The 118,711-nt window shown below is 33.7% G+C and overlaps 4 protein-coding genes across 4 annotated transcripts; 2 read left to right on the top strand and 2 right to left on the bottom strand.

Moving 5' to 3' along the window:
* The first annotated feature begins 6,506 nt into the window (after nucleotides 1–6,506).
* LOC140432691 (uncharacterized) lies at nucleotides 6,507–38,358 on the top strand. Its single transcript, XM_072520748.1, has 4 exons — nucleotides 6,507–6,894; nucleotides 19,497–19,665; nucleotides 26,959–27,246; nucleotides 32,892–38,358. Exons 1-4 carry the CDS (start codon nucleotides 6,784–6,786, stop codon nucleotides 33,197–33,199), a joined length of 876 nt encoding a protein of 291 aa, XP_072376849.1. The 5' UTR covers nucleotides 6,507–6,783; the 3' UTR covers nucleotides 33,200–38,358.
* A 1,443-nt stretch (nucleotides 38,359–39,801) lies between these two features.
* Nucleotides 39,802–95,502, bottom strand: LOC140432690 (rRNA biogenesis protein RRP5-like). Its single transcript, XM_072520747.1, has 20 exons — nucleotides 95,307–95,502; nucleotides 94,749–94,868; nucleotides 94,017–94,172; nucleotides 93,017–93,290; nucleotides 92,747–92,916; nucleotides 91,660–91,881; nucleotides 91,116–91,540; nucleotides 89,475–89,730; nucleotides 87,130–87,346; nucleotides 85,812–86,056; nucleotides 85,422–85,565; nucleotides 85,032–85,233; nucleotides 81,843–81,956; nucleotides 80,241–80,442; nucleotides 74,144–74,822; nucleotides 67,716–67,919; nucleotides 64,153–64,281; nucleotides 63,651–63,909; nucleotides 63,360–63,525; nucleotides 39,802–40,134 (listed from the first exon to the last, which is right to left on the bottom strand). The coding sequence occupies exons 1-20, from the start codon at nucleotides 95,379–95,381 to the stop codon at nucleotides 39,972–39,974; spliced, it is 4,422 nt and encodes a 1,473-aa protein (XP_072376848.1). The 5' UTR covers nucleotides 95,382–95,502; the 3' UTR covers nucleotides 39,802–39,971.
* Nucleotides 47,455–50,325, top strand: LOC140441574 (uncharacterized). Its single transcript, XM_072532398.1, has 3 exons — nucleotides 47,455–48,200; nucleotides 48,307–48,364; nucleotides 48,694–50,325. The coding sequence occupies exons 1-3, from the start codon at nucleotides 47,669–47,671 to the stop codon at nucleotides 48,719–48,721; spliced, it is 618 nt and encodes a 205-aa protein (XP_072388499.1). The 5' UTR covers nucleotides 47,455–47,668; the 3' UTR covers nucleotides 48,722–50,325.
* Nucleotides 95,503–97,969: 2,467 nt separating the features above from the next.
* ApepP (Aminopeptidase P) lies at nucleotides 97,970–118,405 on the bottom strand. Its single transcript, XM_072520746.1, has 4 exons — nucleotides 117,886–118,405; nucleotides 105,980–106,508; nucleotides 105,246–105,781; nucleotides 97,970–98,508 (listed from the first exon to the last, which is right to left on the bottom strand). The coding sequence occupies exons 1-4, from the start codon at nucleotides 118,196–118,198 to the stop codon at nucleotides 98,033–98,035; spliced, it is 1,854 nt and encodes a 617-aa protein (XP_072376847.1). The 5' UTR covers nucleotides 118,199–118,405; the 3' UTR covers nucleotides 97,970–98,032.
* Nucleotides 118,406–118,711: the final 306 nt, after the last annotated feature.

The following is a 118,711-nucleotide window of genomic DNA, read 5'->3' as shown; positions in this document are numbered from 1 at the left end:
ACGAACAAGCTGAATTTTACCGAGAATGTCAATTTTAGGACGCCAAAAAAGATGCACAAAAGTTTACTACTTTTACTCTCGGGCTTTCTCCTAAAACCCCCTCGTAGTGGGGGAAAACGGAAAAAAATCGATTTATCAAAAATATGTACGCCATAGAAAAAAATATTTCATATATAAAATGTAGCTGAGATAATTTTGATCAAAAATGTTTATTAGCATTTATTTATGCTGATAATATCAATATTGTTGGGAGAACGGAAAACGCTGTACGAGAGGCGTATGTAGCAATAGAAGAATCAGATAACATATTAAGATAGGACGTCTGAGGTGGATAGGGCATGTAATTTTTATAGCCCTTTTTCTATCCGAATTGTCGAATAAAGATCTCTCCCATTTCTCGCCATTCATCCCTGTTGTGTGCTAGGCGTTTCCACATTGGTCCTGCGACTCTTTTGATATCGTCGCTCCAGCGCATTTGAGGTCTTCCTCTTGGTCTCTTCGCATCGTACGGTCGCCAGTTTCCGAATTCTTTTTTCCATCTACCATCTTCGAGACGTTCGGGCATGTAATGCAGATGGAATAAAATGACTCAGCTAGAAAAACAATCCATAGACCCATTGGCCAAAGAAGAAGAGGAAGACCTACAACAAGGTTCCTTGATAACATCGATGAAGACATGAGAAATATGGGAATACGTGCTTGGCGGACGAAGGCCATGAATAGGGACGACTAGAGAGAAATTCTTGAAGAGGCTAGGGCCTACGCAGGTTTGTAAAGCCAGAATGATGATGATGAATCGTTCTCAGAAATAACGCTTGAAGCGATCGGCAATTTTTAATGTCAGTTATACGCGCGAAATCAATCTTCAATAAAATTTTTGTCAGCACGACGGTAAAAATTCGATATCTTTTGATCCAAATGTCCTATCGACAAAAATCAAGATGCGTTTTAAAGGTAAAGAGTGCAGCTTTTGAACGCAATTTTTGTATTTTGTTGCAAATAAACTTTTTTTTAGTATTTAGAAAGGCGTTAAATAAGTAAACGTGGTGCGATTTTTGCCAACTTTTATGATTCTCATGAGATCAATATTATTTACGCCTTTTATTAACCGGCCACTCTGGAGTTTGGATAACTAGAGCCTAATCTTTAAAACCTGTAACATGAAATTTTAGTTTTGAGTTTTGGCAACAAATGTGAGGCATTTGAAATATGCCTAAAAAACCCTGGATTTAAACTGTCACATTACAAACAATCTGAAACGTTAAAAACTGCTCTTTTTCAATTACATTGGTATATTTTTCAAAACTAAGTATCTTCTGCTACAAATTACACTCAAAGTCATCTTCTTGGAGGCCTTTCCCGTGACATGCGATTGTTTTTAAAGTAAAAGTTTATATTCTGCGTTTTTTTAGTCATATTTCAAATGCCTCATATTTGTTGCCACATCTTAAAATTCATATTTCATGTTATCAGTTTTGAAGATTAGTTTTTAAAAATCGAAATTTTACTATGACCTGTCAATTAAAGTGATAAATTTTATTTAATCTCACGAGAATTGTAAAAAATGCCAAAAATCGGGCAGCGTTTATTTATTGAACAGATTTATAGAAATTGACTTCATTTGCGGCAAAATACAAAAATTGCACCAAAAAGCTGCGCTCTTCACCTTTAAAACTCATTTTGATTTTTGTCGATACTCTGATCAAAAGATATCGAAATTTTACTGTCGACAGAATACACATTTTATTTAACACGTTCATTGCCAAGCATGGGCGCCCATATATCAAAATCCAGGGGGGGGGGGGCAAGTCAACTCAAATTTTTATTTTGATCCATACAACTTAATAAAAACTAAAATAGCCGATTGCAAAAATGCAAAAATATAAACATGATTTACAAACAGTAAAGAAATACCAGAAAAGTAAAAGTAATCTTAAACAAAAAATTATTACCAACATATTTTATGGTATGACAAATTTTATTATACAAATTTTTTTATGTAGGAATAAAAAAATCAATTTTAAGCAAGGATGTTAAAAAATAGTAATAAAAAAAGCAGGTACTCTGAGATACGAAATGCAACACAAGCAATAGTGTAGTTTAAATAATATGTAACATAATATCTGAATTGAAAAATTTCTTTTACTAGGAAATTAAAACAAATATTCAAAACTGTACTACGTTGAAAGGGTTAGGGTAGAGTGTACAGTACACCCTTCTACTACCATGCTTAGCCGAAATTGCATAAATAGTCAAATGTGTGCAATCTTCAAATACTTCGCTGGGTGCCAACTTATTTATATTTGACATTAAAAATTTGTACTATGTTGTAAACAATTGAAGAAATTTAATTAAAAATTTATTTGTTATAAGTTATTATAAAAAAATTAACATTTTTTTTCAGTTAGTATTGTATGTATTATAATTTATTGAAACGAATAATTTCCCAATAGAATCTAAAATGGTAAAATGTTAAACCCAACAAAACGTAAAAAGTAAACTTGATATTGAAGGCTAGTGCTCTGTATCTTGTGAAAATAAAAACTGAAGGTTTCTGGGCTTTTGTCCAAACTCATCTATTACTTTTTTAATAAAATTATTTCGATTGTTTTCTATTTTATTTCTATGAACGCTCATCATACATAGTCCATCTAATTTTTGTTCACTTATAGTGGACCTAATCCAGGTTTTAACCCTTCGAAGAGTTGAAAATGATCTTTCAATCGTGCATGTAGTGGGAGGAAGGCACAGAGAAATTTCTATAGCTTGGGCTATAGCTGGGTAAAATAAGCAATGGTCTAGTAGCTCTATCATTGAAATATCTTCTACATCTAAATTGGTTTGATTTTTCCAATAATAGAGCCACAATGATGCCTGTTCTTTTAGATTAGTAATTTTGTATAAATTATTTATGATTTCTATTATTTTGTCGAGGTCTTCTTCAGTTAATTTTATTATGTTTTTGGGATGCAAGTTATACAATAACATACCAGGATCATTGTCTTCCGAAAATCTGACACCAAAAGAACTAATTAAAGAATCTAGGTACGGAATAAATAATGACACTCTAAAAAAGTCTTCAGCGGAATTAACCGCATGGTTTGACCGTTGTGTTTGCTTTCTAGGAGCGATTCGTGGTTTTTCAAGGGTAATACTTAGAGATTCGGCATCATTTGTACTCTTTTCAAAAATTGTTTTAAAAGTTGTTTCCGCTTCTTGTCTGTGCTTTGTTATCATATCAAGAAATAACTGTATATGATTTTTAACTGCCAGCATATCTATTGATTTAGTTTGTAAAATGTTTACTATGGGTTCTAAGAAAGAAGAATATTTGGAAATCAAATTTAGGGAAATTATAAAAGTGGAATCAGATGTGGCACATGAAAGCTGCTGTGCTCTTGATCTTGTTGAGCAATTAAATTTGTTATCTGCTATTATTGTTTCTAAAACATTTTTGATTTCAATAAAATTTACTAGGCCACTATACCAAATATTTAAGTCAAACAAGTAAAAACGTGTAGCATTTATTAAGCGGATATTTTTTTGTGAGAGTAAATTTTGCATTTGACGTGGGACGAAATAAAGTTTAAAATTGTTGGTACAGGTACACTTTCTACCAATTAAGGCTTGATACCTACGACATCTCAAAATCCCTCTTTGCATTGTACAATATTATTATGGTAGGTAGCTACATTCGAGGCATTGTTAAGGAAGTACCTACCGCATTTCTCGGTATTTCGCTAGATTAGTTTCCGGTTGTTTGCTGTTTTGAGGTATTGTTGCAAGTTTCTCGCCACAATATGCGTAAATAATGTATTTTTTTTAAATATACTTACATACATACTGATTTTTTAAATAATATTACTAATGATAGGGGGGGCAACTGCCCCCTCTTGCCCCCCTATGGGCGCCCATGTTGCCAAGCATATGTTTTAGAAGTACTTGAGTCGTATAGTGAAAACCACTTCACAACGGTTTTTTTTCCTTTTTCATGACAGTATTACATTAAAAAATAGTTTGTTGTAAAAAAACGTACTTAGGTGCCGGATTACGCTTTCAAGCGTGCTATGGAAAAACACAGGAATATATATGTATTACAGATACATTACAAAATAAACACATAATACAAAGTAAAAGTATATTATAAAATAAACGTTCTCGAATAGAAACATTCTAAAATTTTATTATAAGTTATATGTGCACAATCCAAACAATAACCGGATTCTCCAGAGCATTTTTTGCATATGCACGTAGTATTCTTACGCCGACCTTTCTCATAGCAGGACTTATACTGTTCGCGAGGAATTCTTGCACCAAATACTGTTTTTTCACGTAATGTCAATTTATGTTCTCCACTTCCTTGAGACAACCCCGATGAGGAACTGAAAGGTGATTCTTTTAGTAAATTTTTTATTACAGAAAATTTATAAGCATTAGCTGGAATATGTGAATAAAAATGTTCACTGGCCATCTGATAGTTTTTCGCTCACACGCATAATAAGACAACATTTGGTCCTGTTTATCTATCCCCGATATAAAATTGTTATATTGTATTATTGACTGAAGTTGCATTTTAGTTCGGCCCCTTCGATATGTCACTTCAACCATTTCAAAATCATATTATGATGAAATATAGCACACATCTCTCTTATCTCTCCATTTCCCTAGGATTATTCCATTTGCACATTCTGCGATAGTATCTTCCACCTTCAGATTGCAGTCCGTTACGTCTTTGGGAGAATTCTTTCTGCCAACACGCAGAGTACAATAAGTTCCATTATCGAGTAATGTTTTAGCAAGTCCATAACTGTTGTAGAAGTTGTCCATGTATACAGAATATCCCACATTTAGTTTTCCACTGAATAACTTCACTACAACCTTATCGGTGTGTCCCTTTTCACCAGTTTCGTCCTTCATGCCGGTATATACAAGAAATCGTAAATGTCCATTGGAAGTTGTTCACATATATAAATAACCTTATGCCAAACTTGTGCCTTCTATTTTTGATATATTCGCGATTCCTTGCCATAGAATCATTGATTCATCCAGACTTAGTTCACGACCAGGATAAAGAATTTCATCCATTCTTTCATGGAAAAACGTAATTAGGGGACGAACTTTGTAAAGCCTATCAAAAGACTTGACTTCATTTACCTTTGGGTTTATTGCGATGTGAATCAGTAAAAATCTATTTCTACTAATATTTTTTTAAAATGCCGCCAAATTGAACAAATCTTCTTGTTTCCAGTAATCTACCACACGGTTGAGTCTAATTGTTCCCATATATAAAACAAGTCCAATGAAAACTAAAAATTCTTTATTTATTAGCTCTTTCCACTCCGTTATTCTCGATTTTTGTTTTATTTTAGGGCCCAGAAAAATTTCTATGGCATATTCATTTATTCCATACAAATTGTGGTCAACGAATTTGTCCGTCAACAAATGTCTGAAGTAATCAATTGGCTGGTTACCAGGAACAGAAATAAGAATTTTTTTCTCGTTCGATAAAGGGAAAGAGTTTCATCGAATCAAAAGTATTCTGTCAATTAACTATGGCCTGTCCAAAAGTACTGTCTAGTAGACTAGCTGATTCTGTGTTTGTAAAGCTTGACAATGTCACTTGCTTATCAATCTCGAATTCATCACTTTCACTACCTCCAACAAAATCACTATCATCATTGGAATCGTCTATGTTATCATCAGAAAAACACTTGTTTTCTAAGTAATAAAGTAATTCTGTTTTAGCCAGAGGCTTCATTGACAATTTCTTCCTTTTAGGCTTAGACGGACCAGCAACACAGTCATCCATATTCACTTTACACGTTACAGCATTGTAGCAAAAAAATCATGGAACCAACAAAATTGTAGGCAAAAGCCAAGCCTTAAGCACGCCTAGTGGGGTGATCGGCACGTGGTACATGGTTGTCAATCACGCCTAGGGGCGTGATCAGCAATGAAAGTGTTAACATTGATTTCGCGCGTGTGTCACAAAATTGATATTCTCGGCAAAACTCAGCTTGTTTGTATGATTTTTAGGGGTCGATTCTCTGATGACTGTATTATTTGTATTAGTTGTGTTGTTGACAACATAAGTGAATTTATAGTGCAGAGAAATAATTTAGTGAAGATATAAACACATTAGAAAAAATACAACAGGTATAATTACTAAAGTAGGAAATAAAATGATCTGATAACTTAACGAAATAAAACAAACATTACAAGAGAAAACATTATAGAAGAGAAGGGAAGATTCGCAGAAAATATGTTGCAATTAACTGTGTTAGTCAATTTAATCCCTCAATGAATTTTCCTATTAATACTAGTAGACATGATTAAAAACACTCCTGTTCGTATCAATACAATTCATTTAATATCCTTTCATCTGTGTGCCCCAAGAGACGCTACACAATTAATTTTATTAACACAGTCATGCAATCCTGATAACCTGTTAACCTTGTTCATTACTTTATATTTATGTACATAATTTAACTTTTATTTTTTCCTCAAAGATTACGCAATTTGCTAAAAAACAACCAACATTAACTTGGAAATATTTCCTAGTAGCTAATTATCATCTTTGTTTAGTGCTCTTAATTCGAGTGTGCATCGTTCCAACGCTGGTGAACCTCAGCTGGAGTAGAGCAGACTCTTTAAGTGGCTAAAATTAAATTAACGGGACACGTAATACTCGGCCTCCTACGCCTCATTAAACATTTTTGAATAATTTTTAGCGTTTACCTTAATCTAGTTGTCTTTGCATTAACTAGTAAGAAGGAAGTTACGATGTTGTTTTTTGTGGTTTTTGGTGTTTGGTTTTCGGCAGGCGTTACAGCAGACACGTCGAATTATTTCTGCGCCGATATGAACCCTCAGCATCATGTTATAGTTGATCAGGTAGTGTATTGGACAATGACATTTATTTGTTTATACTTATCAAAGGATAGAAATTATGGAATGTACATAATATTTCATTACAAAGTCATTTCAAAATTTAAATTCTTAGAACACTTAGATAAACAAACTTTTATTCCTTCGCCTATAAAATTTACAGAAAGATCACATGGAATAACTTTATTGGAAACGTAATAAAGTAGGTACATTAAAAATCTACGTAAGAACTTTCGTGTAGGCTTTCAATATTGGATGCGTCTTATTGCTCGAGGAAATCCAGATATATGAAATTTTTTTTCATATATCTGGATTTGACTTGTACCTGTAAGTTTTTTATAGATATGTCATCATCTTTTTTTAATTATTAACAATTTAAAGCGTAAAAAATGCCATTTTTCGATTTTATTTCTTACAAATTACAAAAATTTTCATGTTATTAGAACATAAATGGCGATTGCTAAAAGTCATCATCGTCATTCTGACTTTACCACCTTGCGTGGGTCCTAGCCTCCTCAAAAATTTCTCTCCAGTCGTCCCTATCCATCGCCTTCCTCCGCCAAGCACGTATTCTCGTTTTTCTCATGTCTTCATCGATGTTATCAAGGAACCTTGTTCTGGGTCTTCCTCTTTTTCTCTGACGAATGAGTCTAGCAAGGAGCGTTTTTCTAGCTGGGTCATTTTGTTCCATATCCATTACGTGCCCTATCCACCTCAGACGTCCTATCTTAATATGTCTTACGATATCTGGTTCTTTGTATATTCTATAAAGTTCGAAGTTGTATCTTCTTCTCCACACTCCATTGTCATTTACTGCTCCATAGTACTTTTCTTTCGAAACATCCTAACATGTTTTCTTTACTTTTTGTTAGAGTCCAGGTCTCTGACCCATATGTTAGGACTGGGCAAGGTTTTGTAGAGTTTCATTTTTGTATTGTAGAGGAGTTGTTCTTGATATAACTGTAGAATAGATTGAGCCCAAAATAGTATCAGTTGGCTGTGCAAATTCTGCGGTTTATCTCTGCAGTATTATTATTTTCAATGATAAGGAGCGCTCCCAGGTATACAAATTAGTTTACTGCTTCGATGACATTGTTTTCTATAACAAGTGGTCGTAGGATGTGGTTGCATGCTTATTTTCATATACTTCGTTTTGTTGGTGTTCATTATTATATATTAGGCAAGGATTTGTACTGATTTATTATATATTGAACCAATGGTTTTTTCAAGAGTTAGTTTTGTTAAATTTACCAACTGATTTGGTATTCTTAGCTCTTTTATTGCTCTGAACATTTCCCTTCTATTTACAGAGTTGTAGGCTGTTTTGTGGTCTATAAATATGTGATGAGTATATATGCCATATTCCAGAGTTTTTTCTAAAATGTTTCTCAGGGTTGCAGTCTGATGAATTGTCGATTTACCACCTCTGAAACCAGCCTGGTATTGTCCTACTATCCGTTCTGCATATGGTGCCATACGGTGACATAGCGCTGTGGAAAATATTTTATACGCTGCATTTAGATGTTATTTTGTTCATTAAGCTTTTTAGCCCTTCTATGGTATTGGAAAACACTATTGTATCATCTGCATACCGTAGGTTATTGAGCTTGACTCCATTTATTGAGATGCCTTCATCAATATCTTTTAGAGCCTCTTCAAAAATGTGCTCTGAATACAGATTGAATATCAATGGTAAAAGTATGCACCCCTGTCTCACTCCCCTTAAGATTTTGACCTCAGAACACCGCTGATTGATTTCAATACTACAGGTTAGCTATTATTTTTAAGTCTTTTCCGTCAATCCTCAAACCCTGTCCTCTTCAGCACTTCTATCATTTGTTCATTCCTGACTCTATCGAAAGCCTTCTTGTAGTCAATCAGGCATGCAAAAACATTAGAGCTGACATCTCTATATTTCTGAAACAATACCTGAACGCTAAATAAAGCTTCCCTCGTACCAACGGCGTTCACAAATCCAAACTGATTGGGCCCAATATGTTCCTCGCATTTCCGATAAATTCTTTTGTGGATGACTTTTAAAAACAGCTTCAGCAGATGGCTCATTAGGCTTATAGTCCTATAATCTTCACAAACTTTTGCTCCTGGTTTTTTGGGCAATGGTACGAACTCCGATTTGAACCACTCTACTGGTATTTTTCCTGCCTTGTATATTTCATTAAATATTTCAGTTATTATTTTTATTTGTTCTGCATCTAATAGCTTCAACAGTTTCGCAGGAATTTCATCAAGTCCTTTCCATCCTTCATTTGTTTGACGGCTGCCGTTATTTCTTCTGGTAGGATTTCGGGACCTGAATTTTCTTCAATGGTGGCCTCTTGTATTGTTCTAAGGTCATGGAAAAGTTTCTCCAAGTATTCTTCCCATACTTTTTTTATCTTCTTTGATTATGGCAAGATTGCCTTCATCATCTGTTATTTTTCCGCTGTTGCGTTTTCGGAACTTTCCAGCTATTTCCTTTACCTTTCGATGAACATTGAAGTTATCATATCGACTCTGATACTCCTCTATTTCTTGACATTGTTCTGTTTTATGTTTCTCTTTGGCTTCTCTTATCTTTCTTCTGACGATGGTATGTATTCTCTTATATTCTTGGAGATTTTCTTTGTTTTTTTTTTTTTCTCTGATCCATAAGTTCAAGTATTTCATCGGTTATCCACGATTTCCGTTTCTCTGTATCTTTCGTCGAGTGTTGTTCTTTTATTTCTCTCACTGTTTCTTGTATGATGGTCAGACTTTTCTCTATAGCTTCTGCATTGTAGCATTTTAGCACCTTTGTATTGAGGTTTTCACTCACCTTCAGTCGAACATTGCGATCTTTCAGTTTTCTAACAGCATACTTCTTCATCGACTTACTTGTAACCTTCTTCATTCTGACTTTGAAATTACCTACAACTGGTACATAATCAGAATTTATGTCTGCCCCCAGGTATGCTTTGACAGATGTACAGCTGTTCCTATACCTCTTATTTACTAGCATGTAATCAAACTGATTTCTTACACACCTACCCACAGAATCCTGTGGAGATTTCCAGGTGTGCAGTTTCCTTGGGTGTAGACCAGGTGTTCATTATTACTGATTGATTTGCTTCCGCAAAAGTCTCCAACGTATCTCTCCGATCGTTCCGGTTTCCTAGACCAAATGGTCCAACTGTAAATGATGTTTTGCTGGCCCCAACTTTGGCGTTGAAGTCATCCATGACAATTATGAGATCTTGCTTTTTTAACCTTTTCACGACATGATTAATGCTATGATATAGTTCTTCTATCTCTTCTTCTGTTGCTTCTGTTGTAGGTGCATACACTTGAATTATATTGATGTCGATTGGTCTTGCTTTTAGTTGTATTCTACACAACGTAAATTGGCAGCCTACCATAGCATGTTGCATAGATTAATAGAAATTCAGAACTCTAAAAACAACTTCAAGATAGAAGTGAATATCATTAAACAAATAGCCGTGAGCAGTGGGTACAACGAACAAACAAAAACGATTACATATAAAGGCAAGATATCAAAAAAAAAATAGCCAAACACATAAAAAAGAAAGGAGTAACGCTAGCTTTCACAGCAAACTTAAACAACTATATTAAGAACAACAAGAGTCAAAAGAAAAAGCAATTACACAGCGGTGTATACAAACTTAACTGTGGCGACTCCCCAAAAAGTTACGTCAGTCAAACTGGTAGAACCTTTAACAAAAGTGTAGCAGAATTTTGTTTTGTATATATTCGTATTATTTTCAAAAGGGATGTTTAGTTTAATAACTTTTGATATTCCATATTTGTTCGACTTTATGTCCTAAAAGTTCGATGCTATTTTTAATTTGATCTGGATCTGTCGAATGATGTATGTTCTTTGGTACAATTCTGAAGTTTTTCCTTATTTTGGTTTATACGTATGGAACTGTTTTCTTTTCTATAAGGACAAGTGATTTTAGAATAAGCTTCTCAGGATTTTGGTTATACTTTGACTTGTTCCGCTCCTAAGACTTTTATTATGTACTGATCTGGACATAACTTTGTTAATCGAGTCGTTAGAGCAAAGATGATATATTTTACTTTATCTATGAATATAGGAGTAGGTTTGGGCTCATTTGTTTTCTCAGTAGTTGCATCAGTTGGATTATATTCATCTTTAGAGATAATATTATTAAATATGTTTTTTTGGTACACAGGCAGTAATCCTTCATTGTAGTTTTTCTTTATTTTTTCGTAATCTTTTGTTTCGTAATATTGTTTATCGCTAGTAGATGGAGTATCTGCTGGATATATAATTGTTTGATGTGTTTGTTCATCTGATATTGGTTGGAAGTTTGACCTAAATGTTTGTTGTTGTTGGTAAGGCATCGTGAAAGGGATTGGATGGATGTTTGCTGCTATTTTATGTTAATAAGATTTCAGCGTTTGATTTATCATCAATTGTACGGTTTGGTCGAAGTATATAGCGGGAATGATTTGCATCCCATTATAATTGATCATATTTTCCATTTACTCGAATTACCCTGTATAAATTAAAATTGTTATATTTTCATACTTTCAGTAAGTAAATCGGTTGAAGAACTGGTATTCATTTGGACACTTTTTAACACTTCTTAATTACCTGGTAATTAATAGCAATAGGTAATTATGATAATCACTTATGTTTTTATTCTACTGGTTTATTGACAACGCATCGACCTCATTGTTCAGGCTCTGGAAGCCGAATGCAAACAATTAGATTAAATAAACAATTCACAAATTAACTAATTGCATTTTTAAAATCTATGTAACGAGGTACCCCAAATTAAAAAAACATCAATTTTCGTTTATTAAAACCAGAGATATCGTAACTTATATAAATTTGAAGTTATGAATTTAGTTGTTAAGATAAACAATTTCAATTGCGCAATAACTACTAAATGAAACATTCTTAAATTTTTTTAGCTAACTAGTCGTGATATTGTTCCCATTTTGCTGCGAAATTAAAGTTGTTTGTTCATTTTTAGAAAAGTTGTTAATAATTTTCAAAAAATCAACTTTTGATGCTTTTTTGGCAATAATCAAGCAACAAATTAACAAAAACTACTTTACAAACTCCCATTTTAAAAGTTTTTTTAGTAACATTGTGCCACTTTTCCACATAATTTACTGGTCTTTACCTTTAGTATTTAAAATCAAATAGCGATCCATACATTATTCATAGATTGTTTATAAGTATAAAATGACGTTTTCCGTCGACCGTTCATTTATGATCAATTGATTAATGACCCCTATTAATGAATGATTTTCTATTAATGAACGATTTCATTATAGGCAACACAACATACATTGCTTGCATAAATTAATTAAACGCTCTGTGATTGGCAGTGACCTGTGGTGTAGACAACCAAACATATACCTATTTATATTCCCACTAAAAAATTTAAAATGAAGTAGCCGCTGTTAGTACTATCTGTCATTGTATGTCATTATTTACTTTATTGTTTAAAATTCTGTGTATTTGAAAAATCAAAAGATGGATATTGACGAAGAGTTTAATTTAACTACACCAGAAGTGGCAGAAACTGCAAATGAAATGTCTTTAAATTTACTGCCTGAAAAAAGCAGAGTTGTATACGAAAAAGCAGACGCTGAATTTATTGCATAATATGACGAGAAAAAAATAATACGATATTCTGAATCTGTATTGTTGACATATTTTTCAAACATTGCCGAAAAAGGACTAATAGCAAGTTTCGATGCTAAAATCAATTTTAAGTTTAAAATCAAACATTGATATATCTAAATATAATTAGTTAATTATGTTTATCAAGAAAAAAAGAACATTTTATGTACTAAAGAAATCAAAAACACTCGAAAAAGAACAAGTCCAGAAATTCATCTCTGATGGTCGACGGTAAATTTTTGTAACGAACTCATGAATTAAAATGGCGATTAACAATCTCGAACATTAACGCGCTCGCTCCGCTCACGCGTTAAAATATCTCAATTGTTATTCGCCCTTATTAATATACTTGGTTAAATAACTATTAATCTATTTCATATTTTTTTTATTACATATTTTTATCACCAAATTTATAAATAGCAGTTGTTAAAGACCTACATGTATTAAAGAATGTCTTACGAAAATCGTTACTTCTCTGGTCTATTTAATTTACTAAGCAAAGTGAGATTAGCTGTTACTGCTCCACTGATAACCCTGTTAGGTTAAAGCGGGTTTTGTAAATAAAACAAAAATGTTTGATAATTTTTTTAATATAAGTAATTCGATAAAAATTATTTCCAATAAAGCTGTAATCATTATTAATTGTTTAGAAACTTATTATTGTATTCATAGTATGAGATGTTATGACTCAGGTTTATTTGACACCGAATAAGTAGTTACTATTATTAAAGTTAATTAATTTTTGGGTCTGCGATGAGTAACTTCTTAATACTTCTATTAAAGAAGTCAAGGAAGATTTAATTTGGAAAGGAAGTTGAAGATGATTGAATCAGCGTTGGCTGATGACCTTAAATATTCAGTTTCGGTTTTGGCTTTACTGCATTTGATTCATTAAACCAGAAAAAAAATTAAATGCATAACTTTATTGAAGATTTAAATAAATTAAAAGTAAGACTGGTAAGCTTTTAACGAGCAATTTTAGAAATTATTTTGTTTCTTGAAAGACGTGAGTGCAATATTATTCTCAAAAAAATAATATTAGATATAGCAATAAAACACTGAAAACTTTGTTTTCAAAACTTCCACAAAATTTATTATATTTTATCACTACAGCTTTTTCGGCAGAGTGCCTTTCTCAAGTGATTTATTTTTCAGTCAGTCAATGTTCATTTTGTGGGATAGGGTTAGGATATCTTTATTTCGAAAAGGAATGAACGATTTGTACCCGTTTAGGATCATTTAATCCTCTTCAGGCTTGAGTTGAATGTGTTGAGAAAAGCAATATCATTCCAAAAACCCACTGGGGCTTTAGCGATCTTCTTCTTCTTTTGTGGTACATTTTGGAGGCTGTTGAGATGGAGTCACTATTCGAATCAGGGTGAAAGGCTTGTCTGGATTGTGATGTTCTTTCCAGAGAGAGTGGGTGTGTTTTTTGAGCTAGATGCGGCAGAGTCGGGATTAGTTACTCTAGTTACTATTGTTCCGCGTCATTTTCGAGCTTATACTCGGTCTTAAAACCAGTGTATTGCACTGTAATTTTGGGGCCGAGCGTGCTCGCAAATGGAGGCCCTCAGCTTTCGAGAGTCGACTTGTCGCATTTTGCCCAGTGTGATTGTGTGTGTGTGTGTGTGTGTGTGTGTGTGTGTGTGTGTGTGTGTTTAACCCAAAGGTGATGGACGATACCATTTCGATGTTACTTGGCTCCATCGAATCACCTTTATTTTCCCCGTCCGACCACAGACCCCGTGTTAAGTAACGGGGACTGCAGTCGGCCGGGGGTCCCGGTGATGAGGATACTTCGGTAGCAGAAAGAGCTTTCACCATTGGGTTAGTGTGAGTGTGATTTGTGTGAATGTGTTTGAGTGTTGAATGTGTGCGAGTCTGAGTCGGCAAGGGCTAAAACCATGTTCTCTAGTGACCATTGTTCCTGCAAGTCGTTTTTGCGATTGTGACCAACTTCTGAGCTAGTGTATTGCACTATAATCCTGTTATTGGTCGCTTTCGCTAATGGTCAGGCCTTGTCGGAGTTCGATAGACGGTTCCAGCGATTGCCGGTTCAGGTGAGAAAATAGTTGCGGCTATTTTCTCAGGGACGGACAGGTATCGTTGAGTAGTGAGATTGGGAAACCGCAAAAAACCAATCTCCCCCTGTCCGGGGTAAAGAAAAGGATTGGAGGTTAGAGGTGGGCTCTGTAAGCTATTGGAGTAGCTTCAAGGATGTCAGCGTATTCTCCCGGAAGTGCGTCAATGCATGCCTGAATTAAAATGGACGGGACATGAAGTTTTTTGTTTTTGGGCTTCCGAGTTCTTACGTGCCCACGAAAAGAGCATAGACTTTTTAAGGTGTCTTGAGTGTTAGATGGGGAGCCGTTTATGGTTCTGAGCGTGAAGTTTTTGTTGTGAGATTTTATTCTCTCGAAAATTGGAGTAACATTTGCTGTTTCATGGATTTCACGGGATGGGAAATACGAAAGTTTTCTGCAGGCACTACTCAGAATTCTGCGCTCCGCAGCAATCAGCCTTTTCTTTTGATAGTCTTTAAGAAGGCAATATATGTTAGACTTATACTCTATAACGGGTCGAATGAAGGTTTTATAAGTGTGAATAAGAGTTTTTGTGTATGTTTTTCTAAAAGTCCCTGTAAGTTGCCCTATCTAAAGTTGCCTTTAGATCAGGTTCCCAGCTGAGTGTCCTACTAAATATGACGCCCAGATAGGAAGCTGTCGGGCTGGTAGTAAGCCTTGATCTATTTTTGGATGTGTTTACAATTTATAGTATTTAACGAAATAGGTTGAGGAGGGGAGAACTGTTTATCTCAAGTTGGTGATTCGGAATTATGTCTGTGTTTTTAATTTGTTAATTTTCATAGATTCTAACAAAGATAGCTTAAGGCCTTTATTTTGGATTTGAAAAATTTGAAAGTCGTCATTAAAAGAATGATTATGAAGAAGAAGGTGAGGTTCGTATGTAGAATCTGTTTTTCTATTATTAAAAGCCCTTTTATAAAGGTTCTACCAGTTTGACCGATGTAAGTTTTCGGACAGTCGCTACATTCAAGTTTGTAAACACCACTTTGTTAGTGCTTTTTATTGTGGCTCTTATTGTTTTTAATATATTTGCCCAAGTTGTTGTTTGTTCTAAAAGCTGGTGTTATTCCTTTCTTTTTATGTACTTGGCTATTTTTGTTGTTATTTTGTCTGTATATGTAATCTAGCAGAAGGTACCGGGTTGTTTCTTTGGTGGTTAAAATACTAATTTCAGGGCTTTCTTGTGTAGTTTTTAATTTAAAATATTATTAATTGTTTGTTCGTTGTACCTATTTTTTACTGCTATTTGCTTAATGCTATTTAATTCTGTCTCAAAGTTAATCTATGTAACATCTATGTAATCTAAAGTTAATCTATGTAACGTCAGGTTCCCCAAAACTTCTGTATAACTCAAAGTTGTAGCGCCTACGCCACAAACCCTGTTCTTGGACTCCTCCATATATTTTCCTTAGAATTTTTCTCTCGAAAGGTTTAAGTAATTCTTGGTCGTTCTGTGTGAGTGACCACGTTTCTGACCCGTATGTTAACACTGGCCTTATTAGTGTTTTATATATGGTAACTTTAATTTTTCTGGGTAGTTTTGGGGCCATCTGTTTCCTCAAGCCATAATAGCACTTATTGACATGCACTATTCTTCTTTTAATTTTTTCGCTGATATTGTTGTCTTTGTTAAGCAGCGAGCCCAGGTAGACGAAGGTGTCCACACCTTCCAGTTCCACATCATCAAGTTAATAGTCTAGGTATCTGGTTGCCTGATCTAGTACATTATATATACTTGGTTTTCTGTGCGTTTATTTTTAATCCCATTAAGTGCAGACGCCCTTAGTGATCGAAATACTTCGATCAGGGATTCTGTGGACCTAGTAATAATGTCTATGTCATCTGCATATCCGACCACTTGTACAGATTTATTAAAGATTGTGCCATTCGTATTAATATGGCACTCTCGAATTACTTTTTCTAGTGCAAGGTTAAATAAGAGACATGACAGTCCATCTCCCTGTCTCAGTCCATTTTTAGAATGGAAGGGTCTTGAAAAGTCGTTTTGGATTCTGACTTCATTCTCTACGCCTGTGAGTGTAAGTTCCATTAGTTGTACAAGATGAAGCGGCATTTGAAATTCCACCATAGCCTTTGGAAGTTTTTGTCTGTTGACTGAGTCGTATGCGGCTTTGAAATCCACATAATATAATCCACTTAATATGTGGAAAATTACACAGATAGTACTATATTTTCTTCACTTTGTGGACCTTAGAATGGGTCTTCGTAGTTAAGTACGCTTGGTAGATCCATGTTCTGTAAAAGTACGAGATTAGCTTTCCTTAATCTTGGTTAAGCTTTGAAGCACTCCAGTTGACACTTTGAAATTTATATCACCCTTCACCAAAATGTCTGCAAGTTTTTTGATAGATCGCTTCATTGTAATATTCTGCAGGAATTGCTAAGTTTTTTATTTCTCTTTAAGTCTCACAGTAGTTACCTTTTACATATATGTTTGGCATAAATGGTGCTATATTGCAGAGGCTACATTGGAAGATTGATTGGAAAATTTCCCGTATTGGTCCTCGGTCCAGCAATAGCTGAATAAGTTCTGATGCCCAAGTGCAGCCTTTGAGTATCCCTGAACGACAGTGAGATTATGTAAACAAAGCTGCCTGCTGGTCTGACACTTTTGATCGTCGAAGGATAAAGTGATTATGTTCGTATTTTCTTTGCTTCAGTAAATTATAGAATGCCCTGGCTCGTAGTTTTGGATTCTTTTTTGACATATTAAATTAGCTTTGTTACCTCCTTCAGATTGTTTAATTGTTTCCTCTAGTGATAAACATGTGAAACACCTCTTGGAAAAAGCCTCTCTTGACAGGTTCATTTGACAGATCACTTGAGTAAAAACGGCAGAGCTTAGTAATCTTTAAGATTTCAGACATATATCTCCGTTCGGATTTGCCACGACAATAATGTGACTCAATACATTTTAGCTTTATTATAAAAGCCATAACACTTTGCTTCCTATTTAAAAATTTTGTTGTCTTTTTGTGTTCACCCCTTCTTTCAATAGGTACATTATTGTCCTTTTTATAATTTTTAATGATTGTTCTAAATTTTTGTCGTGTAATACGAAATATATTCATAAATGCCTTTAGGCAGACATTTACAACCGTACTATCACTTCAATTAATTAGATATTTGTACGTCGTTGTTTTCGCTGATCTCCTGGACCTCACTTCTTGCAAGTCTGGCTGCTTACATCGTCTTTTTACATCCTGTATTTCAATGCTATTTAATATAAATTCATCTTGTGCAATCTTTGTTAAATTGGAGTAGAATCGTATAATAGGAACTTCTTCAAATCTCCCAAAAAATAGACAAACTTTGTGGTGTTTTTTTAGGCAAAATTTTGGCTGTCTTAGTACTGAACGTTACTACCAGTAGATAGGTAGTAATGAGACGAATCCAGGGAAGTACATATCTCAAAACTTGAAAAATGGCTTTTTGGCTATTTTGATGCTAGGCGAATCAATTGTTCTTGGATATGAAGGGATATGCCTTTCCTCATGTTGGTAATATAAAATGGATGTGCAATTTTGGGTTTCTTATCGACATGACTAAGCATCTCAATGATTTTAATGTGAAACTTCGAGGCAAAGCACAATTTATTCACAATTTGTATGATAAAATTCAGGGCTTTGAGCGCAAATTAAAATTGTGGAAATACCGAAACAGCATCTTTCACAGAATAATATATCTTACTTTTTACATTTAAAAGAAGAAAACGATACTTACTTCTTCTTCTTCAAGTGCCCTGTCCGTTGCGAACGTTGGCTATTAACATGGCAATTCTGATCTTATTTGCGGCGCTTCTGAATAGTTCGACCGATGTGAGCCCGAACCACTTCCTCAGATTTTGGAGCCACGAGTGTCTTCTCCTGCCTGGCCCTCGCTTACTGTCTATTTTTCCCTGGACAATCAATTGCAGTAGACGGTACTTATCGTGTCTCAATATGTGGCCTAGATATTCAAGCTTTCTTTGTTTAATTGTATTCACGATTTCTTTCTCCTTTCCGATTCTTTGGATTACCTCTGTGTTGGTGACATGTTCAGTCCAGGATATACGAAGAATGCGTCGGTACACCCACATTTCGAATGCTTCTAGTTTTCTCGTGAGCGTCTCCGTCAGCGTCCAGGCCTCCACACCATACAGTAAGATCGGAAAAATGTAGCATTTAACTAGACGTAGTTTTAGGGGAAGAGACAAATCCCTGCTTATACTACTTATACTAAATACTTACTTACTATTCCAAATGTTCAAAGCTGAGAAGACACCAAAGACTTTCAAATGGAATTGATTGACATGCATAGTAATACCGATTTAAAAAATATATTTTTCTCAGTAAACATCGAAAATGTTTGTAAATTTTTTGTGAGCCCTGAGAAAGTTCGTATGTTTGCGAACAATTTTATTTTCAACCGTAATTAATCGAAAATGACCACCGATTAAGACTGAGTGATGCACGATTATAAAGCTATAAAGCACAATTGTAGTACTTAAAGCTACGTCATAAATGCCGGCTGATATTGATCAGCTTTTATCGAAAAAACAATGCCAAATTTCTCATTAAAAATTTCAAGTAAATTTGTTTTTTTTTTGATTTTTTCTTGTTTGTTTTTACTTTGAATTATTTCTATATGAAATCTTTTTTTCATTTTTTTCTCTACTTTTTAAAATTTTATATTTTTTTTCTAATGTTTATTATTATTATAAATAAAGTTTTGTAAATTATTAAGTGTTACTTAATGTGTGGCCCGCCAAAAAATTTTAAAATTTAAATTTTTTCGATGATAAAAAAGGTTGCCCACCCCTAAAATGGAATATTAAAAATGTAATGTTTCCTTTTCAGCTGATGGGTATGTGGTTTGGCGTGGAAATAATAAACCACCAAGACGAAATGTTTCAAACCAGAACAGAATTTTCCTGTCCTGTCATTCACATATCTGAAGACAGGGAAGCAACTTCGACCTTTAACCCTTTGTACGGGGATTACAACTATGGATATAACTATGGAAAAGGTACAAATCTTTATTTTCACTCTATTTTTCACGTATACTACAAGATCCCACTAATAGTACAAGATGCCACTGCAGGATCACTACGGTCATAACGTAGTTAATCACATCATATCATATAATCGTAATTTGTACACACATTTAAAATTAAGAGACATCGATAATAGGTTGCCATTCAAAAAGTGGCCACTAATATTTTTAATTCGTTCTTGTTAAACCACCCGGCCCTCCACCTACCTCGCCCCCTCCTACCCTGGACGGGGAACTAACATCGGTCCCTACCTCTCAGGCACTATCCCCTCAGGGTAGTGTCAACATTGACCCTTTATATTAAGAAACCCCCCTCACCATGTGACCAAATCGCTAGTGGTATAGACTTACAATGGCTTCGAACGCTTTAAAAAGTCTTAAGATACTGCAGGTAAACATCGGAAAGGCCAAGGTGGCACACGACCTGATACATTCGAAAGCCTTGGAAGTAAAAGCAGATCTAATTATAGTTAAAAAACCAAACAAAAACATCGCCAGAAAGTTTGGTTGGATCACCGACACACGGTCAGATGTTGCAATCTTCCTGTTGAACAAGAGTGTGCAAATAAAAAAGATTACCAAGAAAGAAGGATTCATCAAAATCAATATGAACGAAGTGGCAATAGTAGCTTGTTACATATCACCGAATATAAACATTACACAATACCAAGACAAGGTAGATAATATCTTCGAGGCGTCACTTAGAGAAAAACACGTTATAATTGTTGGTGATGTAAATGTTAAATCTATTCTATGGGTGCCACCAAAAAATGACAACAAGGGGGAAATATGGAATGAATGGATTTCATCAACCGACCTGGCTGTTAAATAATGGTAAACATACCTTTGAAAGAGGTGAATCGCGAAGTGACATAGATATTACCCTAGCATCGAACAACTTTGCCAAGAAAATTACAACTAAGAACGGCAGAAAGACACTCGAATTCAACAAAGCAAGATTTGCTGAACAAATAAGCAACTTACAAGAAGAAACTACCGACTTTCTCACCTTTAGGAACGCAATCATAAAAGCACACAACCTGAGTAGTAAGAGTAAACATGTCGCATATACCGTACCATAGTGGTGGAATGATGAAATCCAACAAAAACGGACAGAATGCCTTAGAATCAGGCGAACCGCATAGAGGAATAGGACACAGCAGACAAAGGACGAAGACAAACGCGCCAAACAAGAGCTAAATAAGATAATCAAGAGAGCTAAACGCACATATTGGCAGAACTTGTCTATGTCTATGTAGCTATGATCAACAAGGAGAACTTCGAAATCATAATAGACCACATAACGAAGATCATGAAAAGAAAGACCATACTTGAAAAAGCTGAACAAGCCAGGTGAGAGAGGTTTTTTTTCTCAGACTACACGAGGGGATACCTATAAATAAATTTATCTTTACCTCACTTTTTTCTGCTTTGAATATACCTATAGCAGGTACACCTATTACCTACAAACAACCTTTTCTCCTAATTCTCTTTGACTTAATATACACAGAGCAGATACACCGCATATATACGTCATACATATTAGAATAATAATTAAATAGACAATAGTAAAAAATTACTTACGCATATCTGCTCCATACAACTTTTAATGTACTTTCCCCCCATTCTTGGTACTCAGCGACAAGGACTCCTTTAGTGCGAAAACTACAGTGGAAAACTAATATGTCCTAATCTTGTTCCAGTATGAACCAGCTTCCATATCGACAGGTAACCAGAGATACTAAAGGTGCAGACTTTTCTCTTTGTTTCATCTTCCTCTTCTTCTTAATTCTATAATAACATCAGTTTTTCGAACCCCTTTCCCCCTTTTCCTTTCGAAAAGGAATCAGACCCTCCCCTAGGTGTGTGCCGTTATTAGGTATACATCGTAGGACAAGCCTTAAGACCTTCTGCAAGAACACCCTTCCAGACTGCGCGGGATGTCCCCATGTTTCGTTCTCTAATGAACTCGTCCGGGGATATTTAGCGTCGAAGAGGGGGTGGTTTTAGTTGGTAGGCGACCTGACAGGGGCGCACGATGGGGGCCCGGTTTTCGTGTGAACTCTGTGCCGTTCTCGTGTGGTCCTGCCTTTCTGGTTGAATCCAACAGTACTAGGCACACCTTCCCTAGACGGTTTCGAACCTTTACACCTCATTCCAAAAAAAATATTTTTAATTCAATTAATAATAATTAATTTTTGAACAATAATTTCATTGCGGCCACTTTTTGACTGGCAACCTATTATCAATGTATTTAATGTTTTAAGTAGCTATTCGATTATTAGTCATTTGAATGTTGAGACGTTTTACTTGACTAGCTGACGGAGAGATTCTTTGCACTGCCTCCCCACTTAAAGAGTGCCTTGGACTAAAGACCGTACGTTTAGGATTCCTGTCCAAACTATCCTAGTCATGTCTGTGTAATTCCAATAACAAGCCGGTTTGGATTATTTCTTTTGCGACTTGTTTCGGTACTGGTGACCGTTGCTGCCCTTCACGAGGAATTTAGGACTGGGACAGAAAATATGGAGAGGTAGGACATATAGGATTAAGGGACATGAGTTTTACTATATGGTATGGTGAAATTTCATAAGCCGAAGTATGTATATTTTAACTGGGATCGTGGAAAGTATCTACCTGTTACCCTAGTATATTATAAGGCAAGCGCTTAGAATTAAATTCCCTTTAGTGTTTTAATCATCATCATCATCATGTAACCTCTTCTGTCCACTGTTGGACATAGGTCTCTCCCATTTTTCGCTACTCTTCACGGTTCTTTGCTTCTTGTTGCCATTTTTTGAATATTCGTCTAATGTTGTCCATCCAGCGTGTTGGTGGTCGTCATCTACTGCGTTTGTCTTTTCGTGGGCGCCAGTCAATTAGTTTTCTGGTCCATCTTGTGTCTTTCAGTCTCGCTATGTGACCTGCCCAATTCCATTACAGCTTGGCTATACATTCGACGACATCACTGATTCCTGTTCTTTTCCTTAAGTCTTGATTCCTTATTTTGTCTTTTTTTGTCACGCCGAGAATTGATCTTTCCATGTGCCTTTGTGCCACTCGCAATTTTAGTGCTGTTGTTTTTGTGAGCGTGAGAGTTTCTGCTCCGTGTGTCATAATAGGAAGAAGGCATTGGTCAAATGTCTTCTGTTTCATAGCTATCAGGATGTTGCTCTTAAAGATGTCTCTTAGTGAACCATACGCCGCCCAAGCAAGTGTTATTCGTCGTTGAAATTTGCAGGTCTGGTTGTTCTTGCCTATTCTGATTTTATGACCAAGATATATGTACTTTTCTGTTAATTCTACCACTTGATTTTGGATGATTAGGTGTTCGCTGGGAACTAAATTTGTCATAAATTTGGTCTTACTGATGTTCATTTTTAGACCTATTGTTGAAGATACGTTTTCTAATTCTTGTACCATTTGTTGTGATTCACCCAGATCTTCGGTAATAAGTACTATGTCGTCGACACAACGCAGATGATTGAGCATTTCTCCATCTATTTTTATTCCTCTATTTTCCCACTCTAGCATTTTAAAGGCGTATTCGAGAACCGTTATTAATAATTTAGGTGAGAGAGTGTCGCCCTGTCTCACACCTCGATTGATATGAATTTCTCTGGTGGTATCATGTACTTTTACACGCATATTGGCGTTTTGATATAATGTTTGTACTAGCTTTGTGAGCCGGTAATCTAGTGATCCGGATTAGTGTTTTAAGATAAAAGATAAATTGACAATTCTGTGGCTGGAAGGCAAAAGGGGATAAGTCGATTTTTTGCAAAATAGTGTTATGTATACCATTCGACAGCATTTTTGATTGTGCACAATCTTGGTAAAGAGAGTTAAGTGAAAGTTTACTAATTAAAATATTATTATTGATCAAAAAGGGGTAACTTGGCTACAATTTAATCGTTACGACTGTTTTAAGGATAGAACTCAAGATATCTTCTGGAGAGCAGTATAGTAATTACTAGTAAAATGGTATATGTGCACATATTTTCTAACATTATGAAATTAACTGAGAAGCAAAACGATTTAAGTCATGTTAACTTGAGAATTATTTGAAATGTGTGCTAGTAAAAGGCATTAAATCAAGATATTCCCTTTTGCCGGAATGTGATAGAAGAAATATATATGAAAGTATTGCTAGGATATACAAAGTTATCCCTTTTTGCAAGAATGCGGTGTCCACGCAAATCATATTCGTATCAGTTTCTTGTTAGTAATTGTCTAGATTGTGAAGAGAGCACACGCAAATTTTATCAAGGAACGTTCACTACGATGGCAACTCGAAATAACAATTATTATTCCTCCACGTGTGGTATAATTGTTGATTATTGATCACTACATTCCATATTTTTTTTTAGTAAAAGAAAATGTACAGCAAGATTTTGACTCAGACGACAGCGTAAAAGACCCGGCCTATGATCACATTCAAGAAGACCACCATAGTGATTCTGACACAGAACAGGAGAAAAATGGTTCAGATGAACCAAATTTTAAAAACAATGCAGAACATGGCCAACCAATGCACAAAATATTGAAACGAAAAGTAGGAAAAAGAAAAAATAGACAGGCTTTACGAAATACGGGTAAAGTATATGAAACAAACAAAGGAAACGCAATAAAGCTAGACAGTCATGGTCATTGCGAGATTGTAGAAGAAAGTGTAAAGAAAAAATATTTGATGAACATAGATTATCTCTGTTTCAAAATTACTGGGAAATGGGCAACTACGATAGAAGGGTAAGTTGTATTGCCTCATTAATTCAAATTTCTGACAAGAAGATTACTACTAATAGAAGTGATACTGATAAACCTTCAAAAAATAAGGAAAAGTGTTTTACATATTTTATAGAAATTCAAGGAGGAAGAATCCAATGCTGCAAGGTATGTTTTTGTGCTACTTTTGACGAAAGTAATAAATTTATAGAAACTGTTACAAAAAAGAAAATGTCATCCAACTGTGGTATTCCTATGGCTGATGGCAGAGGCAGGCATGAACCAAAAAACAAAATTTCCGAATCTAGAATGGAACTCGTCTATAGCCACATATCAAAATTTTCTGCCTATGAGTCTCACTACTCACGAAAACGTACTAGTAAAAAGTATCTAGTAGCAGAATTAACAAAAGCTAAGATGTATCAATTGTATACTTAGGACATAACATCTGAACCGGTTTCTTATAAAGTTTACTCTCAATCAATAAACAATCGATAAATTAGGCTTAAAGTTTAAAAAACCAAGCAATGATACCTGTAACAATTGTGATATTTTTCACAATCATATTAATATCAGTAAGACAGCTGATGCAAGGAAAAAGTATGAGAATTTATTAGCAGATCATCATATAAAAGCTGAAACTGCTTACGAGTCAAAGAGATTAGACAGATTAAAATGTATAAACAGCAAAAGTCAAAAAATATTTGTATTTGACTTACAACAGGTTTTTCCTACTCCTTACTTACAAACTTATACCGTGTTTTACAAACGACAATTAAATACGTATAACTTAACAATTAATGATTGTTCTGCAAAGGTCTCCACTCATTATATGGCATGAAGGTATCGCGGGACGAGGTGCCAACGAAATTGCTTCTTGTTTATTTAAGAGTTTTGCTAATTTACCTTATGAAATAGAGCAAGTCATTTTATACAGTGATACTTGTAACGGACAAAATAAAAACTCAATTGTGGCAGCAATGTTTACGCTTTTATTAAATCAAAATAATAACTTAAAGGTAATTGATTATAAATTTTTAGTGCCTGGCCATACTCACATGGAGTGTGACGTAGATCACGCAACAATAGAAAGATTTAAGAAGGGCATTTTTTTTAATCCTTTAATCATTTCCTATCCATGTACCTAGATATTGGTATAACTTGGTAAGATCTGCAGGAACAAAACGTACTACTACCGCTAAATAAAAACAAAAAACAGAGGAAACAAACCAAACAGAAAACAATAAGTTTACGGTAGTTGAAATGACCCCAATTCTTTTTTTTTTATTTTAAAAATTTATTTAAAGGAATGTTAATAAAGAGAAAGAAGAGAGACAATAAGACTGAAATTTGCTGGAGAAATACGAAATGGCTAAGATACACCAAGGAATTTGGTATTATAAATTTTAAAACATCGCTTCAGGAATGAGAGCCATTTCAAGAAATAAATTTTAGAAGACAAAAAAAAAGATACACCCATCGATATCAAGAACATTACTTTGGATAATTTGTATGATAAGCCAAGAGAAATAAGTGAAAAAAAAGTAAGCGATCTTTCAGACCTTATTGAGTTAGTTGATGAGAGTGCAAAAGAATTTTATCGTGGACTTGCCCAAATCCCACGAAATTCACAAGATCTGGATAATACTGCTGATACAGATCCAGATATAGATAATTATTTTAGTGATGGCGATTTTTAATAAAATATTCTAAAACAAATATTTGTGGAATTTATTATTTTAAAGAAGCAGCTTCCGAAAAGTATTTGTGTTCATCAAAATTTTTTTTTCTTCCTGCGAAAGCTATTCTGTTCGTATTATATAGAATATGTGTTTTTATTTTGTGTTTAGAATGCGTCTCTAATTCTCTTTCTAAGTATCATCTTGATCAATTGTTAATTTGTAAACGTATCATCAGATTGTTGTAGAAACCTCCATGTTTAATAATCTTTTTGAAAAAATTTACGTTTTATTTATTGTTCTGTCAATGGTATATCCAGAACAAAATATTTTCTTTGCTTTATTGTGGTTGCCCGTTGTAAGTAGAAATAACTGCAGTTAACACTACAGTGCACATATAATGTTAGCCAAGTTACTACCGAGCATAAGGGTATAAATCTACATAACCCCCTTTACCAAGATGATTTTATGTGCATTTCAACTATAACTTGACTTATCTCCTTATGCTTTCTTGAAATAATTAAAAATAATAAATATCCTAAAATATTTTTTTTTAATTTATCAAAATATTGGACACATAGATATTAATTTAAGAAAAAACACTTAAATATATCTAACAGAATGTAAGTCGGATCTAGAAATATACAAACGTTACTAATATTACGTCTATAAGGTAACAAAAAGACCATATGAACTAAAAATGTCTGTACTGAAAAACTTCCAAATGAGAGTTATCCCCTTTTGCCTTCTAGCCACAGAATTGGTCAGATCTCAGTAGTGTTTACGACCGTAAAATGTTAACAAACATTCCTGTTAATAGAATTACCAAACCTGGAAATTCTTAATTATTATCATCTTTCAGATCATCCTTATGGCGTAACCTATAGACCTACTACAGCATATACAGACCGAACAACCCAAAACGAAGTACGTCGAAGAATCTACGAACAAACCGAATATGATCGACAAACCACTTACGGAAACTACCCGAACATTCGCAAACAGCACATGTTCGATATGAGACAAACTGGTCTAGATGTGAAATATTTGAGACTGATCTGGGATGAGAATGGAGAAAATACGGAGTTCCATATCAGATACAACGTCAGCAGATCAGGATTTTGGATAACCTCAGGCCCTGAAAGTGGAGGTAAGTTAATTTGAATTTAGCTTTTTATATTTGTTTCAATAAACAAGTAAGGATAAAGTCGTTAAATACATTAGGAAGTATGGGTCCACTACGAGGTGAAGCTGCAATAAAATTTTTAAAAATAGGTTTAAACTTAGTACAATTTAAATTAATTTGAGTATTGACAGTGAAAGTTTCCATTTGTTTCCTTTGTGATCTCCAAATCTTCCAATAAATCCAACTCCAATAAGTTTTTCTTTCTACTAATGTCATGTAAAATAGACGAACCGGTATTGATGTTAAAATTGTGTTTACTAGATAATAAGTGTTAACCAAAACTTGAAGAATTCTAGTAGATAACTTTCTAATTGTTCTACCTACATAAGGGGCATCACAATCATCACACTTTAATTTATAAATACCACTTTTGTCAAGTGTGTTCATCCCATCTTTGGTGTTGATTAAAAAGGAACCTCAAAATTTCCTTCAAGTCACACAACACTTTAGGTTTGTAGTGGACCCAGCTCGGCTGTTTAGACTTTCTGCACTGAGTATATCCATTAAGAATTTATTAATTTCATACTTTGATCAACATTACTATTTTATTCTTCAACAATTTATAAAACTAGATTGCTCAGGTTCAATTGATCTATAGTTGGCGTTAATTACACTCTCCATACCTCTGCGTAATTTAGGTATACCATCTCCACTGTTGTATATTTCAACATCTCCCACTGTTGGTCAATTGGTCTTGAGTAACGCTTTTACATATTAATTTTATAGTTCTTCCATTGACTGGGGGTTTAACTGAACTACTTGAATTATACCCCATTTATACACTGCTTTCAATTTTGCTTTTTCAATGTAGACCCTTTTATTGTAGTCAACCACCCAATGTCTAATAGATTGTTTAGTCTATTTCTTGCATTCATACTTTACGTCCACGTCAGTTACTCTCAAACTAACACCCTAATTATTATAGACAGGTTTAAGTGTGAGATGTGGATTATGCAATCTAGTTAAAATATTCTATATGTCATATTTCATCAGTTGATTTCCTATAGTAGTGTCAGTTGGACCTTTGGTCAATGCTTAGTTACATAGAATTTTGAAATGTGCAGATCACATCTACATGATTGTGACTGCTCATACAAGCTGTCATATGTCACATGTCACCTTAACATTTCCGTTAATACCGGGAACCATTCTCTCTCCTGTTGCCGACCAGAATATAGCTTAGACTATTTTTTTAAATAATTTTAAACTTCTTGTCCTTGTTTAGTGTAGTTTTATGTACAATTTTATGTTTAATTGTATGTTTATGACATTCTTAACAAGAGCATCAATTTCTTAGCAGAAATTAATTAAATTAAAGAGTGTAATGTATCCGTGAATATGATGTTTTGGTGACTTGTTGCGACGTCCGGCCGAATACGCTTCGTTTTTTTGTTCATGCTTCTGACTTTGGCCCTACGGCAGGCAGCCGCTATGCTCTAAACGTAAAAGGAGCTTTTATATTGTAGGTAAATAAATCATAGCGGCTGCCTGCCGTAGGGCCAAAGTCAGAAGCATGAACAAAAAAACGAAGCGAATTCGGCCGGACGTCGCAATACGTCACCAAAACATCATATTCACGGATAAATTACACTTGTAAGTAATTTATCTGTATGGGAGTGTGCTGTGATCATATTTCTTACAGAATCTATCCTTCTAGTTAACTGTTCTTGGGTTGCGGCAACACAAATGAACATAAAATTACAGACACAAAAATGGCTGGCGAAGTAGTTGTTTTCTCGTCCACTAGATGCCAGCACCTAACTGATATTACCAGCATTTGGCACTTTTTTAAATTATTTATGTGAAAACACGAGGGTGGTCCTTACTAGCCATCGAGCCTTATTTGGTACATGTACCAGAAAATAATGTTTTTCTGTTAAAATTAATGTTAAAATAACATTATTTTCTGATTGAACCCATGCATTACATAATGCTTGTTCATTTTGCGAACGTTGTTCATTATCTGAAAATATCGCGTTATTTTCCTGGACTAATGTCGCCTCAGTTAGCGTCTTAATAGGAAACATTTTAAGAATCAATTTGTTTCTTTGTTATTGATAACAATAAAAACCTACTTATTAATTTACTTTTGGTAACTGGTTTTGTCATAACATAACGATCGTGAAACTTGATCGTCGGACATCACTAGCGATAAATTATACCTTTAACCCTGGAACCTCATACTTGGGTGTGAGATACCCATCGAGACACTTAACTGAATGTAGCATGCGCGAATCGCATTTCAATGTTAATACCGCTTCATGTAAATTCAGTCTGTACATAGATAAAGAATATATATTACTGAATAGATAGGAAACTGTGTAAGTTATTTCTGGACAATGCGCCATCTGGCGGCCTTAGGAAAGCAACATCTTTTTAAAAAATCTTCTCGTAATTCTTCAAATATAAAGATTAATATTGAGGGTTTGATTACAAAAATAAAACAAACGTTGGTTCTTTTTCTACTTTATTTTCTTTTTTACGTTTTTATATAAACATTAATTACATGTATTTAAATGTAGTTGGTTAAACAGTGGCTATTCTGTAGTTTCTATAAATTACAACACAGAAACAGAGAAGGAATAGCATCACATTTCAAGGTGGACTTATATCTCAATCCAACATAGCGGGCTTCTGGTCCAAAATGAATTGTGCAAGTCTTCTCTGCCAATTTTGTTAATCCAAATATCATAAAGCTAAAAAATAAATAGTTTGTTTTTAATATTTTCTGTGAAATAATGTTACATAGTATATTTCTAGAGGTGCTTTACAAAAGGACAAATAAACAAAAGTTTTGTAGAAAAAGTTCTTAAAACATTGAAGAATTGCCACATTTTTAATGGCGATAATTTTAATTCCTAAAAAACTTTTACCTAATTCTATATCGGCAACAATTCTAATACACATCATAACGTGAAAGAAAGAAGTTTGGGACAACATCGGACATTTTAAGACAATTATTAAAAAATAAATAAAATCTTATATCAGCATTTTCTACTTACCGCCCTATCTTTTGGAAAAATATGCATTTGAGCATCCTTATTGTAATTATTACAACCATTAACGCAACAGTTAAAAACCGTAATTATTTAAATATGATGGCAAGAAAGCAAACAATTATTTAATCGCAAATCGAAACCACAATAAAAATGGCGTACTTGTTTTGTTGGTTGCGGTATTGCGGTCACTGTCTTATGCTACGCCCTCTGGTGTCCTTAGGAAATACAAATTTCAGAGGACTGTCACTCCGATAAGAGATACCCGGGCATGAGTCTGTAGTCTGCCAAGGACAAGTTTGTACCTAGTTGCTGTCTCATTTGAGCGACATTTCCGATCACGAGAATTTATTGAATAAGCGCTAGGGTATGTAGCACCCATGTGTGAGGTTTCCGATAATTTATTAATTTTTCTTATAATTATTTTTTAGTGAAATGGCTTCATGTGGCTGGAAAGAAAACTGGGAAAAACGTCGTCCGTTGACCCAAGCTGAACTGGAAAGGGAAGCTGAACATTTATTTGCTAATGAAAACAACGAGGATGATGGTGAAAATATCTTTGGTACCGATTCTGAATCTGAGGAGGATTATGTCGAAGAACAAAACTCCAATACCGACACTGATGAAAGTGAACAAAGTGATAGTGAAACAGATCATGAACCAGTGAGGAATGTTGCAAGTTTACTTGGAAAAAACGGGCAAAGTTACACCAAATTGATAAATAAAATAGAAGTTAAAGCCTTCATTGGGTTATTGTTCATATCTGGTGCATTACGTATTTCTAACTCTAGTGTTGATGAACTTTGGTCCCTACAATTTGGAAATGGAATATTTCGTGCTACGATGTCGCAGCAGAGGTTTGCATTTCTAGCTGTATGTCTAAGGTTTGATGATAAAAATACAAGAGCAACAAGAAAAGCAGCGGATAAATTTGCACCCATACGCGAATTATGGGAAATCTTTATAAGCAACTGTACATCATACTACACCCCTTTTCAGCATTGTACTATCGATGAACAGCTCGTAGGATTCAGGGGGAAATGCCCATTTAAAATCTATATGAGTAGTAAGCCCGACAAATATGGAATAAAGATAATGATGATGAATGACTCTAAAACATTTTATATGGTTAACGCTATTCCATATATTGGAAAAGTCCAAACACAGGATAAGGAGTCAGTACCAGCTTTTTACGTTCGGAAATTGTCGTAACCAATACATGGAACCAACAGAAATGTAACAGTAGATAATTGGTTTACTTCAATACCTCTTGTTGATCAAATGATGAGACAATTCAAACTAACTATCTTGGGTACACTAAGAAAAAATAAACGAGAAATTCCACCGTCTTTTCTCAGTAAAAAAGCAGTAGGTACATCATTATTTGCATTCGACGAAAATAAAACTATCATCTCATACACTCCAAAGCCCAAAAAAGTTGTTCTCTTGCTGATTAAATGCTGATACAGGAAAACCAAACCTTATACACACCTATAATGAATTAAAAGGAGGTACAGATACGTTCGACCAATTATGCCATTCTTATACTACATCACGAAAATGCAGACGATGGCCACTAAGAATTTTTTTTAACATGCTTGATGCAAGTGGCATAAATGCAATGGTGCTATTTTCTCTCGCAAATACCCATTGGAAAGAAACTGCATCTAATAATAGAAAATCTTTTCTGAAGTCTTTGGGAATGGCTTTAATTGAACCACTAATGCGAGAGAGACTTCAAATACCTTCTTTACCGAAATCACTCAGGCAATCAATTTGTGGCATTCTCCAAGTTGAAGACATTCCAACACAACATCCCACAAGTTTAGTGAAGCAAACTAGGTGTTATCTCTGCAAAGGAAAAGATAGAAAAACGAAGCATGCATGCTCGGCTTGCCATAAAGCATACTGCATGGAGCATAGAGCGAAACTTTGTTGTGAATGCAGTCACCAAAATGAGTGAAATTGAAATACCTGGCTAAGAATGACTATGATTTCTTTAATCAAAAGGTGTTAGATTTTAGTTAGAAAGACCATTTTGTTGTTATATTAAGGTAAAATATTTTGAATTAGGTTTCTGGTTTTTTAGAAAATGTTTGTTAAATATTTATAAACAGTTTTAATATTTTTTTCTTTTGTATTACTACAATTAAGAGAGAGAAAATAAAATGATTGATTTAATGATTCATGTGTATTCAATAGTGACTAGATAGTCCCTGGAAATCATAAAATATTTACTTTTTTATTTATTTCTTCACAAAAAATCAATGGGTATCTGATACCCATATGTGAGGTGTATGTCAAAAAAAATAGGTGTGATATTCCAGGGTTAATTTAACTACTTGTTCGTAAGGAACGTCTCTTGCAACGCCGTACCGTTCAGAAGATTATGTGTAACTGGAAACATATTTAAGGATATTTTTGTAAGATATGTGTCTAAAATCATTCAGCGGTTGATGTTTATTTGAATTTTAGATGACTGTTGTCAAACAAAATTAGTTATTCGTACCATACGCCTCAATATGTATAATAAAAATGATTAAATTAAATAAATTTGTGTATTCGTCAAGAATGTTGAAATATACTATATCTGACATAAACCATGTGTTTTAGGAGCTTCGCTTGAACCCCAATACAAACACTTCGCCGGTACTATTCAAGTATTAAAAGCTGTAGGTAACCACATGGTCCTCACCTTCTGTCACCAACTACCTGAAAGGAAATTGTACTCCATTCTACTTTCCAGGAATTTAAAACTAGACCAAGTTGAAATACTTGGAGTCCACAATATGTTGAACAGAAAGGGACTCAGGACGAATTCTGTCAAACACACTTGTAGTAGCAGTATTAAGAACGAGTTTAATGTACTAATTAGTTTCGTAGGTTTGACTGTTTGTTGGTTACTTAAATTCTATTGGTAATTTGTTAAAAAATTAGTTTTTTGTGTAATTACAATTTTAAATTTTGTTAAGTAATTTTACGTTTATGTAAGGCATGAAATTAGGTCAGATGGTTTAAAAAAAAGTGATCTAAATATCTATAAAATTTATTTACTATTGTCTTTTACATTATCAAATGTCTTTCTCCAGTCAATGAATTAAATTTATTTTATTTTGATACTACCTCATCTGCATTCTTTTTCATCGTATATACTAAATCTTTCTTACTATTATTCGATTTAACTTTATTTCTATTCACGTGTCTTGTGAATCGAATTTCGACTTATTCCGATAATTTAGAATAAAGATTTGTATCCGCTTACTCTAAAGAATTTGAGAAGGCATTCCACAAAATTGAATATCAAAATATGTATGTACAAAACATTTATTTCACACTGTCCGCCATAATCATCGAGTTAGAATCTATGGAGAAGCTATGAGCATATTAACGTGTGTATTAAAAACGGCGTAGGTAGGCGTGGCTAACGGTGATACCAATATGGCGGTGAGATCATGGCCGGACTCAATAATATTAAAACTACTATAAAAATATGACTAGTTATTCAGAAGATTTAATCATAATCTACAAAGTGCAATTCATTTTTAATAAACTATGATTTATTTATCCCGCGGTAAACACTAAAAACACGATATATTATAAATAAAGATAAATTCATACAGTCAAATACTATTAATTTATTCTCTGAAGTACGGGCCATTACTTTGTTTACATATTTGTATACTAACCTGTAGAACGTTATTCCTGAAGATTTTTTATTAACATTGCTTCTGCCACTGCAACTACGTTGAGAACAAGAAACCATTATTATGCACTATCGCAATATATTATTACAGTTTCTATAAAAGTATTATAAAACTAAAAATATTCGAAAATCAACAAACGTAAACAAACATATACGATCTGTCAAAAGTGTCAAAACAATATGGCCGAAGTGAGGTCGTTTTTAGTCACGTGATGTCCTCTCCATAGATTCTAACTCGATGGCCATAATACAGTTTGAGTCCAGTAAAGTCATGTTATCGCCAATCCTCATTAAAGTCATCCAATATTGTACTTATTTGCCACAGTAACAACTTATTGTACTGAAAGAAGAAGAATTTCTTCTGCCGCAAATATTAATAATCTCTTCAACTTCGGGAATTAATTTTAATAAGATGTCAAGATGTTCAATAGTATTTAATGTAACACAACACATGATACTATGACTAACAAGATAGGATCTTCCCGTAGCACAAAATCGGTCGTGTTCGCGCATGCCGTCATTGGAGAGTAGAATTTGAATTCTTGTTAAAGTTAAATGGGGTTTTTATGCATTCTGTGATAAAATTATTCAATTAGCAAAATAATAATAATAAATAAAGGTTTAATAATTACAATAATCGTACACAAAAGGATATCTCCAAACTATTTCTTAGATTATTTATTGATATATACAAAAAACTGACATTACGGACGTGCAACTCTCCAATTACGTCACGACTTCTTAATCATAGTAGTAGTCTTCTTAATCATAGTATCATGACACAACATAAATAATAACTTGTATTTATGACAACCTATACCTATATTTTTTGTATATTGGTGCAATAAGAAGATTAAACAAAGTGTAACTATTTGTTACAAAGATTATACAAAATATGACTATTTGTTAATGTTTTTTAGGTTGGCGATAAAATTTTGTATGCACCACGTCAGTAAACAGAAACACTCTTTATATTTATATATAAAAAAAAACTATTTTCGTTGAAAAGGACAAAAGATATTTCTCAATAAAGTTATAATCTTAGGTTAGGTTGTTTCTTAATAAAATTATAATGTTAGGTGCGAACAAACAAAAGTAAAGAAAAAAGTGTTTAATAGTCTAGTTTTTTAGACATAAAATTATTTGCGTATGAGTTAATGAAAAGATAGTGTGGAATAAAATATTGAACACATGAACACTGCACACCCGTTAACGATTGTAACTTGGACGTAGTTATGCAAGAAGGAACCAACTATCAAAATACAAAATTTGATATTATTGCTTATATGGCATAAGGAAGGTTCAAACTTTGCTTAGCAAAAAAGAACCAAAGGCTTCAGCATCAATATTTTGTGTTATAACAGTTTGAATCAACTACCATTTACGTAACTGTCATTTTGAGATTTGCATTCAGGGCCCTGATTCTATTTCATTTCGATGTCTAAATTTAAAAGCGACTACGCCATGACAGTCGCAATCGCTAGCGATTGCGATTCTCATTCATTTCGATTGTAGTTAAAACTGGGGATATTTACTTTATCATTTTGACACTGCTGAAAATTTGGGTTGGCCCTGTTGTTTATTGGCTGCACTACCAGCACTACGCTTGTTGAATGTTTGTTTTGTTTACGTTACGTGAACGTCTTTTTTTCTTGTTTGAGTTGTTAAATCATAAATATTGGCCATTCTCAATTATATTTTGAATTGAAAGAAAAGATGGCAAGAAAAAAAAAGGCGATGTGGGAGATCCTTAAGTTATAACCACTAAGATTTGACTTAGTGGTTATATTCTAATATATTTTTAAATTTACTGCAGCTTAGTAATACTAACCCTAAACATTTTGGGTATCCTAGAGGCATAAACACCTTATTCCAAATATGGTTCTAATACCCTTATTACATAATTTGCAGCTTGTTTATTAAGCCGGAATTGCTGCCTAAATTGAGCATCACTTAGTGAAAAAGAATTTTGAGTATCCCGTAACATTCTTCTTATCCTCCGTTATGAACGTCGGATATCTAACCTCTCTAATTCCTCCAAAACTAGCAAATGTCCGTAAAACACAGCCATATTGATACTTTTTGCCTCAGTTTTCCTTGCAAGGATCAAAACACCGCCTACTTAAACTGAACCTAAGTTCACTTCTCCCAGCCCAGTCAGTCATGTCAGATTAATTTCGACTCGAAATGAAATTTCAACCACTTTCTTGTGGTTGAAATTAATTTCGATAAGTCGAAAACTAGTGACGTCGTTTGGTTAGTTCAGCTGAAATCCACAAGGTTCGCAAAGTCGCATTTCGACGTCGCCATATTAATTTCGACATGTTTTGAGTCGAAATCTCAATTAGAATCAGGACCCAGGATCCAACCTCATAAAGTCAGTCATATGTTTTGCAAGAGGGAACCAACTCCATCTGTGTTTACTAAAATGAATCAAAGGAGCCATATTGTATTTCTCATTTTTATTATCGATGAAACAATACAGATTCTTTGTACTTTTCAACTGATATTACGCTAATGAAAATGTATGATTTATATAAAAATGAGTACAGCAACCCAGTGTCAGCAAGTATAAACATACAGGACTTTAATTTACGACGTAAACCACTCAAAAAAATACTTGCAATCAATGTGACATACTTATTCTACAGATTAATGGTGCAGAAAATAGTACCGAAAAACACAAACTTCAGGAAAATATGAGGAACATGTGGCACTAGCAAACTTAGCTCAAGTTCTAATAAAAAATGATTTGAAGTTTGGAAAAGAAAATAACAGCTCAGAAGCATTAACTGTTGACTTAGAGAAAACTCTACTTATGCCGCATATTCCAACTATTATCATGTTCTACAAACGCCAACTGATGTTATACAATTGCGGAATCCACAGTGGCAAGAGTGGAAAGGGCTTTTGCTATGTTTGGGTATCGGGACAAGCTGGTCGGGTCAGAAAGTTTCATTTTGTTTACGCACAAACATTTTATGACTAATGTTGACAAGTCACCAATTTGACATTGTGGAGCGATTCATGTGGTGGCCAGAATAGAAATATCAAGATAGTTCTTATGCTGAAAAGTGTGTTGGAAGTCCACTTTAGCCTTCAAAATATTACTATGAAGTTTTTAGTCTCTGGGCTCAGTTTCCTACCAAACGACAGATATTGAGTCTGCCCTAAAATTCCAGCAAAGACTTTACACACCTGAAGACTATATCAGTGTTATGAAGAATGCTAGAAAACGAAATATTTTAAACGTAGTAAAAATGGAATTTGTTGACTTTAAGTCTACAAGTGATATTAAGAAAAGTATTGTCAACAGAAAAAAGACACAATAAACATTAAGATAAACTGGTTAATATTTAAACAAATCCGCATTATTAAAAAATAAACCAATGTCTATTTACGTCAGTAACAATTACAACAACGAATTTGTTAAAATAAATCTGCAACAACGAGAAGTTGGCAGGCCCCCTTCCATGTCATCTTTGTTAAAAAATCTCTGACCAGAATGAAAACCAATACTGCCTAAAAAGCTTAGGATTCTAAAAACTTCGTTTTTCATCTAATGAAAAAATTGAAGATGCCATTGATAGGTATAACAGAACGCTGGACTTTCAAATTGAAATTGATTAAAATACTCTTCCATTATATTAAAATTGAACAACAAAAACATCTTAATTTTTCATTGCACTAGTATTGTAATAATAAATATTTTCATTACATATTTTAGTTTAGTTTATTTTTGATTTTTAAACTATAAAATATTATTAGATTTGCCTTTATTTTTTACTTAGTTTTCCCTATTGTGAAATGTAATTAATTAATATGTATAATACGCAATAAGGAACCAATCACCATTTTTGGGAATACCAAAGCTGTTATTTTATATTCTGTTAGTTTAAGTATCAACAATAAGAATACTATCTCTTTCCAACAGGATACAACTTTCAATAAGGTTGTAACTTGTACCTGTAATTTACAATAGATAGCTTTGCGAAAATGTCTTTCCTGAAAAACATACTTTTTGGAGTCGAGTCCTTCTTGCATAACTACGTCCATTTATACTCTGTACGTTTGTCTCCTCGTTTTAAGAATCTGCCTCTATCGATTTAATTCAATGGGAGTAGTGACGTTAATTACTATATACATTCAATTTAAATGACTCAAATAAGTCACCATTTTGAATTTTCGATAAATGTATAAAATATAATTTAAATTGTAAGAATAATCTAGTACATTTTATTATATTTAAGGTTCGTAGGGAGTAAGCCTCGCTAAATTGAGTTTGTAAATAAATAATACAAAACAAATTTTGTCTTAAATTAATATATTATTGTCAAAAAACTTCCCTTTTCAATATAGCATTTCTTTCTACAAGTTGCTAATATTTTTTTTTATTTATATTTTAACATGACTTTATTCTTGTTACCTTTTATAATTAAATAACACGTATTATTCATGATCACGGATATTGTTAGAAATTTAATAATAAAACCCAAACGTAACTCGAAAAAAAAAGAAAAATTTTTGTGGGAGATTGGATTAGTAGATGGGATAGTTATGGATCAAGTGCTTGTTTGCTTAGAGAGATATGAGTTGAAGATATAGATATTGAAGTCTGTCAGACTAAAGAAGCCATCTCCAGTTTACCTTCCGAAGATGCGAAGAGGTCTTGGAAACTCAAAGCCTCCTACTGAAAACATTAGCCAATCCGAGAAAAAGCCCTGAAAAAACTTCGGTCAAATCCAAATCTAGTCATTCTTGCCGTCGATAAAGGAAATGCCACCTTCATTCTAAACATTTTTTTTACATTAATAAACTCTCAAATCTCATTAATACTCCAGAATAATTCCTAATAATCCAACAACCTATCTGGAGAAAACAACAAAAGCCATTATCAATAAAACCTTTCTTCCAGTTGACATAAAACAATCTCTAATTCCTCGTGAAAACTCTTCCAGAACACCTCGAATATAAGGCGTAGTGTAGGAATAATCGTGATCCCTTTGACTCGGGTCATTTTTACCTACAACTCATGGAAGACCAACGAGTAGCAACGAGTGACAAATAATTGTACGAGTAACCCACTCACACGACATCGCAAGTATACGCAAGTGACACTTTTTTTCTATATCTTTAACAATTTATGCAAATTATTTTTCCGTTAGATTTTTAGAAACAAATCTTTCCCCGTCCTCTGTGAACTCCTTCCTACATCATACCGCTTTTTGCATCCACAGCTTTAATGATACGAAATGTTATTTTTATTACAAATGTGATCTTGGAATCATATAAAAATTAAGTGATGCCAATTTAAGAGCATAGGCGCAAAATTTCGGACCAATGCTTTTTAAATGCATTCATTTTTTTGAATCCTGAGAAAACTAATAAGTATTTTTGAAAAATTTAAACGTATAACGAAAGATTTCATTATTACCGAGGGCTGAAAGTCCCTAAAAACTTCTATGTTTATTTTAGTAAGTTACAAGGGTGAAAAAGAACAGAAAATTAAGTGTGATTTTTAATTTCAAATATCTCATCCAAAAGATTTTTTTTATTCTAAGGGACTTTCGGCCCTCGGTAATAATGTAATCTTTCATTCTACATTTTAATTTTTCAAAAATATTTATCAGTTTTGTCAGGATTCGAAAAAAATGAATGCATTTAAAAAGCATTGGCCCAAAATTTTGCGCCTACGTTCTTAACACACTAGGTGTCTAATGAAGCACTGTTGTTTTAGTGAAAATATTTTCAAACAACTGTTTTTTGCTATATTATGAAAATATTAATCATGTGTGCCATGGGGATTCGAGAAAACAACACATTTTATTTTGAATTTTTAATAATAAAAATAATACAAAAATTATTTTTAACTTCTGCAATTTCAATGTTACTATTAAAACAACAATAAATACATTTTCATCATCACATTTAAATACCTATAACCTATAAACTTAAAGGTAAATATTTACAAAACTATTTTTGTAATGGCATCATTTAGTTGATATTTTCGACATGAGCTCCTTCACTTTTTCTTTCACTTCCTGTACGGTCTCTGGATTTCCGTGTATTTCCTCGAACGCTTTGTATTTCAAAAATAAAGTTTTCAAACTCTTCACGGGCAAATGTTGAGAAACTGAACGATCCAAAACTTGCCTAAAAAAAAATTAAAAAGTGAATCAATGAATCAAAAAATACGAAATCTAAAGTTTGGGTCGATAAGTCCATCGTTTTCTCAAGGCAAGCCTTTCTGGATGGGTTGTCGACTGGATTAAAAAAATCATCAGGTACGTTTAAATGTCAGTTGAACTATGTAGATCATTTTATATTTTCAGTAACTTGATAAATTTTCACATATAGTAACTACAAAACAATTATTGTTGCACATCTTGAAGAGATGATTGGCAAGTCATTTGAAAAGTGATTCTTTTCGGTATTAGACTAGACAACTAGACAGATATTCAGTGATTATTTTAGATAATCACCGTACCACTCAACAAGAGTGGAAAAAATACCGAAAACCGCGTCGAAGAAAGCAGATATTCAAAATTGGCTAAGATCAAAAAATATTAGTTTAGATTAGGTTTAGATAAAAGTTTTGACAATCATCATCATTTATTCTGGCTTTACAACTCTGCGTAGGTTCTAGCCTCCTCAAGAATTTCTCTCCAGTCATCCCCATCCATTGATTTTCTCCGCCAAGGACGTATTCCCATATTTCTCATGTCTTCATCGATGTTATCAAGGATCCTTGTTCTAGGTCTTCCTCTTCTCTGACCAATGGGTCTATCAAGGAGCGTTTTTCTAGCTGGGTCATTTTGTTCCATCCGCATTACATGCCCTATCCACCTCAGACGTCCTATCTTAATATGTTTTACGATATCAGGTTCTGGTATATTCTATAAAGTTCGAAGTTGTATCGTATTCTCCACACTCCATTGTTATTCACTGCTCCATAGATTCGCCTTAGTACTTTTCTTTCGAAACATCCTCATGTTTTCCTTATTTTTTGTTAGAGTCCAAGTCTTTGAACCATATGTTAGGACTGGACGTATTATTGTTTTGTAGAGTTTTATTTTTGTATTTCTCGATATAATTGTGGATTTAAGGAGGATATTGAGCATATGTTAGCCGTGTAAATTCGTTTATCTCTATTTTCAGTGTTAAGGAGCGCTCCCAGGTATACAAATTCGTTCACTGCTTCGATGACGTCGTTTTCTATAACAAGTGGTCGTAGTATTTGTGGTTGCGTGCTTATTTTCATATACTTCGTTTTGTTGGTGTTTATTATTAAACCCATTTTTGTAGATGATTCTTTTAATGCTACATACGCCTCTCATACAGCGTTTTCCGTTCTCCCAACAATATTGATATTATCAGCATAGGCCAGAGTAGAGGGCAAATGAGAGTTCTAGCCGCACCGTTCGTATACCCCCCACCACCGACCCCCCCACCATTATTATACCCCCCTCCAATGGTAAGGTAAGGGGTGAGAGTTCTAGCCGCACCGTCCGTATACCCCCCACCATTGACCCCCACCATTTTGTATACCCCCCACCATACCTCATACCCCCCACCACTGACGAGGTCAACGACCGGTCAAGGTCAAAGGGTCAACGACCGGTCAAGGGGTCAATAGCCGGTCAAGGGGTCAATAACCGGTCAAGAGGTCAACGACCGGTCAAGGGGTCAATGAACGGTCAAGGGGTCAATAAACGGTCAGGGGGTCAACGACCGGTCAAGGGGTCAAAGACCGGTCAAGAGGTCAAAGACCGGTCAAGGGATCAACGATCGGTCAAGGGGTGAATGAACGTTACACACGAAGGATAAAAATAACTTTATTTATTTATTAAAGGATAGACAACTTTATTTTTATAAGGTAAAATATGGAAAAAACAAGAAGTAGGTAAATAGTGAAACAGAATAGTGAAGTACAATAGTGTTCCAAACACGGTAGCTTTATTTGGATAAATTCATTATATAAAATATGTGGTGGAAACAAGATACATTTTACACTCACACCATATTAATTAATGCTAAAAACGCAAATAAAACAATTATTATTAGTACAGAAATGCTTTTATTAAATACATTATACCGTTAATACAATAAAGTCTAAATATAAGATTATTAAGTTTGTGATTTACTTGAACCATCTTCAACCACACCATCAATGTCTTTATCAATAACTTCATTACTGGAAGTATCATCTTCGTTATTTTCTTTTTTTTCGTATAAAACAGATGGAAGATAGTCTTTTATTCGAATTAAATAACCATCCAACTTTACATCTTTTAGTAACGATACAAATCCATATAAACATATTTGGTTTTTAAGATACAAGTCACAGATTTCAGCACCTTTTTCATATTTTTTAGCTAATTCTGTATAAAATTCTGGAGAATAAGATGATGGACGCACTGCACCATAAATGGCTTCATGAGAAGCATCAAACTCCAGATTTGAAAAAAGTTGGTGTAAGTTTTGAACACCACTTTTTAAATCCGTAACTTCAATTTCGGTAACGTAACACATCCACATTGTAAATACTAGTAGTAAAGCTGAAGAAGAACTGTAGGAATTAGCTCTACAACGTGTTATTAAACAACCGCCCCACCAACAAACTCTCCCACTACGATAAAAAATCCATTTCAAAACTATCTACATAAAATTCATCCCTACCATCATTTTCTGCTTCTGGTAGAAGTAGTTTAGCTTGCTGGATTAAATAATCGAGATTTTTTTGTTGTTGGTTAGGTATAAACGTATCTATTTTGTAATGACCCCACGCTAATGTATTAATAGTTCCGGGTATAACATATCTCTTATCATCGTGGGAAGTTAAAGCAACCTTATTTTTTAATTCAGTATACATTTCATGTAAATGTGACTTAAATGTATACATTTTACGATAAATTTTCGCATTAGTATTATCAACTACTTGTTTATAATCCGTAAATGTTAAAGATTTATTTATAACGTTTTTGGAAATCCCCTTAGCTTTTTTAAGGTTATCATTGTTACTTAATGTCACACAATAAGCTTTGGCACCAGTACCACAAAAATTTGTAATTGGTTTACCTTTAAACTCATCCTTTAATTTACCAACCACTGATGGTGTTTTTGGTATATTAAAGATATTATCGGCGGGGTAATTGGATGTATCAAATAAATGAAGGTTTTCTTTGATATCGCGGTAAACGTTTTCTGTTTGAATGTGTAAAATTAATGAATCAGTGTCGGTATACAAAAGTGAGGCATTATCTACATATTTAGCTTTAATGTAATTGTAAAAAAAATCATACATACGAATTTTGGATATTTCTAAAATTGAAAAACCGACATATACCGGTTTGTCGTAAATTATTTTTAGGATATTCATTTGAATTGCAACCAAATTATCAGAAAATATTGAAACAGAGTGAAAATTCGGCATACTAATAAACCCTTCAGCACCGACGCTTCCAGGCAAGTTTTCCCAGTGGGATAAAAGTTTAATATCAACCCTCTTATCAACGTTTTCCATAGTTTTCCCGTAAATGGAGTTTGTGTAATTTTTATATGTACTTTTATCAAATTCATTATTTGAAGAATTACGTAAATTTGTGTTTAATTCGATATAAGGTTTTAACCACGGTGATTGAGAAAATTCTAGAATTCGATGAATTTTAGTTATCTTTAAACCTTGTTCAGTACACTGTTTCAAATTTCTATAATGGATAATATATTTATTTTTCGGTAACAACGTTAATACAAGCTTGGGATCTTTACTATTAGGGGGAATCAGATTTTCAGGACAAAACGGTAAGTCGTTATGGAAATCATGTAATGTTTCAGGATAAGCTAAATCAACTTCTAAGACATACCCCTTTGGAGATTCATCATCGACTGATAAACAATCAAAATGAGTGATTTCTACATCATCTAACCATCGAAAATCACCATGCGGAAGGAATTGACTCATAGCGTAACCATAAAGGTTTGTAGCATCTAAATAAAGAATATATGAAGTAGGTTTAGAACAATCATAATTCTCACAATACTGATTATTTGCAGCAGCAAATCTAGTGCTACACTGACTTATACCTCCACGTATACCCTTTTTAAAAAAATGGAGCATGTCTATATCCGTCAATAATTCAAGCTGAACATTAGTTTTACGCAACATAGCATCCCAGCTAAGTGATGGAGCTGTTAAATATTGAGCAGGATCTAGTTTATAGTTAAATAAACAATTATGTCGAAAGTTTTCGAACACATCAGCTAATAATAAAATATCTGATTTTAAATAAACATCTGAGTACTCTCCTAAGGTGTTACAATTAAAAACTTCCCAAACTCGCTTAGCTCGTAAGTACTTTTCATCGGAAATGCCTTCACCTTTTAAAATATCGAAAAATTCTTCTTGTGTGGGTAAAGATACCTCACCAAGTTTTGAAAAGTTATCCAGGTATGAATAAGGGAAAACACCCTTTTGTCGTAACAACCCGAACTCTTCATTTGATTGACAATATTTTTGTAACTCTAGACATTGATTATTATTTAGGGTTTTACTTAAATTATCCAGTGAATGAGGTAGAAATCTGAAAGAATCCACAAACCTTAATTTTAAATATATATTTTGCTCTAAATCACCACGATCAACTAAAAGTAGTTTGGTGAATGATATATATTTTTCTTTAGTCTGTGCAATAACATCAATTTTTTCGTTATTTTGAGCTAATTTTGTTATAAACAGATGTGAATCGTAATTGGTTAAATTATGCATGAAAACAGGTATGAACTTAGGTAATTTGTAATTTAAATTACAAGCGTTATGCGCTGCGCCAGAAAACAACCCTGTTAGATGTGAATGATCTCTAACTTTAATTTCGTTAATATCGAACGGTTTATCACAAATGTGGCAACATTTACTAGTAAAAAATTGTAATTCCTCTTCTGGCGTGAGTTTTTTCATAGGTTTAATATATTTAAGATATTTATGATAAATAGTGTAAACTTTTTCTTCTAGTTTTTGAATAAACTTCTCAACCACGTTGTCACCGCGATAAATGATAAGTTCTGATAAACTGTCATCAAAATAACATTTAACATAAAAACCGAATGAATATGGTGTATGCTGATAGGTTTTGACAGTAAACGAGGAATTATCAGAAGGTGTTGCATATTGTATCGGTTGCAGTATACTTTCAAAATCAGCATATATAACAAACGGAACTTGCATTTGTTTCTGAAAGTTGGAAAATTGTAAGATATTTTCTTTTTGTAAATGTCCATATTTATTGAGAATCATGTTGGTAGTTGGAAGCTTAGTATATACAAAGTTGCAATCGTTGTCTTCATGTTTGCGAAGACGTTCTAAGGATGAGAAAAATTGTAAGCAACCATTGCATAGAAAAGTCTGACCATTATGGCGTGATTTTTGTTTTGATATTAACCGCGATAAATTTTTAATGTAACAATAATGACTATTCCCGTACTCATCAAAAATAAGTAATAGGTTAACATGTGTAGCTTTTTTAGATTTTGTATGGTATAACGGCCCAACGATTTCCAATTGTGTGATATTATTTTTAAAACATTCACTAATCCCAAAAACGTTAATCGAAATATTATTAAGTAATTCAAATTTTGGTATATCTGAGAGTTTCATAGGGAATTCTATATTATGGAACTTTAAGAGACTAGTATAATGCGGATAAGAAGTAGTAAGATTGGATTTACCTGTTGGATCAAAAATTGATGCGTTTACCGCCCAACCAAAACATGCTTCATCTTTATTCATTATATTAATAATTGCTTTCTTCATCTCGATTTGTCGTGGTAACCTGATATATGAAGAAGATCGTAGAGGGTTGTACTTATTAATGTTAACTTCTAATGATTGGATTTGTAAAAGACTCCATCCAGATTCCTTTTCTTGTATTTCCGAAACCTTGGGTAATATCTCCCTAATAAAATCTTGATATGCTTGTTTCAAATTAGTAGAAATAGTAATAATCTGATTTTTTGTATTAAATGATTTTAAATCATAAGTATCTTTTTCAGGTATTGTGTACATAGAGTAAAGTTCGAAATTAACTTTTAACACTTTAAATTTATGTAAATAGTTATGTAGGAGCTTCAAAACGTTACCTTCAATTTCACTAAAAAATTCTAAGTAATCAGTATGATGTTTGTTGCTAGAAAGGCGGTAACTACCGATACGATTTTTAAACGCACTTGATAGTTTCTCAACCCCACTATCATTACTAATAACACTTTTGTGCGAATTACTACGTAAATGTCCTGTTAGCCCTCTCCCAGAAATTTTTTTATAACAATCTTGACATTCGATAACATTGGATGTAGTGGTAACTGGATGAACAATAGATCTAAAGGGAGTTGCTTCTACAATGGTTGAATTGTAATTATTAGCTGATGTAACAACATCTGGGTCATCATTAAGTTTCACCTTTTTCCCTTTATTGAATCGTTCCGGACAACTTTCCCGTTTATGCCTACTTACACTGCTTTTGTTGGATAAAACTTTTAAACAAGAGTTACACTGCATGGTTGTTGACTGAAGCTAGGTGACTGTACGACACAAGAATGAACAATAACGAAAGAAGTGTGGGGTATAAATATAAACTTGTTTTGATTACCGGTTTTAAACTGGAAATACCGGTTTTAAACTAGAAATACCGGTTTTAAACTGGAAATACCGGTTTTATGGTATTATTAGAGTAAATAATTACAAAAATTAACAATATATTCCAAATATAGATAATTACCGCATTTATAAGCAGGGTTAAAAGTAAAATTTAACAAAAAATAGTTTTTTTACCGCTTTACCACTATATGCATAATTTTTTTTAAAGAATAATAACATATTCGTATTCCTGGCATCAATACCTTTCATTAGAGTGGTTGAAACGTGATGTAGGACTAAAAATACGCTTTTTAGCGTTTTACCGCTTTACGCGTTAAGTTTTTCTCAAAGTAATAACATATTCGTATCCCTGGCGTCAAGACCTTTCATTAGAGTGGTTGGAAGGTGGGTGTAGGACTAAAAATAAAGAAAAAAAAAAAAACCTCAAAAATAAAAAAATATAAAAAATGAAAAAAAAAAAAAAAAAAAAAAAAAAAAAAAAAAAAAAAAAAAAAAACTGATGTGCAAACCAACAATAAGTGCAAAGCTGTGCAGACATAAACTCAACTATAGCCGGTCAATACCCTTTCTTTGTTGTCTATGTAGAGGTCATGGAAGAGTATTCTTCATTTGCGAGAGCTTACATCGCCTTCGAGTATTCACCTTTCTTTGTTACAGCAAGTGTAGATCCTGTTTTACCCACCATTTCGCGTTGCTTGGCTTGGGTTCGGTTTGTTGTATATAACCCCGTTTAAGTTATGCAATTTCAAATAGTCTCTTCTGTTCACAATGAAAACCGAACAACGTTCTGCGCGTCGCGAGCAGGGGTTGTTGGCGAAGAAAAGAATTTTGTTTGAAAGTGTACCGGAGTTTGCAAAACCGCAGTCATCTTCAGTCTCGCCGTCGTCGGTGTGTAAAAGTCGATTTTCAATCGCGTCGCCGTGCCGTCGCCGTGCACCTTCAGAAGAAAGTGTGGTTTTCGTCGGCGCGAAAAAAATAAGCGAAGCGCAACGCTTAATTTATAAAATAAATTTGAATAAAAAGAACAATTCGAAGAAAATGGTGCACTCCGCGGCGATTGTCGAGACAGATCAAATTTTACATGCCGCCGAAAAGGCTGCGAACTATAGCGATATTTCCGACTTTGAAGAGGAAACACTTCCAGATGAAAACTTACCCTCTATCGAAGATATAATAGAAGTATCCGATAGGGAATCACCACCAAGAGAGAAACCGTTGACGGAAACCCAAGTATGGGAAAAAAAATTATTATCGACTTCAGAGCCGTCATTGATTAATGTAGCCGCAAGCGCCCTACAAATCCCAAACAAAGTAGAAACTCACCATCAGGCGTTTTGCGAAAATTACAAGGGGGGAGTTGTGTCGGCTCTGGAGCAGCATGCGGAACGTCTCCAGGAAAGTTTGAATGAAAGTCTAAAAAATAGTGATCTGCTTAAGAAAGCCACCGAAAATATTTTAGCATATGCTGAAAAAATTATGGTGGCTTTCCATGAAGAACAAATTCGATTGTCTCAAGACATAAAAAACACCAAAACTTTCCTGGCCAATACTGTAAGAACGGATTCTCAAGGTAAGAATTTTTATTACAATATGTTGCAACTATTTTACTAACAAAATTTACGTAATGTTATTAATAATAATTACACAATACTGATAATGTTTTTTGTTTGTTACAGACTTTTTCAACGAAAATGCTGGTGGTGATTTCCTGCGCTGCTGGGGGATGAGTAAACCGTGAGTAATCCAATTTTTTACCTTAACTTTTACTTTTTACGATCATAATTAAAACAGTTTTTCACAAATTTTTACAAGCGAAAATTTAATTTATTATTTATTACAGAATTTTAATTTATTCTTCATTAAGTACCACCTTTAATTTTGTACACCAACCTCTCCTTCTTTAGGATTATAATAAAACAGTTTTCCATGAATTTTTACAACGAAAATTTAGTTTATTCTCTATTGTGAAATTTTAATTTTTTCTTCATTAAGTGTCGCCTTTAATTTTATACATCATTATGATATTTTATGTAGTTTTACATTCTGCTATTTCTTTGTTACAGATCCCATCCCGACGACCCTGTCAATTAAATTTAGTTTTAGTCTATTTTGTATATAATATTTAGTTTTAGTTGTGTATATAGGTATATATAGTCTATATAGTTTATTTTTAATTGTGTTTAGATATTTATATAAATATATTGTTTCATTTTGAATAAAAAATATGTAAAAATTGTTGTTTTTATATTTTCTTCTTCTTTATTTTGTGTATATAAGTATATATAGTTTACTTTTAATTATGTTTATATTTGTATATATTGTTTATTTTTTAATAAAAAATATCTAAAAATTGTTGTTTTTATATTTTCTTCTTCTTCATTTTGTGTATACATATTTTTCATTGTGATTTTCTATATCGTTAAAAAACATCTAAAAATTGTTGTTTCTATATTTTCTTCTTTATTTCGTGTAGATATGACTCTATTCGTTTTTAAATGGTCCTCCAGTAAGTTGTCGCTCCATCGTTTTCATGGTCTTTCCGTTAATCACCCCACCCATTAGGTGACAGTCTCTTACCATCTTTACTACTCTATTTGTTGTTATTAGACTCATATAATTATTTCATTCTACTCTTTTATTTCTCCCCTATTTCTTAATGTTCTCCACCGTACATCTACGTAGTATATCTGTACTTCCAGCTCTCTCTCATAGTGTCTTACCATCGATTTTTCTGAGGGTTTTTATCTATGCTGTTTCTAGCATTCTTTTCAAGATTTAGACTTCTAGCTCTATCCCATAGTACCCTACCATCGATTTTTCTGAGGGTTTTCATTTCTGCTGTTTCTAACATTCTTTTTGTTCTCGCTGTGTCAGGTTGTGTTTCTATTGCGTATGTCATTATTGACCTGATGACTGTTTTGTAAATCCTACCTTTCATTTCTTTCCTGATATTTTTTTTCTCCATATTGCTTCATTCAGGTGACCTACCGCTCTGCTCTATTAACTTGATCTTCCACTTCTGTTTTAAGCTTTCCATAGCTAGATAGTGCGACGCCTAGATAGTAAATCCTCATCACTTGTTCTATTATCTAACCCTCCAGCTCTAATTTATAACTTAGTAGATTTGTTGTTATAAGCATGTATTTTGTTTTTGTATGTAATAAAGGAAAAAACAGAAAAGCATTAAGACATTTATTTTAAATTTTTAAATACAGTTATTAAAAAGAGATTTCAATAAAACTTCATGGTAAGTATATGGTTATAAGTATAGAATTTGAGTACAAAAATAACTAATAAGGATTTGCAACATAATTGAATTACAAATATATTACCATAATAAAGTACTAATATTTAAATGATTAATAGATAATTATCGGTTCATTAATTAGTTTGAATGGTGTTATCTCTGGTCCGCAAAACATATTATTTTCCGATACATCCTCAATCAGTTCGGGTGGTGCTATCACAGGTTCCAAAAACACATCATTTTCCGATACATCCTCAAATTCCACGTCACTATACAATAAACTGTCATTCTCTACATCAGACATGTCCCTCTCCGACAAAGAAGATAAGTCCTCTGACAGCTCGAGTGTTGACGAACTCCATACAGATAGATTACAATTCGTAGTAGAATCGCATGGGCCATCTTCACTAATAGTACAGCAATTATCCCAATCTGTACTAGAGTCACATACACCACTATCTACAATGATACTTGGAGAACCAACTTCCATGTTTGAATGTGTAAGGCTTACTGTCTAACAAACATTTTTGGATAGAACTCAACCGAAAGTAGCATCTTTAAGACTGAGCTAAACAGGTTTAACAACAATGGGGGTAATTGCCCCGTCAAGGTCTTGTTGGATTTTTTCTTTTTATTCTATAGTCCGACCATAGACAAGAAAAGGTGAATATGCGGTCACCAAACCGGTTCAAACAAAGATAGGTGAATAACCGGTCAAGGTTTTATTCTTTTTATCCTATGAACGTGGGTAACAAATGTGAACAAACGGTCAAGGTCTTATTGGTTTTGTATCTTTTTGTCAGTTTTTTTGTTAATATAAATTTTTTATAGCACAATTAGTGTTATTAATGTGATAATTGTTTAAAAATTTCAAGCTTATACCTCCCTCCAATATAAGTTTACATATATAGATTATTTTCCGAACTAACTTATTAGTCAAATATGTGTCTTGACGACGGTAACGATGATAGTATATCTCGTACTGGGCGGCAATTTGAAGACCGTTTACTTTCTTTTAAATATTGGAAGGGTGCAGTTGAACCCCTGTTGTTAAGCAAAGCTGGGTTTTACTATACAGGAGTTAGTGATGTAGTTCGATGTTTCTACTGCAATACTGAAATATATAAATGGGAACCTTCCGATATACCAATTGAAGAACATTTAAAGTACAGCGACTGTTTTTTTGCAAAAATGTTGGCGACAAAATATCGAAGTTCAAAAAAAAAATGTGTTCAACGAAGTTTTAACAATGTAATACCATATATTTTAATAATATGTATAATTAATTTTTTTATTTTGTTAATAAATAATTAAAATATTTTTATATATATTTTAATTAAAAATGTGTTTTGACGATGGTAACTTTGGTAGTATACATCTGTTTTAAGATCGTTTACCGTCCTTTAAATATTGAAAAGGTGCAGTTAACTCGTGTTGTTAAGCAAAGCAGGGTTCTAGCATATAGGGAATGTCGAAGTCGTTTCTACTGTAAGGTCGAAATACACAAATGGGAGCCATACGATATACCTATTGATGAGTGCATAAAGCATTCTACATGTCGGTTTGCAAGACTGATGAAATGTAATTCTATCTTTTTATATATAATTTGTAATAAATTATAAAATATTTTTGTACTACTTATTATAGAGTTGAATATATTATTGGTAACAAATAAAGGTGGGGATATTAGCGACACAAGCTTTAAAACCGGTTTCGATATGGTTTAGTGGGGGTCGATGGTATATAACTTCGTTGATGTAATTCCAAAATCAGTTTAGACTATAATCATGTTTCAAGAAAGTATTAAAATTACTATGGATAAAGTGAAATTACTTAGTGAAAAATCAACACCTAATTTAACATCTATTGAATATTATACTAACAAAAAAAAAATGAATAAAATTTGTGTATACTGTTGGGTGGAGACACTTTGTGAACTGGGTCAAAACAACATGTTTGATAATGTGTGCCTACCCATAAAATTACGTGTGTTCGTTAACGAATACCTGACGAAGCGTTATCTATTAGACATAGCTTTGGAAAGAATTTTCAAATTTTCCGACGTTTGGTTGTGGGTGGACCAATTCTTAAAAAAGACGTCAACTTTCGACACCGTTCTTCAAAAACTTGTCCAATACCAACAATTGGAATCTCTTAAACCAATAGAAGACCTGCTACCACCAAGGATTTTGAAAAGGTTGCAGTTTAAGGGGTATCAACACCCCTTCAAATGTGAAGGTTGTTTAGGTTCTGTAAGTAGGTTATAGACAAAACTTATTATTGTAGTTTGAATCAAAAAATAAAAAAGTAAAAAATATAATGTTTTTATTCAAATTTACTCCATTACAAAATTTTCATAAATAAAAAATACATTTGAAAGGGCGCATATACATTTCTGTTTAGAGTGGTAAAAACATTTTGCTTCCGATACTGGTAGTGGTGGAAATTCACCTACTTCAATTACAGGTGTGGAAGAATATTTTCTTATGTAATTCGCTTTTTCCATTCCTTTTACATAAACAATTTCAGCTTTGTCTGTTAATTCCTTTATAATTTTTTTTAATTCGTATAAGGGGGTATAACCTTCACTCCAAGAGATGCAGTGGTGGTGTTTGCTTAACCATGTCGCTTGCTGAATTAAATTAGGAGGTAACATTCGTAATGGGAAAGGTGGTTTAAATATATATACTACACATTTATCTCCTGAATAACACGCCAATTCTTTACAAATAAACCTATTATTCTCAATTTTAAAACCTTGGATGTCAATAACAAGTTTCATATTTGCAATTGTTTAAATTTTTGTATAACCTCTTTAAAAGCCTCGTACTGCTGAATTTGTTTTTTAAGTTTTTTTAAATTATCTATAAAGTTGTCTATTGTGTTTTCGTGTAAACGTTTCATCATGAACTAACGTTTTTAATTATTACTATTAATTAATATACAGTTATAACGCATGCGTATTAATACTGCTTTACTATTTTTGTTAATGGATTATATGTAAATTCCTTCTCATGTAAAATTAAACAATATGCTGATACATCAGGTGTTGAAGGTGTATTTGTTTCAAATTCGATACGTAGAACAATGGACCCATTTTGGATCACTTCTTTCTGCCTAGAGCAATCTATATGTATGAGTGGTGTTTTAGTTTTAAAATCTTGAGGACTAAATATCGGTTGGTTTAAACTTAAATTATAATAACTTGTCTGAAAACTTCCAAACATCTCATAAATTTGAGCGAACTTGTTGGTGTCAAAATCAATGTGTAAGTCATTATAAGGGTATCTTTCAGAATTTAAAAATACCTTTATATTTTTGAGGTCGTTATGGTCAAATTTGCTCATATCTTTAGTAATTTTGGATTTTCTTCCTTTTTGGAATGCGATAATGATATGTCTCGGTGTCTCAATGTTAGTACTAGTTTTTACCGCCCACGTATGTCGTGTTGTATTATTTAATGATGGATATTCAATCATTTGCCACGAACGGAATTTAATTGGTAGCTCAATATTTTTATGAGCTATGCCATTCAATCGTAGTTGTTCACGCATGCTTGGGCTAACATGGGCAACATTCCATTGTAATTTTGTAATTTCAACTTTAGGTCGTTCGCTGTCGTCTATACTCACAACAGAGTCCACATCATCATTCGATCGTATTAAAATAAGCTCCTGCTTTACATTCATAATAATTTTTCTAAAATCTTCAAAAAATCCTGATAATAATCGTAATGGGATACACACGTTAAAGTTTCCATGGGCGTCCACTATTATTTTTTCATCTCCTGCTTTTGGAAACCATCCAGCATTTTGGAACAGAATACTTTCGTTTTCGTTAAGACTTAAATAATTTTTAATCGTTGATACCAGTCCAACCTCTCGAACAGAGTCTATAATAACTCCATTTAACTCATATCGTAGCTCTCGAAATAAAAAAGAAATAGCGTTATTTATAAATTTAAGTTTTGTTGGTTCCTTATCGTCGTGGGTGAGTAGCTTTCCTTCTATATCTAAGTATGATGTTGAAGGGAGCGTATATGTGTCAAGGTCATATATGGGAATTTTTATCTCGTCGTTATAGTTCAACTTTCCGGGAATGTATGGTGAATAGCTGTGAAATTGATATTCCTGTATAGTTGTATCGTTATAAGGTTGACCCGTTACTTGTAACACTTCCATCACACTAAAAGTTTAAAACCAAGATTTTTTAATAATAAGCGATTAGATGGTGTTAATATTCCAATCGTTTTTTTTAAACTGTTTAATTTTTGTTTCTTGGCGGTTCTTTTATAGTTTTTTATGTAATCGGGTTGTTGACGGGAAAAGTTTAGAACCATTATAATCGCTGTCGTAAATGTAAATTAATAGTTATCTCTTCTTGTCGAAAATTAAGTAGTTTACCGTTTTGATCAACAATTTTTACACTAATGTTGTTGATTGTCTTAACGCTGATGGGGTAATATAAAATATTTTGAGGTGACTCGACTATTTTATACCCACTAGGTACGGTTGGAAAAAATTGGTAGATTATATGAACCGGGTCTCCATTTAAATACGAGCCTGAAGCGATATTGCAATCAACACAGATTGCATTTGTCACTGAAATATTTACTGGCTCATCAGAAACATGAATTTTATTTGCTTCCAGTTCTCTTTTCTTAAACCCAAAAATTTTACCTATAGAGTTTTTAATACCGAAATGTAGTGAACAATTACTTTTAATAGATACTTTAGATGTGTTTTTATCTGGAATAATATCTATATAAGCATCTTTATCTCTTTTTTTCATCAACCCCGTTAAAAGCTGAATTATATCTTCCAATTCATACGAGCCCAGTGGGATAACAGTTGTATAAAAAATGTTACCGCGACCAAAGAGAAATACATTATTAGATTCATCAATGTTGGGTATGGAATTAAAAGAATAAAAGTTCGTTAAACCAACTTCATATTCAAGACTTTCATCCAGGTAAATGGGAGGATTAAAATTATAACTTAAAATACACGACTTCCCGGTCAGGGTGAAATTATACGACATATTTGCTGAACGGTTCTATTGTTTAGACTGATTCACACATCCTTATTATAATGGTTATATAGAAACTGTAATGCCAATTGACCGCAATTGTAAGAATGATGTTGGAACCTTTTATAATTATAATTTATATTTACAGGACCACCAGTTTTAAAGTATTTGATTACATTATGTGGTGGTGATAAATCACCATAAGAATCAAAATATATTATATTGTTGTTCTCTTTCGTATAAGCTGTCCAGTGCGTGCCTTTACCTTTATTTAAATCCATATTTATAATACCGCTTTCATATTTTTGAATTTTACTTGGTAAGGTATCTCTCATGAATACATCTCTAAAATGCGGGATTTTTAATAATTTTACATATTTTTTTAAATCAACATCTGTTAACGGATGATGGGGGAATATTAGTTTTTTGAATATGGTTTTAAATACATCCCATACCCTTTAGCAGGTTTTAAGTATAACCCTTTACCTCCTTTCTCCATAGCAAGATTATGACGTTTTTGTTCAGCTATTTGTTCACGGTTGGTGTTTGCATCGTTAATAGCCTTCATAATGGATGCAGTTCCACCCCCAACCGCACTTAAAGCTCCGATTAACGGTAATAATAAAGGTAGAAAACCTCCTTTTTTGGGGGTTTTAATAATACGTTTTTTCAAATTTATTCTTTTTCTTTTAAGGGATCCACCTTTTTTATTTAACCGACGTCTAATCTTACGTAACCCCATCCCCAATTTACGTTTACCCTTCATCGTCGTTGTAACTAACCAAGCTGCTGCTTTTTCACCAAATGTAGCGTCCTTGGATTTTACTCGATCCCAAGCTTTGTTCTCTAATATTTTATCAGCTTCGTGCCTTTTACTAAGTTCTTTATGTAGGGAATATGCGATGTCGTGTTCTTTACAGGCTTTATCTAATAAATTTATTCCTGAATTACCAAGTGCAAGTCTTTTTTCTAGCTTAGTCCCCGGCCCACAATACGAATAACCTGGAATGTGTACCTCGACTGGTAGTGTATTGATGACGGAATTTAATAATCCGCAACCTCTTCTTTCAACTGTTCGATGTCTACTAATCCTTTTTCGCCTCATTATACTTTCTTTTATATATAATCTGATACCCTATATATACTCACATCATTCCCAGATACAATGAAGATTGAAAAACAACAACTGTCGCTACCTATTACAAACCATGATATAGTTGCACAAGATAATAAAATAAAAAAACACGGTAATTTATTTGGTGGTGATTCAAAACGGTGTCTTATTATTGGACCAAGTGGATGTGGTAAGACTAATACATTATTATCGTTGATTGAGCATCCTAATGGTTTAAGATTTCAAAACATATATGTTTATTCTAAATCACTTCACCAACCAAAATATATATACCTACGTAACTTAATTAAACCGATGTCTGAGATTGGGTATGAAGAATATGGTGATTCTGCAAACATACCTACTCCAGAAGATATTAAAAATCATTCAATAATAATCTTTGATGATGTTGCTTCGTGTGATCAAAAACTTATTCAAAGTTATTTTTGTTTTGGTAGACATAAATTTACCGACTGTTTTTACTTGTGTCAAACTTATAGCGCTATACCAAAACAGTTAGTGCGGGATAATGCCAATCTTTTAGTCATTTTTCAACAAGATATGACGAATTTAAAACACATATATGACGACCATGTCAATATTGATATGAGTTTTCAACAATTTAAAGATTTTTGTTCTTTTTGTTGGAAAGATAAATATGGATTTGTAGTGATTGATAAGGATTGTTTGTTATCTTCAGGAAAATATCGCAAAGGGTTTGATACATTTGTACATATATAAAAGAAGAAGTACACCTTTTTAGTGTTAGTAAAAATGGATACTCGAATCGCTAAACAACTGTTAAAAACCCGCCAAGCATTAAAACGAAAATATCGTAGTTTAAAAAGTGATATTATCAAGTCTCAGAGTCAGTTAGAAAAAAATTATCAACCCATAACAAAACCTCTCAAGGAGTTGTTGTTAAAATTAGAACCTACAAGTAATGTAAAACAAGAACCTACAAGTAATATAAAACAAGAATCTGTCCCACTTAAACTACCTAAATCACCTAAATTAGGATCTCCCAAGTCTAATCCTCGTCGATTAAGCACACCAAATCTTAGTTTATATCAACTTGCGACTTCATCACCAAATAAACGTTCTTCTTCATCTAAAACATCTACCAACTTTGGAGAACTTTCTTTTATCCCACCTAGCGGGATCGAAGAAACATTTGAATCACGACTTGGAGAAGATAGTGCAGAAGATACATTTACATCACAACGTGTAAGAGGTAATAGTAGTGAAGATATAAATCGATTTTTTGAAGAAACTGTATTAGAGTTTAACAATATGGTTAATAATCCTGACGTAATGGGTGAGTACTATGAGCAATTCACTGAACCTTTACCTCGGGAGTACGTAAAAGCTAATATAGAGGATACAAAAGGTAAATTTGATCATATATTAGGAGTGTATCACGATTTAGCTAACGAAAAATTTTCAATCGGTGATTCAAATATTGATTTTGACGGTTCGGATATGATTATAAAAGGAGTTAAGTACATAGGGACACAAGGTCTCTATGAATTAATGTTTAAGGCAAACCCTGTTAGTTTTAAACAGGGGGATGTTAACGAATACGTGGATATTTTACGACGAACCAATGCTCTTCATAGAAACAATAATCCTGAATTACCAATTAGAAAAATGGAATCTAAAATAAAAGATAAATATTATTTTATTATTAAGCCAGTATTGGAAACTAGACCCCAACCTCACAGACAAAGATTAACTTCTTTACCTTCAAGTCTTGGTGCGACAACTAGAAATCGAGCCAAACAATTTACTGGTAAAAAAGGTGGTGCTTTACTAACAAAACAATACACTACGAAACCAACTGAGTATAAATACTTTGACAATTTTAATGAGATAATAGATAGACTTCGACTACTTCTAGCATCACAATCTGCGGGAAATAACGGTCACGGTAACGAAATCATTTCCATTATCGAGGAACTTCGAGAAGGTGGTATAATTCAATAATAATGCCCATTAATAAATTTGGCAATCATTTTCTAACTGATTTAAAATCTCACGGTAATTCTACAAATCCACTATATTTTATTTGTGATCCATCTTCTTACCACACCAAATGTATAATAGCTTTAAAAGGAGAAGAAAAAACAAGTTTAAACAAGGACTTTTATGTGTTGGATCATGGAGGGACGTCGTATGTATTTTCTGTAAACGCTAAAATTGAAACAGTACAACATTACAGTTTTAATGGATTAGTTTTAATAAATTCGATAGAGTATAAATATCATGAATTACCTGGTTTACATGTAAAGAAAGGTGATAAACTTTCGTTTAAACTTGATACGAATCCTAACGTTTTTGTCCATATTACTCTTCAGTGTCCACTAGAAAAAAATGTCTAACCCCAAAGAACAAGTCGTTAATGAACTTCATAAACCCGCAAAAAAAAACTTTAAACGGAGGCATGTTATTATTAAAGGTTTGCATGATTTGTGTCAAGCAGATTTAGCTGTTATGACTCCTTTTGTTAAATACAACAGCGGATATAACTATATTCTTATTGTCATAAATGCATTTAGTAAATATGTTTGGGCGTCACCGATTAAAAGAAAAACGGGGTCTGAAGTTACCAATTGTATGAAGAAAATTTTATCTCAAATGCCTAAAATTCCTAAACATTTACAAACAGATAATGGGACTGAATTTTATAATTCCCACTTTAAAAACCTAATGTCATCTTATGGTATAAATCATTACAGCACATATTCTAATTTAAAAGCAAGTATTGCTGAACGTGTGATACGAACTCTTAAGTCAAAGTTGTGGAAACAATTTAGTTTGCAAGGTTCTTATAAATGGGTTAACATACTACCATCGATCGTTGAACAGTACAATAACACCAAACATTCAACTACGGGTGTCATCCCAAGTAAAGTAACTAATCGAAATGCAAAGCAGATAATTGCTTACAACTGGTTAAAAACCGTTGATAAACGTAAACCAAAATTTCAAAGAGGGGATTATGTTCGTATAAGTAAATATCGCCACGCATTTGCTAAAGGATATACACCATCTTGGAGTACTGAAATATTTAAGATTAAAAAAGTTCAGTTAACCAATCCAACTACCTACTTACTCGAGGATTCTAAACAAGAGGAAATTAATGGGGCATTTTACACCGAAGAACTTCAAAAAGTTAAATTTTCAGACGTCTATCTTGTGGAACGGATATTAAAACGCAAAGCTAACCAAGTTTATGTTAAATGGTTGGGATTAGATAAAAGTCACAACTCGTGGATTAGTAAAAATAATGTTGTATAAATATAGAAAATTTATCTAACAGAATTTAGTTCGCGATAAAATAATGCCTGGAGCAGGTCTACTTATTTTACATGCTGTTTTGCAGGGAGTACTTTATATTTACCAACCTTATGCTGTAAACGATATTCATATATGTTTTGATAGAAATGGAATAAAAAATGATAGTTGGCCATCGCAGTGGACTAACATGAGTCTTTATAAGCTAAATGGAGTAGATCTTAGATTCGCTTATATACCATATAACAGTACAGTATACAAACTACGATTACCTTTTCCCAATTACCTTAATGATGAAACAGAATGGCGTCAGCTCTACATCTCTTCTGGTGCTACTCAAGTTGGTGGGGAATATCTATCAAATATTTGTTTATCCTGGTATTTAGTTATTTGTGTTACTTTTTTACTTTTAAATGTAATTATAAAATATGTTAAACATTTTTTATTTAATAAATTTTTAAAATAAAAAACTTTTGTGATTTAATATTTATTTAAACCTACTATTGTATACAAACATTCTATGATTTATATTTAAAATCGGAGATAATATTTTCGAAGTTTCTTCGATTCGTTTTTTAAACCTTATTGAATCTATTACAAATATTTCCCAGTACCTTTGTCGTGCTTGACGATATGCGTGGTTCCAAACTCGTAGAACATGTGTTTTGTTAAGATGATCATTAAAAGTTACTCTTTTTCCCGTTTGTGCAGACATCTTTTAATGCTTCTGGATACACGTACACCAATTCCAAAATATTACTTATATCTTCAAAGCAAACTTGAGTGTTTGCGTTGACACTTCTTAACACGTTTTCATAAAAATCACCTTTGTTGTTTTGTAATCGTGGATATATACTCTTTAAATATTCCGAGAAATTTCCTTGTTTCAAATGGTTAATATGATGTTGTATAAGCGGTAACACCTCCCATAATTTACAGATGGTTTCATACCCTAAATAAATGTAGGAGTTACTTTGTGATATCTTTATTACTTTCGCTTCCAGTACCTTTTCAAATTCTATACTATAGCTTTTTCTTCTTATAGACTCACTGCTTTCTACCGTGTACAGATAATTAGTAATTACTCCTTGGTAGTATAAAAATTCTTTCCAATCTTCTTCCGTGAATACTACTCGTTGTCCTTGATTTCCGTATAGTGATATCACTGGTGTACACTCCGCACCGTACTTTAACCCAATAGACACAAATTTGCTTTTCGATCTGTTTAACTGAAAACTTTTTTCTCCTATTATTACATCTTTTTTATTCTCTACCCGATATTTTTGAACGGGTGTGTTATCACTAAAGTCGTATTGAGACATGTTTACTAACTCGATACACAGGTCACCCTACCTTATATCATTTATGTCTAGTAAGTGGGGGGTCTCAGTGGGTTATCAGTAAGAGGGAGGTATCTGTGAGTGGAAAGTATAACCAGTTATTCTTGCGGTAATATTTTACATGCAATCAAACAGTATTCAACATGACTTCTTACAGTAAACACTTTCCTGCTGTTCCGTTGAGTGTATTTTCTTTCGAAGAATTACGGGATTTTCCATTACAATATCTCCGGTATATGAAAGCATCAGAGTTACGAGATATTAAACATAAACTGCCAGATGAAATGAAAAATGATTCACATATTCTAACGAAAATTACTCGCTGTTATAATCATTGGCCTTCCACCTTTGATGGAGTGATGTACCCACCTTCCGTCAGCGACTGCTATATTTGTATTCTAAATCTTATTCAACACGATCCTTTATTAGAACAAGTGATAACGGATCATTATCTTCGCCGTAAAGATTTTTGTTTATTTAACAAACAAGAGTTAGAACGATTTCCGGCGTGGTACCTTCTGGATCATGTTGATGGGTTTGATCTATTGGATAAATGGAATGAACTTCCACCACATATTCGACGTAATGAAGTCATCCAAATGAAGCTACCTTGTTTGGAGCACTATCCAATCTCGCTATTTAACACTTACCTACCATACAAATACCAATGTCATAAATGTATTACATAAAATAAATATGAATAATTTACTTCTTGTTTTTACCTTATGAAAACAAAGTTATCTATTACTAATGTTTTCAAAACAATGTTTTTAAATACCTTTCACTGGTAATGTATATTTTACTCGTTCGTGTGTAACGGCCATTGAATGTTTATTGACCGTTTATTAACCCCTTGACCGTTAACATTGACCGTTCATTGACCCCATGACCGGTCGTTGACCCCCTGACCGTTTATTGACCCCTTGACCGTTCATTGACCCCTTGACCGGTCGTTGACCTCTTGACCGGTTATTGACCCCTTGACCGGCTATTGACCCCTTGACCGGTCGTTGACCCTTTGACCTTGACCGGTCGTTGACCTCGTCAGTGGTGGGGGGTGTGAGGTATGGTGGGGGGTATACAAAATGGTGGGGGTCAATGGTGGGGGGTATACGGACGGTGCGGCTAGAACTCTCACCCCTTACCTTACCATTGGAGGGGGGTATAATAATGGTGGGGGGGTCGGTGGTGGGGGGTATACGAACGGTGCGGCTAGAACTCTCATTTGCCCTCTACTGGCCAGGATTTGCACTGATTTATTATATACTGAACCAGTGGTTGTGATTTGTGACATACGTATTACTTTTTCCAGAGCCAGATTAAACAGTATATAGGAGAGAGGGCCTCCCTGGCGTAGCCCGTTATGTGTTTTAAAAGGTTCAGACAGTTTCCCCTGAATTCGTAACCTACATTCAACTTTTTTAAGAGTTAATCTTGTTAAATTTACCAACTGATTTGGTATTCCTAGCTCATTGGATATTCATTGGATTGAACATTTCTCTTCTATTCACAGAGTCGTAGACTGTTTTGTAGTCTATAAATATGTGATATCTCCTTTTTTGTGTATGGTGCAAAGTATTCCAATATTCCAACCTTTTTGGAATGAACCAAGTTTTGAAAATTCTCTTCTAAAAGTCGAGCTTTTGACTATTGTGAATAAACATAAAAAATAATACACTAAGAATATTGTAGATGAAATGGATAAAGAAAAAAATAAAATAGTATTGGGGCTTCCACCATACCACTGTAAGCTCAATCTAATTGAGTTAATTTGGGCAGACTTAAAAAATTACAAAATGACAAAAATGTATACAGCATGTTCAGCAGAAAATCGAACAAAGATGTGGGATCTTGACAATATCATTTAGACTCAAGTTTAACCACTGATAATTAACGTAGTTAATGAGAGCAGCACATCAGACTCTGATTCTGAGTAAAATATTAATTTCCACTTTGAGTTTTTTTTTGATTTATTACTCAGATAGTTATGTACTTAGAATGTTTTTATTTTTAACCAATAATTTTTTCTGAAACTTGCATAGGTTTATGCTTTGAAACTACGTTTTCCTTAACATTTAATTTTAAAATATTTTTACATTGGTCAATTTTATACATTACAATAACGAATTCATATTATTATGCTGTTGTAAAACCTCATTCTAACATTTATTAATTTGATTTCATTTTTGTTATTCTTCTGATCATAAAATATAAATGAATAAATTCAAGTGCGTACAATTCCCTGGCGCACGCCCTTGCTATAACAGTAACACCGAGAAAACAGTGCTCCAACTAAGTTATAGTAAATTCTTCCGCGTATAATGACTACTAAATGATACGGTATGCTATTAATTACTAGTGTCGCCGATAACATAGCCGATAGTTCATTTTTATTGTGTATTTAGTGTAGAGCTTTAAAATGTATTAAAATATTACTTAGAATAAATATATTGTCTAGTACGAGTTGGTTTTGTATTTAACTTAAATAACACAAATTCTTTATTAAAATTTATTATTTCTATGGCTAGAATTTTTCATCAGGTACCTCTGAAATGATCAATTTATAATAATAATCTTACATTTTCATCATTTCATAATTCCCCAGATTTCCTACTATCCCGACAATATGGCAACTCTGCGAAAATTTCAACATCAAAATTTGATAACGTTCAATGGTTTTATAAGGAAATGTACAATAATTACCTAGCTTCATCGATCTTCCCTTTTTTAACTAACTGGTCAACGTACATCGTCCAAATTGTTACTTTCTTTGGATCCGAACTTAGCATTGTTTCAAATATAGCTGAACCATAATCTGGTTCTCCATAATTAAATTCCATTAGAGCAAACTGAACGATTATATCCAATTCTGCAACAGATATAACTAAGATATATCAAAGTAATAATAATAAATTAATAACTGTACTCCATTATAACAAACGATGCATATGATGAAAATAACAGTTGCAGGAAAATTAAAAATTTACTACTTACGTATTTTCTTGATCGTTATAGATTTTAAGGCAGCATCCTTTAAATTCCTAGCTTCTTTGAATTTGTCCAATAGATAGTATGTTTTTGCAACCTCAGTCCACATCTGAGGGTTCTGCTTGTGTTTATTCCTAACTTTCTTAATTTTTTCTTCCATATCAGCTATTTTACCTGACTCTGCTAATATTCGGATGGTTTCTAAGTAAATTTTTAAATCATCGTTACATTTAACAGCTTCTTCAAATATTTTGTCAAATGATTCCTAAAAGAAATTGTATTTATGAATAAGATATTATTCAAATTTGCGGATTTATAACAGTAGAGGTATTTACTATCTCTAAATATTCATTACAAACTGCATATTCCGGATTGGAAAGTATCGACTAATAAACTATATGACTTAGTTTTGTCGTTGATAACGTTCAGCGGATGTTATAGTAAAAAATATAGAAACAAATAAGAATAGTGGATGAAATTGATAAATAATAAATAAAAACAAACTTACGCTAGTTCCATATGTATTTTCAAAGTTCAATAATGTAATCCAGATGTTCAAACGTTCCTCAACATAAGTATAGTTAATGTTTTCTAATGCTCGCTTTGCCACTGCCCTTGCCTTCTCAAATTCGGTAGCCTAAAATCATAAAAGGGGCGTAATCGTATGACACTTGACAGAAGCGAAGCTTTTGTAAAAAAATATTTTTAATTGGATCATACATTAAGTACCTAATACCTCAGTTCAAAGTTCGTATATCACCGTGTCCCTGGAATGTTGTTACCAAGATTCAAAATGGCGACCGTTCATTGTATTATTCGTATGTATTATTCACCACTTTTCCTTTCCAGGAAGAGCTTGAGGTTACGAATTAATACCAAAGATACGACTCTCAAAAGTGCATCATCTTGCTTGTGCGTATCGTTATATTTCAGCCCTATTTCTTTTTCATTATTTTGATAAGTCATACACCGTTATCTGCTCATGAATACCGAAGAACTATTCTATTACCTTTTCCACATGAGGCAATTTTTTTTCTCTCCATCCTTTCCCCTTTCATTTACTCTGCCACACCCCTTTTTCTGATTATAATGGACAAGAACCTTACTTTTCTTTTCTACGTCGTTTGTTTATTTATTCCGGCCTGATACTGCGGGTCTGATCTATCCAGTATTCCGCACAGGACAAACTGAGTGGTGAAGTTCTCATCCTCACCATCGCGCGTTCCAATTAGTAATAAACCTCCTATGTGTATATAGAATAATAGAACAGGTGTGATGAATAAGGCATAACAAAATAAAAGCTCGTGGATCAACTAAGAATATGACAACAGCTATGTCATTAAGTGTAAATTTGTTTATCGAACATGACACACATTCACACAGGCATACATACATACAGGCATTAACACAAAATACACATGGACACCTACACCACACCTACCCTCAATGGGGAAACCACTAAACAGCTGCACTGCAATTGGCTCATCATACAGATAGATAGATCTTTATTTAAATAGAAAAAACCTAAATGCGCTTCTTAATCCCGAGACTTGACACTATCATGCCCAGAGGATCCATTGTACCGAGGGAAAGTATTACATAAGCGATAGCCCAGAGAGCTAGAGAACTCTAGAGGAATAAATGCCTTCGCACGATGTTTCTTGACAACATTTCTTCCCAACTCTTAAGACTAAAATGGAATAAGAAGGAAACAAGAGATATCACAGAAGAATACTCAGAAATATCAATATAGAAGGAACGAGCTGAGAGGCGACCACAGTAGCGGACTCTGTCGCTGTCCCCAATAGATCTCAATGATCCCCAATCAGGATCGTACAGGCGAACTTTCCGTACAATAAGGCAGCTTCATCGGATAAAATGACAAATCTCCATGTCGGCTTGATGTAAGAGGCCGGAGTATACAAAATCCAATTAAAAGATATGCTGAAAAAGTCCCGAAGGTTTCCTAATAGTTAATGTAAGTTGTACAATCAGCCAATGTAATGTAAAAAAATGCTGTTTGTTTTTACTTCTTCTTCTTCTTCTTCAGCCTTAAGTAATCCAACTTTGGACATAGGCCTCCCCCAAATCAATGCAGTGTTCCCTATTTTGCGCCACTTGCTTCCAGTTGTGTCCTCCGATCTTCTTAATGTCATCAGCCCATCTCATATGTGGTCTTCCTCTGCTTCTCTTTCCTAACCATGGCCTCCACTGTTGTATTTCGTGGTTCCATCTTTTATCCAGCAGTCGGGCATTGTATCCTGCGAAGCTCCATTTTAATTTGGCAGCATGTTCTCATGCGTCTTTTACTTTGGCTTTGCTTCTAATCCATTTGTTTGTTTTTTTGTCTATAAGTCTCACCCCGAGCATTGATCTTTCCATCGCTCTTTGTGCCTTTACTATTATTATCCATATTTTACTTGGTGGGTGTCCACGTCTGTAAACCATACGTGAGTATAGGGAGGATACACTGATCGTAAATTCTGGTTTTCAAATATGTTGCCAGTTAATGTCTTTGAACACGTCTTCCAGTCCAAGTGTGAATAGCTTTGGTAAGATAACATCTCTCTCTAACATCTTAGCTTTCTTGTTAATATTATGTATGAGCACTCTGTATCGGGAGTCTATCCTGCAGTTGTTCATAGCTCTCTCTATTGCCCAAAGTTCTATGGAGTCGAATGCCTTTTCATAATCAACGAAACCAATGTATAAGTTCAAGTGATATTCATTGGCTTTCTCTATTAGCGTTCTGACTGTAACCCTTTCGGAATCCTGCCTGCTCTACCGGTTGATAGCTATCGAGCTTCGACATAACCTGTTAGTTATTACTCTCATAAACAGTTTGTACATTTGGGACAGCAGAGAGATTGGCCTATAGTTCTTCAAATCTCCCCTGTCTCCTTTTTTGAAGAGAAGTATTGTCAAACTTTCATTCCAATCACCTGGGACTTCTCCTCTGTGAAGACATTCGTTGAAAAAATTTTTTAATTCTTCGAGAATAATTTAACTCCCCTCCTTCAACATTGCTACAAGTATTCCATCTGGGCCCGAGCCTTATTGTTCTTTATTTGTGCCATAGCTTGTTTTATTTCGAAGGATTCTATGTTAGGGAGTATTTCTGAGTTGACATTAGTTATCTTTCTCTTAAGATCTTCCTTTGCAGTGTTATCTGGGTTCTTGTTTGAGGAATATAAATCATGGTAAAATGTTTGAGTAACTTTTAAGATTTCGTTCTTTTCTCTTATTTCTTTTCCATCTTTATCCTTCAATGAGATTATTATAGGCTTTCCTAAGTTTGATCTTAAGCATTTCAGGCCTCGGTTCTTTTCTATTATTTTTTCTACCTTGTTTTCATTGTAGATCCTTAAATCTTCCTTTACTCCCTTCTTTATTTGTTTATTCAATTCTTTGAAACCATCGGTGTTTCGCTTTCCTTCGCTTAGAAATGTGCGTCTCTTTTCCATCAACCGTTTTGTTCCATCACTTATTCTCTCTTCTTTATTTTTCGTTTTCTTTGCAACAGTCTGCTTTCAAGAGCTATCGTTGCATTTCTTTATTAATTGTGTTCATCATGTCGGAATATTCTTGTTGATAATGTTCTACAAATTCTTTTCTTAAGACTTCTCTGTACTCATCTCCCTTCTGTCGTATTTTAGTTTGATCTATCCGATTACAATAATTATGTGGCCTGTTTCTACTGGTTTCGTCCGTTTAACAAGAATCTTTGCTCTTAAAAGGCGATGATCGCTGTCAGTTGTGAATCGATTGAGAGCAGTTATATCTTCAAAAATGTCTTTGTTCCCACACAAGAAGTAATCGATCTCGTTTTTCGTCATTTTATCGGGCGATATCCACGTCCATTTTCGGTTTTTACTATGAACAAAAAATGAATATAAAAAATATTTACGCTTTAAACTTTCATACTGATTAGTTGTACATAAAGACTATGAATGAAATGACAATAATGATTGCTTGTGTTATCTCCAATATTATCAGTTATATATTGTGCATTCCTAACGATAGAATTGAAAAAATAATCACAGTTCTGTAATGTTCATGGTATATACTTACAGCTACATGGAATGACATATATTGCACCCATAATTTGGATGAATTTGGGCTGGCAAGGAGCAGCCTATCGAAATGTTCTGCGCTTTCGGGAGCTTTGGTGGGATCTGCCAACTCTTTTTCGATTTTTCTTAACCGTTCTTCTTCCTCCTTGGCCAATTGAGCTCTTTCGGCTGCCGATAGTTTCTTCTTTTTTACAGTTGTTTGCTAAAACGATATATCGGATAATTAATTGCAGTTGTCAAAGAAAGTTTCAAAAATGGTTTCATAATTTTTAAATTACTTTGAACAGTAGACTGAACAGTGAAAAAATTTATTTATCAACTAATTTTGCACCACATTAATTTAGGCTATTAACTTAAACTACATCTCTAGTAAATTAAATATTTAATGTAAGATTCGTAACGATTATTTTCAGAGTCTTTGTCAGTCGTGACGTAATGTTGTGTTTTTTATTCATATCGAGAATTATTGCACGCAATTTGAGACAAATCTGACAACTGCCAGGATTGAATTAGCCAAGTATGAACTTATATGATATGAACAAAATGATTATGTGAAATGTTATTAAATTATAGTGGTATTTGATTGCAATTGGAATTAAAAAATGCGTATTTTCACTTACTTTTACATAAGTTATTGTAAATTGGTTTGTTGGAAAGCAGATAATAGTTATTTCAATTTTAATTATTCAGGAAATATCAACAATAACGTTACAACTTGGACAGAATATATGAAAACCCAAGTGGTGGTGCGTTGTTCTATTCAGGAATTGGTAGGATGATTTTATTTATTTAGGGTTAGCACTTTGCGTTATTGTCCCTGGTTAGGAATTTCTTTATTACTCTTTAAGACTTGTGAATGTAAAGAAGCCCGAAAAGTTCCACTAGGGTGACAGGTATCATTGTGCAATGAGTTTTGGAAACCACAAAAACCCAATCTCACTCTGCCCGGAGTTGGGATGAGGGATTAGACAATGAAGGTTCGGAAAGCTAAGGTGGTTGCTTCAAGGTGATTTGCGTACTCGTTGAGGAGGTCGTCAATGTGTTTTTGCATTAGAATGAAGAACAGGAGTGAAGTTTTTTGCTTCTGTTGAAAAACCCAGGAAGGAACACTTGCTTTTCAAAGTGTTGAATAGAACGTACATCTACAAGTTTTCAGTTTGTCAGCGGCGTACTGTCTTGACTGGAAAGCAGAAAGAGAAAATTTTGGATTTTCTTTTTAAATGAAAAAGTTTACGAATTTTTTTTTATTTAACTAAAAAGAAGTTAATTCGTCTATATAATAAATATATAGACAAAAACGAGAATTGGAGAAACGGCTAGAAATAACAGAAGTAAAAAAAATAACAAAGACAAGAGAAGCATCGAACATTTATACAATTTTTGTAGAAATAAAAAATGGTTATTGTTCCGAAAGAAATTATTTATTAGCTAATGACGAATAATATTTTGTTCTAACCTCTAAATTGACATTAAGTTATTTAAATATGGCTAAATACACGTCAACGGAGTGATATGAAATATTTTTAACGGTATTTATTTTTAGAGTATGCCTGGTAAACCCTTAAATTCTCAAGTGACACAAGTGACATACTAGCCTGCTACTCAAATGAATACAATATCTAGACTTATAATATACCAATCATCAAAACATTATTAATATTATAATTTTGTAAATTCGTATTAATATAATTACATACACAGATGCTTCAAAAAACAAAAAAATCAAAACCTTGAGCAAGCCAAAACGGGCATAGGAATACACATACCTAGTATATATTATTCCCTTTCTGAAAAATTCCTTGACTTATTCATATCTGTACAACTGAAATAATAGTTATTCAAAAGGGCCTAATGATTTGTGAGGAAAAAATTTTTGATAAAGCCATAATATTTACGGACTCAAAAAGCGCTATAGACAAAATTAATAACAATATGATAACTGCAGCAAAGGACTACAGAGTCTTGGAAGTTGAAAAGAAATTATACTATTTAAATAAATATGGGAAAGATATTAGATTATGATGGATTCCTGGACATAATGATATCGAGGAAAATGAAATAGTTGACAAACTGGCAATGGTTGGGGCTGAATTAAATATTCCTGCTAAAATTAGATTAAGTATTAAAAAAAAATAATTGGTTAAATTCTTTTCGATATAAAGGTAAGTGGTATAACAACATACAAAAATGTTTTCCTAATAAACCATGGTTTGACACAATCCCATACATAGAAAAAGGTTTTAAATAGAATTAAAGTCAGAAAACTGCAATATATAGGGGCATGTCATGAGGAGCGAGCGTTATAACTTGTTGGAATTAATAATGCAAGGAAGAATAGAGGGTAGAAGGAGTCGCGGAAGAAGAGGCATCTCCTGGTTAAACAATTTGAGAGCTTTGTTTAACTGCACTTCTGCTGACCTCTTTAGAGCAGCAGTATCGAAAGTGCGAATTGCCATGATGGTTGCCAACCTTCTTAGAGGAGATGGCACATGAAGCAGAAGAAGATACATAGATAGGCGGCATATTACTACCATTATTAGAATGAGAACTGATCATTGCCTGACAGGAGTACATTTATATAAAATCAACATTCGCGATAACCCATACTCTGAATATGGACAAATGGAAACAGAACACATATTTTGGGAATTCCCGATAAACAAAATAAAAGATTATGATGTCTATCAGGAGCTGATCAAAATTAATATTAAAACCCCAATTAACATACCAATGCTTCTATGCGATATTAACCCTAAAATTATCAAAATTCTTGATCCTACAGATCAACCATATAAAATTATAACCTTCATAATAACCTATCCAATATTAACATTTAAACCACTTATAAGAAAACAGAAAACATAAATAAAATGTAGATATTAGTTAGATGAGCTGATGAAATGTCTATATTCACTGATAATAGGGCATGAGATATATTCTCAGACTCACGACAGTGGCCCAAAAATTAACAAAACAAATGTACTGGCTGATTACTCAGTAGAATAAAAGCCAAAAAGAAGAAGATTAAGTTATTTAAATATAGCTAAAACCACGTCAACGGAGTGATGTAAAATATTTTTAAGAGTTTTTATTTTTAGAGTATGGCTGGTAAACCATTAAATTCTCAAGCACATCTTGTGTTAAATGTGTTGGAGTATTTCGAATTAAAAAAAAATTAATGGGGAGGAAGGTCTTTGGACAACAGGTAACATATTGAAATGTATGTTCGTTTATCAAAATACATATCATCGAACAATTTTTATTAAAGAGAGTAGCAGCTGCATTAAAAATATGGCGGACAGTATCCAAAATTATAGAAAGGAAAAATAATCATATTCTTTTAAAGCAACTTTCACTTGCTTATATGCAGAAAACACTTTCAATTCTGATTACTACGGTTTAAATATTTATTTACTATGGACGTTATTGGACAACCTGTAGGTTTCCAAAAATTGGAAAATCACGTTCTATAAATGTATCACCAGTTTTCAAAATGCAATAAATGAAATAAGGGGAGTATAAACACGTCCATTGTAATATTATCCATTTTCTCATTCTTATAACTAACGTAAGTTTGGCTCACATGTTTAGGTTTATTTTCCATAATACGAATGATGACAATGTGCAAAGATCTAGCGGATATATTGTATGTGATGTTGTACTTGTCATATGATCGCCTTTAAAATAATTTTATAGAACTCCGCCCATCCGTAATTTTAATAACGTCACTAAAACATCACAACAACTATGTACATGCCCATTAGTTTCTCCTCCTCTTAGGTGACATCGTTGACCTAGGAGGTCAGCGACTATTATACCAAATTCATCTCACAGGTTTTGCGGAATACAATATTTCCGTTTTGACCCATACTATAATGTTTCGGCTTAAGCTTCAGCTAAGAACTCGAAACACGTTTTAACACAGACTGAACTTCTTTTCAAGGTTATAATAGACAGAACACAATGTTTACAATTGGTTAAAAATAGATGGAGAACATGGTACTATAAACCTATTTTGGGATATTTCAACAAAACTTTTGTTTTTGATGTATTGATTGCGAAACCACTGTTTTCACTTATTCTTGTCAACGTCTTCACCTCTATATCACAACGATAATTCTGAAGTTGTGCCGCGGTCTCCGTCAGGATGACGGTGTCATCAGCGTTATTCACTTTGATTCCATTAATGTCAACACCTTTTTCTACTCTGCAGTGATTGGCTGATTATATATTCTACAAAACACACATCCCTACCTAGATCCCGTTTCTACATGAATATATTTTGAATTTCCAGACTTCATAATGCGAATTCACCGAATGATTGCCGGTATAAGCAATCCCCCACTTGCTTACCAACGGCTTCGGGCGAACGAGTTGATAGGTGGTAGGGCACTCTTTTGTCCTGGGGCTGAGAAACCGGCCTCAAAGGCGAAAGAATCAGTGGTTTGGTCAACGACATAAGAATATAGAAGGCAACGAGAAACCACTATATTAAAGATTCCTATGAATATCTCTAGTACAATCATAATGGTTGTACGACACAACACAAATTCGCTTACTGATCATGGACATCGGAGACCAAGATCCGGCAAGAGAGGTGATTCTCATGACCACAGGGCCTCCTATATCGTTAATATGCAAAATCCCTGTGAAATGCAGAATAAAACACGTATAAGAAAAATCCACACGAATTGTCTGAACAGAATATCCACTTGGAAAGTTAGGACTGTGGCTCAATCAGGAAAAATCCAATGCGCAATCAAAGAAATGGAACGCATGACAACAGCAATAATGGGCACAAGCGAAATGAGGTGACCTGACTCAAGTTATTGTGGCATAGAAGAATACAGAGTATACTATTCAGGATCAGAAAATGGTAAATATGAAAATAGAGTCGGAATTATCACACATAAAAGTATAGCCAAACATGTCAACAACTTCATACCAGTGAACGATAGAATCCTCTTGTTACAAATGAGTACGTCACCGATGAACACTAACATTATACAAGTATATGCACCACACAGTGATGAGGAAATATCAGAATTTTACAAACACATAAGCAAGCTTAAAAGATATATACCGAAACATGAACTCCTTATAGTCATCGGAGATTTCAATGCTAAAATAGGTAACGGAGAAGAAGGGCAACATATTGGTCCTTATGGATTGGGGGAGAGAAATCAATGAGGAGAAACAATGAGTATCTTTGCAGGTGAACATGACTTAATCGTGCTAAACAAATTTTACAAACTACCACTTAGACGCCTGTATACGTGAAAATCACCTAGAGACAACGGAGAATACGTTATTATAATAAATCAAATAGACTATATACTTGTTAACAAAGATATTGAAATAGTTTCAACAGTGTTAAAACCGACCCAGGCGCTGATATTCAATCTGACCACAATCCTTTAGTGGGCGTGTATAGAAACAAGTTAAAGAACGCGCGGAAAAACTATAAAAAAACATGACATGAGAAAACTGAAATGTAGTGAAGTAAAATAAATAGTCATAAAGAGAAGATAGAATCCCTTAATAAAACGATAGACGACATTAAAGACAATTTTATGAAGAACGAAGAAGGTCGTCTATGTCGTCATCCATAATACATGGATGACGACATAGATTCTGCAGCTGATGGAAGAAAGAAAGAAAAACCTATCTTGGAACAATAGTAAACGAACAATGTAGAATCTCTAGGAGTGCATTCAACAACATGGCCAAACTCTTTAAAAGCCACAACCTTAATCTGGAGACAAAAGTAAGGCTCCTACGATGTTATATCTTCTCGCTATTATACTACGGAGTTGAATCCTGGACACTCACTGAAGCAATGGAGAAAAAAAATGAAGCCTTTGAGATCCTGAGGATATCATGGACGGACAAGATAACCAACGAGACTGTATTACGAAGAATAGGGAAAGAAAGAGAAGTGATGTATACGATTAAAAGGAGAAGTTTAGAATATCACACATAAAGAGAAACGGCACTAAATGCAGATTACTGAAAATAATCCTTCAAGTCAAAGTATTCGGAAAGCGAGGAATTGGGAGCAGAAGAATATCATGGTTAAAAAACCTGGGAAATGGTTCTCAACAACAACAACTAATCTATTTAAAGAATCAGTTAATAAAATAATTATAGCCAGAATGATTACCAATATTCAAAACGAATAGGCACCAAAAGAAGAATAATACGAATTAATTTTCTATGGCTCCAATATGTGTTTCGGATAAAACTAATGTCCCTTTTTTCTAGCCCTACTTCAGCCTTAGAATCGGTAAGATTAGACTAGAATAGCGAGAGACTATAGACGCACACTGTATATTTTAAAGCGAGTGAAAACGGAAAAGGTCACAAAAGCAAAATCAGCATGTAATACTAAGAAATTAATTTGTTACTAAATAAACGTATATTTACCTCAACTTCATCATCGGAAGACACATCCTGTTCCTCACTAACATCTACGTTAAAGAATGAATTCATACCAGAGACAACAGGTAAAGGTCCTGTGATAGAATCAATCGAAGAGAATTTCTTTATCGTCATTTTATTTTGTACTTTTACATTTGATGGTCGTGCGTTATTTGTTGTTTCACTAGCATCTTCTTCGTTCATTTCTACATCTTCGTCAGATCCATCTTCTGGTTCATTCGAATGATCTGTTGTATTAATAGATTCACCTTTTGATTCGGTTTCTTCATCGCTAGAAGATTCTTCATCTTCTGAGTCATCTTCCAGTTCTAGCTCATCTTCTATTGAATCTGTTTCTTGGTTAATTTCGTCGTCATCACATTCTTCTTCCTCCTGATCATCATCAGATTCTTCTTCCTCATGATCATCATCGGATTCTTCTAAGTTACTATCACTCTCATTCTCACTATGTATGATCTCCTCTTCCCCAGATACTTCCTCTTCTACGAATTCTACTTCACTTTCAGGCACATCATGTACGGTATCCTCGTCTATGGTATTTTGTTCTTTGCTTGGTTCTTTTATAGGATTATTTTTTATACTATACTTCTTTTCAGGTGTGCTGTGTTTATTTAGATAGAGAAATTGTCGCCTACTCAATCCTATTAAGTAGTTTTCAAATTGCCTGAAATTTAAAAGTATTAAACGATCATCTATAGAGCCCAAAAATATACATTTTTATTATTATTAAAGCTACCTTGAGCTCTACTGTATTTAAACGTAATGAAAGATTTTTTTGAAATCACGAATCAACAGTGAACTATTAAAATTATCAAAACACAAGAGTAATGTCATTAAAGTTGTTCCAGCATTGTTTGGTAAACTGGTCATTCCGTTTCATCAAAGGATATAGTCGCATATAGAAGGATCTTTCACTGTTATTTTTTCAGCGTCGGCAAAGGTTGAACAACGTTATAAAAAAGAAGCAGAGGTTGATCAAGATTTTAGTTCCTTATTAGTACCACTAGAAAGCGGTCATGTCAGCGCTATTACTGCTTCTAAAATATGAAAGAGTGGGGCAACAAATGCAACTTTAGATATTTTTATGTGTAGATGCCGCGTGGTCGTAGAATAGCATTAAATTTTTGCGTTTTATAAAATTTTTTAAAGAAAATAATATTATTTTACTTTTAATAAATGAATCTTTTTAGAAAAATATTATGATTCAAATTTTTAATTGAAATATGTACAAATCTACAAATAATATAATTAAAACTCTCATATAAACTATAAATAAAATTAAGTAAAAGTCAATCATCGGGAGAGAAAGCTCAAAAAATTGTACGAAGTTTCGATCAAAAAACAATTCCTGATCTTGTTAGTACGCTAGAATTGCTTTTTAGCACATACACCAAAGAATTATTTTTTACAATTTGAAAATTCTGAATTGTGAAATATAATTTCGGATTGTTAAATTAAAAAAATAAATAAGTAAGTCTCAAATAACCACTCAGAAGAGCTCAACAGAGGAAGATAAAAAGGCAAAAATGGCTGCTGGAACATAGACCATAGCAAATCCCAAAAAATCAAGATATCTAAATCAGTAACACCCTACGATAAAAAGAGACTTCGGGAGAATACCATCACCCCCTCGTAACAGAGTTACTAAGAAACCAAGGGGCTTTAACGAGCAGACTAGGTCATAAAGCACCTTGACAAAAGTATTTAGAATGGTGGTAGCACACAGACACCATCCTGAAACTCAACTAGATCGGGCTCAAGCAAATTTGATCATTAACAAACTGGAGAAAGTACTTGATGAGGCTCCTATCTGAGGTCAAAATGAACTTCTGCAGTTCCAGAAAACATCGTTTACGAAGGGACCCTCTGGGTAAACTGTGTTAACGAGTATACAAAAAAATGCACGACTGAAGTGGTGAAGACTATTAAGGGCCTGTGGGAGGGAGTAAACTTAAATATTATAATTGTTCCAAATAATATGCCCAAGCGCCCCATGGTCCTCACCCGCGTCCCCTAGAAAAAACTTGATAAAGAAACCATCAGGACCCATCTAAAGAGGCAAAATCAAGACCTTAACACAAAAGACCTCTGTTGTGATCTCTGTTCCACAGACTGAAAGACAGTAAAAATAAAGGTTATAGAGGGAGGAGTTATGACGGAGATAGTTCTCAGATCAGCATACCTCCCATATGATGATCCCGAACAACCATCAAGGGAGTTGGAACAGTTAGTGATAGATTACATGAAAAATGAACTGCAATTAATCATTGGCTATGATATGAATGCCTACCATCTGACCTGCCGCAGTACAAACACCAAACTGTTAAAAAATGGCATGCCTTAGATGAGGTGTCTTGTTCAGACCATCGAGACAGGCAATGAGCATATCAAGGAAACTTATCGTAGTCCTCGTAAAACAAATTGGGAACCAGATCAAGCAGACCTGGAATATTGTTTAGGTAAGATTAAAGGGACGATAAGGCATACATTGAACGTAGACATGGCCGCCATACAATTTCATTGTCATGTCAGCGCTTAATGATAACTGCCCGGTGATAGTGAGGAATTTCAACGGGAAAGTACCCTGGTGGAATGACAATCTGCAAAGGACAGAAGTCAGATAAAAGTTTAATTGCTCCAGAAGATCTGGTGAGGGGGGCGATTATTGCAAAGCATGGACTCAATATACAACAACTTAGAAGGGCAAAAAGAGAAACATGGAGGGCATTGCTAGCACATAGAACAGACTGCAGAAATGTCAAGGTTCCATAAAGTTCTCTCAAAAGACCCTTAGATAAGTATTCCCTCGCTCCAAAATAAGTCAGGTGAATACACTCTAAATTGTGAAGAGACTCTGAAATATCTTTTCAGGGTGCACTTTCTGAGTCTCAAACAAAACTGATACCACTAGACACGTGACAGCAACTGGAATGGATATCATAGCTTATGGTCCTAGGGAAAACTGGCGGGATTGAAAAATTTTGAAATTTTTTTAAAATGTTTCATAAATTTTTGGACAGGAAAACAGTATAATAAAAAAAAAGTTGCAAGAATTGCAAGATGAAATTAAACGCTGTGCAATATAAACATGATTATAGCATTTGCACTGGCATATGCTGCAATGCATAAAGAATTAGATAAAATACTTAAAGAAACCAAAAAATAGGAAGTTTATGTTATTTTAGGTGACTACAAGCTAAGGTAGGGAAAAGAAGAGAAGGAGTAGTAGTAGACGAATATAGCTGCAGTTTTGAAAGGACGACGAACTCATTATCCAGAACATGTGATACAAACTACCAGTCGAAGAATATACACCTAGAAAGCCCCTAGAGATGAGAGCGAGAACATAGTAAAGGACCGAATTGACTACATCATTATAAATCAAATATTCCGTAACGCCACAGTATCGACTTAGACACCCAGGGGCATATTTATACCGGGTGGTGAATCGCCAAACGGGCCATAGGAAACTCAATGGGAAATTCTAAATTGTTGAATTCCTGCTTCCCTATTTATTGTACATCAAAAGTTATAAGAAACTTTTTATAGAGGAGTGAAATCTGCATTAAAACAAGTGTTAAAATTGTTCTACGAATTAATCGTACTCCAAAATTTTGCAAAAATATATATTTTTCAGGCCACCCCTTAAAGTCAGGCCACAGGCGGTACAAGAATGTGTATGACATGTTGCGTTTGATAGTATTGATGTTTCTGATATTTGACAATATTTGAATTTTGAATTGTCAATATTTTTATTTTATGATTAAATTATAAACAACAAATTTTCGCAAATAGTACTACTACTAGTTAACAATAAATAGTATTTTGTAAGCAATAAATTATATTGTTTACAAAGCAATGACGTTGATGAAATGTACTCAGTTCACAAAAAATCGCGATAATGTTATATTCAGGCCATCGAGTTAGAATCTATGGAGAGGGCATCACGTGACTAAAAACGACTTCACTTCGGCCATATTGTTTTGACACTTTTGACAGATCGTATATGTTTATTCACGTTTGTTGTTTTTCGAATATTTTTAGTTTTATAATACTTTTATAGAAACTGTAATAATATATTGTGATAGTGCATAATAATGGTTTCTTATTTTCAACGTTGTTGCAGTGGCAGAAGCAATGTTAAAAAAAAATCTTCAGGAATAACGTTTACAGGTTAGTATACAAATATGTAAACAAAGTAATGGCCCGTACTTCAGAGAATAAATTAATTGTATTTGACTGTATTAATTTATCTTTATGTATAATATATCGTGTTTTTAGTGTTTACCGCGGGATAAATAAATCATAGTTTATTAAAAATGTATTGCACTTTGTAGATTATGATTAAATCTTCTGAATAACTAGTCACATTTTTATAGTAGTTTTAATATTATTGAGTCCGGCCATGATCCCACCGCCATATTGATATCACAGTTAGCCACGCCTACCTACGCCGTTTTTAGTACATACGTTAATATGCCCGCCCATAGCTTCTCCATAGATTCTAACTCGATGATTCAGGCAATAGTGCGAGCACTGCCAATCATGCCCGGGTATCTCTTATGGGAGTGACAGTCCTCTGAAATTTGTATTTCCTAAGGACACCAGAGGGCGTAGCATTCATAGCAAAGCTTCGTGACTGCGCAATACCTCAACCAACAAAACAAGTACGCCATTTTTATTGTGGTTTCGACACAGTGTTTCGAGTTGTATTATTTGCGATTAAATAATTGTTTGCTTTTTTGCCAACATATTTAAATAATTACGGTTTTTAACTGTTGCGTTAATGGTTGTAATAATTACAATAAGGATGCTCAAATGCATATTTTTCCAAAAGATAGGCCGGTAAGTAGAAAATGCTGATATAAGATTTGATTTATTTTTTAATAATTGCCTTAAAATGTCCGATGTTGTCCCAAACTTTTTTCCTTTCACGTTATGATGTGTATTAGAATTGTTGCCGATATAGAATTAGGTAAAAGTTTTTAGGAAGTAAAATTATCGCCATTAAAAATGTGGCTATTCTTCAATGTTTTAAGAACTTTTTCTACAAAACTTTTGTTTATTTGTCCTTTTGTAAAGCACCTCTAGAAATATACTATGTAACATTATTTCACAGAAAATATTAAAAACAAACTATTTATTTTTTAGCTTTATGATATTTGGATTAATAAAATTGGCAGAGAAGACTTGAAGGTGAAGCCTATGGACAGGGTTCGAAAGTGTGAAAGCATTTGCACAATTCATTTTGGAGCAGAAGCCCGCTATGTTGGATTGAGATATAAGTCCACCTTGAAATGTGATGCTATCCCTTCTCTGTTTCTGTGTTGTAATTTATAGAAACTACAGAATAGCCACTGTTTAACCAACTACATTTAAATACATGTAATTAATGTTTATAAAAAATAATAAAGTAGAAAAAGAACCAACGTTTGTTTTATTTTTGTAATCAAACCCTCAATATTAATCTTTATATTTGAAGAATTACGAGATTTTTTAAAAAGATGTTGCTTGCCTAACTCCGCCAGATCGCGCATTGTCCAGAAATAACCTACACAGTTTCCTATCTATTCAGTAATATATATTCTTTATCTATGCTGCCAATTTAATTTCAGGTTATACAACAATTCATTAATTTCAATATAGTTTTACTGTGATCCTTCCTAAAAATAATTTATGATAATTTCTAAACATAAAACTATAACAAATCTTAAAACAATAAGCCATTTTGTACTAAGCAGTATCCCAATCGATTGTAAAATTCTCGTCTAACATTAGCCAGAAATGAATATTGATCAGTGTAGTAGTGTCTGGGGGCTCGAGAGACTGAGACCTCGGAAGTCCTGAAGGAGACATCAGAGGGGATGTCGAAAGCTCGGCGCAATGAAAATTAACGCGGTGCAACCCGGAAGACTGGTGAGCTTAATATTAATTTTTATAATAGTATTAACCTCCGAAATCAAAATCAACGAAAACGTTGCTTCTAGGTTAAATGAGACTTTAAAATATTTCAGGACTAAATATAATGAAATCTACCATGGTCCTTTTTAGAGTAACACATAGGGATAAACATACTACTTACCCGCATAAGGTAACCCTTAATGATCCCTCCTGGTAATATTCCGTGCAGCTGCCTCCAAAGTCATTTTCATGGAGAAACGTTGGAAGGTACACTAATTGTCCGTTTCCGCCAGTTTGTTTAAGCAAAGCTATGGCAAAAGTTTTGCATATTAAAAGTATTTCTGATCTACACCACGCGAGATTGGTGCACGTTATTAATCCATCTAAAACATAATAAATGGCTGTTGGAAATGGTGACAAAAGCGAAAAATTTAGTATAAGGTTTATTTCAGCTTTTCCTCTTTGTTTTAGCGTATGGTTTCCTGTTTAGACACTTACAAAGCTAAATATTGGGAAAATTTGGAAATGTACAGTTTATTATACACTCAGATGCAAAATAACGCAACGGAGAAAATTTTGGTCAAATTGAAAGTATTTCAATTTTTTTATTTTTATCCCTATTTTGATGATTTTTTAGCACACTGTAAAAATTTATAAATTTTAATTTAATATAGTGAATTTTTTAATAAAATTTTGTATTTGACTTATTGCACAGAATTAATTAAAACGTGGTTTTATTATCCAAATTTTGAAACATCCTGTGGAATAATTCCGTTTGCGAATTTTCGTAAAACCTTGTTTTTCGGCTGCAACCATGTCTTCTACGTATTATCTTTTTTGTTTCGTGTGAAAATATGGGTATGTTCATTTTTAGGAGCGAAATGACTTTGCCGCCCACAATTTACGACTTTTCCTATTATTACAATTTTCTTTTGTATTAATTTTTAATACGACGATGGGGGCTTTGGTAACTAATATGGAAGGATGTCATATCAACATCCCAGAAGCACGGTATTTAAATATTGATTAAAAGCAACGACATGATCTTGGTTTTAATGAAAAATGATGAAACAAAAACAACCGCAGAAAATCATCGTTTGTAATAGTCTTCGTTGTTATCCGAGGCCATAGCATTAGGTATCGTAACATGAGTTACTACGGTTTTCGGCGCTAATTTAATGTTATGTTCAAAAGTTTAGTTTTGTCATAACTGCCATAATGTATTCCAAAAGTGATTGGATATTGGAATTAGCTGGAAAAGCGTATAAAAACACTGAAACGGATATTTATTATTGTTCTTTTTAAGGTAAATTCATAATTAACTTTATTTAAATTAACGACAACAAAGTAAAAACCTACTTATTTTTTTAAGGTAAACATATTGCTGTAAGTATTGTAGAAGAAAGAAAATACAAAATGACGAATGAGGATCATAGTGACCACGAGGCTGATTTAATCCTGAATGTTCTACAGGTTGGTTTAAATTCTGAATGAAAAAATATTATGTATTTACCTCTTGTGTGTCTAATTTCAGTAGGCTTAGAAGACAATGAAGATAATGGGAATTAAAATAAAATAATCCCTGGAGTAATAATTGAACCTAATAAGAATATAACTGAGGCAACCACAAATAGAAAGAGAAGAAACAAGGTAACTTTAACATCTAAAAATAAGCAAAAAAAAATGTTCTAGTCTCTCTAGCGGTAATATATTCATATCGTTTCTTTTTTCATCTTAGTACAATGGTATACAAATACTTTTATCAGTGTACAATTTTACATACCCTGCTGTTTGTTAATCCTTTCGGAAATCTCTGGTTTTAGGCTCACAACAACGTATTCTGAGTCAAAATTTTGAGTCAAAAATACTCCTGGTAGTTTATCCCCTACTTTTACATCTAAAAATTAAAAAAAAAACATTAATTGTTAATATTTAATTAACGATATATATTTAATTTTTATCATGTGACTGTTTCTAGGGTTAAAATAAACGGTGGTACCAAGTTTATTAAATACATAGGGCGAATCATAAAAAATTAGAATAATATATATTTTTTAAGTCTTTGAAATATATTGCCCATCTGTGTAGTTGATCTGCTGTATTCCGCAAGTCATTATTCTTTAATTTTGCAAAACTTTATATAACTGGTATTACTCTATTTGGTATCTAACTGGTATATCGCCAGTTCTATTCTATTTCTGTCTACATATTTGCTTCCCAAGTCCCATGATTTATATGCAATGGGACATGATAAGAGTGATCACATCCACAATTGAGAAGACAAGGTCAAGACATATTTACTAACATTAACTTGTTTTCTTCTTCTTCCTCCTCTTTATAAGCAATTCTGCTTGTTTATTGGCGGACTAATACCTCTATGGAAGGTTGTCACTCCATCTTTTGCGCGGTCGTCCGATACTTCTTCTGCCGATTAGTGACTTATCTCTTGCTATTTTGACGACACGGGTCTCCTCCATTCTGCTTATATGGTTATTCCATTCTTTTTTTCTATTTTGTGTCCATTCATTTATAAACTGTACGTTACATTTTCTTCCAATGACTTCACTTCTCTTTCGATCTCTCAGCGTATTTCCTGTAATTCTTCTCAGAACTCCCATCTCTGCCGTTTTCAGTAGCTTTTGCGTTTTGGCTGTGTCTGGTCTTGTTTCTGAGGCATATGTTATTATTGGCCTTACAGTGGCTTTATAAATTCTTGACTTCATCTCAGTGTTAATTTGTCTGTTTCGCCATATAGTGTTATGAAGGCATCCTGCCAGTCTATTTGTTTTTTGTACTTGATCTCTCACTTTTTTGTCCACGTCTCCATAGCTGGACAGTGTAATTCCCAGGTATTTTATTTCCATAACTTGTTCAATACCGATGCTATCAATTGGTTGGTTCTTTGCTGATTACTATTGCTTTAGTTTTCTGAGATGAGATTGTCATATTAAATTCTTTTGCTCTTATGTTAAACCTGTGGACCAGTCTTTGCAGACTATTTTCCTCTTGGACTATCAATATTGCGTCGTCTGCGTAAGAGAGTATTTTGATTTCTTTGTTTCCCATTCTGTATCCTCTTCCTTTGTTTTTTCAAAGGAACAAAAGGTACTTCTCAGTATCATTAAACATCAGAATGTTAAAATTTTATATAATCCCGGTTTTTCTGTATGGTGTTGAAGATAGATACATCTGCTAGATATATCTGACAACTATAGTTGAGTATCAAAAATGTAGACACAATGTAAAGTTACTCTTGGTGTTCCAGTGGCGTACAAAAAATTTTTTGTAAGTGAAAAGTAGCCCTACTCGTTTTGAAGATTTTTTCAAATTATATATACTACTATTCTCTCCCTAGCGCTAAGAAATTTCTAAAGAAATATGTAGAATCCCCCACAATGCAACTGAATAATTTAGACAGCGGATTATATGGACTAATAAAAAGGCAAAATAACCATACAGTATGCTCAAATTATCTAATTAAATTTATTAAAATCAAATTTTCGTGAAGATGTGTGTAACAGCTGTATTTCTACAAGTGTATTGTAGTTAGAATTCGTTTTATATGAATCGATTTATAATACATACATATTAAGTATATTTGTTAGATAATTAAATGTATGTTAGGTTTGACTATCTTATTCAAAACCGCCTCTAAGGATTTAAATATATCTGTATATATTTAATAAATGATTGATTTTATCAACACTCAAACTTTACATTAAAACATAAAACAATAGATGCTTTAGTTTGTTCTCAAACACAATTCCCCTTTTTTAATTGTTTGGAAATTCCCATTATATTGTTTGTCAACAACTGGTTTATTGATAACGACTTTGTTTCTTGAAATATATCAGTACTATAGTTTTATAGAGTTAATGTTATAGTGACAAATATAGAAGGCGAAAATAGTCAAAGGAAATGTCGTCGGTGTATTGTGGACTCCATGAAAAGAATGAAAATATGTTGGTCAATGATGTTATAACTATATGCAGCGATTTGACTTAAGTGTCTACGAGAAGTTTTCACAGCATTCTAAAACAATTCAAACAATGTGAAGGTAAGTCGAGTACGTCTATTAAAAAAATTGAAACCAGAGGAAGAAAAAATATTCAGCTTGAAGAGGATATTAAGTATTTTATTCCGATAAAATTCCATGCTTTCTTTTTTCGAAATGAATTTCCAACCTTAGAGTAGGAAGAGTATTATAGAAAGAGAAGATATTATTTTGTGGCGGAGACATTACCTGAAAAAAATTTAAGACTCTCGTCGTGAAGGAAGAAAAATCTCTATTTAGACCAAATTTTGCTAAATTAAGGCCATACTGTCTCAAAACGTAGCAAGATTTTGAAGTTGAAACTGTCGACAAGCCTTTATTAAATGGTTCTCATCGGGTCTAAAAAATACCAGCGGGCAAAGGACGGAGACATTACATATACATTTTAAAATTCATTTACAACGTAAACGATACGCTACTTAGTGTCAGATGAGTGCTCAGACTGATTGCTATATCTCCCTCTCTTTCTCTCCCTCTCTCTCTCTCTAACTTGCGGCTTCGATTATCTACTATTCTTTTTTACTGGTCAGCGCTGTCATATTTTATGAAATACTTTAACAAATTTGGTATTGTATGACTATTTGACTGTATGTGAATTATTAATATAGAAGTTGATACATTATCTATAATCACAACCAGTGTTGTCGTTCAAACTCAAGTATCATTCCTCAGAAATTAGTGTCTACATTTTTGATACTCAACTATGCTGAAAAAGCTATCTACCTTGGATACGCAGTTATTTTATCGACGAATTTTCCGAATATCCTGGACATTCATTTGTTACATAACCTTACAAACTTGTACTGTAACCCCTTAACACTAAAAAAAGATCTAAACCGAACAAAGATTGCAAAATGAAAATAACATCTACAAAATCCTTTATAGTTTAATTTATTATCCTTTAGAGTTCTGTATTACCTGTACACAGCGCAGCAGGAACTAAACCATTTAAATCATTCGGCAGCGTCACAACGCATCCACCACTTTCTCCCAACTTCGTTACACGACATAATACAGTTTGTCCTGGTTCATATTCATACAAGTCCCATTTCTTTTCTTTTCCCATTGTCCTGATGGTTTTAATGTCTTGCAAATGTTGAGTAAACAATCCTATAACACTCTACGAAAAAAATTATAAATATAAAATAATGAATATCGAGATCACAGTGAAGGAAATTATTAGCTATTTATTATCTTGAGCATTGAGTTAAATTGGAAGTTTAAACTATTTTGGTAGTCCTTTTCTTCTTCTTAATACCCCAGTTTAATTTTTTTTGCAACATCAATACTCTCCTTTCTAATACGTACCTCAACTTTGTTATCAAATACTTCTGCCAGTTTCGCTGTCAAACTAACTGATTTTGGATTTTCTTGAATTTGCTTAACTTTTGCTACTATGGCTTGATTGGGCTCAAATTTAGGAAGATCGCTTATGCCTTCTTCTACAATATCCTAAAATTGATTTTAATAAAAGTTAGGCATTTTTAAAACAAGAACAAAGTAAGAAATAACAACTTACAAAAAGAAACATCTGAATTTTATCGCTGCAGTAACAGAACTACAATAAAACTGCATGCGAAGGAGACAATTAATCATTGACTAAAATTAAAGAAAAGATAGATTTCAAATAGGCCTACGACTCAATTAATAGACACAAGTTATATCAATTTACTTATAAAAAAATCTGAACAAACTTACCTCGATTTTGATCAGAACCTTCTCAGGGTAATCCGAAATTAAAGGGCGGACGTATATTCCTTTGTTGCTCTGCGACACATAGGTGCACCTCACCAAATGCCCTGATTTGAATTTATCTAATTTCTTTATTCTAAACTTCGGCGTTCTGGTTATAGCTAAGAATTCCCTTTTGGACAATATATTAGGGCTAACAGTGTTGTCGATGCACAGTAGATTGTTTATTTTATCACCGACGGCGTAAGTATCTGTAACAACATTGATAAATTAATCATATATATATATATATATATATATATATATATATATATACATATATATATATATATATATATATATATATATATATATATATATATATATATATATATATTTTATATATATTTTATATATATATGATAATTCCTGCAAATTTTTGATATTATGACTACCTACATATTACTGTCAGTATAATCAGGGTTTGTCTGGGGAATTTGTAAACAGTAATATGATCGTCACATTGGAAAAAAAGGAAGTGAAAATAAATCGGTCTAAGTGAAGCAACACTTGAAGTTTGGGCTAATTGTGTAAAGCACACAGAAAAATTATCCCATACGGTGAAAAAAAACACTAATTATTTTAATTAGTATTTGATTAATTATACATATATATATATATATATATATATTTTATATATATTTTATATATATATGATAATTCCTGCAAATTTTTGATATTATGACTACCTACATATTACTGTCAGTATAATCAGGGTTTGTCTGGGGAATTTGTAAACAGTAATATGATCGTCACATTGGAAAAAATGGAAGTGAAAATAAATCGGTCTAAGTGAAGCAACACTTGAAGTTTGGGCTAATTGTGTAAAGCACACAGAAAAATTATCCCATACGGTGAAAAAAAACACTAATTATTTTAATTAGTATTTGATTAATTTTAATTTAGAAAATATATGTCTCTCCGACATTGATAATTTTATTGACAGTTTCATCTCACTTCCGTGATTTCAATTTCAAATCGGTCAAAAACGGGAAATATTAGCTAGTTCCTAATTCTTAACTAAATATTTGAATTTAATTACACTAAACAAAGAACCAATAGACCGAGTATACATAGTTGAACTGTCGGTAGTTTGTCCGATATGATATTGGATCTTCAAAGCGTTTCAGTGCTGCTATCTAAGTTAATTGTTAAAAATGATTGAAATTTCAAATAGACTTAAATAAACTAACTGTGAAACAGGCAACCTTTATCATCCTATTTATTTTTCCGAAAACTGTTAGATTTAAATTTAGGATTAAACAGATTTTACAAAGTTACTTACTTATCAAGGTAGAACATAAATTTATTGTTTCGCTAAGGTGATTCACCGGAACTACACCAACATATTTTCCTTTTAGCGTCTTAATAAAAAGTTTATCTTTAGTAATTTTACTAACAACTCCGTTGATTTTCTCTCCTATCTTTAAAAAACCGAAATCTTTCGGCGGTCGCAACGACAGAATGACATCTTTGTTCGCTCCCAATATCCATGGATTTATCTAAAAACATACACAAATAAATTAATACCCGTCAACATGAGAAGATTGCATGTATGTTTAATGAACGGGTGAAAAAATACATGGTAGTTCATAAAAATATTACACATTTAGATTATTTGAAAATGATACACTATATACGGGATGTCCCAAAAACGTTGACCATCAGCTATATCTTGGGATTTACAACAGATGTAGCATTTCGAATCACGTTGTATATGTTAAAACACCGAAATATTTTCTCAATCCTTTTGCGTCATTGGGATTGATAATAAAAACATCTCTGGTTTGTATATAATAATTTTAATTGTATTTCCTTTGATCGTGATGCCGCCTAGTATTGCGCGGCAAGTAAATATCCACTTGGATTGGCGAGAAAGTATTGCGGGAAAGTGAATTACATCACTCTGTAATAGACCACGATACGATTTAGGTCATTGTTTAGTCCAGATTTTTTCAAATTCGTTATTCGTTTTTGTCATGGAAATAAAGTGTAAAGTCATTCTTCTTCTTGCAATACCGTCTCCTATCGGAGGTTGGCTACCATAACATCAATCTTTACTTTGTTGGCTGCAACTCTGAACAACTGTATTGAACTGCACCCATACCACTCCCTTAAATTCATAAAGGGAGTGTAAATGTAAAGTCATAGTAGCAGTTAAATGTGGAGGTCAAGTTAAGCTGGATTTAAAATTTTGAAGGAGAAAGATTTCGGTGTGTAGTCTTCAAAAAGCCGGCAAATTTTTTTATGTGGAGAGGTGAATTTTATACTCAAATGTAATGTGGCAGTTTTTGTCTGAGTTAATCACCGATTGTTTCGTGCTGTGCCTTATTTGAGAGATTTGTAAGACGGCGTTTCCAACAATTTAAGAAGACCACATGGTTTCAAGAGGTAGTGTTTGAGAGGCTGAGCTTTGAAGATTGCGGTTTTTTGTCATCCAGGAAAATCCGAGGACCGAATCCAGTGTCCAACTTCCAAAGAATCATCTATTTGGTTCAGTGGTCATTTCAGACCTATTTGCAGCTTGAGTAGGACACAGTTGTGTTTTTGCAGTGTTTTCGTCCAATTATCCCAAAAACTTTTTTAAAGGAAATACATCAGGCAGTGATCAGGAAAGAAAAGCCTTTCTTTTATTCCAGCAGGAATTTTTCCTTTTCAAATAGTTTGGGAAACTTCTTGTGTTGTGTTGCCCAGAAAATCTATGTAAGTACTTTTTGATTTTCTTCCTTTGTAGTTTCCCTTTTATTCACTTACGACCCAGCTCTCCAACCAAACCAAGAGCAGCCGTTCGCAAACGTTCCGGTTTGTTTGCTTACCCTATCTCCAGCGCAGTAATTTCTGTCCCCAGTTTCAACCCCCTATAAGTGATACCTAATGTGGTAGGCAAATTATAACCGCTACACAGATATAGTGACACAGAAAACAAATTCGTACCAAGACGACCAACACAAATTTATAAAATTAATACATACATATGTATTTTAAAAGTTTAATTCATGATACATCAAGCTGCCACAAGCTTGTTTCCTTGTTGCAAATAATATCGATATGGAACGCTACTGGATCTTATCTAGCTTAACAGCTGCAACTGATTCAATATTCATCGATATTAAGAGTATAGAATTTTGCATAAATTTGTTACTTTAAACAAAATTGGCACAAAACTACATAATACATGTAAAAGGAATAGAATATAAAATAAGAATAACAGAATTTATTATTCACTTAACAGAATTGCCATCATCATCAGATGAGAGTATCAATACACATGAGTTTTTTATTTTAATGTGTGACAGTCAGCGTTATTTGTGATATTTTGCTTTTGTTTCTACTCGGATTTCTTCCAAAACTTTTGGTCACATCTTTTCAATCACTTGTTTGATCATTACGACATGTTGCACACTCCGCCCTTTTCCGTTGCGTACTATCGCGCAATTCAGTATGAAATTATAATAGTAGTTAATGTTTTTAGGATTGATTTTTTTTCGGGCTGCATATTTCCAAGGCTCATAAGATGTTGAAACGCTCCAAAACCAGAAAGGAACAATCCTTTCTTTGATATCTAAGAATAGATATCAAAAAAAGCAATTGTCTACATTAAAAATTTGATAATTTGTTCATAAAACTTACCACTTGTCCTCTGAAAAATAATTGTTGAGGATCCGGTTTTTTCTCACCGTTTTCTTCGTCCAAGTACTTGTTGCTGAGCCATCCTTGAACATCTGAATAAAACGTAACTCGGGCACCTTCAGAATAAGTCTTAACTACGACACATGGATATCTGTCACCTCTCTTTGCATTTGCCAAATCGGTGAGACATCTATCGTCCATCACTTGTTCTGATTTTAAAGTTAAAATTACGTTTTCCTTGATGATGACCAATACCCTGAAAGTTTAAATCAAACGGATATAAGCATGACTTTCTTAATGATGGAGATTAAGATGGATAGAGATAAAATTTTGATTTTGCTGCCGTTCGAATATCCACGTAACCCGTGCTTGAAAGGCATATATGTTAAAATAATATATGTTAAACTAAAAACGCCTTAAATATTGAGAATAAATGGCAAAACAAAACTTGAGAATTGAGAAAACATTGAGAATAAATGGCAAAACAAAACTTAATTGTTTTGTCGAATGTCGTAATCTGCAGTTTCTTGTGGTAAAATCTGCACTCCTCTGGATTTTTATTTGGAATTGGGCACTCGAAAGTACATATTTAGAAACCCTTTTCGCCAATTTTTTAGCTCCCTAGGTGGCCCCAGTAGTCCCTTATCGCAAAAAATGTGTTCTTTCGAAAAAAATTCACGAAAGATCCTTTCCTTTAAAAAATTTGAAAAACTTCATGAACATACATTTTCATGTCCAAAAACTCTGATTTACATATTTACTATATGTGGCTCACAGCTGGCTATATGTGGCCATGTGCAGTTAAGGTTATGTGCTCAAAGCATGGGAAAAAAATAAAAAAAAAAGGGGTTGAGTAATGACATGCAGTTGAGTTTCTGTGTTAAAAACTTGGGGGGAAATGCCAAACAATTAAGTTTTTTTTTCATTTTGAGGATGTACCAAAAAGGCAAACCCAAAAGAACAAAAAAAATAAACGAAAAATGATGATTTAGAAGTTTGCCAAAATTGCCTACATAACCTAAAAATTCTTTTGATAGGAGACGCCTGGGACCACCTTCTTCTTCTTCTTTTGGCATCATAACCCTGGATGGGTCTTTGCCTGTCTGGCTATGTCCTTCCATTCAGATCTCTCTTGTGCCCTTCTTCTCCATTGTCTTATGTTCATTGTTTTCAGGTCGTCTTCCACGTCATCCAACCATCTCGTTCTGGGCCTTCCTTTTTTTCGCCTTCCTATGGGCTTCCATTGTAACATTTTCTTTGTTGTTTTTGCATCGTTTTGTCTCTGCACATGTCCCAGCCATGACAGTCTTTGACTTTTCACAAATCTTACAATGTCATAACCTTCATTTAACTCATTAACCTCGTCGTTTCTCCTGATTCTCCATGTGCCATCTTCCTCTTGTAACGGGCCATATACTTTCCTCAGTATTTTTCTCTCGAATGTCCTGAGTTGGGCTTCATCTTTTTTCGTCCCTGGGACCACCTAGGGAGCTAAAAATGTGGCTAAAGGTGTTTCTTAATAGTGTGTACCTTCAAGTGAACAATCCCAAATAAAAATCCCCAGCCAAGTGCAGATTTTAGCATCTTATTACGCTATACCCTTTAGTAAGACATGTTTTATTCTAATATACAGTGACTTACCTAGCTTTTACAGTACGTCCCTCTTTAAATTTCTTTTTTATGTTTTCAGTATAAGCAACATTAGAAAGATAAAAATTCGGGACAAAACATTTGACACGACCAACTCTTACAACCAACCCCCTTTCTCCGATCTCCTCAATAACACCTTCCACTAACTGACCTGGTTTTAGATCAGCATGAGTAAAATATTGTTCTCGAATAATTTTCTGCTCCAATGTTCCTATGTAGCTTCTAGTTATATTATTGTAGGCTAGTATTCGACAGGAATGTCGGCTTCCAACCACAAACTTTAGTTTTAAGGAGTCACTTAAGTCAGAGTCATTATATTTTTTGGGGAAGCAGAGTAATAGGCGTTTGTTGGTTACGAAACATTTTTCTTTGGATGGTAGGCTAAGATAGATGCCTTTAGGTGCTTTTGAAATAACCTAAAAGAAAAAAATAATCAGTTAAAATGATTCGTCGCTATGATATATTTTCTTATCAAGCTTTATAATTACTGACCTGTAGGTATCATTTAGTACAAAAAATTGTATAAAAAACTTACCTCTCCCACTAAAATATCTCCTTGTTTATATTTAGGAGCAGGTACTTTTTCCATATCAAACATTGTTAAATATGTAATTTTTGTTATGTGGTCCGTGTATAGCACATATGCTGTCAGTAAGTTGCCTTCTTCATACTTAGACACGCTCTTCTCAAGTTGACATTCGTCTATGTACGCGAAAAAATTGTTAAGGAATTTTCCATACAATCCTGTATGTTTAACCTAGAAAATAGTTTGTGATCAAATTTACGATCTGTAATGAAATCTGTAAAACAATCACCAATAAACACCAAATAAAATGTTTATTAGCGATTTTTTTATTATAAACTAAACTACGCCACTGCATTTAGAGCGCCTCCAGTTAGCACTGACTAAAATTGTATGATTTAATGAAACAAATTTAGACAAATATTTCTAAGGTTCTATAAACCTTTCTGACCTATCTGACAAGTCTCCAGAGAAAGAAATCTAAAATTGTCTAAGCATTCCCTATACCTAACTGCTTTAATTTGTGAGTTATTAAATATATATAAAATATATTTTTTATACCAAATCTCTACAATTCTACAGAGTGTTAATTTTTACTACGAAATTAATAAAAAAAACGTAATTATCTTTTAAACTACCTCATATAACCCTGTCAAACATTATATTGACACCCCTATATACACACAGAGAGGAGTATGGTCCTATCTGTGCTCCAACTTTAACCTAAATAATTTCTTGCGTATGTCTTATGAGAAATGAGTAATTGGACCTCCTCGCACTAATGAATATGTAATATATACTGTATATATCGCACATCAGCAAAAACACTGTCACAAGTCGAAGTTCAGTGATTTTGGTGCATTAAATGAGTATTTTGTTAAACTTTCGTCAGCATCACTGTTAAAAAGATATTTTGTCATATAAGCGCTAGATGGCAACTTATGTCTATTATAGCCATCACTATTGTTGTAGAACTATATTCAGCAACAATTTAGACATATTTTTTTTTCAAATTTTACTCAAAATGGCAATTTTGACTTATGACAGTGTTGTTGCTGATGTGAGATATATAGGATGTTAAAATATTAAAATATCTTACTGTTTCAACCAAGACATCAACTTGCATTCCTGGAATCAGATTATGTAAACTGTCAATATCCAAAATCTTACATTTTTTTAATTTGTCAGTTCTACAACTCAGTTGTATTGTAGCAGCAGCCTCTGATGAATCACATTTGGTGACAACGCACCAAAGGGGTTGTCCAATAACTGAAAGAATTAATAATATGAAACACTAATGATTATATTTTCACAAATATTTTAAACCAAAACAACCTCTACATCTAATCAAAAATATTAAACATCTTACGTAATTTTTGGTTTTTATCCACATTCTTAAATGGTAAAAATGCTCTACAATTGTTAACACCAATATCCATCCTGTACCCATGCTCCAGTTCAGATGTAACTGCAGCCCATACCAACAACCCTTCAGGAAATGAATTATGGAATTTTCCACTGTTGATGTCTCTAGGGTTTAAAGTACACTGAATATGGGTACCTTGATCTCTATTTTCTATATTTAAAATTTTTATCAGTATCATTTGGCCAACTGAAAACATCTGTGGTAGCAAAGTGAGGCTCTAAAAACGAAGGTGTTACATTAAATATGACTAAAAATGGAATTATATTCATTTAATTATAACTACATCTATCTATTCCAGTTTTTAAGCATACAGGCTCATCCAGTAGGAATCTATGAAATTAGGCCAAGGAAATAAGCAAAAAAAAGTACCCTTTTTGTGACACTAACCCAGCCAGGCAAACAACAATTGTTTTGAGTACTATGGACCTCCGTAACAAGAGTCTATTTGTTTCCTGCAGTTGATCTTTTGGACTTAATTAGTTATTAACAAATTAAGGTCAAAAATGGTAAATTTGCATTTTTTATCTATTAGCAAAAAATTAAGCATTTAAAACGAATTTAAGCATAACAGTCTTATAAGCTGTATAAAAACTTTCAAAATGGCGTTTTTTAAATATTTTTATCCTTATTTGTTGCTTAGAAAGTAGCAAAACAAGTCAGCAATTTCGGTTTTTTATAAATGCTATTAACTTTTTTAAAAATAAACTTAGAATGTTGGATCATATATATAAAAACAAAAATTTGGAAATTTTTTACAAACATCTGTTGGTATCTATCTAGGATTTTTGTTTTTATAAACAATATAGTGCTCTTATACTTTTCCAGCACTTCTCATACACAACTTACATGAAACTATTTAACTATGTCATTTTGCAGTTTTCTTTTGCCTGTTTCCTAAGTTTTTTACTTTTATTTAGTTATAGTTTCTTTGGTTAACTCTTACCTCCTCATTATTGTTTTCTGTTAAATACTTTGTAAATGAATCAGATATATTAATAATTTTAATCTGTCCAAATGTTAGTCCTGGTAGCTCAATTTCCATTGATACATCTTTAATTTTTTTTATACAAGCCAAAATTATCATATCTGGCTTCATGCTCTAAAAAGATTTTTAAAATCAGTAAATTTCAGGTAAAAAGTTTATTTTAAAATTAAATATTAGTAACAAGTCCTAAGTAACTTTAAATATTTATATAAAACTATCAATGATTTTTGTTATGTAAAAACAACATGAATTTTGTAGAATAAAATGAAATTGAAGGGATAAGATAACAAATATTTACACAGACAAATAAAAAGAGTAAAAATCACAAAAGAAGAACAGCAAAAAGCAAGATAAAAATACAAAAAATAGAGAAAACTGTGTAGAAAAGAAGTCGATAAAGCTGGAAAATAAACAAAAATACATACTTAATGAATGTTTTCATTCAAGAATAACAAAAAAAATTGAAGAAATTAGATAATAGACTAAATAAACTAAAATATATATAGAGAAAAATAAATCCATGGAATGAATTAGAGATAAAATATTATTATTATGCATATAATATACATACTTATTGATAAACAAAATATTAAATGAAATAGTATAAATGTTTTAAAATACCAAAAGACGAACAAATTTTAATGACTACAATACTAGCTACATAAATCTCTTTTCTTTCAGTATACTTACCCTGTATGATAATGTTTCAGATATTTGAAGACTTGAGTGAAACGAATCGTCAGATTCGCTTTGAGGTTTCTTTGCTTTTTTGGCCTTTTTTGGTTTTGGTTTATTGGCAGTAGAAAAAAGCTAAAAGCATACTTTATTTAATACATAAGACATAAATATATTGGACATGTATATAAATACAGAATTTAATACAATGTTTTCAATGGCAAAGTGAAGTGTCCATATTATGTATTGTGTCCACTTTATTAATACCTTTGCTGGCTTCTGGATGACATAGCTTTGTCAAAATATTTGACTCCCTGGATGTTTTAACAACCAAAGTAAAATACATCATAACTTTAAAAACCAACACTTTATTGTGTGCTACTATTTATCAATAGGGATCAATTTTTGTGTTTTATTTAGCACTACTTCAAATATTGTAAATTTCTCTATAAAAGGGGTGTTACAAGAAATTAATCTATGATTTTTAGAATATATCATCGAGATAGGAAGGAGTCATCCTTTCTAACTGGATAGAATATATGCTGGATTTGTTGATAATTTTAAAATACTCACATTATCATCATCTTTTCTTTTTAATGCCTTTTTTGGACGAACTCCACCACGAGGAAAATCTTCATCGTCCATCATAGCTACTATTATCGTATATTCAAATTTTTAAAAGGAAACAAATATTTTTTTAAATTATTCGGGAAAATAATTAACACATGCTGACATGCTTGCCAAAACATAGGTTAGGTATTTCTTCTTTCTATTTTTTTCAAACCACGTGTTTCAGAAGAACTAACGATAAATGCAATGTGAATTGTCTAATTAAGTAAACCAAAGTCACAGTATATCGCCATAAAGAATTCTTTTAGCATTAAACCATTTAAACTGTGCCAAACGCATTAGATTTAATGAAACAATGTCATTAATCTAAGACCAATGCTTTGTTCCAAGAAGTTTTTTCGAATAGGCATTTTAAAAATTCATTAACACACACTTGAGAAAAATCTCACAAGTGCGATGTTTGTTTTAAAAAGTTTTCTCGAATACCTAGGTGTTTTGAAAAATTATTTCCACAGACACACACTTGAGAAAATCTTAATAAGTGTTAAAATTAAAAGAAATTTTTAATGAGTGGAAGTTTCTACATATAGTAAGCTTTATAGTACTTAACAGACAATGCTCAAAATATGAAAAAAGCATGTGAAATATTAAAAAAACGCCATATTCCACGTTATGAAGGAACAGTAACAAGAACGATCTGAGCTATATAAACTACTTCTATAATAGTTCCTTCTATATGGTTCAAAGGATTCTTACCATAAATGATGCTATTGATAGAACCATATTGAAATTACGGAAAGCTCCTCAGCGTCTGTCTGTCGATGGCATCATTGAGCTGACAAATGTTCAAAAAGTATTGCAATGGTAATAATGTAACCTTTGACAAGGATCGGTGCTGGCCCCCATACTCTTTAGTCTTTATACACAGCAGACAGCAGTCCAAAAACATATAAAAAAGTTCGGATATGCAGATGACTGGGCGCTTGCTACGAGAAATAAAGAATTGGAGACTACTAAGCAAATATTAACAAACGACCTGGTTACCTTCGAAAGACATTTCCGCCGCTGAAGATTGCCGCCCAATGTCGCCAAGACGAAGGTATCGTGCTTTGTCAACTCTCAAGACTAACAAAACTCAACTATGATGAAGCCGGTAGCTACACGCTAGATAAAAAAAGTAAAAAAAACATGAATCTTAGAGACCCCATATTAAAAACGTAACTTTTAGATAATGGTTAAACAAGAACATAAATATAATAAAAACAAAATCAAGAAAATAACCAAATAAAACAAAATATTTAAATTTTTACCACATCATAGAGTTTAATTCAATATATATCTTATTAAATGTATTCATGGAATATATTATCACTCAATCACTCAAGGGCAATAAAGACGGAAAGCCAGGGTTGATCAGCATGATTTCTCTGAACCATGTACATAAATACAAAGTTCTAGTATTGTATTCGTGATTGTGTTGGTTAAGGCAATGATTAACATTTATTTATCAAATGGTATACATGAATAATATGTTTTAATCGGATTATCTCTTTGTCTTCTATCTTTGAGGATGGCAAAGTTCTTCTTCATCTTCCTCTTTATAAGCAATTCTGCTTCTTCATTGTCACTCCATTTTTTGCGCGGTCGTCCGATACTTCTGCCGATTGGTGACTTATCTCTTGCTATTTTAACGACACGGGTCTCCCCCATTCTGCGTATGTGGTTATTCCATTCTTTTTTTTTTCTATTTTGTGTCCGTTCATTTATACACTGTACGTTAAATTTTCTTCTAATGTCTTCAGTTCTCTTTCGATCTCTCAGCGTATTTCCTGTAATTCTTCTCAGTACTCTCATCTATGCCGTTTTCAGTAGCTTTTGTGTTGTGGCTGTGTCGGGTCTTGTTTCTGAGGCATATATGATTATTGGTCTTACACTGGCTTTATAAATTCTTGACTTCATCTCAGTGTTAATGTGTCTGTTTCGCCATATAGTGTTATTAAGGCATCCTGACAGTCTATTTCCTTTTTGTTCTTGAGCTCTCACTTCTTTGTTAAGGTCTCTATAGCTGGACAGTGTAAGTCCACGGTATTTTATTTCCATTGTTCAATACTGATGCCATCAATTTCTATTTTACATCTGGTTGGTTTCTTTCTGATTACTATTGTTTTAGTTTTCTGAGATGAGATTGTCATTACATTCTTTTGCTCTTATGTTAAATCTGTGGACCAGTCTTTGCAGACTATCTTCATCTTGAGCTATCAATATTGCACCGTCTGCGTAACAGAGTATTTTTATTTCTTTGTTTACCATTCAGTATCCTGTTCCTTTGTTAACGTTTTTGACGATTTCGTCTATGATTAAATTGAAGAGTATGGGACTCAATGAGTTTCCTTGTCTTATTCCGCTGCCTATTTCTATAGGTTCTGTAAGTTGTCCATCTATTCTGACATCCATTTTGTTGTTTTGGTAGATGTTTTCGATAGTTTTAAAATATTTAAGGACACGTCTCTATTATACAGAAGATGTATTACATCTTTGATTCTTACTCTGTTACATACTATAAAAGACTAAAAACAAAGGTATCACTTTCAGGTTTAATTTTTCTATTTGGATCTATAGGGAAAAACCAAGTGAAAGGAAAGGAACCAGAAAGTAAAAGAACTCCAAAAGTTAAATGCATTTATTAAATTCTTACAACAAAATTTAGTTTTAACAAAAATATACATATTCTATCTACTTAAAGGTTTTGTTTCTCTAACCAACCATTCTTTAGCTTGAATCTGGCCTTGTTTGTCCAAAACAGCTCCAACAACTTCTAAACAATGCTTGTGATAATCGTTAAGTTGTTTAATTTCCTCATCAGTTAACATTTCCACTAAAATAAGGTTGTTGGTCTTCGGCATTAAAGTTATTGTTTCAAAAGTCAAATATCCCCTATTATTAAAATTATGGGGTGGCTTCGCTTCAACTACCTGCACTATATCTTCAATTCTAAGGCCAAATTCACCATCTTGATAGAATCCTGGTTCGTTGGATATGAACATGCCTGGTTCTAAACCGGGGTCTTCAGGAATGGGTCGCCATGAGATACCCATTGGTCCTTCGTGCACATTCAAATAGGAACCGATCCCGTGGCCAGTTCCGTGACCGTAGTCCAGACCTACTTGCCAAAGGAATTCACGTGCGAACGAATCCAAGCAGTTACCTTTAAAAGAAAAGTACAATAATAAACACAACTCTGTTTAAATTAGGATTTATTAGTGAATATGTCGGGTCAACACATTCGGTTTTAAGGGAGGACTAGGAACAAGAGAGGTAATTTTATGTTTGAACACCTTAATACAAAACTGTTTAGATCAACGAAAAGATGTCTACCTCACCTTCATCGACTACGAGAAGGCATTCGACAATGTTAAACATGATATCATGATGGAACTACTACATAGGGCCAACATTGACCAGAAGGAGATCAGAATTATTCAGAATCTATACTGGAACCAAATGGCAAAGGTGAAGATTGATCAAGACCAATATACGGATGAATTTGAAATCCGGAAAGGTGTCCGCCAAGGCTGCATACTCTCTCCGATGCTTTTTAATTTATATGTTGAAAATATATTTGCGGAAGCATTAGAAGACACGGAATTAGGCATTAAGGTGAACGGCATACCAATTAGCAACCTACGCTATGCGGACGACACAGTGATTATAACTGATAATTTGGAAAATCAGCAGTTATTACTTGATAGGGTGAATAGCATAGGTAAAAAATATGGCCTCAAAATCAACATTTTGAAAACGAAATATATGGTCATTAGCAGAAACCCTCCAGAAAACCCGATAATATGCTTAGGTGACGATCGCATAAAACGCGTGAAAACTTTTAAATACCTTGGCACCACAATCAATGACCAATCGGATCCACAACAAGAAATAAAAACCCGAATACAAATGGCAAGACAAGCTTTTGTGAAATTCAGACCGCTCCTATGTAATCAAAACCTAAATTTCGAAATACGCTACAGAATGGTCAAGTGCTACATATAGTCCATCTTGCTTTATGGCATGGAAACGTGGACTTTGAAAAAAACATCTATCAACAAACTTGAAGCATTTGAAATGTGGTCATTGAGAAGAATGATGCGCATACCTTGGGTGGATAGAGTTCGAAACGATGACGTCCTTAAGAGAGCCGGCGTGGAAAGAGAACTCTTTGAATTAATTAAAAAACGCAAGATTGGTTACCTTGGGCACATATTGAGAGGAGCAAAATATGAAATACCACAGTTAATCCTACAAGGGAAGATCGAAGGAAGGAGAGGAGCCGGCCGCAAACAATTATCCTGGTTAAGGAATATTAAAGAATGGACAGGAATACACAATACAGGCGAGCTGTGTCACGCCGCCAAGAACAGAATTCTAGTAATGAGATAGTCGCCTACGCACTTTGGTGTATGGCATGTTAAGAAGAAGAAGTGAATATGTAAAATGTTGAATTGTAGTGGTGAATAATGATTCTCATGGTTCTTCCGGTGATTTGTGATACTCTTCAAATCTGTCAATCTGTAGAATTTGGAAGGGTAAAATGAATGTTACTTAGTTGTTCCAATCCAGAAACCAAATATAGAACTCCATTTACCAGATTCATACAGAATCTCTCTAGCATCATGTGTTTTAAAAACTTTGGAGCACACGATAAAAAGAAGAAAAGAATCCTAGCTAGAAATTAATAGAAACTCCCACATCAATTTGGCTTTCGCATGGAATACTACACAATGAAAAATTAGGGACATTTAATAACAGATATTGGACAAAAACAAGAAAATTGGAATATCTCGGACATATTACACGTGGAGAGAAATACACGTTGCTCCAACTGATTATGCAGGGAAAGATCCAAGGAAGGAGAAGCATAGGGAGGCGTAGAATGTCATGGCTGTGCAACCTGAGAGAGTGGTACTGATGTACATCAAATTAACTTTTCAGAGCAGCCGTCCCAAAAGTCGAGATGGCAGTTGAAGAAGAAGAATAACAGATATGAACACTTCTTCAAGTTCTAAATCAGTTCTTGTTCTTTCTATAGATATAGAAAGCGCTTGTGAAAATGTAAACCTAAAAATTTTATATAATCAGATGAAAAACAATGCCTGAGAGACTTTGCTAAACGAATTATAAAGTTACACAATACAGAACAATCTCGTTAAGAATGGGAAATAAAATAATAGGTGAAAGAAATGTTAGTATAGGAATTCCACAAGGCAGTATTTTTAGTCCCTCTCACTCTGATATGCACAGCCGAACTGAAAATTCTGTCAAAATATTAGAATATACCTAGATGATATAATAATTTACAAATTCGAAATGTCCTCTGGATGTAATATGGAGAAGGTATTTAAGACCTAAAAATCTTAAATATTTCTAATCAAAAAATATAGTTATGGATACTCTCCATAAAACGTTAGATATCTAATTAAATTATATAATATTCAATCTCGAAAGTAGAAACCCGACGATTTCTATTGACGGAACCAAAATTCAGATTTTTGCTTTAATCTGTGCCTTCTATAAATTTGCAAGGCAAAACAGACCATGCTAAAGATGTGAGAGAGATATGGAGGATCTAAAAGTTGCATCCCACAACATATCTCCTCATCTAATCAAAAATATTTGACGAATTGGTTTCTTGTACTCATAACGAGTATACCGAAATAAAAGAAAGGATAGTTAAGATTTGATCTCTCGTATAGTGGGTCTGTATATCCGTTTATACGTATTTCATCCTAGCAGGAATCATCAGAGCGACTGGTACATAAGTTCTAAACAGCTTCGTTTTGTTTCAATTAAAATACGTACGTTATTACATCTTGAATTTTAAGGCCCAAGAGAAAATTTGTCTCCAATTGTTAGATTCATAGCCATTTAATTTTTTCTAAAACCTTACATTTTTAGAAATATCGAAAAAAATCAAAACACCCTGATTTAGGTATAGGCAACGCTTATTATTATTATTTAGCGTATAGCTTATTTTTTACGGACAATTCAAAAATGTCATCAAATACAGGGTGTTCTATAAGAAAAAATGCAACTTTGATATACCACTTATCTGTGGAGCATTTTTAGAGAACATTATTGGATTTTCTGAACAAATGTCGACAATGTTGGTAAATATGACATCAATGTTGGACATAAATCGTCAAAACATCCACAAAATATTTTTCAAAATTTAAACCCAATGTTATTAAAGCTCATCAGTCGGATGTTGTTTGTAAAATAAATTTTAAAGACTGCAACTTCACATATATTGGGCAAACACACCAATATCTACATAGAATAGTTGTTGCACACAAAGACATTGTGCAAACCACTTCACTTAGCTAACCATTCTCTAGAAAATAGGCAATCTTTTGATTTTTAAAATGTACAGATTTTGGAAAATGAACTACAACAAAAGATATAGGGGAAGGACGTGTACCTCTGGACGTTTGTACCTTTGGACAACTTAAGTATTTTGAAAACCACAAACAGTATGAAGCTAAAAAGCGTCAACTATAATATTTTATGTAGAGTTGGCAACAGTGTGAGAACAACGTGTTTGTTACTGTGTGTTTACAGCTCCGAGTTTGTTTTGAAGATTTTTATTGATAAATGTAAGTTTATTAGCAATATTCACCAACATTTATTTTGACAATCGCTGTAGTTATTGCAAAACGTTTGATATCACAATAAAGAGTAATAAACTAGATAATACTTATGCATAATATTTTTAGTTGCATCAAAATAGATTAGCGTATTTAAAACTTTAAATCTGCGTTGCTTGTACCTGTGAACACACCGTTGCTTGTACCTCTGGAAGTGTCCAAAGGTACACGAGCGTTTTCGGCGTGAGAAATTTGTGTAACGAGAATTATTTTTTATAGTGCCTCGCAGTAAACTTGGTAGAAAACGGAAATATGTACCCCAAGAGTCATTAAAGGAGGTATTACATAAAGTTTTAACGAATAATTCATATATACGTAGTGTGGCGAACAAATGGAATATAAGTAAATCCACTTTACACAATTATATGGAAAAGCAACATAATTTAGTTACTAGTATAAATGATGTCATAGTTTCGCCAACAAACTACTGCTTTTATAAAGTATTTAGTGTTGTAAAAGAGAAGCAACTGTTTGATTATCTAGAAAAAGCTGCCTATCTTCATTTGGGACTAAAATCCGAACTAGAAAATTGGCATTTAATTATGACACAGTTTTGGGTAAAAAATACCAGATTCGTGACAAGATAAGCAAATTGCAGGCCGAGAATAGCTAGTTCAATATAGAAGGAGATGGCCGGCGTTACTTCTAAGGTAACCGGAGGCGACAAGTTTAGCTAGAGCCACTAGTTTTAATGTTATATATAGTTGAGCAATTCTTTAATAGTTACTATTTAGTTTTACTAACAACTCATCCGCATACATCGTATAAAATGCAGCCCTTGGACCGAGAGGTTTTTGGTCCATATAAAACTTACCACAAAACTGCAGAGGATTGGATGTTAAGTAATCCTGGTAAACTAATAAGTATTTATGACGTTTCAGGAATTGCAGGAAAAGCTTATCTACAAACCTTCACACCAAAAAATATTGTTAAAAGTTTTGAGGTTACAGGTTTGTGGCCAGTTAACACCAATATTTTTAGAGAAGAAGAATATCTGCAATCATATGTCACAGATCGACCGGAGACAACACTGGCTGGTAAATCTACCTCATTTAGCGCTCCTAGTGACCCAACTTCCAATTGTTTGACTTTAATCCCAGCTGAAAATTTATCTACCCCGTCTACTTCCGTTTCTATTCTTGTTCCGTCTACTTCTTTTCAAGCTGATGATCCGACTTCAGAGCCTTTAGCTGCACTACAGCGTGAATATACGTCACTTGTAACCGATCTACCGTTCAATATATCTATAGAGTCTATAGCTCCGTTTCCAAGAGTGCCAGTGAGAAAAGATTTACAAGGCAGAGGAATGCGTAAGAAAAGAAAAACTAGAATTTTAATAAGTACACCAGAGAAACTTGCTATTATGTCCGAGCTGCTAAACAGAAAGAAAAAGTCAACGCCAAGAGAAAAAGAACCTAAGTAAAAGGTAAAAAAGAAGCTGATCAAACTTCCTTCTAGTTCTTCATGTGATAGTGAAGATGACGATCAAATATCCTTCTGTGATATGGACCCGTCTGATGAAATGGATTATGATAATATGGTTGAAGAGCATGATTTTCCTGAGTTTCTATCAGAAATGGATCTTCATATAGTAATAGAATACTTTATTTTACTCGTCCTTCTTCGCAGATCTTCGTTTCTTATTCGGAGAAGGACGAGTATTGCTGATGTTGTGGAACCCATAGCGAAACTTAAATGGAATTGGGCAGGCCATGTAGCGAGAATGCATGACTCACGATGGACGAGTAAAATTACATATTGGAGGCAAAGAGTATACGAGCGTAGTAGAGGAAGACCACCTACACGTTGGGCTGACGACAACAAAGAGCACAAAATCGCAAAGAATGGAGGAGTTTAAGGGAGACCTATGTCCAGCAGTGGACGTGATAAATGAAGGCTGGATGATGATGATGACTTTATTTTGGTTAAACTCTGCTCTAAAAAGTTAGTTAAACATTACTTAGCTAAAGCATTGGAAACGATTGATAATGATACTAGTTGTATTGTAAAATTTTATGAGAAAACGCAACAAAACTTTCATTTTATAGAAGGAAAAGAAGAACCATATGCAGGCGATTGTCAAGATATAGTGCTTAAATTACCACTGCTTCAAAGCGTGGGAGCATCAAAAAGGTTTATCTCTCATATTAAATTCAACATTTGTTTTGACAATCTTATATACTAAAACGCTAAGCCCTTTTCTTGTCCAACACTTTACTCAAAAACCATATTAGATAATTAAAATATTTTTTCGGAATATTATTAGTATTACGTATGAGATTGTCAAGATATACTTTTGGTACAAAAATTCACTTCCGGTTTTGAGATGACCGGAAGTTAAAATTTACTTTAAGTTTTAGACCCCACAATGTATATATGGATCGATAGGTCTCGTCAAGACGAATCTAAATATCTACTCCCGGTTGCGATCCGACACCGGAAGTGACCCGAAACGCGCATAAAACGTCAAGATAGAGCAAATCTGACACCGGATTCGTGATCAGCATGCAAAATTAACTGCTAAATGATATCCATGTCGACATTTGATGAACTAAAAATTGCATTCCGGTTTTGAGGTCGACTTCCGGTTTCGTTTTTATTAGTCAAATTAATAGATAATTCAACGTAGAGTTCAAAAATGTAAGTTCACGAAATTATCATTTATAGTTTTTGAGTTATTGATAAAAATATTTTTACTTCCGGTCATTGTATATATTGTATATTTTTCTCGCAAAATAAAAATTTCATTTAAAAAACTCGATGTCGAGTTGGTCCGCTAGTATGTTTTAATATAAGTATCCATTAAACAGTATTTTATTATTATTTTAGTTGACTTTATCAACTTGTCTACCAGTCCAAAGGTAGACGTAGGTGCTGTGACTTTGGACAATATGACAGTATTTTAACAAATGCATGTTGATTTTAAAATGGTGCAACTTATAGAATATACAAAATTTACGTTCATTCAAAACAGTTTGATAAACACGTTGCACAAAAAGATTTTTTTCTTACCATTATAATTTGGCTAATAAAAAAATCCAAAAGTAACATTTTGTGAAATGTCCAGAGGTACACGTTCTAATCCTATACTGGAGATGATTCACACAAAAAAGATCAAAATCTATCATTAATAAGACCGACATAAAAGATCTCTCTAATATCATACTTTAATAAATTGAGTTTGTTTCGTAAATGCACCATTGTACATTTGCATATTGAAATAGATAAATACATAATCAATTACCTTTAATTTTGGAAGGATATATGCGGGAACCCAACTTAAGTTGCCCTTTAAGAACTCTCGTATAGCACTCTTTTTCGAAAGGAGTTGGTGTTCCAAAATGCAGCGTTCTCGTTACATCGGTGGTACCATCGAGATACTGGCCGCCGGAGTCGCAGAGATATACCTGATCTGCAGTAATTTGTGCGTCTGTGTCATGACTGGGCTTATAATGGATAATAGCTCCATGTGGACCTACAGAACTTATGGTCGCAAAACTGGGTCCGACGAAGTCCTTCTGCATCTTTCTGAACTCTAAAAGTTTGTCTGCGCCAGAAATTTCGGTGATCTTTTCCGATTTTACATTGGCCTCTAACCAGGCAAAGTAGCAGCACAGAGCAGCAGCATCTCTTATGTGGCATTTGCGCATGCCTTGGATCTCAGTTTCGTTCTTGACGCCTTTCATCAAGCAAATGGGTGTTATATCGGTCATCAATTTGTGTTTCTTGGGGACAAGATCTGTCAGGGCAAAGCTGGAGTGCTCCGAAAACCATATATATCTAAAACATGTACAGTAAGTATAACATTTACGATTGAATTTGAAAATAAATGTTTATTTTTAGCTACTAATTACAGTTGCACGCGGTCAATGACAAAATATGGCCTACGTATAACTAAACTACCTTTACAATCTTAACAGCATAAATTTGAAAATCCGAGTGAGATAGAAAAAGAAATTGTTAATTATCTATACATACCCTTCAACTTTATTGGCCAATTCTTCTATTTTCTTCTCAATATTATCGTAGTTTTCAATCTTGTAGTTACTGTTTTCAACTTCGGAATCCAAATGTTCCTTAACAGCACTACTGTTTTGTTTGTCGTTCAAAAATACTGTAAAATTATTGTTACCGATGATAACATAGGAAAAAAATACTGGGTTGAATTCGATATCAGAGCCTCTAAGGTTCAGAAAATAGGCTATTTCGTCCAAGGCCGATAGCACTAAATACTCAGCGTGCTTTTCTTTCATGGCCGTATTGACTTCTTTCAGTTTTTGTGCTACAGATTTTCCGGTATAATTTCTCGCAAGGGGCTTTATAGGATTTGTAGGTCTTGCTGGTCTATCGCTCCATATCAGTTCTATAAGATTCGTAGTAATGGGGACCAGTTGGTGGCCAGAGGACTCTAGTTTGGATTGCAGAGGGTTAAATTTGCTGTACGAATATACTTGGGGATCAACACCTACTCTGGATCCTTGTATTAGGTTCTTAGAAAGCCAATCACCTAAAAAAAAAGAATGAGTGACAGTGAGAATAAGGAATCAGTTTACTGATAGTTTGTTTAAATGAAAAAATTAACTATTTACTAACGGTTTGGAAGCTGACATAGCAAAAAAAAATAAATGTTGCTGACATTGCGAAATGGAAAAGCTAGTACATTTTATTGTGACATTTTTAATATTATTTAGTATTTTTATTGAGAATTAATCAAATAAAACCATATTAAACTGAAATTGTGGTTAACTCACAATAAAAATAGTAAATAATGAGGAAAATATTCAAAATAATGATTAAAAACAAAAGTAAATAATACTACCGAGAATACAGAGAAAAAGATCAGAAACGAAACGTAAAATAAAAAAGAGGAATATGAGATATATTGTAGTTTCGCAACTTTATATAAATATGGTGGAAATATTAACAGAGTTTTTGCTAGTTTTGATTCTCCCGTATAGTTAACCATGATTTCGCATACAAAAATCCAGACACTATCAAACAATAAACGGTTGTTGTTAAAGTTTTAACATATTCCCAACAATCCCTCATTATTATGTTCAATTATTAAGAAAACATGAAAATATATTTGATATTATTTTACCGCCAATTCTCCCCTTCTCATTATAATTTGTTTGCTGAGTACTTTTCAAAAACTTACAGTGATAGAGACTGTCTTTTGCTAGATAATGATGGTAATTTTAGTTTCTGGTGGCATCAATTTATCGCAATTTAGTATATATATATATATATATATATATATATATATATATATATATATATATATATATATATATATATATATATATATATATATATATATATTTCACAGATTTATGAAAAACAGTCTACCTCAGATATTCACAAGGGACCAGGTCCTAAATAGTTTCCACCATTCCTTATTAAATACTGCAGCTTTTTATTTTTAAGAGCCTTTTTCAGATTTTCAATCTTTCATTAAAAAGTAGGATATTTCCAGCCTGTTGGAAAAAAAGCTTTATAACACTCATACTTGACTGAAGATATCTCTCAAGTTAAAGAGATTGAGGAAGAGTACCGCGCAAGGAAGAAGGAACTTTACAGGAAAATCCGTACAAAAAAAAAGAAGGCACTGGAAAGAGCTGTGTGAAAAGCTGGATGAGGACATATGGGGTCAGGGATACAGGATCGTCATGAAGAAGTTCCATGGGTATCCTCCATATGAATGCCTATGGACAAGAAGCTAGAGGTAACACGAGAGCTCTTTCCGGACGGCAGATGGCATGGAGTATAGAGGGACGAAGGAGCTGAGCGGGCCATACCCTTTACCATGGATGAATTTGTCGAGGAATTAGGTTCACTCAAGACGCGCAGGTCCCCCGGACTGGATCAGATACTACCTGAGGCGATGACCGGTCTAGGGCGGGCGGAGCCTACGTGGCTTCTGGACCACATGAATGCACTGCTGGAAGCACAGACCTTTCCTGAGCCTTGGAGAACAGCCAGGTTAGTACTGCTCCCCAATGCTGACGAAAAGTATCGCCCGATGTGTCTCCTTCCATGCATCTGTAAGCTGTTTGAAAGGATGCTGCGAGTACGCATAGACATGATTGAGAGGTCAGGTGGTTTATCTCGGAGGCAATTTGATTTTTGTAAAGGAAAAAGCACGATTGATGCAATCGTTAGTGTACTCGAAGCATTGCGCAACAGAGAGGATGAACATCGCTGGGCGGCCCTGCTGTTGTTCGATATTAGGAATGCATTCAATACGCTGCAGTGCAACGAGGTAATGAAGGCATAGGAGGAGAGAGAATCTCCTGGTTACCTGGTTGGAGAGAAGGATTATGGTGGAAAAGAGCACGATCGTGGACGTGACGGCCGGGATCCCTCAGGGATCTATCTTGGGACGGACGCAAGGAACCTGGCATATGACGAGGTTATGAACTGTTAATATTGAAAGGGTACAACCCCCTTCGCATTCGCGGATGACCTCGCTATACTAGTAGTGGCCTGGAATAAGCCAGACCTCAAATACCGGATTTGGAACGCAGGCGGCATCGTAAAGAAATGGATGACGCAGCACTGACCGAAACTTGCGGCAGAGAAAACCCAAGCCATCATTTTGAAGAGGAAAAGGAACAGGCAAAGTGTGGAATTACAATGTGCGGGGGCATGTCTAACACCCAAGAAACACGTTAAGTACCTAGTAGTGACGTTGCACCAGAATGGAAAATGGGGGGAGCACGTGCGGAAGGTGGCCCGGAAGGCTGCGAATAGTATGGCTGCATCGGGGAGGGTGGGTCTTACACGGTGTTATGCAGTCGATCGTCCTCTACGCGGCACCAGTCTGGAGCGGGGCGGTAGAGATAACGGCCTATAGAAGGCTCATCACACGAGTGGACAGAACAAGTCTGTTGCGAGTGGCATGCTTACAGGACTGTGTCTGCGGCAGCCTTGTGAACTATCAGTGGATATGTCCGTTGCATGTTTTGGCGGTGGAAAGAAAAGAGCTCTATGAGAGAAGAGACCCAAACCTTACTATGGACGAGAGAAGACAGGAAAGGGAAAGGTCAACTGAAAGATGGCAAGAAGAATGGAACAACACGGAGGATATGGCACAGTGAACTAAGATGCTGATCCCGAACATAAGAAATAGGGTGGACTGTGGGAACAGGCGACTGGATTATTTCCTGACGCAGGTGCTCACAGGACGCGGGTGTTTTAGGGACTAACTCTCTACGTTCGGAAAGGCTGACACAGATGAATGCCTATACTGTGGACATTCGGAAACTGTGACTCATACGATGTCAGAGTTCAACGGATGTATAGTAGAAAAGAACAGAATGGAAAGAGAGACAAGTGTGAATTTTGTTACAGTGAGAGAAATGATTGAAAATAAAGCAGGTTAGACTAGTGTACACAACTATATCCGTGCAGTAATCAAGAGAAAATAAGAGGAAGAAAGACAGCTGGACCAACGGCAAAGGTAAGAGGGAAACATGCTGGAAGTTGAAGGTAGAAAAGTGGGTCAGACTGTATGAGTTAGACTGTGGGGAAGGAAGAAATGCCCGTCTGGGAGTGATGCCGTACTAGGAGCGGTGAGTGTCTACCACACGCTACCTGGAACGAGACAGGGAGCCTCCTTGCTGACAGTCTGTGGATGAATGAAGGTAGTGCTTTGTAAGTGATGATGAATTTTAAAATACCTCGGGAGTACGAAGAACGAATCCTGCACTAAGGTCAGTCAGGCGATGTCCTGGACTGGGATGTACACCCCCCCTTTAAAGAAAAAAAATGTCTGCTAGGTTTGCAAATAAGTATACAAAAAGGTTGGATTGCTTTGTAAAACAAAGTATGTTTAAAGTACAATTAATATCTTGCACGTGATTCTTTGATGCTACTTCTTCTTCTTCTAATGGCGCTACAACCCTTTGTGAGTCTTGGCCTGCTTAACAATGTTCTTCCATTCTGCCCTGTCGGATACTTTCCTTCGCCACTGCCTGATGTTCATGGTTTTAAGATCCCTCTCTACGTCGTCTATCCATCTTTTACGGGGCCTTCCTCTTGTTCTGTTTCCTTGGGGCTTCCATCTCTGGACTACTTTTACAGCTCGATTATCTGGCATTCTTTCTAGGTGACCAAGTCAGTTTAGTCTTTGTGACTTTACAAATCTGACAATATCTGCGCTCTGCATTAGTTCATCCAGCTCGTGATTCATTTTAATTCTCCACGAACCATCGTTGCATTGGGTTGGTCCAAATATCTTCCTTAGTATTTTGCGCTCAAATATTCTCAGTTGATTTTCATCAGTGGTTGAGAGGGTCCACGTTTCACATCCATATGTGACCACTGGTCTAGTTACTGTTTTGTAGATTCTCAGCTTAGACTCAAGATTCAGTAACTTACTTTTCATTAAGTCTTTCTTTGATGCTACTAGCTGTGTAATTTAGTTTAGGCGACTTAAATTGTGACCTGGTTTTTGTTTTGTTTCTTTTTTGTCTATTTTAGTTTTAAATTTCATGGCATGTAATAAATTAGGGTAAGTAGGCTTAATATTTTATGGCGCTATCCGTAACGACGCCATCTTGTGGCGCTAGTTCCGTGACGACGCTATCTCGTGGCGCTAGTTCCGTGACGCTCGCATCAGCATTTTACCATAGAGTTTTAAAAATAACACGCCAGTATAGAAGTTTCGCTTCAAAAATAAAAAAAAGTAAAATACTGTAATAAAAAATTTAAACGGTGTTTATTACCTCCGAAACCAGAAGGAAGAAGTAAACGCAGAAGACTCCCAAGAAGTTGGTAAAATATATGTGTATCTGACAACAAAGAAATCTTAACCTAAATAAAAGATACCCTAAATTGCACACCAGACAGCTCAATTCTTAGTCTCTCAAACAGTTAAAGCATCGTTAATAGGGAATATTTCTCCGGTATATATTCTATTTAAGAACAATGGAATATATGTTCTTAAAAAGAACAAGTTATGACGCAAGAATATTATCAGAAAGAGATGAAAATCGTTTTAAAAAATGAATTTATATACCGCATACAGTTATGTACCACATAATAAATATTTATGTTCATTGTTCTTTAAAATATCTATCAAACCAATGTCCATATAGTTGAGCATATACTATTTACCTTGATAACATTGAAAAACATAATTATCTAATCTGTTCATCATCTGCAGTCGTGTTTCAAACGATATTATTTTCTAAATAAAACATGCCAGATTTAAAAATAAGCGAAATATAGTATTTGTCTAAATTATTTCTACCAACATATTAGTATTATGGAAATATCCACATACTAACCATTTAGGCAATTATCAGGGTGGTTTACCCTCATATTTTTCTATTTAAAGCTATCAGATTTTAGCAGATTTCTTTCCTTCTTGAAAACTTTATTTTACATAAACTAAATTCGGTAATTTGACTTTTTATTTTCTTTATTAGATGTATTACGTAAATTTTATTACTAGCTTCATTACAGTTTCTATTTTTTAATTATACTGCCTAGAATATATAGAATACTTTATTAAATAAAAAAAAACTTACATATAAGTAAAAAAGTGGGAAAAATATTACGAAACGCTATTAACAGAAAGTAGGCACGAATTTATGGAAAGACCTGACCATATCTCAATGACAGAAAACTTAGAGGTGCATAAGATAAACAAAGAAGAACTGAAAAAAAAATTGAAACAAATGAAAAATGGAAAAACACCCGGGCCTGGAGACATTCCCATCGAGTTGGTGAAACATGGACCGGATGCTCTTTTGGAAAGCTTAGTGAATATTTTTAATAAATGCTTAATTGAAGGCCAAACGATTCCAGACGATTGGAATTTGACCCACATTAGCCCCATTTATAAAAAGGGAGACAGAAAAGAATGCGGAAATTATAGAGGCATTAGCGTAACTAGCTCGCTGGGATGGTTATATGGTCATATATTGACAAGAAGAATAGAAGAGGAGTATAAAGAAATTGAAGAACAAAGCGGCTTCAGAGCAGGAAGATCGTGCGTGGACAACACATTTACCCTTCAACAAGTAATTGAAAAACGGACAGCTCGAAACCTCCCTACGCATCTGGTATTTATAGATCTGGAGAAGGCTTATGATACAGTTCCTTTAAAACTCTTATTTAGTGTCTTGACGAAAACGGACCTTAGTAAAACATATCTAAATGCAATACTGAACATCTATAAATGTCCTCAAAGCACTGTAAAAACAGGAAATACTTTCTCAAGGGTATTTACAGTAACGAAAGGCTTGAGACAAGGATGTTGTCTTTCCCCCACCCTATTCAAAATATATATCCAAGAAGCACTGCACCAGTGCGAGACAACAATGTGCGGGAATGGGGTTGAAGCTTAACATCCATTATCTGACAACGCTGTTCTTTGCAGATGATCAAGTACTAATTGCAAGCTGTGAAGAAGATGCAGATTATATGCTTAGAAAGCTCAAAGATGAATACGAAAAATGGGGGATGAGTATGAATATGTCTAAAACAGAATATATGCGAATAGGCAGTGAAGACGAAGACCCGGATTTGGAAATTGGACAAATGAAAAGGTGCTACGAATTCAAATATTTGGGAAGTATTATCTGCAGTAAAGGAACAACGGAACGAGATATAGACTATAGAGTGCAACAAGGCAGGAAGAGTGTTCAAATTCTGAATTCGATACTTTGGTCCAACAAAGCTACTATGAGAACTAAAATGACTATCTACAAAGTAATTGTAGAGCCCATTCTTACATATGGAGCAGAATGTTGGCAAATGACAGTAAAAGGAAAGAAAAAAGTTGACACGGTTGAAATGGACTACCTGAGAAGAGTTTGCCGTATATCAAGAGTAGAACGTATACCTAATTCTGAAATTAGAAGAAAATCATTTAGAGTACATACAACTTCTGAAAGAATAGAAACTAGACAGTTAATATGGTATGGACACGTACAGTGGATGGGCGACAACAGATGGCCAAAAAGAGCTATGGAATACAATCCAAGTAATAGAAGGAAACGAGGAAGATCAGCCAAGTCTTGGATACAAGGTGTTATGGAAACCATGAAAGACAGAGCCATTGATGAAGACACCTGGAGAGATAGAAAAAGATGGCGATCGAAATGCGGGAAGCGGCAGAAGCTGTAGGATCCCCGCTTATATATATATATATATATATATATATATATATATATATATATATATATATATATATATATATATATATATGCTGTCACTATTTTTCCGGGATTGACTCCGCGTTGTAAAATGCTGGTTTTCTTGAAAACCATTGTTTTGGCGACGTTTCGGCAAGGTCTCACTTGCCATTCTCAAGCCTGGTGGATCTACTTCTCGTCGTTACTCGATTAGTACTAATCGAGTAACGACGAGAAGTAGATCCACCAGGCTTGAGAATGGCAAGTGAGACCTTGCCGAAACGTCGCCAAAACAATGGTTTTCAAGAAAACCAGCATTTTACAACGCGGAGTCAATCCCGGAAAAATAGTGACAGCACATATAGCTCCCGCGGAAACCTCAAAACAAACATATATATATATATATATATATATATATATATATATATATATATATATATATATATATATATATATATATATATATATATATAAGTAAAAACTTCTTGTGTATACTGATATATTTTTTATTAAAATATAATTTAAAAATTTATCCAAATGGATTACAAATATTTTTTCGTTTCGTTTATCGTCAAAAACGTTTTTTGGTCAGAAAGAGTCCAAATATTATTTGGAACTATCCACAAATTCAAAAATGTCAAGACAACAAGAAGTAACAAAAATTTAATAAAAACCTGAAAAATGGAATGTCATGTAAGAGGAGTGGAAAATGAACATATGAAGCATATGCCAACAATAAATAAATTGATTATAAAAGTAAAAATAGAGGTATTCATTAACAACCTTTTTTTATATGCCTATTTTATAACTTTTATATTGGACTGTATCAACTAATTGAAGGCTCACATACACTCGCGATCATAAAATCCGGGTCACCTTGAAAATTTCAAGTTTCTTGAACAATTTATGTCTATGGTTTTTTAAGGCTAATGTATTTTTTATTTGTCATCAATGTTTGTTTTAAAAGAAAAACAAAACGGTTTTTTATTGTTTTTATTGAAAAAGCAGAAAACGAACCAAATTGTTGATAAAACAGACATAGGAACAAAAAAATTATGGAAAATACAGAACGTGGTAAAACATCAGTGAAATTTCAATGACATATATCGTGTATTTCCTTCCCTTGCTCTACTAACCTCTTGCAGACGACGGGGCATACTCTCAATTTTTCTCTGGATTACATGTTGTGGTATGTTATTCCACTCTCTCACTAACAGATCCTTAAGCTCCTGTGCTTAAGGTGTATGGGTTTGAATACGTTTTTTCAAATCGTCCCAGAGATGTTCGATAGGATTCAGGTCCGGAGACCTAGCTGGATAGGGTAATCTTGTAATTCCAACCTCGTCCAAGTATTGCACACTGATCCTGGCAACGTGCGGTCGCGCGTTGTCCTGCATAAAAACGGCGTTTCCTCCAAGCCCTGCCATGGTGGGCATAACTTGTTCTTCCAGAATTTCCGTAATGTACATTCGTGTAGTTAAGGACCCATTTTCGATTAAAGGTAATTCTGTGTGGAAGTCGGAAGATACACCTCCCCAAGTCATGACCGAGCGTCCACCAAATGGCATTCTTGGAGCAATGCAAGCTAGTGAAAATCGTTCACGGGTTCTCCTCCAAACTCTTACACGTCCATCGGATCCAGTTAGGCAGAAACGGGATTCAACTGAGAATAACACTTTGCTCCAATCGTTTATTTCCCAATGCGCGTATTGTCGAGCAAAAGCTAGTCGTGCAACTCGATGCACCCGGCGAAGTGTCGGTCCTGTAGCCATTACTCGATAAGATAGTCCAGAAGAACGAAGTCTTCTGACTATTTTAACGCTAACATTGCGTCTCTCTCGTGCCGTGGTCGTTCTTCTTCGTCCAGATCCACGTCGTCGCTTGTGGAAGACTTACCGTCTTCCACAAGCGCAACAATTCGTGCCGTTTCAACAACAGTTAAAGGCTTTTTGTCAAAAAATAAACTATAATAAACACTAAAAATGGCACTAATAAACACTAATGGTCGCAATAATAAACGTTTGTTCGTCGCGTTTGAACAGAAATTTGAAGCACAAATAAGACATTAAAAACAATCAGCAGTTACAGGTACCGTTCATTTTGCGAAGTGTGCACTTTTCCGCGAAATCAGGGCGAATCAAGCTTTTGAAACTACTGAATTTTTATTTACTTTCACTGTTCACAGTAATAATTCAACTATAAAGACCTATACAACAGGAGAAGGATCGAGATTGGGCAACCTTGAAGTTTGTGTACACTATTTTACCTGTTTGCTTGGTTTGTCGCTAGGACGGCGCTGGTGTGGAGAACGGTGCTAGTATTACATTGTAGTGAATGTGAAAATTTCGAAAAATAATTAATTATTCATAGTTAATATAAGATAACTTTTTTGGTAGTTAATATTATTTAAATACGAGTGCCAAGAAAGCTTACACCAGTAGAACTTGCTTCGTATCGGGATGTATAACGATAAAAAATTGAAAAGAGAAGGTAATGAAGTTAATACGAGCCTGTTTAAAAAGATAAAATATCTTAAAGAAATGTTTATTTATAATTTCATAATAATTTTTGTAGGTAGGTATATTAATATTACTGCTTATTTTTGCACTAGAAATAATTGTAAAGCTTCATTGATTAAGTGAGTAAAATTGCATGATTTTTCAATTAACATCAATTTGTGACTTATTTGTGATTTATTTATCATTCTCATTTCTGTCTTAGTATGAACAATGTTAAGACAATAATATTATATTTATAGAATGTGTGCTATTTCAGCCCTATAAAAGAAAATGTTTTGGATTTAACATGGAAATACAACTTTTTTATAAAAAATTTTCTTTATAATGTTCATCAATTAATTTTGTTTTTATCTTATTTTATTCAATGTAAATAAAGTTTGTATTTTACCCATTATTGATTTTTATTTCAACCAGAAAATTATAATTATAAATTATAATAGTATCTAAGAGGATCTTGAAGTTTTTCAGTCAAAACAATGCATTTTTTTGAGACAAAATTATTTTACAGAAATTAACTTAATTTAATTAATTTAATTTTGTAAAAATCAGACTGGTGTTAATAGTTAATTTAAATATATTTTTAGTAACGAAACTTAAACATCTTTATAGAAGCCTTCAGAATATCAATGAAGTCTTCAAAAGAAAAAGCGTTTTAAATTTTGATAAAAAAATTAATTCAAAAAAATTTTGATCAGTAAGCTTCAAATAAATTAAATATCTTTTTAAAAACAATTACAGCTAAGTTCAAACTTTATTAGTTTGGCTTAAATTTTAAAATACAGAAATATTCCTACTACTATCACATCAGTGATACAAAACTGATCTAAAGTTACTAATACCAATTCCAATTATATCTATATAGTAAAACAGATAAACATTTTATTGATAAACAATTTTAACAAACAAAAACCAATTGTTTTTGTTTACCAGCTTTATTTTGTAATATGCATCCTGTTTTCAATTGATAAAATAATAATATAGAATACTTATGATATTATTTAATATGACAATTTGATCTCAGAAAACTAAAAAAATAGTAATAAGCAAAGAACCAACCAGATGTAAAATAGAAATTGATTGCATCAGTATTGAACAAGTAATGGAAATAAAATACCTGGGAATTACACTGTCTAGCTATGGAGACCTGGACAAAGAAGTGAGAGATCAAGTACAAAAAGCAAATAGACTGGCAGGATGGCGTAATAACACTATATGACGCAACAGACATATTAACAGTGAGATAAAGTCATGAATTTATAAAGCCAGTGTAAGACCAATCATGACATATGCCTCAGAAACAAGACCTGATACAGCCACAACATAAAGACTACTGGAAACAGCAGAGATGAGAGTACTGAGAAGAATTACAGGAAATATGCTGAGATATCAAAAGAGAAGTGAAGACATTAGAAACAAATGTAACATACAGTGTATAAATGAATGGACACAAAGTAGAAAAAAAGAATGGAATAACCACATAAGTAGAATGGGGGAGATCTGTGTCATCAAAATAGCAGAAGATAAGTCACCAATAGACAGAAGTATCAGATAACAGCGCAAACAATGGAGTGACAACCTTCCATAGAGGTATTCATCTGCCAATGAATTAGCAGACTTGCTTATAAAGAGGAATAAGAAGAAAAATACATGATATAATTGATATCTAAACGAGCTGAAAGAATTATTTATTAGAGTGTTCCCGATAGGCAGAATAGAAGCCTTATTGGAAAATCCATTTATCTTCCACTATTGATGTAGTAATTACGACAAAAGAAAGATTGATTTAGTGAAAAGAAATACTGATTCGTTCAGGGAAAAACATATGGAACTTTGATAATAATTTAATTCATTCATTTTTCTTTCTACAAAGTTCCAATTGATATTGAAATCTACATTCTGCTTTGTTATGTACCATCTTAACTTTGTGTAAGAACAGGTTTGAAAATGATGTCATATTTATTTTCTTGGCATATATTAGTTTAGGATTAGTATGCATACTTGTTTTCCTTTTGCTCTTCTCTATGATTTCAATAAAAAATCTTGTTTTTGCAATATTATTTTCAGATTTATATTTATATTCACCACATCCTATTCTTTATTTCTTAAATTCACACATATAAAAATTACTTTTTCGTCTGTTAATTTATAGGGATCAATTTTGATACTCCTAGCAATTAGTTTTGTATCAACCAAAATTGAAATTATGAATTAAACTTACCTTGGGTGAGAGTAGTTGGTAATCCCTCTTTCATAAGCACCCAATTTGAATCCAACTGCTCACTGGCCTGTAAGTAATACCTTCCATCAGTCCATAAAAGGGCTTCTTTATCTGTGATAATAGCAGTACCGGCAGATCCAGTAAAGCCGGATATGAAGGCTCTGTATTCATCACATTCGGCTAGGTATTCGCTATTGTGGGCATCACTGGAAGGAACAATGTAAGCACTTATGGGTTCTTTGACATACTTTTTGTTTTGCATAAGAGACCTGAGCTGTTGTAAGAGTTTTGTGGTTGATTTTGGTGGACCCATTTTTAGTTAAAAAGAAGCTATGATTTTAGTAAGTACTTCTGCTAAAAATGGAATACTTTGAAATAGTTGACAACACATCGAAATAACCAGAACTGCTAGTGTGTCATTTTTACTGGTGTCAATTAATTTATACATAAATCTTATCTTAATAAATTAAAAATACTTGACATAACCTGAAACGTCATCCACCACACTGTCACTGTGACTGTCATGTCACTGACACTGACCTGAAAAGAAACAAACAATTTGAAACAGTGTTGCCATGTTGCCAATAACTTGCAAATTGATGGATTTTTAATTACAGTTTGGTAAATTTGAATTACAATAATTTGCGATATATTTAGTAAAATCAATTATTAATAGGAAATGAAGTGGTCTCAATTCACTGATAATGATGTTACCGATCAAAAAAATAGTTTTACATTAATACCTGATATGTAATATCAAAAAGGCAGGTATATAGCACTGCACATATAAAAATAAAATAGCGATCATAATTTAGGTCGACCAAGT

Source organism: Diabrotica undecimpunctata, chromosome 1 (genome assembly GCF_040954645.1).
Source record: "Diabrotica undecimpunctata isolate CICGRU chromosome 1, icDiaUnde3, whole genome shotgun sequence".
Classification (NCBI taxonomy): domain Eukaryota; kingdom Metazoa; phylum Arthropoda; class Insecta; order Coleoptera; family Chrysomelidae; genus Diabrotica; species Diabrotica undecimpunctata.
Note: the sequence above shows the minus strand (reverse complement) of the source record. Positions and strands in the feature narration are given on the sequence as shown.

Bases quoted from the DNA above. Each gene is read 5' to 3' on its own strand.
- LOC140441574 (XM_072532398.1), top strand. From the start codon at position 47,669: ATGGTGCACTCCGCGGCGATTGTCGAGACAGATCAAATTTTACATGCC. The intron at 48,201-48,306 runs GTAAGAATTTTT...TGTTTGTTACAG, and splicing joins TGTAAGAACGGATTCTCAAG to ACTTTTTCAACGAAAATGCT. The intron at 48,365-48,693 runs GTGAGTAATCCA...TCTTTGTTACAG, and splicing joins TGCTGGGGGATGAGTAAACC to ATCCCATCCCGACGACCCTG.
- LOC140432690 (XM_072520747.1), bottom strand. From the start codon at position 95,381: ATGATGGACGATGAAGATTTTCCTCGTGGTGGAGTTCGTCCAAAAAAG. The intron at 93,291-94,016 runs GTAAGAGTTAAC...CTTCGTTTTTAG, and splicing joins CAGAAAACAATAATGAGGAG to AGCCTCACTTTGCTACCACA. The intron at 91,541-91,659 runs GTAAGTTTTTTA...TTTTTCTTTTAG, and splicing joins GAGATATTTTAGTGGGAGAG to GTTATTTCAAAAGCACCTAA.
- ApepP (XM_072520746.1), bottom strand. From the start codon at position 118,198: ATGGGTCCACCAAAATCAACCACAAAACTCTTACAACAGCTCAGGTCT. The intron at 106,509-117,885 runs GTAAGTTTAATT...CTTTTTTTTTAG, and splicing joins ACCAACTACTCTCACCCAAG to GTGATTGGCTTTCTAAGAAC. The intron at 98,509-105,245 runs GTAATTGATTAT...TTTCTTTTAAAG, and splicing joins ATATCCTTCCAAAATTAAAG to GTAACTGCTTGGATTCGTTC.
- LOC140432691 (XM_072520748.1), top strand. From the start codon at position 6,784: ATGTTGTTTTTTGTGGTTTTTGGTGTTTGGTTTTCGGCAGGCGTTACA. The intron at 6,895-19,496 runs GTAGTGTATTGG...TTTCCTTTTCAG, and splicing joins ATCATGTTATAGTTGATCAG to CTGATGGGTATGTGGTTTGG. The intron at 19,666-26,958 runs GTACAAATCTTT...ATCATCTTTCAG, and splicing joins TGGATATAACTATGGAAAAG to ATCATCCTTATGGCGTAACC.